Genomic DNA, 144,179 nt, shown 5'->3' with positions numbered 1-144,179 from the left:
GAGTAAGGATATTTAACATTGGTATGTTTTAGGGACTAGTAAGGCCAGTGTGCCAGGTCCTGGATGATGCACTCCTGGACTCAGGCAGAACTGCTCTTATGTGGGGTGTGAGGCTCTGGTCCCAAACTTTTAAGCTCGATGCCTGGGGCTAAACATGAAGGCACTGGCATTTTGCAAGAGGTCTGATGTCATGTATGCTGAGGACCTGTCACTCTGTGTCACTTGTTTAATGAGCCTGTCTTTGAAAACAGAATCTTTATGGTGCAACTGTTGACAAAATATAGTTTCAGACTGCAGACTTGCAGACCCAAATCCTCTCTTTAAGAACCTTGTATCAGTTGCATGGGCAATTGGCAAGAAAGATAAGACTAGAATCCCACTTCTGTGTGGCTGCTTGCAAAGGGCTGCAGCTTTCATTGTGTCCAAAGTGCAAAGGCCTCAGGGGTCTGGGCATTTGGACTGGGATTACAGGGGAGGAATAGTTCTCATATCTACATATAAGGGTCTCTACAGTATGCACAGAAGACTTAACAGGATGCATTTGGTTTGGGTAGTATCTATAAAGAAGCACAACATTGCTAGAACTTTGCCATATCAGTTCAGCATAAAAATCATCCTTCTATGTAAGTGAGACATCAACCCATCACCACTTGTGCAATGTTTGCACAGATCTTGCAGTGATCCTATATTCACCAGGCAAAAGGTCAAGTTTTTCAGTTTTGTGAATGCTTTCTAATACATCTCTGGACAGGCTGCAGGCAGTGGCTTCATCACTTCATTCTTAGGACACTTGTCATAGAAGAGGCTGAAAAGAGATCTGATCTATTTACATCAAAAATAAAGAAATTGAAGAAAAGAAATGGATGATTCTGCCAATAGCAAAATGTATCCCTCTAGTTTTCAATGTCTCCATTACGGGGAAAAGGAGATGCAAGATGAAAAGCTACAAACGGGGAATGTGCACGTTTTCACTGAGCTGCTCATGTCTCTAGCATGTATCAATCCATGTTTGCTTCTTTTTATTCTTTCTTTGCAGGGGCAAATATGTATTAACATCTTTGTTTTCTTCTGATTTGATGATGAATTATGACCCTTTGCAAGCACTTTAGATTTTATACTCGAGCTGGTTTTCCATGCCCTAGTTGTAGTTTTCCTATAAACAGATGTCAGTGGTTCAGCTGATTAACCTCACTGACGTCCAGTCACAGGCACATCTGCAGCCACTTTTCAGAGGGTGGATAGATATAACGTCCTTTGCATGACTCTAAAATTGTGTCTACACAGTCCATCATTTAGCCAGATGAAGAACATTACCATCCAAATACAGTAAAGTTTTTATAAGAGACTGAATTTTATGTCCTGTGCTAAGCTGTTAATACACATTTGGGAATAGTCTTGCATTTTATTTTTCCCAGCCTTGAGCAGGCAGAACTCTAGAATACCTGGATATCACCTGGATGAAGATCTCAAAACATACGCCAGAGATACCATTCTGGTTTTTCCAGGCAATAGCTGCCATCTCAAAAAAAGGCTGGCTGGATATTTTACAGTGGAAAGGTTTTCTGATAGGCAGTTGTTGATTTGTATAAAGCATAATGTCCTGTGGAAATATATTTATTTCAAAGAACATATGTTGGAAACCTTCCTTTCTCTCATGCCACTGGAGACTTGGATAGCTTGACGAGACAGCTGGGCCAGGAACAGGACAACTCCACTTCAGCCAGGGATGAATGGTTTCTAGTTCCACAGACCAATGTCAGAGAACTTTTGAGTCAAAACTAACTTCTTCCAACTATTTCAAAAGTTAATTTTCGTGTTTCCTGTCTTATCACGTTGTTTTTAATTTGGGTTATTGTAAATGTAAGGACTTTACCACAAATTGAAAGGAAACAGCATCTTAAAATCTTGGGCCAGTCTTTGAAGTTAAGTTACTCAAAAGTGAGGTCCATAGCCATTCTACTCCAGTGACTCTGGAAAACATTTTACTGACTTCAATTATCTGGAATAAGGTTCTTAGTTTGTAATAAGTCACCATCACTGACTTCAGACAAGAGAACGTTGTATTTGTTTACTGAGGCATCCCTGTACATTTTTCTGATGAAATATGAACTATAGCATCCTAAAGTAAAGATAAAATTACCTACTTAGGTCTATTCCTCACAGACCCTGTGAGATGTCTTTCCATTACTGATTTGAGCTTTTAGATTTCCCTTTGAAGTCATTGGTTCAAAAGTGAAGTGCTGAACTTTCCTTCTACTGCACTAGGGGTACCAGAAGTTGAGAGAAATTGACCTCAGGCACATACGTGGTTAATTAAGCAGAGGAATCTTAGAAGACCTGAGAGTAAATAGGAGCTGGGGATTCAGAGAATTAAAATATCAACCAGAAAACTCAAGGGAAATCAAAAAGTTGAAAAGTAAGAGCAGGAAGTCTGGTTTGGTCACACAGAGGTGAATGACAAGAGTGTCAGTGTCCTAGGCTGTGGCAAATGTGTGGGGCTTAGGTTGTACTCCATGTGTGGGACTGTGGAAGGAAGTGTCATCAAACACTGGCATGTTTTCATATGAGTCTTCTGAGAACTTTTCAAACACAAGAACATGTGCAGACAGATGGATTTTATTTTTCTTTTAAAATTTTTGCACTTTGTTTAACTAATCCTGTATATTGTGCCTTCTTCGCCAAACTGAACAAAATGTGGGATGTTTTCCACAGGCTGGCCATGCCTATAACCTTTGCAATGGGGTGACTAAAGGGTTTTTGACAACTAGTATCTCTCCAATTGCCTGATACTGGAGTTTTATTCTTTGTCCTTGTTTTGGCCAGATTGGAGTTAATTTTCTCGTAGTTGCTATGAGGAGCCAGAGCCTGGAGCCATGTGGGCATGTGTAGGTTGTTTATTCTATACCACCCTTTCATCACTGAGGACATGGCTTTGGGTTAAAAAAAAAAGTGGAACACGATCCTGAACCAACCCCATTTTCTTCTTCTTTTCTGGGTGGCATGACACAAACAGTCCATCTTGGAGGGTTTTTCCATTGTTGGTTTTCATTGTCTTGGGCTTGGGGGGAAAGGACCAGCTGCAGTAGCATCGGCCATTTTCTCCTTGTCTCAGGAAGCCACATGTTGCCGGCTGTAGTAATGCCAGGTCTATCTTCTGTAAACAGTTTTTGCATGTAACCACCCTCTTTTATACACTGTTGTTAGTAGTATTGTTGCTGTTACTGTTTGTTTTTTCATTGCTGTTTTTCTAGCAAATTATTATCTCAACCCATAATCTCTGCCATTTTGTCCCTCTCTCACTGGAGGCGACACAGGGAAGGGAAAGAGACTGCTTGGAGGTTAATTTCCAATGGATTTTAAAACACAACATTCTCAAAAAATCAATTCAGTTTCTTGTTAGTTCAGCTATTGGAATAGATTAGTGAATTCCAGTTGAACACTACTGACTGCTTGTTTCGCTTATTAGTTAATCCCCAAGGTGATTTTATAGCAAACACTAAAAAGCATTAGGATTTACAGTTTTTCCAGTTACAAATCAGACTCATATATGGTCACTCAAGGCAAGAGAAACCATTATCTCCTTAATTGTTTGTATAGGATCTATCAAACAAATAAAACATCAGAAGAACTTTTGCTTATGAATATGCTTTGCAGAGTTAATCTTATATTTGAAGAAGTACCAGGAACTTTAATGTTCAAAATTAATAGCGTTCATCACATTAGTTAATTTAAAAAGTAATTTAGGAAGTAATTTTGCCCTCTGCACTGCCATGGAAAAACTTTTTAATATGTTTAGCGAAACCAATCTAAACAGAAGAGTCTGACTTTTGACACTTTAAATCTCCCTAACCATCATTTGTCATAAAATGTGCTCAAAGAGATTGTAATAATTTACTGCTCATTTTCAAGACTAGACGCTAAACAATACCAACAAATTGTGGTCAGTTTGAGCAGTATCTCAAAACTGGTTTTGTCTTAGATTTTTATCAGCTTTATTGTAACATGCAAGAGGGCTTTAGTCCAAATGCAGTTCATCAAGGCGGAGGCCTAAGGAGCATTTTTCTCATCATAGTGCAGCCTGAGGTGGTGGGGATGCACTGCCACAATCCATCCCACAGCTGAAGTCAGCTCCTCTGGGCCTCTACACACAGTATTTGTGTTTAGATGTGCTATCAACAATAACCACCTCAATCTTATATCAGAAATGCCCACAAATAATTATTTCGGTTTGGTTTTTTTTTCATCCAGAATGGCCTGGAAAAGCAATTCGCACCTTGCTTTTCAGTCCCAAGTTGAAATGTGTATTTATTATTACAGCAACAGCATCTGCAGTGAAACCTTTTTTGCTTTGAAATTTATTTATGGACATTGCTTAGTTTCCTGAAAGCAGAATTGTCTGATTCCTTTTTTTCAAGAGCAACTTAGCATCATGGAACATGATTGATACTTTTTGATATACTGACATTTTTTATATACTGACCATTTTCCAGCTTGAACTCAGTGCTTGCGAGTTTGTATAGCCATGGCCTCTTACCATGGTGAAATATCACATGTCCAACATAGATAAGAGCTCAAACTTGCAACATGTGGCGAAACACCTTGAAGCAGCAAGATGCAAGTGCAGAGCTGCAGAGCCAGATGCACAGGCTCTGAGAGGCACCTGACGGCTCCCACACATCTGCACCATGCCTCTGGAGCAGGGAGTACCATGGAATACACCTGCAGAGGCAAGACTCAGACAAAGAGAGAGCTGTGCCAGTCTGATCAGCCCTGGGACAGAGCCATGGCTGAGGTGGACGTGTGAAGGAGAAGGGTCCAGGACAGCATGCAGCTCAGCCACCTTCTCAGCAAGGCGGTCTATGCTCAGGGAACCATGGCTGAACAGTGTCAGCGTCAGATGCCAGCCAGAAAGGAAATGGGCAGAATTAAAAGAGTAGTTTTGCTGCTTTGCACTGTGGAGAGGTTAAAATGTAAAGCTTTTTTCCATGTTTTTGTTTTTAAAGTTACCATCAAAGGTAGGGATGATTCCAGTACTCTAATTATATGAACCTCTTCAACTTATAGTTTTTTAACTCTCAAAACTGTGTAGTAAGACTCCCCAGTGAATACTTCACCTACAGAATTATGAGAAAAGCTTTTTGGTTTTATGAGAAAAAAGAAAGATGTCCCTCTATCTGTACTCTGTAACTGTACAGTGTCTCAGGCTTTCAGAGCAGCATTACATTTTTATTTAAGCCATAAATAAGCAAGTGCTGATTTCTCATGGCAAAACTATTATTTAATGCAATCATGGCTGGCAAAAGGAGTAATATTTTACCTCTGAAGCAGTACTAAGAGCAGGTGCATATGTCCCTGTTTTCTTGCTTCCATTAGTAGTGTTCCTTGTCGTTTTGTTGCCATATGGCAAGGACAGCAGGATTTACTAAAAAGTACCTCTATTAGTTTATCTTTAATAAAACATGGTTACCCAGTTACCATTGGCCCACAGCTGAACAAGAAATGTATGAAGTGTGATTTTTGGACAGGTTTTTCTGAGTTATTAATTTTGCCTTCTGTCAGTTTTCCTCTGATAAATCTTTTCTCCAAGAAAAGTTGTTGATCCATTGCAAAAAAAAAAAAAACGGTGGATGAGGAAATGTCCTTTGGCTGCCATTACCTTAGCTTTGATGAGTCTCAACCCTTGCTATTTCACCTTATAAAGCATGATCAACTAAGGGAATACTATTTATCCTTTGTTTTATATGTGTAGTGATTTGGTCCAAGATACTCATTACTGTTTATCTTCTGTGAGATAAGAATTAGGAGAAACGCAAAGCAGGCACAAAACTTGAAAGAATATAAAGAAGTTTATTAATAGACCTAAAAGAAGAAAATAAAATCATACCACACCTTCAGAACACTTCTCCTCCCCCCACCTTCCTCCCTTCTCCCACTGACAATGTAAAAAGACAACCCTTAAGATGTTCAGTCTGTTTACCACTTCCATAATAACCTTGTTCAGTCCATTTAGGAAGAGGAGTCTCTCTTGCTCATGCTATGAAAACATTATCACAACGAGACAGCCACCCACTTCCAAATAACTCTGTTCAGTCCGTTCAGGAAGAGGAGTCTCTCTGCTCGCATGTGAGTCCCTTCCCCCCAACTTGCAGCTTTTCCCACAACTGCTTTCGAGGGTCCACTCTTGAAGGTTTTTGGGGTACAATTTTAAGGTTGAGCCGTTCAGAAACAAAAGTTCTCTTCACCCATCTCTGGGAGCATTTCATCTCTAAGAACAGAGGCCCTTCTCCTTCCCTGGGAGCAAAGGGTCTTGTTCATCTTTAGGACTATCTCTGGGAGCATCTCTAGGAACTGAGGTTTTCTCCTTTTCCATTTGGAGCAAAAGTCCTCATCGCTTCCATCTCTCCCTATCCAAACTTCTCATGAAATTACAGCTGCGTCAGCATCTGCCTATCTCAGCGCAGGTGCTTTTGCTCATAAGCACGAGTTGAACACTCCACCCCCCATATCTTCTTGAAATTACAATGGGTACTCTGATATATCATAGCTTCACAACAGAATTTCAGCTTTCAGCATCTCCTCTTTCTCTTCCCTCAGATTTTCAGCTCTTCCCAGCACTAAAAGGGTTAATCTCACCTAGGCCTTGCAGCTGGAATGTGGTTTATCGCTGGGGGGGGGGGGTGGAGCTGGGCCGCTCCGGCTGCCCACAGCAGGGCTCTGGGGGGGGTTCTGCGGGTGGAACAGGGCCCATTGGCTTCAGGATGACCGTGGCCCAGACCGGCCCGGCCTGAGCAGGGCCTGGGCTGGGCCCACCGACCCCCGCACAGGGCCTGCAGCCACCTGTCCCAGCACCAGAAACGAGAGAGAGACTCTGCCTCAGGGTTTTCTATTCTTAAGTTTGTATCACACAGGTGGTCACAATTTTAAGTGGCTCAAAGAATTGTCCATATTCAAACTGGCCACTGATTCTGGCAGGTCATAGAGGAAGCTGTAAGCACCTCTTTGCAAGAACATCACTTCCAGGACTATGCTTGCTAACCCATGACAATATGTTTAAAATAAGATTTTAAATACATCAAAAGATTTAGTCAAGACAACATTTATAACACTGATGATAGCACAAGGCGAAGACTGGTTTGTCTGAATGTTTATATGAGGGCTGCTCCATTGTCTTAAAGAAATAAATAATAAATTAATACTGCTGGCTATGTCAGCTACTGGCCTAAGGTGTGAACCTGTCCCAGTTAAAGTACTCAGCATAGTAAGTAGCAAAACGGTGAATTCCTGTATGTCCCATGATTTATACATATTCCAATGGCAAAACAAATCCCACAGACTGCTTATAGAGATGAAACGGAATGGAATTTCACTTCGTGTGTTTCTTAGGTTAAAATGTAAGATGTAACCAAATGTACGTATTCTATCACCATCTGTTAAAACCAGGTGGGGCAATGTTCTTTGTCTCTTCCATGACACATCCCTGATAACTCCCTCCAGGGGATATCTTCTGCTCATGGGCCATCAAGCCTCACTGCATGACTCATTGAATTACATCATCCCATTGTGAGATGCTCCGCTCAGGGGGAGGAACCAAGCATTCCAACCTGGATATAATCTGAGGTTTGGAACACCACACTCAGCCCTTACCTACTGCATTCCCAGAGGACAAGAGCTACATAACCACCACTGGATGTTCAGAGGAAGACCAGACCCTTCTACAGGATCACTGCTTCAAAAGAACCACATCTGTCCTTTCAACAGGACTGCAGCCTCCACTTAATTAGACTGCTACCACCACCCTGACCAACAGGGTGTCAGGTTGTATCCTGACTGTCAGTTTAAGCCAGTGTTTCTGTATTATTGCCTTTATCTTAATTTTCCTATTAAATTGTAATTCTGACTTGGAATCTCTCACTGGTTTGCTTTCAAACTAGTACAGTGTGCCAGTCCAAATCATGGATTATTTTAAGACCATACAACACCAGCTTTGTAGAATTCCATGTTATCTTTTAAGAAAAACATGTATGTTCTTGTTTAGAAAAAAACATTTTAGTAGAGTTAAAACTGCAATATGACATTGAGGTTTTGGAAACCAAACAGGCTGACCTTGCTCTGAATTACTTCTCCTTGTTGAACTGTACTTACAATAAAATCACAGAGCCCTATAATGGTTTGGGTTGGAAGGGACTTTAAACATCCATCCAGTTCCAACCCCTGTGCCATGAATCCTTCTGCCATGGACATCTTCCACTACACCAGGTAACTCAAAGCCACATCCAACCTGGCTTTGAACACATCCAGGGATGGGGCATCCACAGCTTTTCTGGGCAACTTGTTCCAGTACCTTACTATCCCCACAGTAAAGAATTTCTTGCTAATACCTAATCTAATATAATTTAATCAACCTTCTTTCAGTTTAAATACCCTTTGTGCTATCACTATTTGCCCCTGGAAAAAGTACCTATCCCGCTTTCTTGTTGGCCTCCTCCATTGGAAGCCTGCTCTGAGGTGTCCCCAGATCCTTCACTTCTTCAGGCTGAACAAGCCCACCCTTCTCATCCTGTCTTCATAGAATAACTGTTCCAGCCTTCTCATCATCTTTGTGGTCCTCCTCTGGACTTGCTCTGACTGGTCCATGTCATTCCTGTGCTGGGGACCCCAGAGCTGGATACAGAAGTACAGGCAGGATCTCACCAGAGCAGAGATTCCAGACACTGGAATGGAAATTTAGGAATTAAAGGCTTTAAGCCTGGAAATCCTTATCATTCATTTTGGTCCACTTGATCTCTATTACTACCACTTGTGGCACATTAAATAAAAACAGGCATCAAAATTTAGGAAAAGAATCCCCATCAGACTGAGAGGAAGAGAAAGTTCCCTCCTGAGTGTGCAAAGACCTCATCCATGGTAATGTCCCTTCTCATTTAGGTATCTAGGCTCAGGCAGCTGCTCAGAGAGCATGTAAAGCCCAGCAAAAAGGACAGAAACCTTTGGGTTGTATTCAGGAGGATGCATGTCAACACTTTGAAAAGATAGATAAACAACCCTTAGGTTAAGTTTACACTGCCCAGAGGTTAGATCATACAGCTGTATTGCACAGGATAAATTTGCCTGAGAGCTGTGAAATTGAACTATCATATAAAACAGGAAAGAGCCATTTATAGATTCTTGAAATACACAAAGTGTTACGAGCTCTAAACATTCTTTTTGAGAGCAACATCTAATGCTATTTATTCGAAAGCACTGAATTGAGAATGACACTTCTTTGATACACATATATTGATTGCACTAAAACAAATGAACACACAGAACACTAAATAAAATATTGTGGCTTAAATAATTGAAATAGGGCAGGAATTCATGTGGCTTTCTAAAATACATTTGATGCAGCTGACTCAATAAAATATGATTGTATAAAGACTGTCTTGAAAGTTACTCTAATAAGAAAAAAGAAAGTGAGTTTGAGCAGCAGAGCACAACAGATTTGCATGTGGGAGTACAATAGATGATGTCCTTGGCACCAGCCCTCATTTTACAGTACCACTGCCTCCCCTTCTCTTGTCTACTGTTCTTATTTCTACTTTTTTCCATTTTTACCCTTTTCCTTTACTAGTTACCTGTTACCCAGTGGTGTTCATATCACCAGTAGATCTCTTACCTTTTTCAACAATTCCGTTACAGAGGGGAATCTATCATTTAATTTCCCCTAGGAATAGCATTTATCAGATTAGTGCCAGCCAGAGCTCTCCATAAAGTTTTTTCATGTGTCTAATGGTTAATCATCAGGTTTTTATCACTTTGCAGCATTTTAGAATAAAAATATATTCAATAGAAAAAATACCAGCCACATTACAGCAGCTGAACTCAGTGCCAGAGAGCATCCCTGGTACTTTCAGTGTAGCAATTCTAAGATATCCTTGTGTGAGACTGAAATTTCAGCTGATATTAGTGCCTGACTAACACTGAACTACTTACTTAGGGCCCCACTGTAGCTAAAGAACACAAGATAGGAATCTGTAAAAGCTAACTTAGCCCATCTTTCCTACACAATCACCCGAGGAAATGACAAATTCAACTTTAGAAGTGCCAAATCTCTTTCCATTGATGACTATGTACATGATTAATTGTATATATCTGAAGAACAAATCTTGCTCTTCAGTGGTACACAGAATAGCTACTCTGTGCCTTGCAAAATTTACTTGCAGACTTGATTTCTGAAATTCCAGATTTCCAGAGACTTTTAAAGTTTATTTCTTAATTCATTCTTGAATTCACATTAATCTGTATATTCAGAAGGCAAATGCTTAGTTACAAAACTGAATCACCTAGCTGCTTTGGCATATGTATAGGTTTGGGCACAGAAATACCTCCTTAGAGTTCACCATGAAGGCTAACTCATCAAAATGCATATGAAAATGACTAAATTTAACCTGGAGAAACTTAAAACAGCCAAAGGAGTTATTCAAATATTTAAAGTGAAATGCCATAAGCTGGACCCAGAGACTTCCAATTTATCTAGGTACCTCCACAACATGTCTGAAAGTGTTCTCCCAGACAAAAGGGTGTGCAAGAGAGAGCAATCACAGGTTTGGGTACCTGCGTTATGGTAGAACTATTGTGGGCACCACTGAATGGTCACATGCAGAGCAATCATTGCACAGTACAGAAATATAATGAGTTTAAAACTGTAAATTTAGTAGTTTTTACAGCCTAATAAGATCTTTAGGATCTATCCATTCATATTTTTAGGCTTTTTTCCTGAAATAGCAACAGTTAAATTTAATCCAAGTAGAGATTTTCAGGTGCTCCCCTCTCTTCTGAAGCAGGTGTGCAAAAGGGGAAAAAAGCCCCCACCATACTGGATTTTTGGCCAAGTTAATTGAAATACCAACACTGATGTCTAGAAAAGATACAATGCAGTTAGAGACACGTAATGGTAAAATGTCTAGCTTTTGCATTATTCTAAGGTTGCTATTGTAGTACCCTAGATCAGTAAGCTAGATACATAAAAACAAATTTAAACCCAATAATTGATCCCTCAAGTAAAGCTCATACTCATTCCATGTATCACATGTGCTGTTTTGTTACTCTGCTTTATTTAGTCTGGTAATAAATCTTTGCATCCCCTATGGCTGGAATAGTCCGAAGTCTTCCACATAAATATTGTCTGTCCACCTGTAATTATCGATCTAGCAGTACGAATTTGAAACTATTCTTATTTCTAAGAATAAGTCATCAACCTCTTTTTAGTTCTAGACATTAAATCTTGCCTTCCCTGTTTCCCAGGAATACAATGAAGTGATTTAAATCAATAAAACAAGTAGAACACACACTGAGAGCCTAAAATAATTTAATCTGTGTTTTGAAAACGTACTGGACTGAGAGTAAGGAACAAGATATTCTGCTTTTTGCTAAGCAAGTACTGCATTTTATTTGGCATTGTTAGAAAGCTGGGAAAAAATGTGAAAATTAGTTAGGTTGTAAAAATGTAATTATTACTTTCAAATCAAGTTTGGTAGAGGTTAGTTAATGTAGTTCTAAGAAAAAAAACCAGAAAGGTTAGCTGAATGTATACCTAAAAGTGTACAAATAGTCTGAGAATCACATCTATACAGTTTCTGAATTGCATCCACTGAATTGCAAGAAACTCACACTTGTTAATTTTCAACATTTATGAGAACTTTTCTCCTGAAAAAGTTAAAAACCTTAAATTTCATAAAGGGTCTTAACAATTTTATTTTCAGAACATAAAATTGCTGTCTCAAAGTGCTATATCAAAGAGAACATTTGGTGGCATGAATGTTTGATTAGAAGCCTTTGGATGTTACCCTTGGAGATGCAGACTCTCAACAGCAGTCATAAAATATATATTCAGTGACCTAAAAGGCTTGAAAGATACAAAATGTGCTTTTAATACTTGAGACCAAAGGAAAAAACCACAGCTTTGCATTCTATCCAGTCACCAATAAGTGGCACAGAGAGGTAGCCATGTATGAGTGAAGACAAAGTAAGTGGGGAAAGGATGAGGAGTAATGTAAGGAGAGAAAGAGCAGAGAAGGGAATGTGGTTGAGAAATGGTAGAATGCTCCTTAGAAAAGATTTTCTTAAATCTTAATTTTTTTTCCCTCCACCCTTACAGAAAAAAGAGATGGCACCCACTACTTCCTCTGAACCTACATTTCTGCCCTTTTTGTAGACATCATTGCAGTCAGGTACTATTTATCTATAGTAGTTTTTGCTAGTCAGAAGCAATTGCTGTACACTGCCCTAGGAAAGCACGTGTGGGCAATGCAGTGCACATTTCCACCAGGCTCAAGTTGCTGTGCTCCCATGGCAAATTCAGCTGTGTAAATGGATAGTGCTTTACCTATGCCAAAAGTAAATGGAAAGAGATGTAAATTTTCAGAGTCTTCATTCTGTATTGCTTATAAATCATCATATCCATTCCAGCTAGTCAAAATGAACTCTTCAGGAATGATAATGATGAAATTTGTAAACAGCACAGCTAGCAGTCCAACCTCCTTGGATGTGGACTTAGAAAAAGTCTCAGCATAAAAAACACGAAAAAACTATTCAAGCCAGTTGACCAAATGTTCCAAGTTGTCCCTGTGAGATTTGCTTTCTGAACTGTGTTGATGATCTTTTCTATGTAGTGTTATTTATTATGTAATTGCTCTTGATCTCTCTCTCTATGCAATTATTTTCATTACCTCCAATGTGTTTAAAACACAAAAAAGTAGTGTTACAAAAAACAGTGAAGAGTATGATGCTACTTCCTTATCAGTAAATACACACCTACCAGTCCTGTAAATGTTAAGGATCATGCCTGAGAAAACAAGCACAATTTGCTCTTTTCAAACCCAAAGTGCATGTCTGCACTGTCAGAATCTTCAGTTGCGAGGGATGCAATTCATCTGCTTTCAGCTCTCTGAGGGTTAAAACAGTCTGAGTTAATTGCTTACACTCTTTCAATAACCAAATAAAAGAGAGAAAATCTTAGGCCAAGACGAACAGTCCTCTGCAGTCTGAGAAGTACTTCTCTAAAAATTACATAGAAGACCAACATGAAGAAAATTGATGGACAGCTCCATTAACTTTAGTAGGCATTTTTAAAATATCCACTTGTTAAAAATTAGTCTTGCACAACCCCTGTCATAGTTTAAACTCCTGAGTTCAGAATAAATACTTAAAGCTTCAAAGCTTAATTATAATTAACATATCTGAAGAACTATAAACAAATGGACTTAGGACTTTCTGTGCAACTGTGTGCTTGCTCTTCATTCTGGATCGTAAGATTGAAGTAACAAACTCTGAAATAAACAACAGCTTTTGTACAGATTGAAAGACTCATGGTGCATTATCTGCATACTTGAGCTGAAATACTAACATTCCTTATTATTAACTAGATTTTTTTTAAAAGTATCAATGTGCTACCTGAAGATGCCTGTCAGGTAATTTTGTTCCATGAAAACAGCTGGGTTTTTTAGCTCTAGAAATAATTACTTACCTTGAAACCAAAGGAAAAATATTTTCACACTCCAGATTCCCACCTTAATCCCAGCTTGGAATGTAAATTAAAAGAATAAATTCCGAAAACAGATAGTCAGCTGCCAGATACAGTACCTGCTCTTCAGGCATCTTTGATAGAGGAATTGTTCAGCTCAATATCACAGAAGACCTGTGGAAAAGCATAAGTTTGATGGGACAAGCCCCTAACTACCTGATCAATACCAGTTATATTTAGACAGCATCTGACACTTCCCAGGGCTTTTAGAGGGCATTGTCACTCATTACTGTGGAGTTGTAGCACTGTAACAAGCACCAACTTAGCCACAGTGACATTAGCTTACTAAAACATTTTAACAGAAGCAAAAAAATGCCATCAAGACATGTGGGAACAGAATTCATCCTGTTTCTGAGGTGCCAGGGGGATCCCAACAGCTGACTGTACTGGAAACTGAAGGAGCCTAACTGGGAAGGAATGGCAGAAAAATTCATTGTGACTGGCTTAGAGGGCCCATAAACCCTTGGCATACATTAGCTTGGGAGAGGGTATTTCAAGGACCCAAAAGGGCATTGTTGGGCTTTTGGGATAGCTGCTGTGGAGCCAGAGGAAATTAGACCACTAAATACCTTGCCTAGGTATTTATATAACAGAGGACCCTTTGCAGTGGGACTGCTGAGGTCTGAAGAACAGATACTGATCGCTACCACAACAGTGCACCATTGACAGTGCTGCACCAGCTGGGATTCCATCACTCCCATTCATGACATGATTTGTTGACTAGAGAGCCAGGGAGTGGTCAGCAAGACTTGCTCACCCTTTAGGAGTCCTATTTGGCCAGTGCATAAGTCCAGTGGAGAGTGGAGACTGATAGCGGACTATCACGGCCTGAATGAAGTCACACCACCTCTGAGTGCTGGACATGCTGGAGCTTCAGTACGAAAATGGCAGTGAAATGGTGCCACTATTGACATTGTCAATGCATTTTTCTCCATTCCTTGGGCAGCAGAGTGTTGCAGTGGGGATTTCTACAACATGTATAGACAGCGAGGCCCGTGGAAAAGAAAGAGAGACTGATTCTTGATAGATGTTTTTCAGAGATCTTTATTCTCCAGCTGCATGGCCGGGGTCCAGCCCAAGAACTCTGGCAATCACGGGACAAGCAGGGTCCTTCCCGGGCAGGAGAACACAAAACAACCAATGGGGAACAGGATTAGGGTACATATGACCAGGGAGCAGGGAAACCCCATGCCTCTACCCCAGGGTCCCCTCTCCCAGGACCCCATGGCAGGGGGGAGGAACCCCAACAGCAGAGTACAGGCTAAACTACATGTTTACATGGAGTGGTGTGCCAAACTGCCCAAGGGGTGGAAACATAGCACCACTATTTGCCATGGACTGATCCAGGCTGCAGTGGAAAAGGGTGAGGCTCAGAGGGGATTGGCATTGAAGCACAGCTTCTCCTGGCACCCTGACTGCCAGTGCTGGGCTGCATACTCAAAGGGAAAGTCCCCTCTGCACGTCATGCCACTGATGCCCCATGGAGCAACTGGATCTCTCTGATCCCACAGCAAACTCAAATTGGAAATGCATTCACATAATATTTTATGTGTATTATCAGAAATTTTTTTTTTATAAGAAGTACCCTTTTCACTCTTGCTTAGCCTTTATTTTTTTCTTTTAAAATTACTGAGGGTTTTTTATTTTTAATTGCACTGGCCAAATTCAATCCTGATATTCTTTTCTTTTACGGGAAATTTTAAACAATTGATATTATCAGTAGGACGAAGATTGGTTTTTATTCTGAGTTAGTGAAAGGATAATACTACTGATAACAATGCTTGAAATATATCACTTTGCAATGGGCTTGCCACTGTTATTACAAATTGCTAAATTACAAATTCTGATACAGTTCCTACAAGTAGAATCCTAATCTGATATCTTGCTTAAAGACTTCTCCTTGATTAAGCTGAGCAGTTACTAAAGCCAACACAGATATACATATGTAGCGGGTTCAGTTTGTAACCGGGGAGAAACACCAATTTAGTGTAGTGGTTTAGTCTAAAATACTCATTACTGTTTACCTTCTGTGAAATAAGAATTAGGAGAAGAGCAAATCCGGCACAAAACTTGAAAGAATATAAAGAAGTTTATTAATAGACCTAAAAGGAGGGGAAAAAAAAAAAAAAAATCATACCACACCTTCAGAACACTTCTCCTCCCCCCCACCTTTCTCCCTTCTCCCACTAACAATGTAAAAGACAACCCTTGAGATGTTCATTCTGTTTACCACTTCCATAATAACCTTGTTCAGTTCATTTAGGAAGAGGAGTGTCTCTTGCTCATGCTATGGAGACATTATCACAACGAGACAGCCGCCCGGGTTGGTTCTCGGCTCACGTCATGTGGGAGTCCCTTCCCCCGACTTGCAGCTTTTCCCACAACTGCTTTCGAGGGTCCAATCTTGAGCTACTGGGGTACAGTTTTAAGGTTGAGCATTCAAAAACAAAAGTTCTCTTCACCCATCTCTGGGAGCATATTCATCTCTGAGAACAGAGGCCCTCCCCCTTCCCTCAGAGAAAAAGGGTCCTCATCATCTTTATCTCTAGGACTATCTCTGGGAGCATCTCTCAGAACTGAGGTCTTCTCCTTCCAGTTTGGAGCAAGAGTCCTCATCGCTTCCATCTCTCCCTGTTCAAACTTCTCATCAAATTACAGCTGCTTCAGCATTTGCTTATTCCAGCACAGGTGCTTTTGCTCACAAGTACAGTTTGAATGCTCCACCCCCCATGCTTTCATGAAATTACAACAGGTACTCTGATATATCATAGTATATCACCACCATAGCTTTACAACAGAATTTCAGCTTTAAGCATCTCCTCTTTCTCCTTCCTCAGGTTTTCAGCTCTTCACAGCACTAAAAGAGTTAATCTCACCTGGGCTTTGCAGCTGGAATTTTGCTTATCGCTGTTGGTCACATGATCTTTGCCGGGCAGTGGGCAGTTTCAGCTGAATTCTTAGCCGCACTGGAGAGGAGGAGCAGCCTGTCTGCATGTAGCAGGGATGTGGGGGGGCCATGGGTGGAACAGGGCCCATCGGCTCCAGGATGGCTGTGGCCCAGCCTGAGCAGGTCCTGGCAGGGCCCGGCAGGGCCGCTGGGCCCCACACGGGCCTAGCCCAATTACCTGTCCTCCAGCCGGAAGCAAGAGAGAGAACTTCCCTGGGTTTGTCCATTCTTAAATGTGGACCACAGAGGCGGCCAAAATTCTAAATGGTTTAAAAAATTGTCCATATTCAAACTGGCCAGCTGATAGGTTCCGTTAGGTCATAGAGGAAGCTGTAAGCACCTCTTTGCAAGAAAATCACTTCCGGGACTATGCTTGCTAACCCATGACAACATAATACACCAAAAACAGTCTAATGAATTATAAAACAGTCTTTTGTTGATGCACAGTGAGGTAGAAAATGTTTATTAATGATGTACATTGTGTCATGGTAATTCAAGTGTCCAACTAATACCATCCCTGCCTGGCTCCATGGGGTCCCGCATACACCCACAGAAGCACAGGTGGGTTCTGGTAGCAAAGAGTTGAGAAGGGTATTTGCGTGTGTTCTGGCAGGAGCATTTATTGCATCTACACTGTCGAAGGTTGCAGAGGCAAATACAAACATGATCCCAAAACTCACAGTTTTATCCAGGGACGGGGAAAAGGCAGGACTGGGGAGGACCTTCCAGGGGTAGCGCTGCATGGGAGCTTCTCGGTTGATCGAGGGAACTGAGAATGCGAACCTAGGTGCGTCATCAGGGTACAAGGGGATCTGAAAGAAACAGTCCTTGATGTCAATAGTTATAAGCTTCCAGTGCCTGAAGCATTGCAGGTGAGGGCATTCCGGGCTGTAGAGGCCCCACGTCAACAATGGTGTCATTTATTTTTCTCAGTGGAGAAGCCACCACTTATCTCTACCCAGTTTCCGGATCACAAATACCAGGGAGTTCCAAGGGGAGCTGGTTGGTTTGATGGTCCCCTTGTCTAGCTGCTCATCCATGAGCTGTTTGAGCACCTTTAATTTTTCTTTTGACAGGGGCCACTGATCAACCCAAATGGAAGAATCAGTTTTCCAATGGAGCGCTTGGGTTGGGCGTTCCACAGTGGCCCCAATTAAAAATCCTGCGACCATGCAGGAATTTCTACTCTAGCACCCCATTGTGACATCAGGTCCCTACTCCATAGTGTAAAACCGGAGTCGATCACATATGGATGGATAGATGCTACTTGCCCCTCCGGTCCCTCCACCTGGATGACACATTTGCTCACTTTGACTGTCTTAGATCCACCTTGACAACACCACCTGCCAGCTGCATGCAACTCCCAACGTGGCAGCCACTGGGTCTTAAAAATGACTGTCACGTCTGCTCCTGTGTCAACTATGCCTCTCAAATTGACACTACTGTCCTTGAGATGCAATTTGCACTCCATCATGGGCTTGTCCTCCCTCACCAACTCAACCCATCCCACTGATGGATGACGTCCCCGAGGGGACTGTGATAGGGCGGTGGCTCGGGTAAGGACACAGCCTGCTGGATTATAGAATGGAGGTGCAATGCACCTCACTTGGATCTGTAGTGCCCCTTTGGTATCCGTGTTGCTGACAATGGGCAGGACTTCAAGTCCTTGTGGTGTGTCATTTGTATTGCCATGAATAAAGAGTTGCGTGTCCCGTCACATTCACAACTTACGGTCACAGCAGTCCAGTCTGGGAGAAAGAGGTACAGTCCTTTGTTGGTTGTCAGTGTAAGTCCAGTTTTGTCCTTGGCCAGCCTGCGTTGGTCTTTGATGGCTCCATTTCTTTCGTCACGCAGAGCCATCTCGCACTGACCCTTCAGTTTCCCTGCAGCTGCATGGAGTGGCCGTCTGTGGAGACAGGCTTGGTATTTTGGTTAACAGGGGCTGGTGCCCTACAGTGTCTGACTACAGTCCCCTTTTGCCACGCCTGTGGCAAACGACCTGCGTAGTTTCCCAATAGTTATTGTTGTCTCGTTGTGCTGGCATTGTTTCAATGGCATGCCCTTGGGCTGGCATTGCTTCCGTGTTCCCCACTACTCCCCCTTTTTTCTGTGGTCCAGCTCATAAGTTACTAATTTGGTGCAGGCCTCTATGAGCAGATCTAAGGCAGGTGCGGGGCTGAATGGCAGCATCAAGATGACTCTTTTACACGCCTCATTGGCATTTGTTTTGACTAACTCACAGAGGAGTTTTCTTGCACTCTGTTCATTTTTGTTTCTTCACATCCTGTCTTTGCATCTCAATGAAATCAATAAACAGCTCCATAGGGCCTTGCTTGATGTTTACATAACTAATTTTAGGCTCCTTCCTTGGCATCAAAAGAAGAGCCTTTTCTGCCACTCCCTTTATGTGAGTCGGGACCAGCCCTGGTGTTAATTGGGCCTGGTCCTGCAGCTTTGCTAGCTCCTCCTCACCGCAGAGATGGTCCAGGGTGATCTCCACAAAATCTGGGTTCGTAAGGAGGTTTGGGAGAAGGTCCCTCAACATCTGCTTCCATTCTCATTCCCACAGAAGATATTCTGAGGGAAGGAGAAGGCATTGCAGGATGTTTTTAATATCATGAGGGCCCAGTGCATTAGTAAAAAACATGGCCTGAAAGAGGCTTTTAAAATATGTGCTTTCCCTCCCAAACTCCTGTGCTTCGCACAGCTCCTTCAGGTGTTGGTAGGAGAAAGGTTCCCAGTGTGGATTTCTCCCTGTCTGACTGAAGGGAACGGGAACAGCAAAGGGACTCATTAATGTATCTGGATTCCCATGGCCTGAGGCCTCACACCCCATAGGGGTGGCTTCAGTTCCGGGACTATGCCCATGGGAAGCGGATACAGGAGCGTGGGAACCGGATGTGGGAGCATGGGAACCAGGAAGCAACTGGGAATGGGAGTGGCCACAGGGTGGAGGTGTGACATAAAGTGGCGGGCCCAATGCAGACACGCCCAACACTAAGGAGGAGGGGCCCGATGCATGGGAGGGGCCCGATCCTCCAGGAGTTTCCGGGAGTGGGAGGAAAGGGTTGAGTGAGTAGGAGCGAAAGGGATTCTGGGAAGAAGAAGGCAAAATGGGGGGCGCCACCATGTGGCATCCGCCATTTTGTGCACTACCACCATTACGTGGAAACACAGGAGAAGTAATCGGGAAAGTGGGAGCGGGAAATGGGGAGCGGGTAAAGTCCGTGGGGACATGGCCAGTGTCCTCACAGCAGGGGAGAGCTTGAAGTGCCGGGGAGATGGTAGTAACCCTGCGCTTGCAAGCATTCTGCACCTCCAGGTCTCTCCAGTGGCAAGGAATGAGGGTCAGGAAAATGGGTTGGGGAACAGGTTGAGGGGAAGAGCAAGCAACTTTTACAACAGGGGTCGTTCCCTCTTCATTCCCCCTTCTTTTTAAAGAATCATAAATTAAAACTAACATAGGGAAAAATTTTACAACAGAGGTGTTCCCGCTCTGCCTTAGGGCAGTCAATTTGTTTCCTACATTGTTCCAAAAAGACAGAGTTTTTGCCTGATCAGGGGACACCCGGGGGAAATAAAGAAAGACGCAACAAATTTTTTCAGCAAACCCCTTGAAAACTTAATCCCACCCACCTTAAGGGATCCCTCAACTTGGGTAAATACCTCTCTCTGGTGCAGTGAAAGTTTGACACCCATTTTTAACAAAAATTGCACCAAACTTTACCACCAAACTTCCCCCCGAAACAGCAGTAAAATGAAGAACTTAAACGATACCATCCCGGGGAATCGCAGAGTAACTCACCAAACACAAAAATAGGTCCCGGAAAAAAAAGCTGCTCCTGGAATCCTCCACCTCTTGACCTGCCTCAGCACTGAGACTGTCAGTTGCTTCCCGGAGCACCGCATGCTAAAACGCAGCGTGCTGCAATGGGAGGAAGTGGTTGTCCAAGAGCGTGCTCTAGATGGCTTAGAGCCACCGTTCAGGGAACTCTCCTACAAGAGCCCCTGTTCAGGCGCCACTTGAGGGCATGCTAGCCAGGAAAACAAAAACGCCCGGAGGTCTGGCTGCACCCTCTGATTCTGGTGCCTCCACACACAAAAGAAAAGAGAGAGTGAGTGCCTCACCTGAGGGAGCTATTCCTGGGCTAGTTGTCAGGCACACAGGCAGAGGTACAGAAGGAGAGAGGGGACTCCTCATATAGATTCCACGTGAAGGTTATTGACATGAAGGGACCAAGGACAAAGAACCCAAAATGTCTAAGGGTCCAGGGATTTTATACTGAGGGATGGAAAGGCAGGGATAAGGGACACAACCAATGGGACAAAGGGAAGGAGGCGGGGTTGAAGCTGAGGGAACCAATGGGAACAACGCATAGGCGGGAACAAGGGAAGTGACCAATGGGATGTGGAGGAGTACAGAACTTTCTAGAACTAATACATAGTTAGCTAAAGGAAATGAATTTTTACAACTTCATACATAAATCAGGGAGGGGAAAACATTAACCAATCATCTCGAAATACACAAATCACTAAACCAGGGGATGATAGGTTCTCACCCTAGCCAGGGAGTGTGTTGTTAGACATCGGTGCGTGACCACCACATACTGGTTTCTGTTGTGCTTTCCGGGGTCAGGGTGGCTGCAGCCACCGGCACCACCACAAAACTCTACTGGCTTTCTTCAGAAGTTCAGTTTAAGCAGGCCGAAGTTTATTTTTAAATTCTAATGTAAACATGTTTCTTGATCTAAATCTCGGGAGAAATTGCCTTGTTCGTAAAATCCATTAAGGTCTCAATATCAAAGCAATACAAGCAATAATGTTATTAGCTAATAATGGGAATTATGTGAAGAAAAATACTTGAAATGCCCAGCTTAAGACTTTACAAATCTTTATTGCACCATTCCTGAGAAAGAGGACCACAGGTAAAATGGGGTCAGAAGTACACGTGTTTTGCCTCACAAATCTTTTTAGGGACTTCCACCACTCTCATATTCTAGCAGGCCTTCATTTCACACTACCCAGTACAGAGGGGAAATATTCTGTAAGTGCCATCAGAAGCACTGTTAATGTGTAGAAACACCGAACAGTACAAGAAAGGAAGTTAATTTCTCCCTTCCATTGGTTCTAGGAAGGTCCCCTGAGCTTAGCTTCCTGATCCTTCCTTCTCATTCCTACAGACATCATCCAGGTAAAGCCAACAGAATGTTTTTTCTGTAAATAAGAGAAACAATATTCTACCTTTGCATCTTAGCTGGAGGAAATCACAAATCAGAGGTAATTCAAAGGAGGAATTCTTCAGAGAGAATAATCTGTCTCTGGTTTGACACAAAGTTGCCATTGGTGTGACTGTAAGGTGTGGAAAGGATGTCCTGCAAAGAACCACGGACCCCAACTATCTCTCAAATATTTAGAGTTAGACATATTCATATATTCTTATCAGTTTGCAGTAGAAAAGTCCTGATAAACCCTTGCATTTTGATGTCTATAGTTTGACTCTTCCCTACAAATATAAAGAGCAATAAATGTGGGAATGCATAGTCTCACTAAAGGAAGATTTTTTTTTCTCCCAGGTGTTTAATTATTCAATGTTAACCTCACTAAAATTTCTCATGATAATACCTTTCTGGTCCAGCTTTGTCTGTTTCCTGAATCCCACATTTCTGAAACCGTCTTTCAATAATTAATCTTTAAGATACTTTTAGGACCTGAGATATTTTTAGTAAGCAAATTAATTACACATTTACAATAGAAGTGTTCTACAGTTCTGACACATGTAATTAGAGGTAGCCTTTGAGTGGTACTTATCCAGCATGTGGCTTTATCTTTGAGTTCCTGCAAGGCTGGTTACTAAAAAACACTGTACATCTTATTAATTAGTCTCATATTAGGCTAAACTGAAACATGTACTAAGAATGACAGTAATATTTTGAACTTTATCCTCCTGAATCCTTCATACTTGAAGAATACCTGCTGGCAGTAAATACACTCCATTTAGAGAAACTAGATTTGACCTTGCAGTACCCTGCAAATGTACCAGAGGTGCTTTCTTCCTCTTGCTCAACTAAATAAGGCTCCAAGCACTTGCTGTCACCTCTGTATTTGTTTGTTACCAGTTAAAGTGTTATTGCTGCATGAAGATTCACATCTGCGACAGCAGCTGAGAAAATGTTTTATTGCTATCTCCTTGTGATCATAACTACTTCAGTTAATACTAGGAATTAAGCAGGCCACTCAAACTACCTTTCCCGTAACAGTTGCTTCGCCTCAGAGCACAGCTGCCTCATCTCTTGCAGAGGAGATTTTTCCTGACTCTGGGGTCACAACAAATATTTTGCAGTCTTTGAATAAACTTCTCTTTTGTTCTTCGTGTAAAACCTAGCTAATGGTGATTTTTCTCCTAAAAGCCAAAATATGGAAGTCTGTCTATCTTCTTTCATTACCTGCTTATTTGTAATAACTGAAATACATAAAACCTTTTTCTTAGATTGTTTGTGTTGTCCTATTTTTTGTGTTAGCATCTTATAGCCATAGGCACTTTCTGTTCTGTACAGAGTACAAATTGCCAGGACAAAATGGTGCTAGAAATCCTTCTCTTCAGAAAACTTTGCAGACGTTTGTGGACACACTTAAAGCCCGCATTTAATGGCACTGTGCTTGGCACATATTAAACCTATCCAACCTAATGCTAGTCTATGAGATGACTGAATGCATTTCAACTTTGTGACATTATTAGACATAATTGTACTTTGCAGTCCTCTTCCAGATAGCCAGCCTAAGCCTTTCTGAAGACCAGAAAACAGATGTTCATGCATTTGGCATGTCAGAAATGCCCTCTTCATCCTGTGATCCAGCAGCTGCACAGATGTGCTCATCATGTGACCAGTTATACACCTGTCATGCAACAAAGGTGACACGTTTAAATGTGCTCTGGAATGATGGTGGGTATCAGACTATAGATTTTATTGCTCTGTGTTTCAGGCTGAAGGTGGTTGACATATGTTGGTTTGCCTAGCTGAAAAACAGCTTCTATGTGTTTAGTACTAAAATTAATAATGTCAAAGTCGCACTGAAACAGTCAAATGTGATTGTATTTAACCATTAACATGTGCCCAGCAGGCTTTTGGTTTATCCCACCTAGCAACACTACCAGAAAGGAATTTCTGAGCATGTTTCAGGGGATTGCTTGAAGCACAAACCCTCCCCAGTAATCTGTATAAACCAGGTGATCCTGTTATCAGAGGATATAATTTAAATGAAGAGGTATGGGCTATACAATGCTGCTTGCCCTCACAACCAAAGGATAAAGTTTGGCCTGCATGATCTGCTTGTATAGATGAAGCTTGTGATACTAAACACTCAAATGGGAATGAGTTGGTATCACATAAATCAGATTAATTATAAAGAATTCTCTTTCTTATGTTTTTAAGTGGATACTATAGCTTTTAATAGAAACAATTGTCCTGATAAATACTTATAAATCTTAATTTTACTCTAAACGAGACCTGGGATAGTTGTGGCACCACTGCAACAACCTCTTTGCAGACAACTAGCAATACACACACTGACCATGAACAGTTCCCATTATCATGGCCTTTTAGTAATATTATATGGAGTTTCTGCTAACAATCCTTCCCACGTAGACTAGTGCTTGTCAGTTGAAAGCTTATTAACCCTCCAGAATTTTACCTATATCTGACCCTGGCCTTTTTATATCAGCAAAAAGTAGCTTCTGAGAGATAGTGTGAGGAAAAAAACACCTGCAAGGATATTTCCAATTTAAATTATTAACTTCAGTATCCCAGTGTAATTGATTAAGGAACACCAATTAAGGGAGTTTAGATTATGCTAAATGCTGTGAAAAGGTGACAAAAGCCAGGAGTTTTTCTAAAGGCACTGCTGTATGACTTGCCAGAAGCAGTTAGCAAACAACCTGCAAAAGAATGTGAAAATAGCACAAAGGATACTGTCACTTACAGTGGCTAACTATAGTACGAGTGACATGAGAGCCTGTCTAATGTTTGGCTAAACAGCCTCCCTGAGTGCTCTCTAAGGCTAAAGCTGGATCTCTGACCAGCTTATGCTGCAAAGGGCACTCATGGGGCTGGTAAGAGATGAAACAAATCTTCGAGTTAATTACATATGGAAAAAATGCACCTGAATATTTGTAGTTACTGAAGCCTGTTTTCCTACAGAGGATATTTTTTAATTTAAAAGCTGAAATTTATGTACAGTTTCCCCACATCTGTACTCTCACAATTCTCCTTTTCCTCCTAACTCCCAGCTGATTCTAGCTATGGCCATGGTGACTGACTTGCCACATGAAAATGCTGAATGACTAACTTGCAAAGCACAAAAGAAATATCAGTTGAGTTCAGACTTAAGCCTTTTTCTCATCAGAGATGCTAATTTTATCTCTCTCATTTCCCTGCCATCATTTTTCATCAAAGTTTTGGGACTAAAATAACTCATTAAATATGATTGAAATTAAACTTTAGATTTAAAATCTACTGCAGTGAGGGAAGCAACAGACAGAGAAGTCCCATAATAATTTTTCTTTTGGAAAACAACCTAGAATATTCTTTTTCCTGCATGCCCAGGAGGAATAAATTCCATTTTCTTTTCTTGGCAGGAAATCTGAAGTGCTGGAACAGATTGCTGTTGAAAAGCCATGAAATTGATTCTCAATCAGCTCTTCTGCTGGATCATTTTAGCCATAGTCCTGGTATTTAAAAAGTCATCAGAAGGATATGTTTTGGCACTAAGTCAGGTGGACATGACGACATGAAATGGCATTGCCTGGCTTTTTCAGGATTGATACAATTGCACAACTTTTCACAGAAGAAATGCCTCATTGCACATCATATTTGATTAAATTTCAGTAGAATGTAACTACTCTCAGCAGGAGTCTACACAAATGGCTTCAAAAAATGTTTACAGTACAGTGCTTGGGATGATTACTAGTATTGACATTTCAATATTCAGTATCTGGTATGAAAGTTATGTGGGGTCTCAGAAATCACGATCTCTGCCTCAATACTGTGTCTGTCTCTCATAGACGGCCTGAAAGAAAGAGACTAAGAGCAGTGTGCTTTCATTCTTGACATCAGTCTCTAGGCAACAAAGAGCTGAATTATGGCTACTGAATAGCATATTCATAAAAGGCTTAAATTTTTGGAATCACATAAATACTGTATGCATACATACAGGTAGATCATCTATACTCATGATACATAGATATATGTCTGTTTATGAGTGTGCACATATGTGGAAAATGTGTGTGTGTATATAAAGACAGATATGTACATAAAGGTACATATGTTAGTCTGATTCTTGTATAAAAAGGTATCTATAATACACATAGCTACATACACATAATATGTATATTATATGCAGATAATATGTATATTATCTGTTCTGATATATGCATAACATGCATGTGGCTCCCATCATATGTGTGCATATACAGAGAGATATGTGTGCATGTGTGTGTGCATATATATATACGTATATTGCATGAATATTGCTATTGCATGAAAATATATTTATAGATGACTGTTATTTCCACCATGTTGAAGTACCTCAGAGAAGAAAGTACGTTCAGACCTCAAAGAAGAAAGATCATACAGTCCTGTATTTTTGGCCAAGCCATTGCAGACTGATGTCTAACCTGTTTCAGTTCGTTGCAATGTCTGTATCATATGACCTCTAAACTACCAGAGAGTGTTTTGAGTCATATTTTCCCTGCTATATATGAGCACGGTTGTAAATAAGAGCAAAGGCAGCAATCCTGGCACTGGTAAGTGATAATATCCTGGCTTGAAGTCAGAGCCCATCCAGGGTGGCCTAAAGTTTTTTCTTTCTTTGGGGATACAAGGGGATCAACTAGGAGGTGCAATTCATCTAATTTAAGAACTCTGAGGGTTCTCTGACTTCTCCTCCACTTGAAAAGGCAAACATTTCTCCTCCCTGACTGTTATCACCCAATTTAGCTCAAATAAATTTTCCTTCACAAGAGGGTAAGTGGGAGAGTTGGTGGTTTGCATGGACTGAGTCACTGCTCCTGTGGAGAAATCCCACATGAAATATTCAGGGAAATAGGAAACACGAAAGAGAACAGTCAGAAAAGTGAGGTCTTCATGGACATCTATAGATGGAGGAAAGCAACACTTTTTTCTACTCCCCAGTATTTAGTGAGGCTATATCTATCTTTAACAAACTGTTTTATTTCCCAAGAAAACAGTAACAGTTTCATTGTCAGTTTCCACAAAAGCATCTATCCCTCCATATTCTTGCCCTTTCACTACAGCACAGGAAGATAAGGCAATAAAACCTTTATTGAGGACCAAGAAATCACAGCAGTTTCAATCTAAATATTAGAAAGGTACCAAGGCAGCCTAATAGACAAAAGGGATAATTCTGCCATCACTCTCCAACTCTTAATCTGAAGGGCATTTTATCAAAACATCCTTAAAATATTTTTAACTCGTTTACAGAAAGGTGGACAGTCTTTCATTACTTACATCAAAACTTTAATGTTCCTTCAGAATGTATCCAGCTTCCTGAGGATCATCTCTGCATGGACTCCTTAAATATGTTCAGATTCCAGCTGAGAGGCCAAGCCAAGAGAACCAGTGCAGTGTGCTAAGATCCAGTTATTAAAATTATCAGAGAGATGCCTCCACCCAAATTAAGGTTCAAATGACACCATATGCTGAAGTCAATACTATGGATTTTTATTTAACTGTAAATGTGACGTAGAGAGGGACAGATAGAAAAAATAGGAAAAGAGAGTGGGAGGAGAGAATGAGAGTGACAGAGAGACCGATTAAATAGAAAAAATACCACCACTCCATGGATCCTGATGGCATCCCCTTGGTCCTCTTTTTCTGGTCTTCTTGGTGGTGGGGGTCCCGGTCTTGTCAAAGTGATGATCTTGATCCATCCAGCATGGGGGAAGGCCATGAAACACAGAGTCCACTGGATTTATATTTGCTCAGGTTCAGGTGGGAACGCCCAGGTACCTCTCCTGGGGCAGGAAGTTTTATAGTGGATGATGTAATACTTTGGATCATGGGACACTTTAGGAGTCTTTGATGGTTTATGACACCTTCTAAGATGCCTCTTACATCAACAAAGTGGAATCAGTTCTGGACCATTATGGCCCATCAGTAGAGATGAATACCTTCAGGCTACATGTGAATGTGCCGATACTTTTCCAGAGTATGAGGTTGGATAATACTTTTTATCATGCCAAGGGCTGAACCCCTTGTATAAGGCCCTTGGCATGATAAAAAGCATTATCCAACCTCATAGGATTTGCCTCTTATCAGCCTCTTCCTTTATCTTGTTCAACAGTAGCCTCTGGTGATGGGCAGTTAAGTGGTCAATTGTTTGAGCAATTAACCAGTGACAGTCCAGTCTCTCACCCCGTGAAGATACAGAATGGGGAATAGGAAAGTGCTACAGAGCCCAGAGGTCCAATGAATATGTAATTATTTACAGATAACAGATCAGCCCAGTTAGGCAAGCCAAAGAGACCTCTCCAGCCTGGACTTTTGGTCACTTTGCTAGGACCTAAAAGACTGCTCTAACTTCCACTCTGCCTGGTTGGAAACAAGTGTCAAGCCTCTCCATATGTGAAGGTGGGATCCATTTTCCCAGGCAGACTACATGTGCCAACACTGGTCATCCCTCAAACTGTCATCACTTGACTATTTAGGGCTTATTAGGTAAAATCAAAATCTTAAAACGCTACCTGAAAGCCAGGAGGCAACAATCCCAGTCAGGAAATAATAGGACTAAATTAGCAATAGGATTATCAGGTTTTGTTACAGTGGCAAGGGCAGAAGGGCTGGCTTCAGGACTCAGGGCCAGCTCAGAGCTGGAGCAGCTGAGGCAGCCCCCATCCCACTGGGAATGCTGGGCCATGGCCCAACCTGGCCCCTGGCAGCTGCTTTTCATCTGGGGCTCTGATGGCTGAGCTACAGCCCCCACAGCACCACAGCCCTGCCCTGGCCAGCCACAGGGCCTCAGCCCATCCCTGTTGTCCCAAATATGGTTCTACCTGGTGTGCAAGAAGCCAATTCACACATGAAGTAGAAAAGTTCATTTATTATGTCTGCACGCATTCTCAGAATATTACCTACCTGCTTTTATACATTTCAAACAGTGAAAGATCAACATTTCCCATATGGGAAACAATCTAAAGATAGAGCAACAAGTTACACATTCCTTCGGCTCCATTTCACCATGCATGGTCTGTGGAGAAGGGGCTTATGTGAGTAAGAGGATTGCAGCAGGGTGGGTATTTCACTGTGTCAAAGACTAAAGGTCAGCACAAAGTTAAGTAAAATTCTTCTTTGGCTTCAGCAGCAGCTCATTAGTGTTATCTCCTTGCTGGATTGGATTTACAGTGTCATCTTGTTCTTGCTCCTCAGGTTGTGGCTCCTGGTTTTTACTACATATCCAGAAACCAAGTAAATTATTTATACAACAGCCCCAGGGAGGGAGCTGGTGCCCTCTGGGACTGGGGATGCCCCAGTGCCCCCCTCACTGCCCTGCTCTGGAGAGCAGTAAAACCCTCCAGGGAAGACATGATGGTCTGCAGAGAGCTGAGTGTCTTCAGGTGTCAAGTGGGTGACCACTGCACCTACTTCTCCCACTTCTGTACACTGCTCATGTCTAGGGCAGGGGGGTACACAAAGACGGGCCCTCAAACAGGGCCATTTCAGATGGTGGGCAATGGCTAAACGCTGCTCTATTTTATTTTCACTTGTAATTCAGTGGTCCTGTGCCCCGGAGAGGTGCCAAGCTGGTGCTGTTTAGCTCCTTGCTAAGGCACAGTGTATTTGTGTCATTTGTACACGCCCTATGTCACACGGTGACAAATCTGCACAGAGCCACTGCCCCCTCTCAAATAAACACTCAAAGAAGCACTGGTAAGTGATGAAGCCAGATCCATTGGCTGGAAAACTGACTTATTTTATTAATTGCTTCCAGGATTTGTTGGCAAGAGTCCCAACCACTTAGCAGAGCAGTGGCCCTGGTACCTCGCAGTGAGCGCTGCATGTGGCAGTGTGTGTGGCAGGGACCTCGGCAGCCACACTCGAGGAATGAGCTCTCAGGGTGCCCAGAGCTGCTCAGAGCAGCAAAGCCTCAGCTTTGGTGGGAAGATCATCTGCCTCAAACAGGGCAGAGCCCAGGAGCAGGGGAAGATTTCCCAGGCTTTTGGCCACCTAAGGTGACATAGTTATTTGCATTAAATTAGGGAAAACGTGATAATCCATACCGTATCAGGACAGGGATTGCATCCTGATGGGTATATTTAGTTGAGATAATAATGAAAAAAATGAAAAGTACAAAATCAGGAAAAAAAAAGAAAATGATTGTTTATTATAATCATGCTCTTACTTCAGAGTCTAAAATTCGTACCTATGAAATATATTTATTTTAAAGATCATCATTATAAAAGCTGGAATTCTACTTGACTTTTGATGTCTTTAGTCTCTGTTATTATTATGCTGGGTTTTTTGTGTCAACTGTCTCCTGAGTGTCACCTGCTTCCCTTCAACACCAATGAAGAAATTTCTTTGTTTGCTATGGAGATCCCATTGTGGCTCAGAAGGTAAATGAATCACTGTTCATATCTATTAGTTGGCTCAAAGGTGAGGAAAACCTACAGCTCTTTAAATTCCCTCCCTGCAGTCTTGCCTTGTTCCCGTCTGCCATCTTGTGGCCCTAAAAGTGTAATTCCATTGCAGTTAAAGACATTGTCCCAGTTTGACATGCAGTGAAGCACCACGTCATTGCCCATCCCACTTTTATGACCTTATTCCCTCTTGATATTCAGAGTCACCTTGTGTCGTTTCTCTGGGAAGCATGGAATCACCATCTCTGAAGGTATTTAAAAGACATGTACATGGGGTACTTAGAGACATGGCTTAGTGGTGAACTTGGCAGTGTTAAGCTAATGGTTGAACTGGATTATCGTAAAAGGTATTTTCTAACCTAAATGATTCTGTGTTAAGAACACACATGGTAACAGGGGCTCCATCCATTTCCAGAATTTGGTGACAAGTCTGAAATAAAATGTTCCTGTCAACAGGTTGGAAGATGTTCAGACTGAGAACAGGAGAGTAGGTTGAATTAGAAATATGTTTCATGGGCAATGCACCAAACCAGAAATTAAATTTTGTCTAGAATAACTGATTTTTTTCTTTCTGTAATTATTTCTGAAGGGAATGATGAAGTGATATAGAGGTGGAAGAGATACCATCTAGTGAGGAGAAACCAGGAGCAGCCACTGGCAGACTTGAAAACACTGAATAAGGATCAGCAGTGATAGAAAAGAACTGTGGTGCAACACATGAGCAGAGTCTACCCCAGACTTCACAGCAAGTAAGACAAAATTGAATTTCCTATTTCAAATATGAGGACAGGGCACAGCTGTCATGGAGAACAAAAAGGCAGATGGAAAGGGGTGGAGCAGCAATAAAGAGCTCTGTCCCACTTCCAGAGGAGAGTCTTTAAAGGACAGCAGAGATCACAGTAATGGCTGGGACTGTACAATAATGTGCTCAGCCATGCAGAGAGGCCTTCTCTCCTCAAACACACCTCAGCTACAACGCCATAGGCTGGCTCCAGCTCAGCCACAAGAAGTATTGGACATCAGCAGCAGATATGGCTCTACAGTTTGCTGCGTCCAGCAGCATGCAGTCCTATACACCAGTCTGTTTTATCCCAGCTAGAGACATATGATATCCCTGGAGAGCTTTTGGCATCAGATCCACAAGTCTTTCTTCTTGTTAGCAGTGGGAGCTTGCACCATCCACACAGGCTAGTGTCAGCAAAAGTTATTGAAGAAATCCTTTTCCTTTACAAGGCAGGCAAAGACTGAGCATGCTCATGTCTTTAGAGGCTGGATTCATGCACACAGTGCAATGAAACCAGAAATATACAAGTTGAATACTTTTAAGATGAACATTCTGGTGAGAAAAAGGCAGGGAAGAGAAAATTCCTTAAAGCCTTTGCAGTGAATTTAATAACTCCAACATTTACACTCATCCTACATGATAGCATATCTATCAGAAGAAAATATTGCTAATATTATGAAATAAGGCACTTGGAAGTTAGGAAAGGCCAGCACTGAAGCACAAAAACAGAGTTATTAGTTATATGATGGCATATTTACTTCTGAGTGATGTCCATGGCAATCATCATTCAGGCCCCTTATGACAATAGGAAGCTTTTCCTTAGATCAACCTTGTCTTGCTTTTTCTGTAAGACAAGGATTGTTCAATATTTACAAATATTTCTGCAGACTAGCAAACCCACAGCAGCTTAAATTTATAAAAGCAATGAATGGCCATAATGGATTTTATTTTTACCCTTGTTTCTGTGGACAGGTGTAATTTTTTTAAATCAAATATCTTCCTGGACTATGGTCCAATATTTTCTCATATTTTACAGCCTTCCAGACTGATTGAATTTCAGGATAAAAGGTAATTTTGTAGATTATTCTTACCTCATACTACAGAATGAGGTAAACTGATGTGATGATGTAAGTAGCTGGGTCTTCCTTTATTTCTGTCACAGAGTGGTGCTAAGCTCATTAATTAAATGAAGCTTTCTGTTAGTAGTCCCTAGTCCCATGCTCTTCTTAACATGTAATATCATTGTGTGAATTCAGTCACAGAATCACAGAGCAATTCAGGCTGGAAGGTACCTCATGAGGTCTCTAATCTGACATCCTGCTCAAAGCTGGTTTATACAAATACTAACCTGAGTTACAGCTGTAAATACATAAATAGGTTCCTCAGAAGCCATTCCTGAAGCTCCTTTTGACATGCATTCAGGATTCACAATTGCATGAGCCACTGTAAAGTGTTGCATTATCCTGCCTCTGGGTGTCAGCATTTGCCTTAATTTGGAGACATTTCTAATTTGTCCTTAAAATCGCTTGTCTCCAATGAACTATGAAGCCAGACAGATTCCAGTTCTCATTCTGAATTTGTCTGAACATTTTGATCTGGCTTATGAGCATTTTCAAGAAAGTTGGAATAATCAACCTAAATCAGAAAATTATATTCTTTGTGTGATAAAGAAGGGAATTTTTGTCAGGATTTCACTTCTAAGATATAATGGAAAGGGAGATTCAATTCTGAACTCACCTTTTTTCCACTAACCTTCAGACTGAAAGCCTTGAGCAAGAAAAAAGAAATGAGAAGAAATAGAACAGGTTTGAGCAGCTGCTATGCTACCCACTTACAGATGATACACTATCAGATAACTAAAAGTTATACACAGCTTTTCATTTCAAGCTAAAGCTTACCTCTGGAGACAAGATCTGTATGAGGCTGCATTATTCCATCTGTCATTATGGCCAGGTGGTGGGGACAAAAGCTATGGAAAGGCCATTTTTGTCTTCACCAATGTAGTCAGAGTCAAGGCCATCATGGGGAGGAAGAGCAGGAGAGTAAAGAAGGAAGAGAACAGTGATTATTTAAACAGAAGGACCATAATGCCTGTCCAATGCAGCAAACCATCTGTCTCCTGGTGCACACAGTAAGCTCTCAAACCCTGTAGGGCCGCAGTGTGGTTTCTGCAGGCTCAGTCATAGAGTGTTCTTCATAACACCCAACTCTCAGAGACACTCAAAAGATTTGAAGGAACTCAACACCTCATGGGACCAGTTCTCTGCTTTTCTGTAGCTCCTGGTATGTGAACTCAGAGGCATGGCCAAAATTTCTCCAGATCTCAGGAACTGGGTATAAACATGTCCTGTGGAAATCTGTCTGCCTAGAAGACTTTGCATATCATTTTGACACATTCAGACACATAGAATCATAGAATATTTCAGGTTGGAAGGGACCCATAAGGATCACCAAGTCCAATTCCTTGCTCCTTGCAAGACTAGCTAAAATTAAAAAATACAGCTAAGAGCCAGTCCAGACAGTCCTTGGACTCTGGCAGGTTTGGTGCCATGACCACTTCCCTGGGTAGTCTGTTCCAGTGACTGACCACTATGTCCAATCTGGTCCTGCTCAGACACTGCTTCATTCCATTTTCTTGTGTCCTACTGCTGGTCACCAGAGAGAGGTCAGCACCTCCTGCTCCACTGCCCTCCCTGAGGAAGTTGCAGACTGTGATAAGGTCACCCCTCAGCATTCCTTTCTTCAAACTGTGCCAACTAAGTAACCTCAGCCACTGCTTTTAAGTCTTGCCCTTGGGGACTTTCACCACCTTGGTGGTCGTTCTCTGGACACTCTCTGAAGCTTTGTACTGTGGAGCCCCAAACTGCACAGAGCACTCAGGGTGGGGACACACCAGAGGGACAATCACCTCCCTTGATCAGATGGCAATGCTGTGCTTGAATCCAACAGTACAGTGTATAATCCAATAATCTCCAACATAAAAAAACAAACAAACAAACAAACAAAAAAGACCCCACCACATAATCTCTGTAAATAAGTTATTTATTTAAGATTGAATATCCTGACAAAATAGAAATAAGTGATAATTCATGCATGCAAATCAGAATGTCCTGTCCCATGTGGATTTATATTCATACCATCACACATTAACAAGTTCAACCTGACAAACGCAGTATATTGTTAAAATGCTGCCCCCTGAGCCATTACATACAGTTTTATGCTGGAATTAATGAAATTTTCTTCTATTTTTATTCATTGCATTCAGATGTACACTAAGAAAATAAATGCCTTAGAAAGAGTGAACATTCAAAAGCCCCTGTGTCATAGGTGAGCAAGCATAGTCCCGGAAGGGATATCCTTGCTAAGGGGTGCTTACAGCTTCCTCTGGGACTTGATAGAACCTATCAGTGGCCAGTTTGAATATGGACAATTCTTTAAACCACTTAAAGTTGTGACCGCCTCTGTGATCCACACTTAAGAATAGACAAACTCCCCCCCAAGCTCTCTCTCGTTTCCGGCGCTGGGACAGGTGGCTGCAGGCCCCGTGCGGGGGCCAGCGGGCCCAGCCAGGCCCTGCTTGGGCCAGGCCGGGCCGGGCCACGGCCAGCCTGGAGCCATGGGCCTGTTCCAGCCGTGGAACCCCCCCCACTGCCTTGCCGTGGGCAGCCAGAGAGGCTCGGAACCCCCCCCTCTCCACTGCGGCCGAGATTCAGCAAAGCGGCACCTCTGTCCGGCAGAGGCAAGGTGACCAACAGCGATAAGCCACATTCCAGCTGCAAGGCCGAGGTGAGATTAACCCTTTTATTGCTGTGAAGAGCTGAAAACCTGAGGGAAGAGAGAGAGGAGATGCTTAAAGCTGAAAGTCTGTTGTGAAGCTATGATATATCAGAGTATCCCGTTGTAATTTCATGAAGATATGGGGGGTGGAGTGTTCAACTGTAAGCAATAAGCAGATGCTGCCGCAGCTGTAATTTCATGAGAAGTTTGGACAGAGAGAGAGAGATGAACCAGATGAACCAGATGAGGACTTTTGCTCCAAAGAGGAAAGGAGAAAAACCTCAATTCCTAGAGATGCTCCCAGAGATAGTCATGAAGATGAGGAAGACCCTTTGCTCCCAGGGAAGGAGAAGGGCCTCTGTTTCTTTGTTTCTGAACAGCTCAACCTTAAAATTGTACCCCAAAAAACTTTCAAGAGTGGACCCTCGAAAGCAGTTGCGGGAAAAGCTGCAAGTCGGGGGAAGGGACTCACATCACAAGCAGAGAGACTCCTCTTCCTAAATGGACTGAACAATATTTGGAAGTGGGTGGCTGTCTCGGTGTGATACTGTTTTCATAGCATGAGCAAAAAGAGACTTCTCTTTCTAAATGGACTGAACAAGGTTGTTATGGAAGTGGTAAACAGACTGAACATCTTAAGGGTTGTCTTTACATTGTCAGTGGGAGAAGGGAGGAAGGTGGGGGGAGGAGGAGAGTTCTGAAGGTGGTATAATTTTTTTTTTTCCTTTTCTTCTTTTAGGTCTGTTTAATAAACTTCTTTATATTCTTTCAAGTTGGTGCCTGCTTTGCATTTCTCCTAATTCTTATCTCATAGAAGATAAACAGTAATGAGTATTTTGGACCAAACCACTACACTAAATTGGTGTTTCCGCCCGGTTACAAACCCAACCCGTGACACCCTGTTATCTTGTGTATTGAAAGACACTTGTTTTCAGTTCAGATTTAATGCATGACATTTACTGAATAACTCAGACAGGCACAGTTGTTTTGTCTATATGAATCTGCCAGAAGAAAGATTCAAATTTTAAAAATAAAACACAACAAAACACCAAAACCATGACATTTCTACAAGAGGAAATCCATACCATACTAAATGTAGTAAAGTTTGTGGGGCAATATTATTATAGTCCAATTTGCCCCCCTTTCAATCACTCATTAATCTGGTTTGGATTTACAAATACTTTTATAACTCCCAAGTGTAATGAAAATGGTGTAAATGTTCCCATATTAAGATCAATTGTGAAGATACTTTCCCATTATGCATCTGTCTCTGACTTTTTGAACAAAATTGGAGATCACTTAAGAAAAGTGAGTGTAAACAAGCCTGTAGAACTAAATGAGATGTGTTTGTGGGTACTACAAGAGCTGCCATTTGCTGTTGTAAGGCCACTCTAAGTATCATTATAAGGTCACAGAAATTAGGTGAAATCCCCAGTGACTGTAATAAAGGCAAATGTAGCACCCATCTTCAAAGGGCAAGAAAAGAAAAAGGGCAGCCTGTTGTCTTAATATCTGTCCACAGGAAGTTAGGAGGCAAACTTTCCTGGAGGACATTTCCAGTCACAAGAATTTGACTGGGCAAAGCCAGCACAGATAAATCAAGGGTACCTCACACCTGACAAGCCTGATGGCTCTGTATGATGAGATGAATGGGTCATAGAATAGCTGGAAACTTGTTTAAGTGGCTTTAGCAAGGCATAAGTAGTCCATAATAACCTCACAGCCAAACCAAAGAGATAGACTGGAAAGTCAAGGTAGCTTTGAAGAGCTCTCAGAATCTGCCTGTACTCATGAATTTATTATCATTTTCTTCAGTAGAAAAGGATCATAAATGCTTACTTTCAGTGAGAAAATTAAAGTGAGTTATTATTATTACTAGGTCAGTTCTGATGTTCCTCAATGTATCACAGTCCATGAAAATACCATCTCTACTGAAAAACAGCCCCCATGACACACTTGAGGAAAGCCAGACAGCCTGAAAAAATGGAATGTGATTAGTGATTGTGACCTTTGCTTACTTCACTAACAGCTACTTCTGTCTTCCATTAAGACTTTTTAGATTACAGGATGGAGGGTGGAGTGGGACTTTATAGATATATTCTACTTTTCTCATATTAACTGTGAATGTAAGAGCAGAAGTACTCAGCACTGAATTCAGAACAACTCTATATCATGGATGGCCACCATATTATAATTTAAAAGAAATGCTATCACACATTTTAAAATATAATTTAGTCTAAATGCAAAATATCTGGGACATATCATTCTACAATTAATGAAATTGCAGATAATATACAGAACTGATATGCTTAAGAGTAAAAATAAAAGTGCTGCTGAAACAAACTGGCTGTAGACAAAACCAGCTCAGAAGAATCAGTAAGAAGATTCTCTGGGTGAAGTTATCTTCAGATCAGCTCACATAGCAGAACCCACATCAGGAGTTACCAGGTTCAGAGGCCTCTGTGTTACATAGAGCCTGAATAAAAGGGTTTAATGAGGAGAAAGAGAGAGAAATACCATCCACACACCTAAGATTTTGTGATTTTTCAGTAATGAATACAATGGAGGTTGCATGAGGATGGATCCAGAAATTTTCATCACAGAACATAGACATTTTGTAGGATGATGAGAAGATAAAAAGAAGGGTTCCTGTTTCCTGTCAGTGGAGAAGGGATGATGAAATCTTATGGAAAACTTGGAAAAAACAGCAGGCTATTCTATGGCTTTGTTTTCACTGTGGTATTACAAATGGTTTTGATTACTGAGATGGACTACAGTTTTTTCACATAAATAACATCTTTGATCTAAAATGCAATTGCTGACAGATAGAAAGTCTGATCAGTGTTCAACTTTTCTCACTATCTTTTCTCTCTTTGTATGGTTTCTTTTGAAGTTCAGTAAAATATTCCTAGCATGCCATCACCATCACTTCATGTAAAAAGCACAGGAATCCAGACAAGTCATGACAAACTATAGATAAGCTAAGCAACGTTTTCGTTCAAGCAGACTGCAGTTTGGGGTGAGGTGTATCCATCCACCTGCCTGGCAAAAAGATACATTTATTCAGCTTTGTATTTTTCTAACATACTCATCAAATAGGAGGGGAAATTTATTTCCTGACAATACTCATGAAGTCTCACTAGGACTTCACAGCAGTGTTTGGCATCAGAGGAAAACATATACCACATTTCCCTTAATTCCAAAGGGACTGGGAAAATAGAAGGTTAAGTAAACTTAATACTTCCTTGAAGAAAGGAGGACTTTTTTTTCTCATGACTTTGCTTCTTAACTTTACAGTAAATACCTACCTTCTTTGTATACATGCACCTTCATTAAACTCATAATATAATAAGGAACATGTTATTTTACAGTTTGTGCTTGATGGGAATTTAGAACATTTTATCTCTCATTTATCTTATTTTAAATGTCTGGTTACAGCAGCACCAAAGTGCACTTTGTCTGATTCATAGAAGTGCACAACTTCTAAATTTGATAACAACAAGATTCCCAGCTTTCTTAACAGCAAATGATTGAAATCTCCAGTAAATCAGGTTTTCTTTTTTTCTTTAGTGTGTAAATAGTATAAATCCATTCTAATGCTGAGACTGACAGCTGGAAGCTGAAGAGAGCAGCTAAGGAAGCTGGGGGTGTTTAGTCTGGAGAAAAGAAGGCTCAGGGGGACAGTATCACTCTCTACAACTCCCTGAAAGGAGGTTGCAGGGAGGTGGGATTCGGCCTATTTTGTGAAGTAGCAAGTGATAGAACAAAAGGAAATCACCTCAAATTGTGTCCAGGGAAATTTAGGTTTGATACTAGGAAACATTTCTTCCCTGAAAGGGTTATAAAGCATTGGAACAGGCCGCCCAAGGAAGCGGTTGAGTCCCCATCCCTGGAGGTGATTAACAGATGAGTGGCATATAGGGACATGGTTCAGTTGTGGATTTGGCAGTGCTGGGTTACTGGCTGGACCTGATGATTTTACAGGTCTTTTACAACCTCAACAATTCTAATATTCTCTTTCAAATGAAATGAGCTCATGGACCAGAAGCTCATATTCTAAAGATCTCAATCCATTTCAGTAACATCAGCTGGGATCTGAGTCAAACTGGAACATGAAAGCTTTGCAAGGCTACTACCATCAAGGAGGCATCAGGTGCAGCTTAATGGATATATGAGACATCGAAACTCATATCAGACTGACAGCTGTGGAAATTGAAATCTTTGCTCTTCAACTGAAATATAAGGTAAGCCATGACTGGGGAAACTTCTTACAAGCACGGTTCACTTATCCAAACAAGTGATCCGCTTTGGTGACAAAAGACAGTTGTTTATGTCAGCTCCATTGAGACTATCAGCAAGCGTATCTGTGTTTTATCCTTTTTCCCTCTGCCATAATACAGGTTCTTCTGGTACTGTATTAAGCATAGGTGATTAACTTGTTTCATTTACTTGTTCCATTATTTTCAGTCATTGTGTTCAACCTGGAAAGTTAAATTACTTTTTAGACTCTTTGAACCCAAGTCTTTTAGTAGTATGAAAACAAGAGACAAATATTTTAAATTTGCTGTGATTTTCTGTGGGAAGTCGCCACTGAGTTGAAACTTTTCTGATGTGCTTGTAACACCCATTGACACTAATTCCATAGTGGTACGTACCAGCTGAACTTTCACGCTCTGGGGGCTTCAGATCCATGGAATGGATCATAGAGCTACGTCAGCACTGTAGAGACAGCAGAAAAATGTGAAAAATAGATGTCAGCCAAAAATGGTTGAGACAATGTCAGTGAAGAATCCAGCAGTGATCTTCAGTAGGGGACTGAATTAGGCAGTCACAGGTATAGTGCTTCTAGCAAAAAGTACTCCACCAAGACTGTCCTGAATTGCTCAGTTTCTGCCTGTTCTTCATTCGCTGGCAGGCTGTATGCTAATAATTACAAGTTTTCTCACAGTCCTGTTGCCATATATGGTAAAGCTCAGATAACTCTATATCAGCTGTTAACTACGTATCATCCTAATCTATCTGCAGGTAGGTGTTAAATTGGTTTATAAAGAAAAAGCTAATTCTTGTACTATTCTGTAAGTAAAATTTTCAATCACTATTTGGTTTATTGTTGCCTCCTGGGAGTACTCATACAAAACTACCAAATTATTCTGAATTTCTACTAGCTCCCTTAAACAAGGCTGCAATATCACATGATATAGAGGAGTTACGGAGGAAGAGAATTGATGTCTTTCCTCTGCCCTTCGAAATAAAACCACCCTCTCTTTGCACCACTGATTAAGTTTGAATTCCATGTTCTGATCTGAAGCCAGCTCCTCTGCTTCCAGTGAATGGATATGTATTTTGATCAGTTTTTCTGTGAACCTGTTGCAGAAGGAGGGGTCTTGGGACAACAGCTGAATGTATCATAGAATCATAGAATGGTTTGGGTTGGAAAGAACCTTGAAGGTCATCTATTTCCAACTCCCCTGCCATCTCCCTTGAGTTTCTCAGACAGGACTAAAATTTGTGGTATACCGCTTGAAAATGTGAACCCCTTTCCAGTGGGGCCTGAAAAGACCTGCAGATGATGAGAGCTAGACCAAAGATATTCCAAAGAACAGAAAGCCTCTTTAACCTGTGAATACCTGTTGCGTTTTTTAAAGCTCATTAAAAATGTTTCCCAACAAAAAGAGATAAAAGGAACTTTCCAATGTGAACTGTGTTTGTTCAAATTGAAGCACATTGTGATTGTTGACCTTGGCTGGTCACCAGACGCCAAGCGAGTCACTCCATTACTCTCTCTCCTCAGCAGGATGGGGGGACAAGAAACAATGAAAAACTCAAAAGTTGAGATAAGGACAGGGAGATCATTTACCAATTACCTTCATGGACAAAACAGACATGACTTCAGTGAAATTAATTTTATTTATTGTCAGTTAATAACAGTAGGAAAGTCAGAAATAAAAACAAAATTAAAAACACCTTCCCCTCCACCATCCCTTCTTCCCAGGCTTAGCTTCACTCCTGACTCTTTTACTTTCCCTGATCAAGTAGATCAGGGGGATGGGGCATGCAGGTTGGAGTCAGTTCACAACTGGTAACTTTATCTCTGCTGCTCCTTCCTCTCCATGCTTTTCCACTGCTCCAGCATGGGGTACATCCTACAGGATACAGTCCTTCAGAAACTTCTCCAATGCTCATCCTTCCCACAGGAAACAGTCCTTTGGGAATAAATTGCTCCAGTGTGGGGCCTCCACAGGTCCTGCCAGAAAACCTTCCCCTGCCTGGGTCCTCTTCCACAGGCCACAGTTCCCACAGCCAGGAGTCTGCTCCACTGTAGGGTTTCCATGGGCTGCAGCTGCCCTCAGGGCACATTCCCCTTCTCTTGTGTGGGGTCCTCCATGGGTTGCAGGGGGACAATGTGCAGCACCACAGTCTTTTCCTTGGGCTGCAAGGGAATCTGTGCTCCAGTGCCTGGGGCATGTCCTCCCCCTCCTTTTTCACTGACCGTGGTGTCTGCAGGACTGTTTCTCTCACATTTTCTCACTTGTCTCTCACAACAGCTGTGGAGCACATTTTAACCTTTTGTAAACACATTGTCACAGAGGGACTAGCAGCAAAGCTTAAAGGACTCAGCTCTGGCCAGTGGCTGTTTTGGAGTCCAGTCTGGAACTGGCTCTGTCTGACATGGGGGAAGCTTCTGGTATCTTCTCACAGAAGCCATCCTTTCAGCCCCCCTGCTCCCAAAACCTTGGCACATAAACAAACATACTAGTATTAATAACATCTGGCTTAGAGATTTATTCTCAAATGCCTTATTCATTGAATTCTCAGGCAAAATTGCTGCCTATCTGTCCTGGTTATAATCCAGCACAGTGCTTTGAATAGTAGCAGCTTTCTCTTACAAGAAAAAAACTACCCTACTGTTATTATTATTATTCCTTTAAAGTCATTATAAGATGTGTTTGCTTCAGTGAGCACTGTGATCTGTGCACATTTTGTATTTCATAAAAATAGGCTACCCTCTTTTCCCATTGCTGCATGGAGAATGCCTGAAGATGAGACTGGCATAATAAGGTCAGCACTGCTGGGTAATGTAACAAACTTGTCAGTAAATGTTAGTATCAAAAACAGCATCTCAGAAACCTTTTCTTTATTCTTCTTAAGGCATGCAGTTTCATGTGTCACCACTCGCTATTTTCAGAAAAAAAATATACATATTAAAAAAGAAATGTAATTAAAACACTTCATTTAAAGACAGGAAAAGATTCAGAATCTAGTCATTAGAAGGAACAAATATAGCCAGCTCTACAAACTTAATTTCCTGTGCATACTAGCAATAATGTCTTTTGGGGTAAATTTCTGACATATCACCATCATATCGAGGAACTATGGGTTAAATCCTTGACCATGTATAAATCCTCTTTTTGATGCTTCAGCAGAAGATTCACCATTACAGAAAAATACTATGCAAATCAGATTACATTTTCCTGCCTTAGGGATTCCAATCCTTTTGCCCATTGGCCATGCCAACATTCTCTATACAGACATAGTAGGAAATCCCAGAAAAAGAAGCAATAAAAATAGAAAAATAATGAAAACTTAAAGTACGTAGAGAGAGAAAAGAGATAAATTTGCTGGGGAAAGAAATGAGAAAGGGGCTAATAGAAGGACAAAATCTGGAAAAAAAAATGGAGATGAACTAGTCACACTTCCATATTTTCTAAATATCAACATTATATTCAGAATTAGAAGCAAGGAGAAAGGTCATGGTTGCACCTATGGGCTTTTGCTTCATGTTCAGCCCTTGGTGTGTGCAAACTTGAATCTCAGGCCTGTGTTATGGGGTGCCTGCATAGAAATTTACTGCACTAACCATGGAACAGAATGTGTGAAATTTTTTGTGGTATATCAGTTAAGCTGGCCGTGGTGGCACTGAGCTCACAGTTTCTACACCCCAGAAGTCGTGGTGAGTCGTGACAGTAAGTCTGTGCTATTAAACATTGATAAGAGATGCACCATAGTATGCATTCATACTAGTATAGTTATCTGTGTACCACTTGGCTTGGAGGAAAGTGGAGAAATCTGGTGTGTGGATAGAACAGGCTGAGTCTGCTGACAAGGAGCCACACAGATGTACCCACAAATAACCAGGTTCCAAACCACTGGTGGCTTTTTAAATATTGTTTAGAAAATACCTTTTTGCTTTTGATATTTTCAGGTAATTTAGTTTGAACCCAATTGTGCTTTCCTCTCTGATGAAAAACAACAGATTTTTCCAAGTGATTCACAGAGGTGGTTGTGGGTAACATACTGTCTAACCCACCTCCTTTCACCGAGCAACTGGAAGATTTACAGCTGAGCTTCCTGAGTGGGGAGGGAACACAGGGAATCTAAAAGCATGTAATGTCACCTAACTCTTTATTCAATAAGTGCAGTATTTATTCCACAGTCTCTTCAGCAAGTAGATTTATGGCTTTTACATTTGTGGTGCCTTAGCATTCTGACATAAAATTTGCCTTTGTTTATTCAGTCTTGTCTAGCAGTACAGGATTGCTCTGCAATCTCTATATTTCCAGATGGTTTAGGGCAAAAGCAAGGTTCTGTTTGGAGACAGCACAGAAAAATTCCTGAGGCAAGAGGTTGCATAGCAATAGGAATGGTGCATGCTCAATACTGAATCATCATCCCTGCCATTCTGTTACTATGGAGATGGCATGGCTGCTCCTCCGCTTGCTCTGCTATCTCCACAGCTGCAACAGGAGTTTTGGTAGGGTGCATGTGCACTGCTCCTCATACCTTCTCTGTCCTTCACAAACACTACAGAGCAAACTGATTGTTGTTCAGTTTGTGCTTAGATCATGGCTTGTTGAAATACCATGTTACTGCTGTGTTTAAGAATATTGGTGTCAAGACATCCTAGGACTGTGTGAAGCTCAAGGGGAAAAAAAAGACATTCTTTAAACACATACACCTCTAAAAATACTACTGTGAATTATCTCATTTCTTCCCAAAAGCCTACAGACAGGATATCTTATCCACCCATTTTTGAGAATGTCATATATACATTCAATTTAACATTGGGGTGTGAAAACCATTATAATTAATGTACAAGCAAATGTACATTTATGAAGTATTTTGTATTCTAGGGCTATTCTGAGGAAGAAAAGGAGGAGAGTTAAGCAGCTGATGACTCCAGGTATGAAAAAGACGCATATGGCAAGGAGCCATCTCTCTTCTTGTTGTGCCAAAAACATTTTAGCTAACACATTGAACAGAAAAGCAGGTCACAGGATGATTTCTTTTTATGCACAGAGCTTGACAGGCTGCACTTGTTCAGAAGGATGTCTGCTTTTTTGAAAGGCATTTCATTTTTCAAGATTGGAGAAGCAGCTACAACCCTATGTATAAAAAGCGCATTTAATGTGCACGCAAAAACTTCAGTAACAATCTCGAGTACTCCTTTAAACACACATAGTCAAGACCATTTATTCTTAACCAGAACTACTATATATTCCATTTTTTACACTGAAAAAACCCCCACTTTTTCTTTCCACTGAACTATCTTGCCCGCATGGATTTTGAAGAATTGTCCTTTTGTTTAAAGTTTTGCCTGAACAATACTTGAGCTCAGATGAAAGGGCTCAAACTACTCTGCATGCACTATATGACAGCAATGAGCTCTGATCTTTCATCAAGAGCCAAAATCTAGCAGGCAGGGAAATCAGGAGGTTTTCTCATGGATGTGCTCCACAGCCAGAGGTACATCTGCAATAAAGACAAAGCTTTTTGAGAAAACATCAGTCCTTCTACCCATTTGCTAAGCAACAGAGCAGCACTGGAATCACCCAAGAAGCTTCAGAAAGACTATCTGATCAGCTTGCATGTTATCTTGTCAGCTCTGTTGAGTTGTTATTTGCCATCACAACTGCTGTCACTTGCTGTATAGACTCAACCCTTTAAACAACGTAAGATGTAAATAATATTTTGCCTATACCATTTCATTTCTGCAATTCATACCATATACCTTGGAGCATAAGTTTTATGAAGAATGCACAGTCTCTGACTCATCTAAGTGAAATACTCAGATTATGCCATAGATAGAATTTATCTAATGTAACACTGAGTGAACCTCAGTGTATATATAATACACTTTGCCATGTTATGTGTCTTCTGCTGTTTAAAAGCCCTCTCAACATTACATTCAGAAAGGTGCAAAACACTCAGCTCTTCTATTCAGGATGTCCAAGGGTGAGTCCATTCCCCATTATCATCAGTCATGCTCCTCGCATAAGCACGGTTCCCGTAAGGCTGGAGTCTGGTTTGCATGCCATTAAGACTAATGGCTGTCGCATGCATACATGATGCGCACTTCAGAGACAGTTTAACCACGGCACTGCCCGGCTGCACGGCGAGCTGCCCGGCTGCAGGGCGAGCTGCCCGGCCCCGCTGCCCGCCCGGCCCGGGGAAGGGGCGCAGGCGCGGGGCGGGCGCGGTGCCGGCCGCGGGGCGGGCGCGCTCCGCCGGGCGCTGTCCGCGGTGCTGCAGACACGGCCACGGCCGCGCTCCCCCGCGGGCACCGCGGCAAGGGGGAAACGCTTTCGTCAGCCTCACCTACACTGATTAAAAAGAGAAAAATGACTGTGACAAAACATTAATTCTTACATAAATATCTTTATATGATATTGCCTCACATGGGGTGGACTAGATGATCTTTCAAGGTCCTTTCCAAACCAAACCATTCTATGCTTCCATGAATATTAAAGCAGATTAAAACAGTGCTAATCCCTTTCCAAAACAGACACATTTTGATACCAATGTCACTAGAATAAACCAGCTTTCTCCAACATAAGTGTATTCACCTACTGCCATGATTTTTCCCAGTGATTTTTCAAAATATGCTGTAGGTTTAAACTAAATAATTATATTTAAGTTGTGGAAGGGTTCTTGTGATCAAGTGTCAGCAGTTAACTGGTTTTAACAGTGCACTTCCAAGAGATTCCATGCTCTTTCTTGAAAACAGGACAACACCTAGGCTGAACTGAAGAAGAAACCTGGATTTTGGGTGATATTCTTTTCCCTCTGGAATTAATAAAGTGCTTCAAAGAGATCAGAGAAAGACAAGATCGAACACTTGAGTCAAGGAAGCACTTAAGACAGCAACTACTTCCACAGGGGGATTGTGAGTCATTTATATGGGGACCCTAGGAGTTTCAAGAAGACAATTATTAGGAAGATAAATGGGGTATGGGAAGCTGTTCTCTGGCTGGCAAGTGGCCAGAAAAAGAAGGACATGAATGAGATTCACATTAAAAAGGGTAATAAAGCAGTCACACACATAAGCAGTGCAGAAAAGCAATCCTGAGACAAAGAAAACAAGATGAAAATCCCCCAAAACAGAAAGGGTTACCTAGACTGTAGACATGGAAAATCCCCAGGGAACTGGGGTAGCTAAGAGTGTCTCTAGAGAATAGGATAGCAATTTACTCCACGCTATCCTATGGTTTAACTGTTGCTTTTCATACCTTTTCTTTTCCCTCCTTACTTAGTAGTTTGTGAATATATACTAAAGAGTAAAAAAAGCTGAATTTCAATGTAACCAACTTTCTTTCTTCTTACAGTATTCAAAGCATGGGAGTAGATTCATTAAAAATATAGATATTTTTCCCCAATCCCAGCTGTGACACTTGCCATGGGACAGATGGCACTGTCCAAACCAGAATCCACTGATTTATTTCTCATAGCATTAAATTACTCAAATACTATCATGGACTTAATGAAAAATGAAAAAGGGGGGGAAAAAAGTGTTCCTAATTTTACACTCTATTTTCCTTAATTCAGATCATCTCCTTACGACTGTTTTTACGTATTTTTCATTTTAAACAACATATGCCCTCCACAAAAGGGGTACAGTACTCCAGAAAAAGACTGACATGTTTGATTCACACTGTCTTTGAGACAGCCTCAATGTAGTTGATAAAAGCATGTTAAGAAAGGGATAGAATTAGTCAGCAATCAAATCTTATTTTCATTGCTTGAATATGCTTGCACAAGAATTTCTTGGAAGGGCAACAAACACTACCACGCACTACCATGGCCAAGGCTTTTATATCCTTCAGCTTCATTTAATTCATGCCCTGAACTGCTGCTGGTTTCTGCCCACATTCACTCTGAAAGGGTGCATGCAGCACAGTGGGTCTGATTTTATTAACAGGATATTTTTTGCTAGAAGCTCTTTGTCAGATCAAATCATTGCTCTGCAAAGTAGCAGGAGCAGTGTAAGTAGCAGGTTTTCCATTGTCATTCTGCCTAGAACAAAGGTGCAGTTCTGCAAATAAGGACTTAGTGCATGTCTCTTTGTTTTCTGTTTGGAAAGAGCGCAACAGCCGCATGTTAAGTGTATTTAAACAGCTTTATTTTTTGGATCCAGATCAAAAAGCAAAATATCTTTTACCAGTGTGTCCAAGACAGGGTTCTCTAAGAAGAACATAGCTGTTGCTGCGCTGTCCCATCTCTTCTCAAAAGGCAAGTCTTTTCTTGTTTAACCTGTGAAGGAGATTTATCGTTCCTATTGTACTGACACTGCTGGTCCAAGCTCTGCTTGCTTTCCTGGATCAAATCAACAGGACTTGTTCCAGGAAGCAGCACTAAAACGATTAAGAAAATAATGCTTGTGGGAGGGAACTAATTCTGTAAATTCTTCATGTTCATAGTTCAAAATAATACAGCAATCAAGAAATCAGCATGTTTCATCTCAAAGAGTAACACATAAATCTTAATCTCTGACTGTTACAATAATCCTTAAAATATTTTTTTTATACTTTTTAGCCTTTAGAGATCATTTCATAGTAGCTGATTTTACTAGCCTTTATCAACATAGGTAACATTTTGAGATCAGTGAAAAACAGCCCAGATCTGTTGTACAATCCAGCATAATTATACAGTGTCTGACAGACAAACAGTAGTTATTAAATTGATTGCAGATCCCTTATATATATATTTTAAGGATTACTATTATTTGGCCTTATAATTTTCAGGAAGTGAAAATTTTATTGGAAAGGTCTGACATAAAAAACCAAAAAAACCTAGGTGTAAATTTTGCTAAGTTTTTAAGTGTATAAAAAATATATTTATTTACCAAGAGGGTACTCAGACACTGGAATAGGCTTCCTAGAGAGATTGTGATACCTGTCAATGTTCAAGAGGAATTTGGACAATGCCTTTAATATCCTTTAGTGTTTGGTCAGCTCTGAAGTGGTCAGGCTATTGGATAAAGATCGTTGTAGATCCCCTTCAACTGAACAAGTTTAATCTGGTCTAGTCTGGTCTAGTCTATATAATTATTTTATTTGATGTAAAATGTTTTTTATCCTTTTCTTCTGTAAAATCTTGATATTTAACATCAAAGTGTTAAAGTCAAAGTACCTCCGGAGGTCAAAATGTGTAAGTAGGAACATTAACTGTGCTGAACCCATGAGGCCCAACTCCGCCTAACTGCCAAGGCAGCACGTTCTTCTTTGGAGGTGTGGGCTCACAAGCAGAGGCTCATTTTGTGTTTGATTCTGAGCTCTTCATGGTGCTGAGCATGCACTTCAGAAGAGCAGCAGGAGGTATGTGCTGCTCTCTCTGACTTGATCTGTTGAGAGTATACACAGGAGCTCATTACTGTTACTTTATTCCTTGATGTTAAGTAGTAAATATGCTACAGGGAGGAAAGGACTAGCAAGGATTTTTTATGGGAAGAACCTATGATCTTGAATAAAATGTAGGCAACACCATCACAGACAGATGCCCTAGTTTTTGCTGTCATAAGCTTGCACACAGAAATAGCCGGGTTTCCCTTCCTGTGCTATCTTCATAGGAAAATGAAAGCTGAAATTCCCATTTATATTTTAAGTTCCCTATTCCAAGGGTGCCCACAGCCGTGTGCTTCACAGAGCCACACTCACAGTCTGCTGCACTCCACAGTTAGCCCTGCTGAAATCAGCATAAATGAAGTACATGACATTGAATGCCAGTTTTACTCCAATACAGATACACACTGTCTCATTTGAAATTTACTGGAATTATCTGAGTCATATATAGAGTTCATATGGAGTTTCTGTACAAACAAGTTTTTGGTTCTGGATGCTATAAATACTGGATGCTATAAATAATCCTATATATATAATGGATACCTCAATATAGCTAACATCAGTGAAATAAAATATTCTCTCAATTCTTTATTGTTTTCAGTTTTGTCACAAAGCCACACATAATCTTTGCCACTCGGAAGACCAAAGAAAAGGTTCCCTGTAGATTCTTTTTACTTATATTGAAATTACATAAAATTAATTTATTGAATCTGTATTTGATGAAATTTGTGATTCTCAGAATCAGTTCAGAAAAGATTGCTTCTATCAATAACTAGGCTAGGGATTAAGAAGAAAAAGTGCTCCATCTGATCTGCCATGCCTATTTGCTTTAAATTTCCCCAATAATTCACAGTAATTTTCTCCTCCCCAGCCAATAGTCCACAGGGAAGGCTGTGATACTATTTATCTCTACCATCAATTCCACACTTGGAGATTGAGTGCACAGAATAAGGAACCATACAGCATTTTTTCCATGGTAATTTTCCATGTGCCCTCTTATCCCCTAAAAAGTGTGAAGTAATTTAAGAAATTTTACCCTTTGTCGAGAATGGCAGAAGGGTGATGTAATTCAAATCATTTTAGCCTGCTTTGAAAAATAGCTGAATTAACTCAAGTGACTTTGCATCTATAATAAAAATAAGCATGGAGGTCATCACTATAGCTCAATTAATGCATCTTAGCTTGCTGCATTATAGAAGATTTGTGCCTGACTCCTTTCTTCCATTAGGATCATTCAAGGACCAGTTTTAGTATATGGATTATTTGCTTCACCTGTGAAGAAGGAACACGACAGTAAGTTTGTACAGCTGTGCACACATACAGTTTGACAGTAGGAAGATTTTATTCTCTGATTTTCAGCCCATGCTGACTGTGGAATAGAACAACATGTGAGGCTGTGAAATTAACTTTCCATTGCACCTGATGCAGCTCCAGAAAACATGCTTAGATCTGAACCATGGTGATTTCACTGAATCAGTCTTTTTTGCTTTTACAAGTAAATATAGCATTAGGTTTGAGGCTTATTGATTTTTTCAGAAATTCACTAATTTTTGATCTCTCCATAGCAAATACATTAATCTGTAATAAAGACTTATTATAAGGGTTGCAAAACAACTGGGAGAGACGTATTTTACTTTACCTTACTTTGTCTTTATTAAAGGTTCTATATTGCAAAAATAAACAAATGCATTTTTCACATAAACTGTGCAAGGGAACAGAGGTGGGATTTATTATTAACTTAATTAAATTGCTTTGTATAGTGACAAAGAAGATCACTGGCAACATAATATATCCTCTTGGACCAAAGGTGGTTAAAGAGATAATTCACCTGATGATAACGGGCTTTGAGATTACAAATGTTGGTTATTTGCTTCAGAGCTTCAGAGCTTGCTATTTCTCATAGAATTACCATACTAAACTTACCACTTTCTTGAAAAAATTAATTATAATTGCTTTTCTCTAAGATCTGCTGAATACATGTAAAGCCTAGCAATTAATAACTATCATGTCTCATTTGTGTATGCCACACATACATAAATGGCAAAAGAATTTTTTTCCTTTCATTTGTGTGTATGAAGATTTTGAGTATTCAGAAAGAGTGCAGCAAAATTGCATCAATAAACATTAGCACAGAAGAGGTACATTGACTCAAATTGCACTAACTACCCTAAGTGCCCCTGTGAAAAGTTGTCAGATAATGGGACAAATTTGTTCAGTTCTCTACTCAAGGAAATAATTTGACCTTTAGTCTTCTTCAAGACAATAAATAGATTGGAAAATAATTTTGGAAATTAATGCTAGGTTGTTTAGACAGGGAACTTTTTTTCTGTCTCTAATTAATATTTTACAACTGATTGAATGGCTATAGCAAATAGGCTGGGAGACCTCCACCTGAGCATTATCAAAGCCTTCAGGTGTTGTCCTTTCCTTGGCTGTGGCACAACTCCTCAGCTGAGGTAAAGGATGTACTACCACATCCAAAGTAATGTTCTCAATCTCCAAAAAGGCAATTACCCAAGATGCCCTCCATAGTGGTGACAGTAGCACAGTTGTGTGAGAAAATCTAAACCTGAAGCATAGACAAAGAAGCAGGAAACATCATATTTTTATATTCCTGAGTCATTTTCCATACTTCCACTGCCCCTTCCCCCATTCATACTGGCAAGTCTAAAGGCCAGCCAGTGTCTTAAATTAAGATACTGAAAAAGCATTCAATCAGACACATGGATATGAAACACTACTACTTTTATCAGTCTCTCTTTCTAAACTAAATAAAACATTTTGGATCACAATTTCACTTGGATTTTTTATATAAATACTACTAATAATTGACTAGCAATTGCAAATTATGCTCATATCTAACCACTACATAATTATGAGGAGAGCACTACTCCTAGTACATATGCACCAAAAACTAGATGCTGTGCTTTCCTCAAAAAGAAATAAATTCTTTTATGTGCATTTCAAAGGTTGTGTGGCTCATGTTGCCTAAAAGAAGAGCAGCAGAATGGTAAATTAGTTTTAAATCCTTTTAAATTATTTATAAGATAAAAGAATTTAGCATTCTGATAAGATAAATTGAGATTTTACTACAGATCTGTAGAATACTAAGATTTGGAAGATAATTTATCATCAAATCTCAATAAAAATAGAATTGAAAATATTATTCATGAGATTTTTTCCAAGCCTAAATAATAATAGTTAATACAAGTTGTATCAGCCACAGTGGTGCTATGCTTACTGGGTCGCTCAAATAGTGCTACTTCAGTGAATTGATATAAAAATTGAGTCTGGAAACTTCTGTAATACCATTAAATTCTGCAAAATTGAAAGTAGCACTGCATTTTTTCCTGACCTATTTTTCTGCAGTATTTCTGGAAGGTGTTAGTGCATTTGGTTTGAATGAAGATGTGGGATTTAGAAGGGAAGTATAACAGATCTCATTATGTTTTTAAAAATTTGAAATAGAATCTGATAGCTATGTTTATATTAATTCAATTACATACATCAGTACAATTTTTACTTAAACTTCATATGGGTTGAAAGTAGATTCTCTATCTCAAAACTGAATGTTTTGGCAAATGAATGTTAAATATTGCAGGAATTTTTGCAGCAGTCTAGATTATCAAGATAATTGTCATTATACTTTGTTCTTCATGTAAAAGCAATTATTACATTCATTTTAATCAGCAAAAATTTCTAGCAAAATTCACAGGATATTTCAGAGTCTATTAAAAGAACAGAAAGTGCTTTTACCCACTAAAAACCTTCAGTTCAAATAGGTCAGGATCTCTGATGAAGCCCATGAAGGCAGTTATGTTGGGTAGCTCTGGTCAGAGCCAGGTTCCTCCTGTTCTCTGAGATTTTCAATTTAAAAGACTCTGCCAAGCTTCTTATGCAGAACTTTTTTGCTACCAGCTTTGTCCCTTGAGACCTCTGTGTGATTCACAGGTTAGACAGTTGCATTTGTCTCCCTAACATCAGAGTAAGTAAATCTTTTAGGGACTTACTCTTCCCCTGCAAAATTACCAAAAATGTCATTTCTCTAAAACACTAAAAATAGCTGGCAAATGAAAAGAATATTGATAAATGAGTTCCAACCAACTTTTGTTCTTATTCAGATAGTAATAACTTCTCTAAGAGTAGAAATAAATGCATTAGGAAAAAAAATCTCTTCTTTCCCATTGTTCATACAGCACAAAGGGTGTAATTTAATGTCAAATTCATGTCTATGGAGACATTGGTGCATGACTATTGTTACTCTGAGTGGAAGACTGATTTAATGATTCTGAAAAAAGTTGTTGGAATGAGTTGGGTGTCAGTCTCTTCTCCCCAGTATCAAGTGGCAGGATAAGAGGAAATGGCCTCAAGTTGCACCAGGAGAGGTTTAGATCAAATACCAGGAAAAAATTCTTCACGAAAAGGGTTGCCAAGCATTGCAACAGGCTGCCTAGGGAAGTGGTGGAGTCACCATCCCCAAAAATGTTCAAAAAGCATGTGGCTATGGCATCTGAGGACATGGTTTAATGGTGAAAACGGTGGTGGTGCTGGGTTGGTGATTGGACTTGGTGATCTTAGAGGTCTTTTACCAGCCTTGGAGATTCCATGATTCTTTGGTTCTAATATCCCTGACTGGTAAGTGGCACCAATCCTGTAACCTGTAAAGTGTCACTGGAGTGTCGCCATTGTGTGTTAGTTCGTGTATGAGCTTTGGCCTTTGCCTCTGGCTGTGTATTGCAGTGTGGCTGAGTCTGTTATCAGCGTCAAGTTGTTTTTGTGTAACTTCATGACATACCCGCTGATCAAAGATAGCAAATCTCTGATAAACTACTGCCTTGCATTTGGCTTATTCTGACTGTTATGAGAAAATGGCTATCAAAAGCCTTGAAAATCACTCATATCTTCATAGTAATTTAAATATATATTTTCTTTTAGATGCAATCTTTTCTATACGTATTTATTTATATATATATTATAAAATATTCATTTACTCTTATGTATTGCATATATCTGTAAGTATAAACATTCTTACCAAAATCCCTTAAAAGCATGGAAAACATTTTTCATTTATCTGATACATTCTTACAATCCAGAATGTCAACATTTTCATAAAACATCCTGACACTAAGAGCCCTGCCTTTCATTTCATAACATCTTACATTCATGTGTATCAAGTGAAATTTAAGACTAATGCAATTACTGCATTTTAGGACTATATCTGCAACTGAAGTAAGTGGTTACTGGGTTAGAAGTATTCTTTCTTTCTACGTTTTGCATACTTGGAAGAAATTATTCATGTTAGGCATTAAACCAATTTTGACAGTACATGGATTTTGTTTTACTGCTCCCCTCCTTCCAGAACTACAGCTAAAAGCCCTGTACTGTGTTCCCTGGGATCACTGTGCTTAGTGACTGGAAGTCATGGATGCACTGGTGGGGAAGGCACAGGGGAGGTGGATGTGCTTGTACCCACTGGAGTGACTTCTCTGCAGCGCCAGCAGTGTGGCTTCACCACACATCGCAGGTGGCTGTTCTGGGTCTGTGTCCGAGCACGTGAAAATGCAATTGTATGATTTCATTTCCCAAATGAATAATACTTTATGATACACATAATCCCTCTTCAATCCTGCAGGTAGGCTCATGGTACCTACAGGAAAGAGAAAAATAATTTTGTTTCTCTCATCCACTTCATTTCTACTTTAACTTTCCATTGAAAATGTAGGGGCAGCCTGTCATCATCTGCTTCCCCAAAAGACCTGGCACTTTCCAAGGCCATATTGCCACTCTTGAGCCAGCCAGGAGAGGGTGCCGGAGAACACTGTCTGCAAACAGCTCCATGGGTAGCTTCATTCCTCAAAAATGCAAACCAAAGTCCATTAAAGTTATTACGTTTTCTGTTATCTCTTTAATTCATTCTCTTGCTAATTGAAGCTTCTTGCTACCACTCTATCCCTTTCAAATGGCATATTACAAGTCCAGACAAATTACACCCAGATCTTTTCAGGTCTGGAATTTTGTCTGTTATTTGAATAAGATTTAACATCCTCTAATGCTGAATATGTATTTATGTCTCACCTATGTACCAATTTAAAGGTTATGTATAAAATCATAGAACCACAGAATGATACAATCATTTGGGTTGAAAAATCTATCATAATTTGGACAGAAGATCTTTAAGGATCATCTATCCCTCCTACCATGGGCAGGGACATTGTCCACTAGACCAGATTGCATCCAGCCTAGCCTTGAACACATCTAGGAATGGGGCATCCACAACTTCTCCGTGCAACCTGTTCCAGTGTCTCACCACCCTCACAGTAAAGAACTTCTTCCTTATGTCCAATCTAAACCTACTCTCTTTTAGTTTAAAACTGTGGCAATCCAGCAAACTCCTTATCCATCAAATAGTCCATCCAAGTTGCAAAAATCTGATTTATTAACTTTGCTAGCCTGCAGCCCAGAATTAGGAAACCGAAGACTCCTGGAATGGGAAATATTTAGATAAAACAGTGCACTATCTCACCTTTTAAATTAGAATGTTTCTGGTATTTTTAGATGCATGTTAGATGCACTAGTACATGGTGTTCCTACTTTTATAAATCTTACTATGATCCCCTAACCTCATAAATTGACAAACAGCAGTAATAATTAAAGAATAAAAACAAGAAAGATGAGATTACATTCAGGCAGACAAAAGATCCAGGCTAATAACTATTTATGGCAAGCATAGAGAGTCTGTGAGCTCCCTTCTCCCATGCTTTAACTATTTGCAGAAGCTTCCACATTTACAGTCGTGTGTCCTCCAGCTTTAATAGCAGAAACACCTTTGTGTGATATCCATGAAAGCAAATGAGAGAATTCTTTGCCATGTTGTTAATGCCAACTGCATAATGATTTTTTTTCTGGAAAGAATAATTTACTCCATCACTTATGGAAAACTGTTTTCCAAAGTTCACCTGATTTTTCTTTTTTGTTTCTCTTTGGTTTTGCTTTTGAAATTATCCTTGCTTATTTTTAAATGTGAGTTTACAAATGGAGGAACCTAGGTCACCTGGTCTGCATCAAGTTGACAGAGCAAACTTCTGACTGGAGGCAGTGAGTATAAATCATTGGTTCAGTCACAAAAGGGAAGAACAAGAGACAAAGGCTCTGTTTCAGTGTACAGCTCTGGGAACAGAACAACATCTACAACCTTCCCCCGGTACCTTTTCTACCCTGCATGCCAGAGTCTACAGGACATGCAAATACCCTTCCTCCAGACTGCCCTGCCTGGCAGTGCTGCAACGTGCTTGCAGGAGCACCCAGGGCCTGTGCCAGCAACATCCAGGGACTGTTCCATTTTTTCTGTGCTAGAGGTATGGGATAATTTAATAACTTCATTAAATTGGTTTTGATTATTATTTTTAAAAGTACATATATAAAGTCTATTCCTAGATAAACACATTTATTATATTATACATAATTGTAGAGGTTTGGTCCAAAATACTCATTACTGTTTATCTTCTGTGAGATAAGAATTAGGAGAAACACAAAGCAGGCACCAAACTTGAAAGAATATAAAGAAGTTTATTAACAGACCTAAAAGAAAGAAAAAAAAAAAAAATTATACCACCTTCAGAACTCTCCTCCTCCCCCCACCTTCCTCCCTTCTCCCACTGACAATGTAAAAAGACAACCCTTAAGATGTTCAGTCTGTTTACCACTTCCATAATAACCTTGTTCAGTCCATTTAGAAAGAGAAGTCTCTTCTTGCTCGTGCTATGAAAACATTATCACAATGAGACAGCCGCCCGGGTTGGTTCCCTGCTCGTATGCGAGTCCCTTCCCCCGACTTGCAGCTTTTCCCACAACTGCTTTCGAGCGTCCACTCTTGAAGTTTTTTGGGGTATAATTTTAAGGTTGAGCTGTTCAGAAACAAAACACAGAGGCCTTCTCATTCCCTGGGAGCAAAGGGTCCTCCTCATCTTCATCGTTAGGACTATCTCTGGGAGCATCTCTAGGAACTGAGGTTTTTCTCCTTTCCCATTTGGAGCAAAAGTCCTCGTCTGGTCCATCTCTAGGAACTGAGGTTTTCTCCTTTCCCGTTTGGAGCAAAAGTCCTCATCTGGTCCATCTCTGCTGGTCCAAACTTCTCATGAAATTACAGCTGCGTCAGCATCTGCCTATCTCAGCGCAGGTGCTTTTGCTTACGAGCTGAACACTCCACCCCCCATATCTTCATGAAATTACAACGGGATACTCTGATATATCATAGCTTCACAACAGACTTTCAGCTTTAAGCATCTCCTCTCTCTCTTCCCTCAGGTTTTCAGCTCTTCACAGCAATAAAAGGGTTAATCTCACCTCGGCCTTGCAGCTGGAATGTGGCTTATCGCTGTTGGTCACCTTGCCTCTGCCGGACAGAGGTGCCGCTTTGCTGAATCTCGGCCGCATGGGGGGGGGGGGGATTCCGAGCCACTCTGGCTGCCCACAGCCCTGCTGGGGGGGTCATCCTGGAGCCGTGGCCCGGCCCGGTCCGGTCTGGCCCAAGCAGGGCCTGGGCCGGGCCCACCGGGCCCTGCTCGGCCCTGCAGCCACCTGTCCCAGCGCTGGAAATGAGAGAGAGCTTGGGGGGGAGTTTGTCTATTCTTAAGTGTGGATCACAGAGGCGGTCACAACTCCAAGTGGCTTAAAGAATTGTCCATATTCAAACTGGCCACTGATAGGTTCTGTCAGGTCCCAGAGGAAGCTGTAAGCACCCCTTAGCAAGGACATCCCTTCCGGGACTATGCTTGCTAACCTATGACAATAATACATACAAATATGTATGTAGGTTTATATTATTTGTTCTCATCTTCTAGATGTTCACTTTTTGGAAAAAGAAATCACACATCATTTTAAAATGTAGTGACATGAATATAGCTATTAAGCTGACACATATTTTAATGAAAATAAGCACTTGAGCCAACACTTCAATGAAATTCTCTCTAAAAGAGCTATCAGATAACAGATTTTAACTTCATGACAAAATTGTTGCTCTCATACAAGGGAAAAAGTGATGCAATGGACATTTGGAGGATTTCAATAATAAGAGAAAAACTTGAACTGTTAGTTTTCCAGTCAGTGGGTATGAACAAATCATGCTGCCAAGTTTCATTTCATTAAAAAGAACACTTGCCAATCAAGTGCTTACCACTGGTGAGAACTGTGGTAGATTTCAGTTTTGAAAGGGATGCAAAAGGTTAAGAAGAATGAAACTGCATCCCAAGGAGTCAAATGAATGTGCCAGGAACCAGTCCCTGGCACAAGGGCTGGCTGGCACAGACACAGCCTGTTCCTAACTCCCAGGCAGCAAGGATCCTTGCTGCAGTCTGGAGGGCAACTGGGGTGAAGAGCCTGAAGAGCTAAGTTTTATTCTGGTATTATCCACTGACATTCAGCTGGCAGCCACCCATGGTGATGGTCTCATCTCAGTTCCTTCCCCCTCCCAGTCTGAACCAAAATGATCATTTTTCTACAAACAATCTGTAAGCATCCAGCAGAGAAGGAGATAACTAAGAGTCAGTGTGGATTAGCTAAGGATAAATTATGTCAAGCCAAGATGAATTCCTTTGTGACAGGGTCACAGGCCTGTGGGTAAGAGAGAAACAGCTGAAGTCATAGATTTTGATTTTAGTACTTCTTGTGACACTGTACTGATGGTGCATCCTCAAAGCAAACTAGGGACACATGATAGAGGTGAAACTATATTTTACTGGATGTGAAACCAGTTACAAAATAGTACCAGAAGGACAGTTATCAATGGTTGATTGTAAAAATGGCAACATATATTTTAGTAGGGTCCTCAGGGATCTGTCCTGGGTCTGACAAACAGTTCCATTAGTAGCCTGCATGATTAAATAAAGACTATATTGTTAATGTGTAGACAACTCCAAGCTGAATGGGACTGTCAGAGTTTTGAAGAAAGGTTAGAATTTATAATAATCCTAACAAATATCATCTGAGTTATAACAGGATGATTGTTTTAAACAGAATAAATGAAAATTAATGAAGGAATCATGAGCTGAACAGAATAAGGAAGAACTGACACAAGCAGGGGGCAATATTCATGTGCATAAAAAGTTGCTACAAAGAGTGCACTAGGTTTTTCATGGCTGTGGAGGACAGGGGAAGAAGTAATGACTTTAACACTTTAGCACAGGAAGTTCAAACACCAAGTAAAGATAGCTAAGAGTGGACGAGTAATGTAGTTGGGGAGATTATGGAAACCATTGCTGGAGACTTCTAAGAGCAAGTTAGACATGTATCTACCAGAATCAATATAGTTATAGTTGAAATTCTTACTCCTAGAATAATTTCTATTACCATCTAGAGAACATATTTATTATTTGATATATTCAGCAGAGGATAAAACCAAACCCCATACAGACAGATGATAGGAAGGAACCTGATTTGTTACATACAGCAACCAAAAATCTGAGTGTCACCACATAAGCACATGCCTGAGTTTCTACACAGCTTCTTCTGGGGGATGCACATGCACACCATTGCCTCTGCAGAATCAAGGCTTCTCTCATGCTGCTCCAACACTCCCATAAGAAGCAGAAGAATAAGATGCCAATTTACCACTTAGAACATTTCAAATGCATTTACAATTATTATAAAGACAATTATATTCGCCAAGAACCAGAACATGCAGGATAAAAAATTTCTGTTATTAGAAACATTAAACCAACGACCATGCACACTTCCTAATTACTCTGAAGAGTAAGGTACCATTTAACTTCTTCAATCCATAGAACAGAATTCAGGTTTATTTAGTATTGCCATTATTTTAAATATTGAATGAGGTCACACTCTTAATCTAAAAGCATTTCCTGAGTGGGAACAATTCCAAGTATGATTTCATACTGTTCATATTTTTTTCTAGTCCTATTTGGAACTGAATAGTGGCTTCTAACAAGAAGCTGGAGAAAACTTACAATGCCTACAATAAAAGGAGACATAAGTCATCATTACAAAAAATTAGTAAAGGCATCCCATCATCTAAGAATTGTGAAAAAGCCAGGGAGTATGAACAGCACTTGTGACACATTACTATACAAAACCAGTAAAAGATGTAATTACCTTCTCTGTGTCTACAGAACATGAGATTCTTAATGAAGAAGAAAGAAATAACACCACCTCTGCTGATGTCATTATTTGCCTCTCATTGAAAGAGGGCCTGTCAGTGGATGCTTCCACCTTACAAACCACAAAAAGACCTCCTACCTTCTGAAATCCCTAAATGTTCTTATTGTAGATTAAAACAAACTTCAGACTTCTGAACTAATACTTCTTACATATTGAAGTAGACAGAAGATGGAAGGAGAAATTGTACAGTACTTGGGAGACAATGAATTAGGGAACCCTGAAACTGTACTGAATGATTTGCTGGATTATAAAAAAATATAGCCAAATTCAGTAATGTTGGTGAGATTAGACTGCATAGGATTAGTGATATGTAAATAATTTTGATTCGTGATAGACTGGGAAAAGGAAGTTTTGTGAGGTCCAAGGGAAAAGTGCCTTCCAATACATATTAAGGGCAACAAGTAAAGCAATATACAAACTTTTGAAAAATATAGATATAAAAGCTAGAAGTATCTGTATTTCTGTTAAAGCACTGCTAAACCTATTTGTGAAGATTCCCAGTTGGCAAAAACAAGGGATTCTTTAAAAAAAAGTTGAACTCGGCTCTGAAATCAAAATTGTTGTCAGTGTGTTCTGGCAACCTCTAAAGATAAAATGCCCCCTCATTACCAATCCCTGCATTCTCCAGTCACATCCCATTTCATCTGCTGCAGTGGAGAAGGGAGTTTCTCTGGAGGTCAAGGTTAGGTCACAGATACTGTTTGCAAAAGCACTGGAGTATCTGATGAGAAATTGCATCATGTCCCTGAGCCAGGAGCATGAGATCCCACACCAATCAACAGCATACAAAACTCGGTACCTTTGGGCAAGAGTACACCACAAGTTGTTGGGTTTGACACATGTATCCCTCACCTGATGTTTTAAATGGATATAACCTCAGCACTTCAGTGGTGTCCACTGAAATCCAGTTATAAACTTAAAAGTGTGGCAATATACCAGGCATGAACTGAACACTAATGCTGTATCTGCTGCTTTGTTACAAAGAGCAGATATGTTACACCATAACTTCTCACAATGAAAAGTAAAAAAATAGTCTGTATACAGGATCAGAGGAGCCAACCCATATTTAAACTGTAACAGAAACTAAATTCTTAAATAATAACAGTGTTTCTAATATTCCTAAATAGTATTAGAAAGCAGTTGTGATACTTGGATCCATTTCTTCCTTATTAAAAAACAAGTCTTTAAAACTCATGTCTGTATTGGATATTTATATAAACAGTTTATAGTTCAATGGCCTTTTTTGCCAGATGATTGCTAGCCTTGTTCAGGGGTGTACCACTTAAAAACAGTGGTGACAAGAATATGCAAGTCCTCTCTTTCTATTTGGTATTACTTGTAATGTGAAACTAACATAATTGTTTGGCACAGCTTGTGGTATTTGCTTACAGTAGATTTCAGCAGGCTATATATCATTTTGTCACAAGTTCTCTCTTGAGTCCAGGCTCAAAGGACATTTCTTTTAACTGTACTGATACCATAAAAAGTAACACTGGGTGTTATTTAAATATTGTTTATGAAGATTTTAAGTTATCTCCCAGCAGTGATATAATTTTAATACTGATCTGAGGGCAGATCCTACAGACTTGCTGTGAACAGAGTGGCAGTCCTCCTTGCATCAAAGTCCTGCATTTGTGCATTGATGTGGGTTAAATCTGCCTTCCATGAAAATTCAACACTAATATTTTGAGTGGGTTCAGTGGGTGCTCTTGACTACTTAATTCAAACCCACAGTAAATAGTAATGACAGTCTCTCATAACGACTTATAAAATACCTACATTAAAATGAAAATTACAAGAAAAAATAAAAGGCATATGGAATAATAAAGGAAATCTATCATTTAATACTTAAATACATTCTATACTCTTTTTAAAGGGAAAAAAAAGAAAAAAAACTTTTGAAAGTCTGAATCTGCATTGGCTACCCCCCAAATAATTTAAAAGGCCCACTGATCACTTGACATCTAGATTAAGAGAGCAAAGTACAGGGAAAATGGGAAAACTAATGTGTAGAAAAGGTAATTTTAATAACCTGTGGTTTTACTAATGAGGATTATGAATCTTCTGAAATTCCTATCACCCGTGAGTGTGAAATAACTGTATTCATTTAAGCTCCAATCTTAGTATCTGGAGCAATTCCTCAGTAGGTGATTTTCAAAGCTTAGGTTTTACTTTTGGTATGATACAGGGCCTACATAACCTTTCAGCTGTGCTGGTAAGTATGAGGATACAGGGACTGTGGGATTGAACTACATTTCAGAAATATTTGAGCCCAACCCCTTAGTCTTTCCTGAACTAAAGCTTACCCAACACTGTTTTGAGCTGCAGCAGGGAATGCTGAAATCCACTGGTGCCAGGTGGCACTCCCAGGGGGAACGGGATATGAAATCAGCTCTGACAGGATTCCTTCCTGTCCCTACACTTCCACAGATGCCCCTGCACTCGAATTCTGGGAGGCATTTGTTGCAATTAGCAATTAAACTGAGCCGAGGGACTGGGTGTCAGACATGTGCAGCTGGGGATTACTGGCTGGGCGCCTCCAGCCAGCTTGGAACAACACACTGTGAGCCAACATGTATCTCAGCAGGAGCTTTGCCATCGTGCCTGGCTACAGCCAAAGGGCCTCGTCCAAAGAGAAGGGCACTGCCTGCAAAACACAGCTGAGTCTCAATAAATAGGTAAGGGGGGCTGATGCAGTCTTGCACTGTTACCTGTAATTCATGGTTCCAACTGCATTCACTTCTTTCAGCTTAATAACCAGACTATAAATCAACAGTATATTTGACATGGTCAACAATTCATTATTAGTAGGAAATATTTTCCTGTTTATTTTGTCTTCTTTTAGAGAAAAATGAAATAAAATTATAAACTTAGGGTGTAAATAAAATTATCAAATCAGATGCAAAATTAAGATTAAAATTCTCATTTCTTCTTGACATTTATAAGCATTAAAATTCTTCAGCAGCCCTACAAACATACATCTTTTCTTGAAAGTGAAGCACTCTTATTTATGTCCTTCTTATATTCAGTGTCCTCAGAAACCTCACAGGTCTTTGAATCAAAGCAGTCTCACTGTTATTTATTGACAACTGTGGAAAATGGGATATTGCCATTGTCTAAAGTAGATGCCTAGATTAAAAAAACAAAAAAAAACAAAAAAACATGGCATTTGGCTTTTAATGGCCCCAGATGGCACACTTACTGAAAGGGAATGAGAGGGTGGTAACAGCGTCACTTACTTACATGTTATGTGGGCAGATGTTATCAAGCAGAAATTACCTGTCAGGAACCATACATGTGAACTACAAACACACTGCTCCAAAACCCTTACACCAGTGACTTTGAATCCATTTAATAATCATTCCATTTAACTATTTGAAGAATTTGTAGCCCACGTGGCATCCCAATAATCTTTCTGATGTTGAAGTCATTAAGCTTAACAATTTACTCCTATTAATATTACCATTTTTGTTCATATGAAGTAGCATTTCAGGGCCCTGTTCAAGATCACATTGAAATAGATACTAAAAAGATAGATCAAAAGGCCTTGTCCCTGCTTACAATTCAACCTCCAAACCTTCTCAGAGGGTGCCTACATGGACAACACTACTGGGTAAGTATCTATCCAAGAATATCAGTAAAGACAGAAAAGAACAAGGGCAGGAGGATGAGAGTAACTGTGTTACGCTCCTTGGCTTATATACACCAATACTATGAAGTTGACAGAAGCAAGACGAGGTTCTAAGAATAAGATCAAAATATAAATACTATAACATCAGTTGAATAAATAGAAAGCATGTTTCTGGTTTCTCTTCTGAGCTCTTCAAGTTTTCAAGATGAATACACATATTTAAGTTACTTGTTCAATACTGAACCTCAATACTCAAAAATGTATACATATCCCAAATCTTGTTATTAAAGCAACCCCAGAAGGACTAATAGAGTGTTTAATAAGAAGATTAGGATACAAGACTTTGCAAGATTCTTAGTTTTTAAGGTCTACTTGGTGGTGGTGGGAGGGGGTAAATATTGTTCATATTTTTGCCATTTAAAAGGACCGAGGTAAAAAGCCTCTGCTTTGACCATTCTTCATTGCTGTTACCTTTGAAATATGGTTAAATTCAATTCAGTTATCCTGAGCTCAAATTACAATGCTCTGCTAATACAGTTTCTGCTCTTCCCTGAAGCTGGACAGCTACTGACATTGGCAATTATGTACTGTTTATGCTGGTTTTCTTATTTCAGTTGCAGTTTAAATGGATTCGTGCTTCATATAAGGAGCATGGTAAATCATATTATTATTTGACCAGCAGTGTCTCAGATCACATCTGCACCCTTGATATCCTTTCCCCATTGCCTTTTGTTTGCCTCCCAGGGACTTAGAACTGATTGTCACCTCCTGTATCACATCTCACTCGGCTACAACACGTGCAGTGCTTTCTGGCTTGTACAGTGGAGCCTGTGGGGACATTCTAGATGCCATCTCCTTCTACACCATCATGGTATCTCATTTGGCCTTTCGCTCCTGTGTGAGTGTTCCCATAAGCTGATGAAATTTGTACTGGTTCCAATCATTACATTTTGCCAGAAGCATGTGGTAATTGGCAACGCATTACTTTGGTTCAAGGCGGAGAGCTCTTAAGAACCATCTTAGACACCAGGTCAGTGAGAGTTCACACTTTTAAACATATTAAATATCTTCAACTAATTTTGAGCTCACCTTAAGAGCTCTGCACGAGTGTGCTTCAATTCCTGGGAAACTTTCTGAATATACACATCTTACTGCATCCTTTGCCTTTCCCACAATGAAGAGCATTCAAAACAGACTCTACCTGCATGCTAAGAACAGAATAAAAGTAGATGAGAAATAAATGTTTTATTCATCAGATCATAAAAATCCAGTTAGGTCTGCAAGTTAAATGAGCAGACACTTCTTAGACACCTGTTTTGAGGTCAAAAAACTCCTTTCACAAATTACACTTGTTTCCAGATAGAACTAAAAATATCAACTATGCCTCTTGAAGTAGCACTTCAGATTCCCAATCAAATACTTTTTCTGTCCACTCTGTGATGCAAGTGCTATATATTATATAATCATACATAAGGTACTGAGGAAAATAAAGAAAGATACTAAAATGATTTCCTTGATAACCCTGGGAGATGCAGCATTCAGAAATTATTAAACTGCTGAATACCACCACTATTTACTTTCTCACTTATTCTGACTTAATATAAAAAAAGTCTCTCAGATCCACCATGTCTATATCCTCCAGCTTAAATAATGCTTGGGTGATACCACTGAGAGAAGATAAAAGTGAACACTTGCTCCAAAGCAGAAAACCTTTCAAAACAAGGTAAGAGCCATTGTGTGTGTGTCTACTTCTGACCAATCTGTTTCCCTTGAGTATTCAGGTTTCAGCAATATCGTACCAAAACCTAAACCAATTAAGGCTGAAGATTACACCAGGACTCATCTACCAGAAATAGCTGCACACCATCCTCTTTTTCAGGACCTCACCACATCCCAAGCTCTACTGCAAATCTGTATAGAATTCACATTACATAAAAAAGCCATATGTTGCAGAAGGATACCATTATTGAGCTTAGATGGTTGGATTTTAGGAATCATAACAAGGCCACTCCTAATCTTTTACACTGGACCATTATCAAAATACATGTCCTGCTATGTACAACCATCTTATGAATTAGAAAAATTGGACCTATAGAGCAATACCAGATTTTGTTCTGTTACAGCTCAGGCACAGCTGAAGTCTAAAACATAGAATATTTCTGTGCCACGTAGACCGCACATCTCAAACTAACAGACTTTGATGGCAGTGCCTGTTACAGTAAGTAATGGTAATTGTTTCTAGCTAGATTTTTTAAATGTGTTTACATTATTTTAAAAGCAGATCAAACCTACACTTTAACCCAAATTTCACATACTTCCCAAATTGTTTGGATGCAGAGCTGTCATGAGTTTTGGCAGAGCTCTGGGACCCCTGGGGAGAGAAACTTAAATTGTGGCAGTTGCTGGCCACAGATTCTCCCTTGCACCTCCATCCCCAGTGTGGGCACAGGCACATATGCCTGCTTGCCATGACTCTGCCTCTCTATATCTCATAATTTCACACAGTAACTTCAGATGCCTGAAGTTAGACAAGTCAGCCCAAGTCCTTTCTACATATATAGGCTGCTTCACAAACATCTGAAGGTGTGTTGCGCTTCAGGTTGCTTTCTGGCTTGCATTTCACTGAGTAATACTGACAAGGATCTGTCTAGTACAAACAGATCACACAACTCTTATCAGAAGTCAGATTAGATAAATGTCTTGCAGAAAATAGTATTTCCCTTGAACTCTTTCCCACTAGCACTGAACACACTGTTCCAGCAGACATCTTACGCTGTGTACAGGCAAGATCTCTCCCCTATTTCAGCTAAATATTCCACTTCTTCTGCATTAGTTCTCTTAACCACAGTCTAAGTCTAAGAACTCATACTGAGACATTGGCTACTAAGGGCCCAAAGTATTTTTTCTCAAATTTGCTTTCCAAAACAGTTTCCCCTCCTGTTGGCAGAGCTTTATTATTTGTCCCAGACGTTTTTTCTTTGAATTTGGCTGTTAGTTTCAAAATGTTACTATTCACTCCAATGAGTCTTTCTTACAAGATTTGCTTCCTATAAAGATGTCCTGATACCTATTACTTATATTTTTGACTGATGATTTGTGTTGTCAGAGTCCCAAATTAATTGTTCTATTATTTTGCCCAAGACCAACATGAAGCAATCCTTCCCTTTTTCTGCTTTCTCTATATTATAATGATATTCATAGTCTTCTCATCTTTCTCTCATTTTCCAGTATTTCTGAAAGATGATAAGAGAATTTTTCCAGACAATTCTCTGCAGACCTCTAATGTAAACTACTGCTATGAAAATGGTTAGCTCCAGCTGGTCTTCTTTTTAGCATCTGTGAAACATTTGAGTGAGATCTGCTGATATTATTTCTATCTGAATAGAAAAACAGGATCACCATATTTGATAAGCAAACTTGTCTCAGCTGGCAAAGTACAGATGCTCTCTTAAGTCATGAACAGAAGCATTATCAGCTATGTGCCTGCATTAATGAAATCATATAGTATTGGGATTAGAGGGCCCAGCTCTGCCCTCTGCCTCATTCATCACTGACCTCAGAGGGTGATGTAATTCAAAACCAAAACATGGTCTATGGCCAGTGAAGGTATTGCCTGCACTTTGTCATCCTGCGAAAGCCCAGTGCCAAAACATAAAAAAGACCCTCAGACCCTTGAAATTGAATCTAGACAGATTTAGGCACCAAAATTCTCAACTTCAAAATAACTTTGCGAGAAAGCCATCTAACCTTAATGAACATAAGATCACAAAATGTGTCTTCGGTTTCCATCCCCAATATGCACAAGCACTTTCAGTATTATAAAAATTTGAAACAGTCCTGCTCTGAGCAATGAGCCAGCCTGGTTTTGGACCAGCATTCTTTGGGTGATAATCTGAGTGTGGAAGCATTCACTTCTCCAAAAAGTAAAATTTTCCAAGTATGTACAACTACCAAATGATGACAGCATTAAAATAGCAAAGGTGTGTGAGGTGACTGTTGAGTTAGAATTCACATAAGGCAGGAATCCTTGTTCAGCCTTTTAATTATTATACATAAAAAAAAAAAAAAAAAGACATTCCACTCCTTTTGCCACCTAGGATGACTACTGTCTCTGACTCCCTACAAGTCCTGCTCACTTCCATTCTGAAGGACTGGTCAAAAGAAAAGTGAGGAGTTGAAACCTTCTTGCTGGAAGGCTTCTTTTCAGAGAAAAGAAGGAAAATTCATGGAAACAGAAAGAAACATTCAAGGTGGTAGCACAGAGAAGGTTGCAATTGAGACTTGGTCTCTGCCGGCAGCATGAATAAACCACTCGTGTGGGATGGTGCAAACTTACTCTTGTACACACTGCTGAGCTCTAGGCGATTCTCTCCTGAGTATGTTATGGTTTTTGCTTGTTCTTCTGAAGTGCCCAGTTCTGAACTGAGGTATTTGGGTACTTAATTAGGACATGGAGACTTTTACTGTACTGCTCTCCTGCTGTTTTTCTGACAGCTCATGAGCAAAACTACTACACTGCAAGACAGCAAACTGGAAAACAGCATTTGCAGATGTCTAAAAACGATGTGCCATCAGATGGAACAAATAAACTTCAGAAAAACAAATTTCACAGAAAGCTTTGCAAAAATATCAGGTGAAGCTCTTCTCTCAGCAGTTTAGATGTGGAAGTGTCAATGCAATGAGTTGTGACTGTGCTAGTGGACACAGCTAACTGCTGGCCAGCAAAACTCTGCTGCACTAGAATCCCATTCCCCCTCCCACTGAGAAGATTCAGAGGCAGCAGCAAAACATACTCTGTGATCCTTTATATTTCACCCCATCTGCTCTCCCTTGCAACTTTTTTCTGGAAGAGCACTCTACCAGAGTGAAGAACTTGGTAGCAAAGCCTGGAATAAAAACTGTTTCATATACCTTGCTCCCCGTTCAGGAAAGCATGAGGTCTAACCCCAGGGCCTGGCACAATGCCCAGCTTCCCCTGGCAGCTCCTGGAGTCCAAGAGCTTCTGCTGAATCTGCAGCCCTCTGCAGCTTCCTGGAGAGCTGCTATTTTTCAGGAGGGAGTACAGCAAGGAAAGGCTAAGAAGACACTGTGTTCTGAAGGTTTTCTGAGGCCCTTATGAATGTACAACATTTTTTCTTCCCAGCAAACACAGATTTTTTCAGTTACACACTGGTTATAAAATTAGTTTTATAGGTAATGCAGAAATTCTGCTGGTTTGTAAAAGACATAAGAGAGGAATAAGAGTGATATTATATGTTCATATCAAATATGTGTTCTACCCAGTATTGATGATTAACTAGTGCAAAGTAAAAATATTTTAATAAGTAACTTAAAAGTGAATTAATTCCTCAATTACTGCAAAGTGACTTAATTCCTCAATATTTATAAGATATACATGACTATAAGGGAAAAGAAATGTTTGCTTGAAAGTTAATGATTGTTTTATGATTTATGATAAGGCTCTAAATCTCTATGCCAAGAGGAGAGAAGATCAAAGGGAATCACATCCCATTATGAATCCGTAGGCAGCCTGAAGACTCTACTTCTCATATCTTGTTTCTTAGCAAGGCAAAAATTTGAGCTTGAAATGGAAAAAGATAAAACAGGCTCCGACAATTGAATCATCAGCAGCAGCTCTGGAGCTGAGTTACTATGGCAATGGCAGTGCTGCTGCACAGCTTCTTCTTACTCTTACTACTGGTACAACAGCTTTGCAAATGTACACGGGAAATTTCCACCCCACATGTGCCACGGGTGGCTTGCAGGAGAAGCCCATGGTCTCAGGTGCCCTGATCTCTATTGAATGGAAGAGCAAATTTGTGTGATTAAAATATATGATTTGCAATTTTCCATGGAAACAGTCTTGGAGCAGTAGGGAAAGGTCTAGAATTCTTCCTACTTTTTTGTGGCAGGAAGGTAGATGCCAGTGCTTAGAAGATATTTTATAGGCACAGAATTTTTATTACAGGAATTTTAAGCATTTTGTTTAGCTGTAACTATCTCACTTCCCTGAATAATAGATGTCTTGTCACTGCCAGGGAAGGATGGTATCTTTTTGGCAGAGCATAGCTTGGAGCTCTACATAAGTAATGGATCTAATTCTGATGCCAGGTTAATAAATTAGTAATTATGCCTCTTTGGATATACAACAATCAGTGCGTCAGTACTCGCCAGTGTCCTCTTTCCTCTTCAAGGCCTAGATGAATGCATCACCTTTCCTGTTAACTGATGCTATGCTCTCTGCACTACACATGAAAGGCACATTTGATCTTAATTATTTTTGAGACAGTATTTAATATTTACAGTCTAACAGCAAACAGAAGTTCCCAACAGGAATTGGGGCCCTTTATAGGTGTCATGGGAAAATTAACTATATCTCAGCTGAAACCAGGACAGTAGGAAGCATAAATGCAAAGGGAACCTTTGCCCAAAAATATGATTGCTGAAAGTACTACTTCTGCAAGCTCATTAAGTCCTATAAGCAGACATCTATGTGGAACCTCAAATGAGTTTCATATTGAGAATTTCATCATCATTTTTATGGAAAAGCCGCCCTTTTCACCCATCGAGCACATATGTTTATAGCCCAGATTGCAGTCCTGCTAATGCTTGTTTTTAAGAAGACCCTCTCTGGGGAGCAGATGAACAAGGTTACCACATGTGCATTAATCAATAGGAGGGCCAACAACAATTACCACAATGAATGGTAAGAGAGAAAATGCTATAAATAAATATACTATGCAATGTATCATCTGAGAATCTAGTACATTTTTATGTCTGAGAATCAAGTAAGTTTTTATCTCTCTACATGTTCCATAAATAGCTGTTACTGAAAAATAATAGGAAGAAATTCTTTACTGTGAGGCTGGTGAGACACTGGAACAGGGAGATGGTGGATGCCCCGCGTTCAAGACCAGCTTGGATAAGGACTTGAGCAACCTGGTCTAGTGGGAAGTGTCCCTGCCCACGGCAGGGGAGGTTAGGACTAGATACTCCTTAAGGCCCCTCCCAAACCCTTAACACTCTATGATTCTATGACTAAGAAGCAGAGAAATCTGACGATGCATTTTGCTAGGTGTGTAGCTATACATCCATCGTATTTGTACTGGCACCATCTGCCCTCTGCCCGTTTCCCTGTGTCGACGTTCCTCTCCGCCCTTCGCGGCCAGGGCCCGACAAGCCCCGTCAGACGGGGGGGCTGCCCGGCAGCGGGGCCGAGGGGCGCGGCGCGGCCCCGCACCTGCCCGGCGCCCCGGGGCGGGCGCGGCCGCGGGCGCTGCGGCGGCACCACGTGTCGGGGCGGGGAGCGGCGGCGGGGCCGGGCCGGGCAACGCCACCCCCAGCGCCGCAGCGGCAGCGGCAGCGGCAGCGCAGAGCCGCTCAGCGCATCCCTCCCGCCCATGCCAGGTGCCTGTTCCCGGCTGCGCCGTGACTGAGGAGCGATGGGGCCTCTGCGGGAGAGCGGCAAGGTGAGGAGCCGGGGACGGACGGCGCGGCGGGGAAGCGAGGAGAAGCAGGGGCAGGCAAATCGCGTCCTGCCCCCGCCCTGGGGGGGCGGAGGGGCCGGGATTTGCCTGCCCCTGCCTCGATGATGGAAGGAGGAGGGCACATCCGAGAGGTTCCTGACGGGGTGTCCCTTCCGGAGCAGGAGCAGAGGACGCAGCTGGAAAAGGAGGTGTCCCGCAGCCGCATCCCCCGCCTGGTCCTTCGGCCGCAGCAGAAGGGATCTCCCGCTTCCGAATCTCCCTTTTCGGAAGAGGAAAGCCGGGAATTCAACCCGCCCAGTTCCTCCGCGGGCTCCGGCAGGACTGTCAGCAGCAACAGCTTCTGCTCAGGTACCGCAGAGAGACCCCCCCCCAGCCTCGGTGTCCCTGGGGAACGCCGTGTGCCCCACACGGCCACCCCCGAGGCTTCGCTGTCATCCTAGCCGCAGCATCTGTGTGTCGGGCTCCCATCGAGCCCGCATGAGCAATCCGTTTTGCCGGTGAAGAAGAGCAACCATTGATTTTTCCAGGGAAATCTAGTATCTGTTCTTTTAATATGTGTCCGTAAGCGACACCAGATGTTTCCATTTCGAGTTCTGCTATCCACTGCTAAAAAAGTTGGCGGTTTTATTGCGGCAGAAGCATTGCTTTAAAGAGAAAGATTTGCCTTAACAACTGCAGCATGGTATTGAGGCATTTTGAAAAGCCCTTAAATCAAAAGTCGGTAAAACAGGGGAGTTGCTATTAATGGTATCAGACTGCAGATCCTTTTGGTTTTGTGACAATGGTCTCCATGAATTGGAACAGAATACATAGGTGAAGTTTTCACTGTCATATTGAAATAAGTTTTGTTTATTTCAGAATTTAGGCTTCTCCTGATGAGTGTGTCGCCAGACATGAGTTGGGCATGATGGCTTCTCTACAGAGAGGGCAATGGATGGGTGATTGATCAGATGTAAATTACTACTCTCCAACTGTAGATCAAAAAATGTCATTCGCTCTTCAAAATGTTACATGAGGGACAACTTGAAAACAGATTTTTTTTTATGTTAAATATTTGCCCTGTGTAGAGTTGGCACAATTTAAATGCCTCAACTAGCAGTGAAAGACTCAGATGCCTACTAGTGGTGAGTAATTTTTTAATTCAGTGAAACTCTTCACTGTAAATGACATTAATGCACATGCAGAACGAAATTGAGGGTCACATAATGAACACCATTGGACTCTATATGTCTGTGGTAATTTAACAGGTATTTTTGGTGTGGAGAAATTTGTTTTCAATAGTCAGGTTTTTGGAAAGCATAACATTCTCGGTGGTGGAATTGGAACTGCTAGGTTAATGGTTGGACTCAATGATCTTAGATGTCTTTACAACCTAAATGTTTCCATGATTCTGTGATTCATCTAAAAATCTGAATTATAACAAGTTTTTTTTGCCATAGTTAATATCAGAGCAACTTCCTAAGCTTCCTTTTTTTAGTTCATAAAGTATTTTGAATTACCAGAGGTGTTCCTGGGAATAGACAGAAATGCTCATGTTTATCTTGGTCTTCACTACAGTGGATCAGATTATTATTATTATTACTTTTTTAGCTCCTTTCTAAAAAAACAGTGTATTGAACACAGTGTACAAGTTTTCCTAGATGAGAAACACAATATCCATGTTTGAGTCTAGCTTTGCCAGATTTTGCAATTCAGGCTCAGTGGAATGATCTATTTGGTTATTGTTTAATGAACAATGCAGAGCGTTAAACAAACATCACAGGATTGTAAGAATGCTGGAGTCTTTTTCCCATGCCTTTTAAATCCCTCCACCTTACCTGCTTGAGTTTGCCTGTTCCGGAGAAATATAATCTTTTGGATTACTAATGTATTACTAGAAATACATTATTTTCATGATCTCTCCCAAATGGCTGCTTTTCATCCTGATTTTTTTCCTTTTGTGTTGACAAGCCTTTCATCTTGATCACTGACATTTTTTACATCTTTTGGGTTTTTGTTTTGTTCTTCAGATCCACTCAACACGTAGCTGCCACTGTCGTATACCCTTGCTGTCCCACTGCACTGCATAGGCTGTTTTGAGTCCCAGAAGCACGTTGTATTTATTCTGGGTGTGTCTGATCTCATGGCTTGACAGTTTTAAGGCACCTTTCACAGAGGTATTCCAGCATGCAGTTCTGGTCTCTTAACCTGCATCTTACTGCTTATCTCTTTTATTTATTTTTATTCATCTTTTATTATTTCATGAATGCTGCATTGATTTAGTTTGATTTTTCTTCCCCCCATGTGAGAGTTTTGTGTCTCTAAAGCTGCCTGCAGCACCCATACAGGTACACACTACATGGTTTGCTGCTCTGCGACTTCAGACCTTACATAGCCTTGGATCAGCTAAGGCACTGTCCTGCACCCCAGAACCTGGTTCATTTGTTGCTAGGTTTGATGGATTTTTCACTGTGATGCAGGTACGACAACAGTCACTGATTTGATTTCCTCATTCTCTGACATCTCTTCACTGTCTTCCACTTATGATCCTTCTTTATCATAGTTTGTCTAATTTAGAGTGAGATTCCCCAGGGGCAGCAGGTGGCTACTAGTTCCTGTTTCTGGGGAGGGGATGGCGGTGTGGAGCGGTGAGCGGAGTGGCCACAGCCCCTAACCTGCCTCTCCTGGTGCTGCTTAATTGAGAAGCAGCATGTGCAAAAAAGGTATTTAAAAATAGCAAGTAGTACATTTGGAAGACGAGAGCAGATGGGGACAATAATGGAGCAGTATGAAAAAGTTTGTGAGCATTTGGATAAATGTCTTTTTTGTAATTTCTTTTGAGCCTTAAGCCCAAACATGTTTTTGATAAGCAGCAGATATTAAAAATTCATCCCTGGAATAATTCCTTTCCTCTTTACCCTTCTCTTGTCAATTTGTTCTTTACCTTTATTCCATTATTATTGACACCAAGTAGTTATGATCTGTAAATTCTTTTTACCCCAATAGAATTTTTTTTTCCCCTCATCCATTAAATATGTATTTTTTGCTTGATTCCCTAGAGCTTTTGATGTTGTCCATTTTTCTGTGTGCTTACACTGATCTCAGTGCATAAGTGAAGGCTTGGAGTTCCTACTCTCTAGATGAGGGTAGATCTTTTAGGTATTACTAGTTTTGGGAACCATGGCAGTGCTGCAAGCGTGGTGGTAACACCAAAAAATATCTCTTGGCAAGAGAAAAGAGACAGTTTTTGTGATGCTTAGTTTCTTTTGAAGAAGTTGTTAGTTCTGGCTGTGATAGGTTTTAAATTTGCATGATCAGCTCCCTCTTTGTCTTGTTTGAGTGAATCAGAGCCTCACTTGATCATGTTGGTCAATTATTTGCAGTTGACTTTATGTCAGTTTTGCTTTGTAAGTCCATACGAAACACAGCGAGAGTGTTAGTCATATCTGTGATATTCCTGACAAAATATGTTTTTAATATTCTTTGTTTCTGGCAAGTGAACATGGATGCTGTCTGGATGCTGTGTAGGCAAGCTGAGCCTTTGTATCTACATTCACCATGCACAACCCTTCCTTAAAACCTTAGAGCATCTGGGGTCCTGGGTGTCATCTGATATGGGAGCACTTCTCTCCTCTGGCTTGGCTGTTAGCCACAGAACTCATACAGTGTCAAATGATGAAAAAAACTCTCCAGCAGCTTTTTCTGGCTCAGCTAGTACTGAGCACCCGTGTCATGCATGATTTTCTCCTAAGTTGCACCATTGGCTTCAAGTGGCTGCGTGCACTTACCTTGTCAGTTGGGCAGAGAACGCGATCCACAGCATCTCAAACAAGCACGGGATGGGTCCGTGGCAGAGCAGCTGCTGGGCCCTTGGTCATTCCAGTTACAGTGTTTGCCCTGTAAGAAATATGATACTTTGGGTGGGGCACCATCCTTGGTTTTGGTGTACATGTTCTTGGTTTGAAGTCAGCCTGTGCTAAGCTCCATAAGTGTATTTAGCTTTTCTTTTAAACTCGTTCAGTTGTTGCTAGGTTTGATGGATTTTTCACTGTGATGCAGGTATGACAACAGTCACTAACTTGATTTCCTCATTCTCTGACATTTTTTCTTTTAAAAAGGAATTTAGTCTGGGATATCCTTTCTCTTCTACTTTCGATTTCTGAATAGCTCAGCTTTTAAATTTCTCTGTATGAAGATAACTTTTTATATGGTACCTTTACAACAATGCCCAAGCTCTCTTTCAGCCTTTTCTAGGATGCCAGCTGGAGGAATTTTGGCAGGGAATGCAGGTAAGCTTTGGTACCCAAGATGCAGCTTTGCAGGAAGCACTTGTATATTTAATAATTGGTTCAGCAAAAGAATTTTTGAGGCAGAAGACTTGGTTTATACCCATAGCAAACAGTTCCTCTTTTCTAAGGCTTAACTGTAAATCACCTTTTTAATTAGACCAAATAGTCCTATGAGCTATTGAAAACCAGTAGCATCTCTGTTCATGAATGATTGTGACTCACTCCAACGCAGTCTTCAAAAATAGGAGTCGAAGCTTTGTTTTTGCTTTTTCTTTAAAATTTCAAGGTCTGTTTCAATGCTTATTCAAGTTCAATCCTTATTTCATAACTTGTTCTTTTCTGGAGTGAAGATTTTATTTAAATCTCATCGTTTGCATGTGTGGCACAATAAATGTGCTCATGTACAGTGGCTGCACTGTAAGCCTGGGGTGTGGGTGCTGCAGCAGGAATCCCAGTGTTGCCATTCCTTGCTCACTTGCTCCTGTTCACACTCCCCTTGAACTCAGAGGTTATTTGCCAGTTGGCCCAGCTATTGGTGGATGCTGGGACTGAGTTCACAGTGTGTGTCAAAAAAAGCAAGTAGGCTTTAGGCAGGCTTATTAGGTCCATGTGAATGCACAACCCATTTTGCTTGCCACAGACAAGAAGAAGAGGTTGTACAACTGTTACTGAACTGTACCTTCTTGCACTCCAGTAAATAATTCCTGTGTTAGGGCATTGAAGCAGGTTGCCTTATAAACCAGCTAGCCTTGGAGGCTACACAAAATAAGTACATGTAGTGGAATATATATTCCTGAATAGAAATAGATACAGAAAGATAAATTTTCCGTATTTTAGCAAGTCAACAGATTGAGGCCAGACAGTTAGTTTAAATTACTGAAAGTAATTGCTCCTATTATTTGTTTGTATATATGTATGTATTACTATGACATGAGTTCTCTCATTCTTCTTGTTTCTTGTTATAAGAAAATATATTTTGTTTAAATAGTTCCTTACTGGTTTTTGTGTTTGATTTTTACTTTGAGTTACTGATTCAAAGAAACATGTTTAAAAGTTCTCAAGTATGTGATACTGAAAATTAGATTATTTTTCCTGCAGTCCTTTATGCTATGCTTTTCCACAACCATTTTGCCTTTTTTTCAGACTTCTGGAGGTCTTTTCTAGCACTTTTGTTTGCAGCACTTTGTAAGGCAGTTCAGTGATGACTGTGATATTAATTTACAAAAACATTTAAACATAATCTGCTTTCAAAAATACACATATGGCCTTTTTGCATGAGGGTGACACTGGAGACATGCTTCCCTTTCTCACTGCTGCTTCCCTAGAGAATTTCCTGCTGGGCAGCTTACATGCAATAATTTATTATTGCTTCATATTGTGAGCCACCAGTTCAGTTTCTGTGGCACAGAGAGCTGTTCCAAACATGGAAATGAGAAAAGTGCCTAGGTACTAAAGAGCAAAGTCTGCTCATTCCCCAGTTTTTGGCCTTTCCCTGCTTCCCTTTCAACTTCAGTATTTATTCCCCCTGATTAAGTAACAATCCTTTTGTTCCTCTTGCCACACAACAACATCTGGAAGCCAAAATATTTGACCTTTTGGATGTTTTTTATCACCTTTTTATGTATCTGTCAGTACTGTGAACCTTTAAAACCTGACCCAGAGCCTCCTGGGGTCAGTAGGACAGTTCCCGTTCTCTCTGGAACATTTTGCATGGTGTCCTGAGAACAGTCACCCTTTCTGCTTCACCTCAGCCTTTCTACTGCCCTTTTAGTTGCAGCTTGTTGTGTACTATGGGCTGAATTCTAAATAACATGTATTTTCTTCACCAAAAATGCATAATCCAATACTTTCTTTTTACAGTGCTTTTCATGCAACTTTCTATTGAGTTGAATATTGTCATGCACTCTGAAGAAAATCACAGCTTGTAGCAGGATGAAACTTTAATCAGAAGCCTTGGATTTACATGGTGTTAAAAGAGAATCTTGATGCTTTAAGAGAAATTCAACATTACATATTTTAGCCCTACATTTATAGGATTAGTATATATCCATGAAATTTTGGAATGGTGTTTTGATGTGTATGTGACTAGATTCTGTGGTGCTGCTAAGTGCCACTCTGGGCTTGAGGATAGTTAAAAGAGGAAAGAAAAATATGCGTAAAACAACAGTGGATAGAATATATGTAATTTCCTTCCATGAGAAGGTGAGGAATGCAACCTTCTGAGGTGATGTTTGAAGCTGTGAGGGTCACAGCTATTTGCTGTTAGCCATGGAGGCAGACCTATATGAGACCAAACGAGTATAATGTATTGCACCATTTGAGGAATAGGTATAAATTTATTTGTGGTCTATTGAAGATTTTTATTTCCAAAAATGGTACCTTCAAAACTGGAAAGAATATTTCTGATTTCTTTCTTTGCTGCATAATGGAATAAACCACATAAAACCACACAGAAACCCATCTATATATACACATATATTTACCCTTAATGTTAATATTAAGCAGATAATATTTCTTATACTGGATGTAGTCAATGCTTTCCCACCAGAGGCAGAAGCAGTGGTTCCACTTCCAGCTGTTGTCCTCAGAAAAGATTAATGAGGCCTACTAAAGTGCTTAAACCCATACCAAACAGAAAAGACTCTTCTTTATCTCTTTTTTAGACTCTTTCCTGTCCTTACCTTTAGTTAAAACTTCTCTATAAAATTTTCAGATAGATTTTTCAGTCCTTTATCATCTTAAACACCTTGTCCAGATGTTTTCTGTGATGTGATAATGATACTCAGGGAGCTGTGCTATTCCTGACCACAGTGCTCTCCTAGTAACAGTAATATTTTTATTGATATTTTTACTTGTAAGCCCTTATGCTTCTCTTCTGTAATACACCATTAGTGGGGCTATAAATGTAATAACAAAGCCAGTAAGCCACAATTGCATAGTCTTCTTTTTTTTTTCAGATGTTTTGACAGAGCTGTCCTGTTTGTTAGCGAAATGTTCAAATAGAAGGAACATTAGTAGATTTGCTGCCAAAATCAATTAAAATTAGCTACTTCAGTATGACTTAGCAGTTGTACAGTCAGACATCAAGAGCAAGAAATGTTTATGTGAAATCCTGCATTGCAAAAGATGCCCAAGCTTAGGAGCCGGTCAGTCCATCTTTTTTCACCTTCCTCTGCCCTCGTCTATATAATCTTAGCCTGTCAGCGTTCCTGCCATGCTGTGACTGAACAGAGAGGGCCTCTTACCAAAGTCAGTGAGCAGCTCTCATACTAAATTTTCAGCAGTGGCCATTGGTGGTCAGCCTGTGGGTGTGACAGAAGCAAGGTCCAAGGGGCTGGTGAGCAAAAGGTGTACATTAATGTACATTGCCTGTACATTAATGGTCCTCAGCAACCAAAGATGTTTAGTCTCGATTTTACTGGGTTTGATTTTATGACTCGAACATTACAGTAAAAAGCTCCAGCTTGAAAGATGGACTGTGAATAGCAGGGTGTTTTCCAGCTGTGGAATATCTAACAAAAGAAAAAGCATGTAGGTTGTAGGGACCTGTGGAGATTATTTCATCCAGCCTCCTTTTTGAAGCTGGACTGTTCCCAGCACATCCCAGCAGCCATATATTTGTCTGTGGGAGTCTAGAAACCCTTCAAGGACAGTAGTTTGCCCAGCATCTGTAGGTGACCTCAGGGAGTGGTGAAGCTGCTAGCCAGCCTTTGTTCACAAGCAAAATGGAGCATAGTTAATTCAAGTTCTGCCTGCAGAGACACCGAGATTAAATGTGGAAATTATTTGCATAGCAGGATTTTGCATAAGTAGGCTTCCTCTCTTTTCCTGACCCTGCTGTAGTTTTCCTTGTGCTTCAGCTCTGCTTTACTCTGTTTGACTTTTGGTAAGAGACTTGCCTCACAAGTACATGATATTCTGAGAAATTTTCTTAAATACCTAGGCCAAACAGGTCTGAAAAATAGTTAAGAAATGAGTTTTAAATTGATCAGTAGGACCAAAACTAGTAGCATTTTTAGGACTCTACTTTTAGTGAAGTTAATAAATATTTTTTCCCACAGTCTGTTTGATTTTGCAAGCAACAAATTGTTACTAGCAAATTATTAAACTTACAGAGTACATACGATCACCTACTGGAATGGCCTCAGTAAAAATGAGAAGTTTCATACAATCAGGAGCTGAAGAGAATATTCATGTTTCTTATCTTAGGCTGTGCTCCCTCAGTGGATGCTGGGAAGGCGAGGGTGCCTCCAGAGGCATGAGGTGCGATTTATGAGGGTTGAGACCCTCATGGTGTGGATGTGAATATGCTCCTACCTCTGCCTTTCTATGTGTACTACCAATTTTATATTATTATGTTTCGTCTGTTGCTTTTACTGTGTTTCCCAGTTGTTCCAGAATGACACAGTGAATCTCCCATTAGCAGTTTTTTCTGCCTGGGCACTGAGCCCTTACACCTCACTGGTTCAGCTGCCCAGGTCTGAGCAGTGGTTGTGTTAGTCCATGGAGAGATCCTCCAGGCAGTGACTCAGAGGACTGTGATGACTTAGCCTGAATGGGGCTGTCCTTCTGACTCACCTTCCAGAGGAACCTCTTTCTCTCAGTTTAATACAGAAAGAGCCTTACAGGTAGAAGGTAGGTGTTGTATTCCCTTTGGTGTCCGTCAGCAACTTTAGTAATTGCATAAACACCCCTGTGTTACAAGGCTAGTCTTAAAGAGAAAACAAAAACAGTTCAAAAATTGGGGGTCAAAAAAGGTGAGGCAGACAAGCAGACTGGGAGATTACCTTGGAAAATTCTGAAATACCTTTTGTGGTACCCTCACTGCCAATAGCCAGCTTACAGTGGACCATCCTGGCAAAGCTGTGGCTACCCACGCTAACAGATCCTGAGATGAATGGAAACATAACCATCAGGTAAAAGCCAGGAAATTGTTTTTGTCTTGGTACACTGAACATTTAAAATTTCATTAGAGCCACACGTTTAATTCCGGAATCCACATTTCTTGGTGGAAATTCAGAGTTATGTACAGCCTGACCACTGGTCAAGGGAACCTTAGGAGGAGACGAATGTTGGACAGTGAAATAGGAATCAGGCAGGAGCTGGACAGTTCAGTGTCACAGGAGTGCCTAACTTGATCTGGCAGCTAGGAGTGAAAGTAAAAAGAAGTCCGTGCTTCCTCAGCAAGAGCATAATTAATTATTTAGATGTGTTATATAAGGAGGTTATATATTCAATATTTCTTGAAGCCTTTAGGAAAAGGCAGTATTTTTTTAAAGAAGGTTCTAAGGGCATATTCTAATGAACCTTCAAAAGTATCTGTGCTGAGAAAATCATCACATCTCAACAACAGCCCAAAAGTGTACAAGAACAAGTATTTTTGTCAATTGTTAAGAGTACTATTATCTTTAACGCTGTTGTTTATATTTTGACTTCACAATTTAAAAGTTAGGGCATGAAAATATCAGAATGCTCTGAGCAACTTTTCTGATGGTTTGTTTGAGGAGACACTATCCTGTGCTTGGTTTTGAATCTTGGCAGTCATGTCTGATCTGGGAGAGGCCTTGGACATAGAATTTCAAATTGTGAAATCCAGCTGATGTTCAAAGGAAAAGCCTATTCCCAGAATGCTCCTAGGAGGCCCCTGTGAAAAAAAAAGACACTATGAAAGAATGTAATGGAAGTTGTGTGTTACAAATTCATGTGATTTTCCCTCTTGTGCAAGTAAATGCAGGCAAGATTAGAAGTACAGGCTTTCACAGCACTATTTGTCAGCTTCCTCTTTTTTTGTCTTCCTGATGCTGGTGTGCCAGAGAAGGTAAATCAGGTCTACCTGCATTCCTGAGAAGTCTGGTTCTGAAGTCCTTACAGGGGCAAAACTCCTGTTGAGTTACAAGGTTGAATCCTTAACTGACCTTGCCGATGCACATCATATCTTCAGCAGAAAGTGAATCCCATTGTGAGCTCATTTGCTCCTGTTGCCCACTTTTTTGAGAGAGATTCCTTTTCTTGGCCCATTTCTAGGCAGGTGGAGGTCTTCACTTCCTTCTGTCAGAGTTGCCAGCAGGGTTTAGGAGGAGCCACAGGTGTGGGGGAAATGCGAATGCACCATGCTGCAGTCACATGGTTCTGCTTGCAGGTGAGGAGCAGAGGAGTCACTGCAGCAGTGAGCAGGGAGGGTGGTCAGGCTGTCTGGAGATGGAGGGGGAATCAGGTCCATGTCAGGGTCCTCAGGGAAGTTGGCTACTCTCCTCTGGATTAAATACAAATAAATAGCCTGTTAAGGTTTCAAAAGCAGGAAAGATGAAGGTAGGTGCAGGCAATTTGGCTGGCACTAAGCAGCTGGAGAGCACCTCACTCTTCACCAGGACTTTTTCTTGTGCCTGGAGAGTGAGCTGTGGATCAGGTGGATCCCCACAATGTACAGCAGAGCTTTGCTTGCTTTGGTGGTGAGCACCAGTGTTTCATAGGCAGCTCTTCCATTCTGGGGTAGTAAACATTTTGATTATTCAAAAGGATGACACAGAAAAGTCTTTCTCTACAGCTTGCTCTAGTTCTGGAAATTTTATAATTTTGTTTATGTTTCTGGATAATAGTAGAAGGATTAGAAGTTGTACATTACATAAAAGATAACAAATGATCAGAGGAGAGGGAGTACAATAAAGTCATTAATTTAATGCAACTGGAGTGGGAGTGCTCACCTGGTTATTGGTGTATCTAATGGGTACAAGGAGTATGAGTAGAGAAAAGCTATTCTTTGTTCCAGGCTCATTTTTTCTTTTAAAAAAATGTCCTGTTGGAATGAAAGCTGAAGTTCTTAACAGTAAAACGAGGATATATAGGTATGACATAATCTGATGGTACAGGGTCACCAGTGTGATATCACCAGCAGTGTTGGGGGGCTGGTAAATAAAACATTTTTTGTGCTATTTTAGTATGCATTCTTTAGCTGCCTTATTTCCTAATTGCAGTTAGTTTTACACATTTGGGGTTTTTAATGCCCCAATTTTTAACACTGTAGTTGAGTTCTTTTGTTGTTTAAAGTTTCATCAGCTCCTGTGGTTCTCCCAGGTTGCACCACTACAGCTTTGGGAGCTACTTCTACATAAAGTCTCCCATATAAAACAGATCTGTGAGGTCTTCAGAACCTGTGCAGCTATTGCAGTAACTTTATTGGTGGAGAGATGAGGTAAATAGTTTCTTTTGTGTTTGAGGGGAGGTTTTGGGAGAGGGATTTGCTTGGGTTTTTGTTTCTTGTTTTGAGGGGTTTTTTGTTTGTTTAGGGATTTTTTTGTTGGTTTGTTGTTTTAACATAAAGTTTGGAAACTAATGCCACATACAGAAACATCTAAGTGGAAAAGTCGTTATTAAAAACAAATCGCACAAGCTGTCACTTATTTCTGAATATATTTGTTTATAAATGTTTGTGTGCTTCTAAAAAGAAGATGCTTTGGACATGGCTAAAGGAGCTACTTAAATGCAGTTCAGAAGCTGACTCAGTGGTGCTGATCCACTGTCCTGCAGGTAACTTTGACTCAGCCTGCAGAAAAGACTCTAAATGTTGGAGAAAGGGAAACAGATGCTGATCTGGGAGGAATGGCCACCTTCTCTCTTCTTTGTGTTGAGTTACATTGTGATGTTGATGGGAATGGAAAGGATAAAAAGTAAACTAAAGTCATGTGAGGAGCAATCCTGCTTTAGTCAGGTTGAATGTGGGGACAGGCTGGAAAGCTTATTAGCAGTTTTCTCTTTTCTGTGATTTTGCTAGGGACTAATTCTGAGTTGCAGAAGGCACCATCAAGATGGCAAAAAGAGATGCTTTTTGGCTTAATTGGGATGATTTGAAAGAATTAAATATGATTAAGATGGATTAGGTGCTTTGCACTGTTACTGGCCTTTGTGCCCTGGGAGGTGTTTCTGGCAGTAACTGGGTTGCCCCTTGGCTTGGCATCATGCCTGGCACTTGGCAGAGGCCAGGGATGCAACACCTCAGGCTGCTGGCTGCTCCTGCAGCCTAATGCATACAGCTTGCTCTGGACAGTCAGCACCTGGGGGTACCTTGCTCAGGACTGAAGGCAGGATGTGGAGAAATGAGAAGCAGAACATTGGAACAAATGAGTAAGGGTAGAACTGGCCAGTCATGAAGGAAAACTGGATCACATGAAAGGATGAAGTTTTTCTACTGTATTGAGGGAGCAATAGTTACCAAAAGCAAAAGCTGTTCTTTCCTGCAGAGGGGAGGTGGGCAGAAAGGTGTCAGATGGATATGGGGTGTCCCTTCTGCCTCATAAATGTGCAGTCATACACTGACTTTTAAGTCAACATGCCCATGCAAAGCTCAGTGCAAAATGAGACTTGACCTACATTATGAACAGGGTGGAAGAGGTAAGTGCAAAATGGTCATGCAAATTATTTGGCTCAGTTGCAGGTACTTCTTTGGGTTTCATGTTAGGTAAAGATAATGCATCAGGAGAAGAGTGCAATTGCATAATTTAGATGGCAGCTTTCATTTTGTCCTGGTAAAGAACAATTAGATTTCTCCAGAAGAGTCTGAGTAGCGTGCTTGGTTTTGTTGTGTATCAATTAAACCACCACGACTTTTAGGGGAACTGCAATTACTCCAGATTACATGGGACGTGATTAGATGAAGTTGGGGTTTGATATGTGGATTTCATTCAAAATTAGATTTCTTACTTTGCATTCAGTTGTTAAGAGCTGGAGTGTTTGTATCCCTGGAGGTCAGGAACCTGGGTCTGTTCCCAAGGTGGCTGCTGATGCCCGGGAGTGCTGGTGTGCCCTCAGAGGAATTCAGCTTTAAACAAAAGCAGTCTGTGTATAACCCACTCTCTTCAGAACCAGGTACTTCACAGCCTCTTGTCAAGAATGGAAGAGTTCTATGATCATGGTTGCTTTTAAAGAAAAGATAATTTTGAGGAGCCTGTATTAATTCCAGTTAAATGAAATTCCTGACTGTGTGCGTGGGGGCTGTAGGTTCTCTTGTTGTTCAGATATGGGAACATTTCTTGAAGGAGAGCATGTGGGCCATGTTTGCTCTGCAGCCGGTGTGCACTGTGCAACATTTGTGTCTTGTGTATCTTCATGCTGCAGTACTCCTTAACCTTGCTAAAGGAATTAATCTTAGATTGGAATTTTCATTATGTAGCCCCCGATTTTGCATTTTGCCAGACTGAGCAAAACAAGTACTTGCCCTTTTAGCCTGTCATAAGGTATTCAAAACTTCTTCACAAAATGGATGAAACAAATAGCTTCTCACCAAGTTTCAGAGCCAAGGTTGTGCAATATCACTTACTGTAAAGAGCTGTAGTTGAAATACTCTTTCTTTTATTCTGCTAACTTCATATACTTATTAGTTAGAAATGTTGATGTTTTCCCTTTTCTCTTCAGATGACACTGGCTGTCCTAGTAGTCAGTCAGTATCTCCAGTTAAGACTCCTTCTGATGCTGGAAACAGTCCAATCAGTTTTTGCGCTGGTAGCGATGGAGACTTTTCCAGGAAGAAGTTCAGTCCAGGGTCAATGAGTGAAGGGAATACACAGCTGGCTCGATATAAGAAGGAGACAAAGACGAGCCTTGTAAAGCCCGGTGAGTATAATTCCTTTCATTTCCTTAATTACATTTTCTAATTTACTGGTATATTTACAGGTGTCTACATACACTGTGTTGTGCCACCTGTGATACCACTAATGCTGATAGTAAATAAAATAGTTGGCTTCTTTCTGTGGAGCCACCTGAAAGATATGAAGACACTATTGTTACTGTCTTTTTCATGGAAATATAATTAGCTGACATCTTCACTTTCTTTTATGAGGCTTGATGGTGATGTCAAATAGCTTAAATGTATTTTATTCTGTTTCATAGTAATTGCACACATATTTCACTGCCCAAAGATAAATGACTCTTAATATGAGAAAAAAGTCTTGTGATGTCCTTAGATATATTGTTGAATCCTACCTAAAGTTTGTACTGCCAGGCTCTGATAGCTCTGGGGATAGAAGATGTCAGACCAAAGCAAGAGGACAGGCAGCCTGTGTGTGGGAGTTGGGCAGATTTGGACCTGTACTGCAACTGCTGGATCATGAGTGTAACTCCAGTGCCTCGGGCTAATGGACCACCCCAGACCACTAGCTAAATCAGCACCTGCTTGTGGCACATCCAAGAGTAGATACTCAGGTGTGCCATTGGTTCCTGTAATTTTAGTGAGTAGATATAAAACGTTTATATCATTTGATTCATGTACAGGCAGCTCTTGATTACAAATGGTCAGGATATTTGTGCTGCTATTTAGTTAATCATGGAGACAGAGTTGGCCCTGCATAGAGCCAGCTGCAGAACTGACATTGTTTATGAGCTCAGGTACCTCCTGGCTATATTGTTTCCTGAGTTATTTTACCTCTGGAAGCAATTTAGGTACTTTCATGAAAGGCCAGCTCAGATTTGCCAGCACCATGTTTAATCCAGAAACAGTAGTGAATCTGTTGCAAAAGCTCTTCACTGGCTTGGTCATTGGAAGGGCTGATTAAGGCTGACTTAGCACTATCCCTGCAAGTTCTTTGACTCATTTCATAGCACCATTTTACTTGAGTGTTCCCAGTCTCCCACTGCTGTGCATAGTGGGTGATAGGTAATACTTCTTACAAGATTTGCAGTGAATGTGGTATATGACAGTCAAATGTGCAGCTGGGGCTACCACAACCATTTTGTTTGTGAATATGAATGGCACTTAGCAAAATGTGAATAATAAATGCGAAAGGTTTTTTCTAATGAAGAGTCCTATACTCATGGAGAGGAGTTATGCACTTTTTCAATAAATTACTTCACTGTTTTCAATTTTACACTTAAATTGCCTTGTAATATGAGGTTATTAGCCTTTTGCAGTAATCAGCAACCGGGTCTGTTTTACAGAGTACTTCTAAGTTCCTCCTGCCAAATATCTCACACTTTTTAGTGGAAAGCTGTTCAAAATCACATCATAGGGAGTGTGAGAGCTGACACAAGTGAGGGACGTTTCAGACATGGACGCAAGGGGACAGCTGGGGTTTATTTTCCTCAGTGCTGGCCACAGGGGTTAATGTGATTTTCTTCCATTGCTACCTCATTCCGTGGCTTCAGGTGGACCCAGTCTCTATGACCTACTTGTACATGATTTTCTGGTGACTCAGTCTAGAAGGTGTAGCCATTGTGCAAAGAGGAGGCATCACCATGTAGCAAAACACACAAGGAGTAATAGGGGATCAAAAGAAGGGAAGTGGGATATGGAGGAGAATAATAGCAACATGTTCTTGTCATACATAAAAGAGATTGTGTGTAATTTTCTCTTTACCAAAAGCCCTTCTTGATTTATAGAGATTATATCTACTTCATATTAATCTGAAATGGCTTGGTGACAATGACCCATAGCAGGAGTCAGATATGAGGGACAAAAATCTAACCTACCACTATTTTTTACCATGTCCTGCACTACATTTTTTACACAAGTATATCAATCACTATGCACCTTCAAAATTCCTGTCATTTTGCTGAAAATCTGTCTGTTTCCAGGATTCTTCTCTTGGAACATGCTGAACCTCAGAAGAAACATTTACACAAATATTTACATAATTCAGGAAATGTCAGAAGGAGATAACACTTAGAGTAAACCCTGGGATGTTTTTAGGCTGTTCCCAAGCTCTGATACTTCTCTGCTTCTCTAGTAACATCACTTCATCTTTCTTTTCTGTACTTCAAAAGACAAAATGCGCATAGCTTTTTTTTTTCTTTCCTCTAGCAGCCTAAGGACTTTTTATATGAGTCTAAGCCATCTTCACCTCTTGAAGTATTAACAAAATAGATTTGGCTATCATTCATATTTTATGTAGTTTGCATAGAGAACCATACATAATCCTGGAATGCTCTTGCTAAACCTCTAAAATATTTATAATCATGGATAAATTATTCATTTGAGAGAGATGAAAATGGTTTTTATTGCGCGTTAAATCCGAATCACAGCAGTGTAGAAGTGAATTTGGCTTGAAACCTGTGCCTGCTTTCCCAGGGAAGGATGGAGAGGGCAGGAACGTTAAGGAAGATAATAGAACATCCACTCTCAGAGATAATTACGGGCCTTTTAATTTCTGGATTTTTGAAGTTGGTCCTTCTTTTAGATGTGATTCATTTATACAATATTAAAAGCAATACAAAATGTTTTGCAGGAAATGCCCTCACAAAAAGGCACAAAAGGACTTAATTAACCTTGGTCTTAGTTTTGTATCAAGATACTGTGCTGACTCCTACAGTTTTTGTAATTGAATAAACAGGACCATAAGCACTTCTACATGTTCACATTCTTGTGTAGTCCTCCTAGAAAAATCCCTCCTGAATTCCTGTAGTTCATGTTCACATCCTGTTGAGAACCGTGGGAATTGTTGTGCTTCCTTGGACAGTCGTTCTCATCTTCTTTTTTGCCTTCCATCAGAATGCTTAGTGAAAGGATTCAAAATCTGCCTCTGCAATCTGCAAAGTACTGATAAACTTTCAAAGACACAGATAAAGAAGAGAATCTTTAGGAGAAGTTGTGTCAATAACTTTTAGAAGTCTTGCAGGTTTAAACTAACACGTATTTAAATCTTTGTGAGCATCAGAATTTGAGAAGGGCATCTGATCAGCTGTGTTCAGAATTTCTGTAAAGTTCTGGTCTTCTTGCTTTTGGTGTTAGAGGCACACTTGGGACAGTGTACTGAATGTTTGCTGTTAGAGCTGTTTCTTAGAGCCCATGGAACTGCTGAAGTTTCATGTGAAATTATTAAGACCTAAGAAAAAACATTAAGGCTGTCTCAGACCTTTTAGCACCTTCAGGATCCTGCAGAGTAGAGGTGTAAACACCACTGCACAAAAGGAACCTTAGGTGAGCCCCAGTTAGGGTCAGCTCCCAAACCTTGTAAGGACTGGCTGTCTGTCATTCACATCTTGGTACAGTAATAAACATTCCAGGTAGCAGAAGACTATGCAGAAAAGTGGTTTGTTTTTTTTCTCACTGCTAATAAAACATCTGGCCATTTATTACTGAAACTGGCTAAAACAGCAATATTTGGGATTTCAGTGTCATTGAACTGCTATGGATTATGTTTCAAGAAGGGTCATCACTGGGAGTTTGGACATTAAAACTTTTTTCTGTTAAGATTAATGGGAAGATCTCAGAGGCTTTCACCACACAGAGTACCTACATTTCTTGGACAATAGGCAATGAGCACAAACTGAAAACATGAAATTCCATCTGGACATAAGAAAACACTTTTTTTTGTCAGACAGTGGTCAGACACTGGCACATGTTGCCTGGTGAAGTTGTGGAATCTCCATCCACGGATATATTCAAAACTCAACTGGATACGGTCCTGGACAACCTGTTCCAGCTAGACTTGCTTGAGTGGGGAGCTGGACTAGGTTGTCTCCAAAGGTCCCTTCTGCCTCCTGGTGATTCTGTAATCCTGTGTTGCTGGACTTTTTTTTGCTTTAAATAGTGCATCAGCCAGGTATGAGTTACGTAGTTGCAAGGCAGAATTTGTGTTTTTCCTGCCCTTTCTAGACCACTTAAGTTCATAAAAATGAAAGTATATATTAAAAAATAAAAGTCTTTTGGCAATCACTATTCAATTAAAAATGTCATTTAACTTCAAGGTAAAGTAAGTAATCTTGTACTCAGCATGTGTTTCCTGCTTTTTCCTGGTGAATCTATTAAGTCATGATAAATGATCCTTGGGGTAGGGTGTCCCAATCTGAACAGATTAATCTTTGAAGGCTTTAGAACTATTAGGAGTTTTAGGAGAGACAGGTGGAGCAGAATGGATTGCCCTTACTTGGTTGTGAGTATTCAATATATGCAGGTGCTTTTTTAGTCAGTGTTGGAGCTGACAGTGATCAAAAAGGAGGCAAGTGAAATTACCCTAGACAACTGGAAATATTAAGACTAGAGCTTAAATAAGCCAAACAGATTGGAGAAGAAATGCAAGTGTTAGCTGCAAAATATGTTTTATATGTTAAAAATGTCTAGCTGTTAAAACATAATGCTCTTCCTGAAGTTTGGGGTTTTTTATTCTTTTTTTAGTTGTCTGGTGTGTGAGGATTAGATTCCCAGGACACTAAATGTCCAGGAATTTATTTCTGGGAGTCCCGTATGAAAGCAAGGAGTAGTGACTACTTAACCCATTAGTATAAAATTAGCAGATAAATTAATCCATGTTGCTACTTTACTTCCATATGTGTCTGTATTCTAAAGGCAGTCACTCTGGTTATTGTAAAAACAAAACATAAAGGCTCTCATTTAGGTTATATTCCTGATGTGGCTGTGTTATTTTACAGGTCTTCTGTCGACTCACTCCCTCATTTCAGTATGACAGTATGGGAATAAGAGTGTCTGATGAATGTGTGTATATGCTTTACTTGAAAAACAGGAGTTGGTGTGTAAGTTCTGTGAGTGGATTGTCTTAGAGGTAATTCTGAAGATTTATTTCACTGTCAAGAACTTCTTTCTGATTGCATTTTGTAATGATAAAACTTTTTTTATCTTGGAAAGTTTGATAAAACGTTAGAAAGATGTGTTTTACCAGCTCATTTATCCAAGAGCATTGTATCTGGTTTTTGTATGACTTTTCTTTATTCTCTGTACCAAATTTCTGCAAGCAGTAGGAAAATAATAGATCTGTTGTCCCTGTTGTTCAGGAACAACAGCACAGAATACAAAAACCAAGTTACAAAATGTGCTAACTTGAACAATTCCTGTGGCACACAGAAATTCATGAATCTTTTTAACTACTGGCCAGGACATCTACCTATTATGTTGAAACACTTTTCAAAATGCTGATGTTGTACTATGTATTCTAATGTAAAGTCACACTGTTTGGTTGTTTGAAAAAACCCAAACAAACCAAAACCAATGGAAAACCTGTATTTGGAGATAGCAAACTGCCTTGACTGGTCCTTAAAATAAATTGGCATTCTTCATTTTAAAAGCAGAATCACACAAAGGTAAGAGAAATAAGAAGACTGGTGTCTCTGTCTTTTTGCTGTAACTTATTTCACAGCTCTTCATAACCCACATTCCAAGACTGCCCCTTTTTTTGAGGGAGGGATAATTAAGAACAAGGGTATGTCAAAGAACATTTAACCCAGTTACAAATGCAGTATTTAATCAGTGAACACTATGTTCCCATCTTGCAACCAATGATAACCATACTTGAGTGGTGAAATTGGGAAATTTATGCTTCCATTCCTAGGAAAATTCAATTACTTAGATATGTGGCTGGTGTTACATGCATAAGAATGCTGAAATTGGGAAATGAGATACACCAGGTTCAGCGTACTTTAAGTACTTGCTCATAGAACAAAAAAAGGTTCTGAAGATGGGCCAAGTGAATTGAGTTGATACCAAATGATGGAACATCTTGCCTATGACTGACCAGTAGTTCTCGCCTTAATTACTTGAATTAATAACAAGGAATCTCTTGATCTGACCATGTTTACTGATAAGTGTAGAACATAGATTGTCTGACAGGTGCAGAGGAGTTTGCAAGTGAAAAGAGGAAGAGCAAAAGCCCAGGTTCCCTGAGCAACTTAAACCAGATGAGGAGGGCTTTAACTTCAGCATCAGATCCTTAAGCCACTCAATATTTGGCAAAGAGCAGATACACAATGGTCAATTACTTGTGCTTCTGGAAAACGTTTGATCTTGTTTTTAAAGCAAACATCACCTTGTCAATAAATAGGGAGGAAGCATCTTTCTCAGATGTAAGCACATGCTTTGAATGCTTCACTTCTATCCCACATCTGATAGCAGCTTTTATAACCATCCTGACATTCAAATCCAACCATATGCAACATTTGTTTCCTGTACCGTTTCAATCACATTCTTCTCCCTTTCTTGTATGTGTATTTCATAATTTCATTTGTGACAATAAGTTTTCTGAGATCTTCTCTGATACAGAATCTAACAAATACAGTTGTGGCAGTTTTTGACCCTATTCCTTTTCCTCAGTTCCTTTTGCTTTTCTTCTTCACCTTTCATTTTGCGCCCACACAAAATAGCTGCTGCTGATTTTCTAAATAAAAAATGTTTCTGGATATTAATTCTGTATGCACTGAGTCCTCCTGCATATTTTACTGTTTTAATTTCATGTCTGTTGCTATGGAGCTGTGTAGATTGGCTTGCCTGACCTGCCAGCATAGGGAGTTATTAAGGTCTCAGTTCTGTGGGTCCCAGAGGAGCAGGGTGTGCTCCGGGGGGGATGCACATGCACATCTCCCCCTCCAGGAGCGAGGACACTGTGTCTGTGGTTCCAGCCCGTGCCATTCTCAGAGCTTGTGTCCTGGAGTTGCGCCCAGAGGGGCATCGCCCTGCAGAGGTTTGGTGGTTGTAGCAGTCTAAGGTCTGGGAGGTGACCAGCCTGTGAGGTTTGGGGGTGGTGGTGGGGGTGATACTGCTGAGGGTCTGGCCTTTGCAAAGCCCAGCCTCCCCCACATACTCTGGGATATCCAGGCCTCTCAGCAGGCCTCTGACACCTCTGCTGTTGGCTCTTACTGAAGGCAACCACAGTCTCTGTGGCTCTTGTTTCTGTTTTTTGGCTTCTTTCTTTTTTTTAATGGAAAGGAAGTCGTTCTTAGACATTCAGTTGTGGAAGAAAGTTTGCGCTTGAAGAGCACCCACAGACCTTCAAGTAGCTCTAATTAGATGCTTTTTCCTTTTCTGTTCATCCCTGATAATCTTAGGCACTCTCCATTTGTCCCTTTTGTGAGGACTGCTGCCCAAGCTGGCTAGCATTGCACAGGGAGATTCTGAATCCCATTTTGCACTATGGATTCACAGAAATTAAATGTTTTTAGGACTAATTAAAGTCCTAAAGCTAACTAAATCACACTGAACTGAAATAAGTGCTCTGTGACTTCTAAAAAATAATACTGGAATATAACCAGAATATAAATATTTTAAGCAGAACATATTTAGAAAGGTAGGTAAAATTATTAGCATAGCAATACTTTTTTAGTTCAGATTTATATATGCTTTAGATTTAAACTTTTAATTTAAACAAATTTGCTTGAATTGATGTGGAAAACATGTTCAAATAGCCAAATATTTCTTATAAACATGAATAAGCAAAGTAGAAGCTACAAGTTGTACTTCAACTTTGAAGCATTTCATAGTATTTAACACAAATCTACAAATTCCTGTTAAAGTGGCATAGAAAAACAATCTTTTAATTCTGTGTCACAAAATTTATAATCCAACCCCTTCTAAAATATTATTTTAGATGTTGCATAGTAGAGACAGGCTATTAGTGGGTGGGCCATGGCCTCTCAAGACATACATTTCTGTGTTCAGAAGACTCTTGGGCTGCAGTAAGTGCCCAGATGTCACAGCAAAAATAGAGGATCCAAAAAAAGAATCCAGCAAGTTCTAGACAAGAAATTGTCAGGTGAAAGCTGAAAGCCTGGGTCCCACCTGTCCCACATAGTGAGTGAGCTGCCCAGCTCTGGGCTGGTGGCACAGGCCACCTGCAATTCAGGGCCTTGGGCAAAAGTCTGCAGTTACATACCTCCTTTATAAAAAATAAAATAAATAAATAAATGGATGTCCTTGTTGCTTAGTTCAGTAAAGGAAAAAGAAACTTAGATTTAGATCTCTTTGTGTGTCTTTTGGGGGATGGACTTCAGCACAAAGGAGAGGAGTGCCCTAATACAGAGCCGCCGGGCAGGCTGAGGGGATGCAGGGTGTCTGCTCCCAGGGAAGCTGTTCCACTTTACTTAGTTACTCTTTTACTGGGGGTTCAAAGCTGAGTTCCCAGCAGGCACACAGTAGCTCTCTCTCCCTGGCCCATTAATTGTACTGATGCTGCTCCAGACACACAGAAAGTGGGACAGCCACTGTTACAGGGAGATTGTGACCTGAGGATGCTTGTGGCCTCGAACTTAACCTTGCCCTTGGTCTATGAGAGAGGCACTGCTCTAACTGCAAATCAGAGTGAGTAGGGGACATGGACATGGGGCTTCTGCAGGGAGTGCCTGGGATGCTGCACAGGAGGAGATCCCTGCCACACAATACATCTCTTAGATCCAAATGCCTTTTGATAGAAATGAAGGTCTCCTGGGGCTTGTGGGGACGTGCTCCTGCATCAGGAAAAGACAGCTGAGGGCCTGGCATAAGAAGGGCCCTGGGATTTAGAGGCAGGTATTGAAGATGGCAATAGCTGTGATCTTTAGTAAAAACAATAAAATTCTTTTTGTATATTCAAGCAGGTTTGTTTGGGTTTTTTCTCCTCTGCTAATCCGGAGCAGAATTTGAGCCAGAAAGGAGAAACTGATGCTATACATACTGCACACCCTTAAGTATTTGTTTTAAAATGTGTGTAAGGTCAACATAGAACATGCCTTGAAATTTGTATATTTACTGCAGTGAATTTTCTCTGCCTTCTGGTTGCTTTCTCTGGGTTTCAGCCCACTTCACCTTCACCGAATGAAATACTGTGCATACGAAAGAGTCCATTATGAATCTTCCCTTAGGAAATTTTTTTTGTCCTCTGCTTTTAAATTACAATCTGTATGATTTATGCCAGTGTTTAAAATAGCTTCCTGATTCCCTGGTTTAAAGTATTCTGAACCTACTCCAGATACATTTTACTATGCACAACTCCCACTCACCATGAGTTTTTATTTCAAGTAATTTTTCATGAAATAACATGCATTGCAGTCAGAACCCTGTGTAGCTGTTACATAGTTTTCTTTACAGTTTTCCAGCTGTATTCCTCCTCCCATGATAAACTGTTGTCAGCATGCATTTTTATCTTAGAAAACACAAATTGCATTCCCATAATCTCCCTTAATAAACAGTGCCCTGTAATGCTGTTATCATTATTGTTGACCTTTTTTGGAATTTCTCCAGGTTATTAATGCCTTTTTAATGAGAATCATGGGATTTAAAGTGTTTTGTGAGCAGTGTTTACTCACGAATTGATAGATTATTTCCTTTTTTATTTTTCTTTTCATCCCCCTATTGCTTTTTTGTCTGACATTTTACTATGTTCAAAGCAGAGCTATGCAAGCAATTGATTTGGGGATAGCTGCCAAATCAAAGCATTAAAGAAAATCTTTGTTTCAGACTGAACAAAGGCCAGATTCAATCTAAAATATTTTGAATGTTTGGGGATTTTTTTTTTAATGTTTTTACCCCATTTTTAGAAGAAGAAAGACATTTGTTAGTTTTCATAATTAAAGCATCATTTCAAACAGTGGAAAAATCTGATTCTCCATTTTTCTGGCCATTTTTGACTTCGAATCATAACTACTTTTAGTATTCTCTGATCTGGTTTTTTTTTGGTGACCAAATTACTACCTAAAAGATTTGTTTCCCTCTGAGTCATTATTTCAAATACTTTTTGAGCAGTATTGAGTGGATAGGTCTATATATTCCTTGTGTGTATATATCTGCATTTATGCATAGGAGTGGAGAGCTAAGGGAATGTCTTTATTTTAGTCATGCAAATCTCACTTATTTGATTTCATTGTGGTATAAAGACATTGGTGAGTGGGTAGTGACTGAGCTCAGAACTGGAAGGTCAAGCATAAACAACTTACCAGGTCTTTGCAGGTAGTGGTGTCATTTTGAGCATCTGGCCTATTTAAGCAGTGGTATTTTACTTGCTTTTACGTACCTAGGTATCTAAATCCTGATGAAGCTGTGCTTTAGATGTCTTCACTCTGTTTTGGTTCTCACTTGAAGTTAATAATTCTGAGCTTGGGAAGAGCCTAGGAGAAAGGAAAAATGCCTGTCCAGTCCCTGTTCCAGTAAAGAAACCACAATTAATACTCATAAAATAAAACCCAGCAGCCAGAACAACTGGATAGAAGTTGCCCAACTTAGCCAAAACTTTAGATTGCAAAGAATCATTTTCTCAGCTCTGTTGTGTGCAGGGGGGTCTTCTGATGGAGGTGGGAGCTGTGGGAAATTCAGGCCTGTTTGAATTTCACCCATGTAGCAGGGGTTAATGAAGACAGGCCTTCCAAACTGGGTGGTTTTATGGAGGAGCTGCAAGGATAGGACCTCATCTCTTTATCAAGTTCTTATTGCTGGATGCCGTGGTCCTGGGGGTGTGATGGAGCGATGACGTGCAGCCTCCTCCCAGTTCAAAGATAAATCTGGCCCTAAGAATCCCAGGTGGAGCCTTTCTTTCCCCAGTAAAGCAGAGAGCATAAAAGAGCTGTCTTAGGGCCTGTTTTTTGTGGAACTTGATTTATGTGGTGTAGCGTGAAACACCCACCCTGGTCTTCTAAAGAAGCATCAAACTGTTCACCCATTTTTAAGCTGACCTGCTTCTAGGCATGCCCAGAAACAAGAGTCTGGCAGAGCTGAGCAGCTTTGCTGAGTGAGGCTGGTGGGAGGTGTTTCCCAGTTGAGATGGCAGCTAGAGAGAGCACCAGTTCCAAAATTCCCTTAACTCCTCCCAGGAGATGGGAGACCCAGCCTCCTTTTGTACATTCAGCCTCCAGCTACTGCAAGGTGGACATAGCTTTCCCAAGGAGCCTGAAATGTACTGCCTTTAAAGTGGCATAAAAAAATAGCAAACCTGCTTTATAATACTGTATTTTATATACACCATTATGTAAAATCTATTTAAGAGAAATGAAAATTCTGCCAGGTTTGTTTCATATTTTATTAGTATTACATTGTTTTGCTTCCATGCTGAGGCACTTCATTACAGGTCTGTGTTCCACCTTTCTTAGATTCTGTAAATAATAGGAAGCTGTTGGCTTTTAAAATCTGGGCAGGCTGTGTCTGTTTGCTAGAGCTGGTGGAACACAGCTTGACCACAAACGCACAAGGATTAATAAGCTGAAAAAGCACAGGCTTCTTGTCTTTGTGCTTCTTAACAATACGGGTGAAAAAAGCAGCAAATGATGGCAGTCATAACTTGAAATGCATTGGGCTCAGGCCTACCTTGGATTTGTTTCTGTAAAAAATACAGTTTGTGCAACCAACTGGTATACTGGGTAACATTTTACTGTTCTTTTCAATAGATGGCACTTGGACTTTATTAGTTTCTTGTAATCATTTCAGCGTGTGTGTTACAGTAAATATTTGATTAACTTACAACAATTTTTGCCGTTCATCCTGGGATTGCAGGGTTGTTTTGTCAGTTACCTCCCAGATACGTTTCTCCTTCCAGTGTTTTTCCCTTGCCTGTTGAAAACATGTCAAACTGATTTAAAATGTTTTATGCACATCGTAATGAAAACCATATGTCTTATATTAAGGGTGACTATGCAAAAGCTTTCACTTGAATCAGGTTTTGCATGCAATTTCATGCACTTGCAGATACACTGTGCACGTGGGCCTGTGCAGCTGCTTGCTGTGCCCCAGACAGCTTCTCTCTTCCTTGCACACAGGAACCAGATTTAGGAGATGTGTTGAAGGGGCCTCTGAAAGCCCTTTGTTAAACTTCGGTCACTAACGTGACGGGAGGGCTGGGATTTTTTCCCAGTCTGTGATGAAGTTTGCTGCCTCTCTGTGTACTGCTAAGTTATCCCTGCCAAAGATGACATTTTCCAGTTCCTAAAAATATTTTTGACCAGCCTGTCCATTTCCCTTCAAACAGACCAAATAGTACTTGCCCAGTACATTAAAAAATCCCCTGAAGTGATACTGCATGGTTGCTTATAAAAAATACTAGTCCATAGATGGATTTACACATATAATTTAGAAAACTGTCAAATGCAAGTGTTGCACAACTCTCAGTGTATTTTTTGAACCTCCAGTCTCAATGTTTGTATTGAAGCTGGTGTAGGAAAGCAGCATCCTTCCATCTCTGATAACAAAGAGCCTTTTTGTTTGAACATGAAGATAAGTTCCCCAGACTGTTCCCTTCTGCTCCATGAGCATATGTTCCCCCTGACAAAGGTCACTTCAGGCTGAGAAGAGTGAATTTATGGGAGTCATTTTTAAGGTGTTGTTAGAATGGCTCAAGTTGCATATGGAAACACAAAAAAATAATTAGGTCAGGCTGATTGCTGTATGAAAAATCTCCTTAAAAATATACAAAGCAGAAAAAACCCTCCAACTTGTAATGCTCTATGTCTGTTCCAACATCCGCTTTTGGCTTCTCTACAAATCAGTGAATTAGAAACAATTAAGAAAAACACAAGCCCAGATCATAGTGATATGCAGAATATGCATGATGGCTCTCAGCCAATGTCAGTAATTAGTTTGTAGTGACTGTGTTTTGAGAGAAGAGCTTGATTGATTGTGGTTTCACAGAATACATAAGTCACATTATGTATTCATGTTGAGATCTGCAATGCTTATAATTTGCATTAGTGCAGTTCAGATTACTGCTAAAACGGTAGTACTTAGATCAGAAAACTGCTTAATGAGATTAATTATTTGATAACAATCCTTCTTTCAAAGTAAAAAGAACAAGCAAGAAAAATGAGCAAAAATCAAGATAAATAATCATTTGTAAAATCACATTTAGATCCAAACACGGGGAAGCAGGATCTGTGTTGCAGTCCTTCCTAAAATCTGTCTGGTTTTGAGCTAGAATCTTCTTGCCCAACACGTTTGAACAATTCATGGAGACCCACACCCAAAGTTTTGCTCCACATCCCCTCTGACTGCGTCTCTGTCAGCTGCCCAAGTCCCCAGCTGTCACTGGGCCATGCAGCCAGCTGAAATGTGGCCACAGACCTGCCTGGTGAGGGAGAACTGTCGAGCAGTTGGGTGGATGTCCACCCAAGACTGGGGAATGATGGCTTCATTCATTGGCTGGTGCAGTGGGACGGGGAAGGGATGCCTGTTGGTACTCTTAGGATTGACTATGCCCGACACTGCTGTACCCAGCTTCTTGCCATTATTCATGGAGCACAGCTCACAAACCCGAGCTCAATGACTATACCTCATATAAAACCAGAGGGCTGGTTAGGTACCAAAATCCAAGATTCACAGCAGAGAGCCAGGCACACCCACAGGAGATGCCAGAGAGAAGTACCGGTCTCCCAGGCTTAGTCACCTGCCGGTAGTCCTGAGTGTGCCCACGTGCATGCCCCGGATTCACTGTGAACCTCCATACCAGAGCCAGATGCCTCTGTGAGTGCAGGCATCCAGCAGGTTTCATCCCTCTGAAATATGGCCAGTGCTAGTGCTACCACTCTATGCTGTGTCACGGCTGAGTAGTTGGAGCTTGAGGAAAAGGTCTGAGTCTGGGTGCCCTCTTTAGACCAAAGGAGCTCCAATCTACACTTCTCCTAAGAGTTTCTGAACCAATGCAACCTACTGGGCATCCTCGGCTTCCTCCCCTGATGTTAGACCTCATTATAGTGGAGAGAGTGAGACACAGAGCATGTGGGAGCAGCTTCTGTCACCCAAAGATGACAGCAGTCCACATGGAGGAGAGCTGTGACCTGTTCCTTACTCTCAGGGTTGCTTCTGCTTTTACCCAGTTACTGTTCAGTGTGAAATATAATAATTAAGTTCAAAATAAGAGTCTCTCATACAATAATCCTAAGTCAAATAAGTAGTTAAGTCAGAGGCCAGGGACTGGAACCAAAACCCACTGTCATCTATGGTCTTGATGCTGTGAATTCAGTACATTTCCCACTAGGAGGCTTTGCCTTCAAAATGGGTCATTTTTTAAGGGTGTTATCTGAAGAAAAGCCTGAAATGCTTTTTTGCAAGTTACTTTTTTTTCACATTTTTCAGTGTATGCAAGCAGTGTAGTTTTCTTTCCTAGGTTGTTTGTGGTGTACAAAATCTTATCTTCCAGGAACAACCCCCTATTAATTAGAAAAATAAAAGCAGCATTACTGCGTCCTGGAAATACACTGCTTATGCTGTTAAATATTGGAGCTAGAGATGTAGCTGAGTTAAAGCTCTCAAGATAAATTGAACCAAATCTCTTAAAAATACAGGTCCTTTCGTTAGTGGGCATTACAACTGAATTCTCTCTACTTTTCCAGCTGCTTCTAATGACTTTGCTGGATATTTTTTCACACAGTCAGATCCAAGCTCTACCCCTGGGGTCTCTAAATCAAGCTATCTAGGGAGACAGCATGCCACTTACTCCTCTAGTAGCTGCACCAAAGTGGTTAATATGTATGCATATTTTGGTCTCCTTGCTGTATAACAGAGTGCTTTTGAAGGCAAGAAAGCTCAGCAATTTAAGTGCTTTACATTTTGAGGACAAGCTGTTTCTGTCAGCACTGTTTTATTTACAGCTCTGTTTCACTGGCTATATGCAAAACCTACTTCAAGACTGATATACATATAAAGAGGTCATGTTTATGAAGCCAGAAGATAGCTAAGCTCTGTGGTTTATGTACTTTGGCAGCTGTGAAGCAGTGGAGAAGTTTGAAATAGGAAAGATGTGCACAAAAAGACTAAATTTTAATAAACCAAATAAATCCTGAGTTTTGGGAATCCAGTTCTGCTGCGGCTGACCTATCAATGTACCTGTCACAGATATTGCTTGAACTTTTTCTTTTTTGCCTTATTTTAATCTTACTATTTTAGTAGCAAATGGGCAATAAAAGGCAAACAGGAAAGTCTGAGCTTTTTTCTTACAGAAGGAAAAAAATTAAATGCTAAAATGCCATCAGAATTTTTAAGACTGAGACCAGAAGACCGTGCAACAAAGTATCCACACATCTCTAATGGCTGGAAATCACAGTCTGGGACGCCATCCTGCAGGAGTGCATGTGGGGTTATTGTGTGACCTTGTGTAAGGAAGGTAAATACTATCTCGGTATACATATAAATACATACGTGACATGGTATTCTGTGCTTGCATACTGTCCTGGTAGGCCCAATGTACCTGATCTGTTCTACCTGTAAGAGGTGTGAGTGCAGCATGTGTGACACAGTCACTGCACTGCTGTGGTCCTTGCCCTGTGGCTGAGGCAGTGCGGAGGGTGGAGTTGAAGGTGGGGCTTGTCCACGCTCCCTGCGCCGCTGGGACAGGCACGCAGCAGTGGCGGCGGGAGGCGTACGGGCCCCGCACAGGCAGCTCCTTCTCCCGCTCCTCCATCCCGCCCCGAGACCTTTGACTGCGTCTTATGCAGGATGGGAAACCTGCCCTCGAGACATTCCTAAGAGTTTCCCGGTTGATTCCCGTGCCGGGACAGGACGGCGTGAGCGGCCGGAGCTGTGGTGGCAGATGCCACACGCGTGTGCCGGGCCGTGGGCAGTCGCCCTGGGTGCCTCTGCCCGGGCCGTGGGCAGTCGCCCTGAGTGCCTCTGCCCGGGCCGCACGGCAGCTGGCACGGGCTCCCTTCTCCTCCCTCCGTGCCAGCCGAGCTCAGTGACTGTCGCGACGCTGCCAGGGCAGCAAGGAGGCGGAAGGCAGCACACAGAGCGTGATGCTGCCTGCAGAGCGCTCTCCGCTCGGTGCCGCAGCCCATCGGGCGCTGAAGTGCAGGGACAGCACTGGGCTCTGCAGGATTTCACTCTTGCTTCTCAGATACCCATTCCCGGCAAGGAGCAACCCTGGAAAATGTGACAGTACTTCTCTGGCCATCCTTGTGCTGTTCCTCCCATTGCACAAAGCAGTGCAGAGCTCTGCTCCCGTGGCGTGGGCGTGCTGCTGCTCGCAGCCCGCTGCCAGGCGGGGCGAGGGACGGGGCTCCCCAGCCTGGACACCGGGCTGGCTCCGTGGGCTGGGACACTGACGGCTGCAGCGTGGAAGAATATGGATGAGTGAACTCCAAATGATACACTGCTGACACTGGTGACTCAACGTGTAGCGTCTTTTTCAGGGAGGGGTTAGTAAGACAGTCCTTTTAAAAGGAAGGTCTCTATTGGAACTAAACAAGTGTTACGGCCAGTTAGGACAAAGGAATGCGGGGTCAGTCTCTTTCACAGTAAACACTAAATTAATGGGCTCTTCTGGGTCTAACGTGTGAGCTTTTGTCTTCACATAGTCACAATGATAAAAATAGTCAACAGGTGTCCTTAGGGAGCTGTCAGACTGGAGAATGGCATTAGGAGAATGAGAAGTCGTGTTCAGCTCCTGCCTGCACTGCTGCTAGACAAGGAGTTTCATGTTTTGTTTAGATATTTGTAAGACAGAAGTCACGCCTACCCAGGAGAATATGTTGCAATGGATAGTTTATGGATAGATGCCATGTTATTTTGCTCAGAGATGTCTACCAAATTGGAGAAGATGTTTTTTTAAAGTTTCCTAATAACATTGCTGTCAAGCTCTGCTACACACAATACTGGCTTGAACATCACTTATACACTTGGAACCATTACTAGCAGTGACCCCTTTAACTTATAAAATGTTCTCAAAGATCCTATAAATAGCTACATGCCTAATTTTAAACATAAGTAGTCTCCTGTGCTAAGTGTTAAGCTTGTGTGTAGCTGTTATTAGAACTGGGGCCAGGAAGGTTAGTTCATGCTTTGCAGACACAGTTCCAGGTCTCAGATGCAGTTCAGTCTTGCAGAAAGTTCTGCTGATGGTGTGGTTGTGTTTTGAGGCTCCGCTGGCTCTTACCAGCAGTGCCCAGCTCTGCAGCTCTTGGTGCTCCAAGCCAGGCAGGTCAGGGAGAGGCAATTGTTAAGCCTTGCTGCTCTGCAATGCTTTCGATAGCGAGATCTGATTATGATGTGATCTACTTACCCAGAGGTGATTGGCTAGGGCTCCTGCTCTCTGCGCCACAGCCAGGACTTGCCTTGGGGAAGCTGCTGGTGTCTTGCAAGCACAGGAATGTTTTGGGGACCCGAACACCAGAGGTATGACATCTGTGTGACATGTTTACCTGTTTGGGTCTTGTTTAGAAAAGTAGTTTTGGATGTAGTGTGATTCCAAGAGATGATTTGGAGTGTACATTAGTCTTGTAGATGGGGATGTTTTTTTATCAGGAAAACTGTTGCATCTTCGAACATCATGTCCCATTATCATTTTGCTTCCCCAAGGAGAGGGTCACTCACATTTACATCTGTAAACATGATATAAATACTCTGCAAAACCAAGTGGCTTTGCTGCTTTCCTTCCCTCCCCTTGCAAATTCGCATGCAGCTCTGATCTGGTTATGGCTGTGGTGGCTTGGGTATGACTATCAGGGGTGTTGTACTGGGTATGGAGCTGGTTAGAGTGCTAGAGCTGGGTCCCTGGGATCCCCTTTTGAAGAGCTAAGCTTTGTATCTGAGCACTGTGATACTGGGCTGAGGAATATCCTGGGATGGGCTGATGCAGAGGCACAGAGAAATGGGGGCTGGTCTCAGACATCATGAGGTAGGGAAAGCATTGGGTTAAATCAAATCACACCTTATCCTAGGGCTAGTTGCTAAGTGTTGCCAGATGGTAAGAATGGTTGCTGGATCAGCCTCTTTAAGGCTCTGAAGCCAGGCTCTGACAAAGCCTTTTCCCAGTCTCAGGTATTCGGGGTGCAAGATGCGCCCTTCACCATCAGCTCTGTGAAGAATATAAGAGAGATTGAGGACTAGAAGGTCTATCTGCCACAGTGGGGATGATGGTAGCTGCAGCTGCATCTCCTCTGTGTGGAAAAGATAGCAAAAATAGCAAGTTTGCAACTGCTGGCTGGGGATGTCTATCTATGGGACAGCATCCAGAAATTCCCAGGTGAGACATGCTCCCCCTGGTCAGCTGCTTAAAGGATGTTGGAGAGTTATTTCCATCCCCTCAGCCAAGGTCACCATTCATTACTGTGGCTCTACAGCATGAGACCTGGGTAAGGCTTAGGACATTTGCTATTGGAGTGACAGATGGGGAAAAAATTATAGCTTTGGTGTGGTTTTTTTCCAGACGATAAGACTTTATTAGTACATCTATCTACTATTGACCTTAGCAAAATGAGAGCAGTTTTCCTTGTATATGCCAGAGCTTGTGAAATAAAAGCTGTGATCCATAGAAAATCAGTAATCAGACAGGTGACTTGGTACCTGAGAAGCACTTGAGACCTACATGTGATTATTGGATTATTTTAAGGTTATTAGAACTGCCTCACTATGCTTCTGCACCACATGAAAACCTGCATATGTGTGTACATGCATATATAGATATTCCGTTAGCCTGAACAGGTTTATACCTCTATACATGCACATTTATGTCATCTCAGAAAACAGAAGCAGTGAGCAGTGTTTCTGTATGGTTTAAAGCATGAGAAATATCCAGTTACAATGGTGTGTTTGTAATCACCATGCTCCTGAAGGAGCTGTGTAAGCAGCCTTATTCATGTATCCATGGCTGTGAGAGAGCAAACAGGTTGTCACAAGTGTTCCTGTCTGAGACCTAAAATGGCTTAGTGTGAGGGTTTTGTGTCCAAATGGTTTTTTTCTGCTCTTGTTGAAGTGCCAGTTCTGAAGAAATGTTGAAAATCTGGAACAAATCCAGCTCTTGTCCTCAGGGATGTTTGAAAATCCAAGCAACTTCTGAAATTCACCCAGAACAGACAAAGGAAGGATGCTTGTGATTCACTGTTATTTTGAAAACAATCTTTGAGTTAAAATTTCCATCATGTTTTCACTCTTTCCTTTTCCTTTCCAGGCAGTGAAGCCGATTTTAGCTCTTCAAGCAGCACAGGCAGTATTTCAGCACCTGAAGTCCATATGTCGGCTGCTGGAAGCAAGAGATCTTCTTTTTCTCGCAAGTAAGCAAAGTAATTTTTCCTGAATATTGCTAGTGCAAAGATAGGCTACTGTGTAAGGTCTTGCATTTTAAAACAGTTGGGTTAACACAAGACTTTTGGGTAGCACACTGGTGAGAACTGCAATGTAAGAAAGAATGAAATGCTGTATTCAGTGCACAAAAATTGCCAGTATGCCAGATCAGCCAACTGATGGGGCTTTTTGTTTATTCATGGCAAGTATGGGAGATAAAAACAGGTAAGGCAGAAAAGGCATTGGCTGGAGTGGAGAGAGCTGGGTGTATGTTAGTTAACAGCAGTATTTCTAACCAGTTAAACCTTTTGGTCTTAACACTGTTTTATTTCTCTCATAAATTGTCAGCTTGGCTTACACCTTTCCAGATCATGATCTTACTTTTTGGTGGAAGAAGTAGACAATATTGCCTTTGATGCTGGATTTTTTTTTCTGAAATACCCTTGCCCAACCTTCATGTAACTACAGCTAAATGCAGTTTAAAAAAAAAAATCATATCACAGTCATCTGTCTAAATGAACTTTTAATGGAAGATTTCTGTAAGATTTCTCCCTGTCATATGTAAATGCAAATTCAGACAGCTTGCGAATACAGGGGCATTGGGATGGAGCAGCGCACGTTGCGTTCTGCCCACGCAATCCCTGCTGGTTACATTTTGTGGAGCAGGAGGAAGGAGTTCAAATTGACAGGACTGGTTTCCTGCCCTTTGTGGAAGAGCTGGCAGGCAGGCTGGGACCGGCAGCAGGATACCCGTGTGCTTGAGTCACACAGGCGTCTGGAAGGTGCCCCAGCACACAGAGATCATCAGTGAGGCTTTCAGAGTGCTTTCCTATCTGTATCATGAGACTGTTAGGAAAATAAACACTACTTAAGTTCCCTCTAGATTACATCCAGCAAATTACTGGCTGCGAGAAAAAATGGTATTAAGTGTAATATGAAGCCCTAAAATCACCTTACTTTCAGTAAGATTCTGTATCATTTCATGTACTACTGTGCCTTTTAATATAACTTTAAACTAGAGCATACTGACATACTTCGTTGGACAGAAGTCCTCTGTAATAAGGCTTCTTCAGATGCACTGCTATGTTAAGCACAGTCTGTGGAAGTTCTGCCGCACACCAGAGTTGATGATACGCTGTACAAAGTGGAAAGAGATATCTCCTTTGCAGTATTTTTTAACTGCTCTTTTAACTGCTTGACTTTACTCGCTGTGAAACACTTCAGTGGTGTCACAAACCACAGTCCTGTACTTCATTGTAAAATAATTATAAAATCACCCAAACCGCAGCAGTGTGATGAAGGTTCACAGCAGCCACTCAGCCATCTGTTCCTTATAAACTGTTCCGTTTGCAGAGAAGGGAAAAAACCAAGTGAAACAATTTAAAGAAGAGATGTTGCTTCATAGTTCTGTGGTATTTGAATTTTTATATTCAAGCCTTCTTTTTTGCTGGCTGAGTTTGCCTTTTTCTGATAATTTTTGGGGGGGCAGGGGGTATTTTTTGTTTGTTTTTTTAAACCTGTCCTTTCATTACCATTTAGAAGAACAACTTCCATGGGAGAATGAAGGTAGCAGAATAGTAGTGCAGGATGACAAACCAAGTGAGCAGGAGAGGGACACACCCGGAGAAGCTGTCCTCAGAGCACTCCAGCCCTTGGGCAGCTGTCAGGCAGGGAGGATACCAATTGCTTTCAAGCACACACAGTTAACAGATTCTTTAATAAAGAATGGGAAAAGAAAGGTAGATATGTATGAGAAAAACTGGAAGAAAAAAAGATTGTGCATTCCTTTGTCTCTTTTAATACTATTTCAGCCTGCTCCCCATGGGATTCAAACTACATCTAAGTGAATGAATAGCTGACCATGACAGATGAAGCACCCAGTATGCCAAAGGCAGAAAAGAACAGTGGCCCAAACAACATCTGTTTTCACTGCACACTGTGATCCCTCAGTCTGCTTGCCGAGGAGCATGAAAGCAGTCTTACAGCAGCCCTGCATGCACAGGCACCGCTCTGCAGGCCTGGCCAGGGAAAGCTGGAGTGTGGTTCTTTTGGCGTTAGTCCAGACCGCAGGCCTCTCATTGCCTAACGGAGTCAAAGATTCAGGGAACGGGGATGATCTGATGGAGTCACTGGGAACTGTGCTGTCCATGGAGAAATGCAAAATGGCTGAGATGTCCTTAGATCATGTAATTCAGACTGAGAGCCCCCTGTCAGTGAAAGAACATGCAGTGGCTGATCATGTCAGAATTTTATATCTTTCCAGCCACTCACAGTTATCTCTGGTTTTTTTATTGTTTAAAGAACTTCATGTGTAAAATAAGACACATAATGGGTTGTGTGATGAGAATAATGCTTTCACCATTTTGGTTCTTCTCCAGTCGTGGCCCTTATGGTCGGAATAATGGATCCTTATCCTACAAGTCTGGAGCCAGTCCACCTGCTTCCCATGGAAAGGAAACTTTGTCAACACTGTGCAAAAACCATCTGAGTCCTGCTAACATCCATCAGAGTTACAGGGCTTCTTCAGCCAGCAGCAGCAACTCAGGCTCATACAAAGGAAGTGACAGCAGTCCAGTGATGAGGCAAGTCTGTGTTTCAGCCTGCCAGTGTTGGGTACAGATACCCTCTCTGCACTGTAGTGTGGGATCAGCAGGTCATGTTGCTCCTCACCATAGCTGTGATGCCTTGTATAGGTGGCTTGACAGTCAACAAGGTGCTCCATACCATGTAAAAGCTTTATTGTTTCAGCACTGTAAAATTCAAGTTTACTTTAAATCAAAGCCATTGGCAGGTGGTTTTCACTCCAAGACAGGCTACTTCATGCATTTTCATGCCATCAGTTCTCATGAGGATTTACTGGTTCATTTGTTGTGGGGTTCTTTGCACTTTGAAGAGAGTTGGCTGGGCTAGTGTAGGAAGCATGATACACTTGGGCAAAAATTCACCCCGCCTAGCCTTAGGCACCTCCCTAAGGATTGCAGTTTCCTGTACAGGAAAGAGCATGGATACCTGCCAGAGCATGTGACACATGTTGCAGAGAAGAAATAGCCACCATGCTGCTGCTGTTGCCCTCTGTCCCAGACAGCTTAACAGCCAAGCATGAAAGAAACACACCCAAAGCTAGACAGGATGAGTGTAGATTTCAGTGTGCTCAGCTTTATAACTGCTGTGTGGAGCTGAACTCAGTCCTTGTGCTGCCTCACCTGGCTGTGTCTGTAGATGGGTGCCCTTGCCCTGCCTGCTCTTGGGTACACCAGCCGTTTGGGTGAGGGGATGGCTAATTATTTTAAAGTTAAAAGCCTCATTTGATGTAATGACACTGAAGCCAAGTACAGTAAATAGTAAATTTTGCACTATAGCTACAAATCAGCTGTTTCCTCAAGTACTTTGATTTGCTAGGGGGTGTAACTTATGTGGACACCAAGGAACCCCAGATGAGTCAAGCTTTGCATTTATCAGTCAGTGGGATGTTTTTCATTCTGCCAGGACTTAATAACTGTAACAGTGATGTTATGTGATGGTTTGTTTTGGTTTTTTTCAGGCGATCAGGGAGATACAATTCTTGTGGTGACAATCACAGCATTAAGCCACAAAATCCAGAGCAGTACTTGACTCCTCTGCAGCAGAAAGAAGTGGCAGTACGGCATTTGAAAACCAAGCTGAAAGAATCTGAGAGCAAACTTAAAGAAAGGTAAACTTCACTTCAGAAATCAGTCAGAAAAATATATTTGGGAACATTTAGGGTTGGAAATCCTGAACTTTTTACTCATTTCTTGATCAGTAAAGTGTCCATTAAGAAATTTGAAATATGATCAGTCTGATTAGGTTGTTTTCAGTATTTCAGGTTTCAGAGTATACTAAGAGGATGCAAAACAAGGAGTTTATTTATAAATATGTCTCTTTTTCCTTTTTGGAACTTTCACAATAGAATACTTTAAAAGGACAACTTTTTATGAGTCTGATTTAGATTGAGACCTTTTATACATAGAACAATTTCTACCTGCCAGCATGTGATACCTTAGTGTCCTATTCTACATCTCTCAGTGAAGTAGGACTGCAAATGTTCCCCTTCTCCCCAGTGAAAGAAAAGTTCATACCCAAACTACTTACTGTGCCTATTTGTGTTTTTGTTGCTTATATACTGATTTTTTCACAATAGCCCTTTGTATGGATGCTGAGCAAAGAAGTGACAATGTGCATTACACAGCAACAGATGTCATCTCTTTTACTGAAACTGCATGTTGAGAGCTGGCTGTCCAGCACAGACAACCCAAGGGGGCACAAAGGGCTGTTTGAATGGAGCCCAAGACAGAGTTTCAGGAGTCCCATGCTCTGCCTCTGCATCTGCGAGGGCTGGAACTGACATAGGAGTCCCCTCTCCCCACTTGCTCCACATGTGCCTGCAGCAGCCTCTGGCTCCCTGCTGGGAAGAGTTCGCTGAGCGTGTGCCTGCAGACCTGAGCTCCCTGGCTGTCTGAGGCCACCATTGGCTCTGGCTGTACATGACAAGCTGCTGGCAGGCACTGGGGATGCATCCGGGCAGCTGTTTCCCATTTCCTCCAGGGCGAGGAAGTAGGGGAGATTTTAAGCACTGCACTGGTTAGGCCTGACCTAAAGGTCACCACTTGTGCCTTAGATTGTCCAGGATCATGGCACAGCCCACAAGGCTGCTGGTTTTGTGGGGAGGTCGGTGACTCCCATTAGCAATCAGCTGGCATGTCTTGGCTCTCTCAGAGGTGGCCACAAATGGCACCTGGAGAAATTTGCTTCCTTCTTGGAGCATCTCAGCAGCAGAGCCATCACCCTGTGGTGGGGCCTCACATTGACTTTAACTGATCAGTCAGCAGAAGTGTTACAACATTTTTATTTTGCTACAGGGAAACAGAAATAGAAGAGCTTAAAGCTCAGCTGGGACGGATGAGGGAAGACTGGATTGAAGAAGAGTGCAATCGTGTGGAGGCAGAGCTGGCCTTAAAGGAAGCAAGAAGCGAAATTAAACAACTCAAGCAGGTTATTGAAAGTATGAAAAACAGCTTGGCTGAGAAAGACAAAAAAATTCAGAAATATTTCATAGACATAAACATTCAAAACAAGAAACTGGAATCCTTGCTGCAGAGCATGGAGATGGCTCAGAGCCACTCTGTGAGGGATGAGCAGTGCCTGGAATACATGAGCGATTCAAAGGGGAAGCTATTAGCATTGTGTGCCACCATGCCAGACAGCCCCATCACAGAGGACCAAGGTCTGGAGGAGGTGGCAGACAGTGAGCTGCTTCTTAGTGAGGACAGAGCTAACGGGACTGACTCACCTGGAGAGAGTTTGACCACCACAACCTCTGAGTTGAGTGATCCAGCTCCCTTCAGTGCTGCTGTAAATAAAGAGATGCTTGAAATCATTCTGGATGGAAAACTAACTTACTGCCAGGAGGAAGAGAAAAGCAACAACATGACAGCAGAACAGGCCATCCAGACTGATGTGGTGCCATATAGCTTAGATGTGGAGCAACTCATTCAAAACATCTTCAGGGCTCAAGACACCTGTCCTCTAAGCCCACCTTCTTCTCTGAAGGAATTGAGTGAATTTTCTCTTGGAAGCTTCAGTGATTCTGGTATCATAGTGGACTTAACTCCAAGTGATCCTAATTCTGCCATCCTTTTGTCTCCTATGGAGTCTCCATGCAGGAGGGTGGAGCACGGCATTAATGAAAACCGTTTCATGAAAGAACTTGATTTTACAGAAACTCATGATGATGAAGCGTTTGAGTATGTCAATACAGGAATAAAGAGGAGATACTGGAGCAGCAGTCTCCTCGGGGATCTTCTGGCTGTAGCAGCCCCTGTTGTACCAACTATTGTGTGGGCTTTGAGTACTCAGAGAGGAGGAACAGATCCTATTTACAATATTGGAGCATTGCTTCGTGGTTGCTGCCTGGTGGCCCTGCACTCCTTACGCCAGACACCCTTCAATATCAAAACTTAAAGTCTACTCTGCCCCTGGGCACCAACTGGCTGAGGCAGAGAGAAAGAGGGATGAGATACATCATAAAAGGTTAATGTATATTCTGGCAGAGTCCATCATTTGCTTTTGACTATTTGATTTGCACTATAAATCAGTTCAAAAACATGTTCCTTGTTTTAAAATAAAAAAAAAAAAAGCTGAACCTTGTACTTCCACAAGATGTTTTTAACTGGTGTTTTTAACAGTACTGCTGCTTACAGAAGTAGTCCTCCTGCTTGCAGGCACCATGTCCCTCCCCTGGGCTGGTGACTTTCTGGTCCCAGTGCATCTGCACAGTGAACATGACCAGGGAAATCAGGAATTCGAGCCTAGTGCTCTTTCACGTTCCACTGCTGAGCTAGGATTAAGCTCAGTCACTCTCCCTGGATGGTTCACTGAGCAAATGTACAGCACTTTGCACTGGCTCAAGGATAGTGCAAGATGCATGAGGGAACAAATGGCCGGAGAAGGGTGGGGTATTTCTCTAGGCAGCACTAACCTTCCCTTAGGGTATCACACCTGTGCTCCAGAAAGCATGCTAGCGCTTTCCATTTGTTGTCCCAAGTGTCAATTCAATTTAGAAGTAAAACCCCTATTCCCCAGGCAGCTTCCAGCACATCGTTTGTGCCTGTCTTGTGTAGTGCTCTTCTCAATTGTGCAATTGCTTGAGCATTTCACTGGTCTTGTGCATATACAGGGACTGTAACCAAAAATGTACATTGTTGGAAGTCTTAACACTTGTTACAATGATAAGTATAGGCGTGGATACACTTTGGCTCTTAATGTTGTTTTAAAGTCTTTATGTATTGGAACCCGATAGTCTTTTGAGCCCTTTGAAATACTATGTATAAATGTATTGTGTTTTAACTTATTGTTTATTTAATTGCTTTATTGTAAATGACCTTTATAATCACAAGTTCAGTAAAGCATGATAGAAATGTCAAACGTGTGTTTTACTGTAGAAAAGTATAAAAAAATACCCCATCCCCGCTGAGCTGTCGGGTACAGGCCAAGCTAGGGAAGGTGCTGTATTGGGTCCTGTTCCAGGAGAACAGAATTAGACAGAAAACCTGAAAACAGCTCCAAGTGTAAGCAGTCACCAGGCTGATTACAGGCTCCAGCCAGGCTGCAGTTGCACACACAACCCACTCTGCTGCCTCACACTGCATTCACAGATGCTAGTGACCTAATCTTTGACCCAATGCAATAATCTGGAAACCTGTAACTCCTCAGTGCTGCAGTCCCAGGACAATATCGGTCTTTCTGGCATTTAACAGAGGCCCAGAAGGCCTAATTTAAGCCATCTGACAGTCCTGTGGTCTCAGTGTGCATACACACTATGACCATCAAAACATGAATTCTCCTCATCCAAAACCTAAGATCTATGGATCGATCAGAGGACAGCAATGCTACCCAACAGGCAAAACAGTGGGGTTTATCTGGCTCCACCCAAGATTTCAACACCACCTCTGGCCATTTAAACCTCACTGGCCTCCTGTTTTCTTCTTCAGCAAAACAAGTGTAGTACTTCCCTGTGTGACCCAGAGCAGAAGGGATCCAGGGAAGCCTGATGGTGCCATGTATTGCTCTGCAGCTTTTAGGAAGGAAGGTATGAGTAATCCACAAAGGAGGAGTATAATTGGCCATGTGTGGGGAGCATTTGCAACACTCAAGAGGGCGATACTGATGCTTGCAGAGGTGACTTGCACACCTTTCATGTCCCTGTGACACCTGGGTGGTGAATTATTTGTGTTTGCAGTAGAGAATCTAGAGGCTTCATTAAGCACTACATTAATGAAGAGAACTCTAACACATAATTTGAAGTAATATAGGTCCCATCTAACAGGGATGGACATGAGATCATCTTGCTTGCTTTGCCCTAACTTTGTCTTCCATGCTCTCCCACCGTCCTGGGTGCCTGCAGCCATCTGGCTTGCCTTGTGACACTGCTGCAATGCATATTGCTCAAAGACCACTTTCAAAAGCTTTTAAATTATAGGGACACTAGCGCCAAAATTACCAGTTGGAGGTATTATTAATGTAAATTTTACACAACCATGGAAGTTCATAATTCCTAAATATCTCTTCTCAGGACTGAAACACATTACAGAAAATTTTATTCCTACATCAAAATATGTCTCTGCAGGGCCAAGAGAGAAGTATTTTATAGCTGGTGTTACCAACTTCATTACAACATCAGATTTTTCTTTCACAGCCACTATTTTTTAAGTGATCTTTGCTTTGAGTGACAGTGAAATACACCATAATTTAGAGGAAAAAAGTGAGCTTCAGTTCTAGATGCATTCATGGGTGACTGCGTGGGGTTTTTTGCAGCAAGAGGCAACAAAGCAGCAAAAACCTACACTTAGTTTAAGATGCCAATAGGCCCATCTTATAACCATGTTTTGGGCAGGCTCCACTTAGCAGTAGTGTTTTTAAATGTGCAGTTAAAGATGCTAACACCAGAATAATGTCAAAGGTTCTTTCTGTGCTTAAGATTCTTCAGTCTGCTCAGCACTCCAAGGCATTTAGCTATGCTTAGTGAGAGGTGACAGCGTTCCCATCATGCTCCTGATAAAAGTCCATGCTCTGATCTCTATCCAAAATTCAGTGTGCTTCTAAGCTTCCACCTTTCCTCCTTCATCCTGCAAGGACATAGCTGAAGGTGCCCTTTGTTAAAACATGCCTGAAGTACCATAATGCACCAGTCGAAGACTTTGGTCTTTGTCCCACAATCCAAAGAGGATATGCCAGTTGCTGCTCCAAACAGACAAACTTATTTTTTTCCTCTAATGTTACATTTTAGTCTTATTTGTCTCACCTGAATCCTGCTGGTGCTATACAGAACTAGGGGAGGACCATCAGCCTCCAGTTAAATAAAAACTCCCATCTGTTTTTTCCAAGTTCAGAAAATGCTCATACCCACACCCATACCCCACTGGAAAGTCTCACCTCAAAACATGCCAATGAGGAGGGCATGTAGCTCATATACCCTGGGTAAAATAGTGGACGCTTGAATTCGGGTTTATGGTATAGGAACCTAGTCAGGTCCTTCCTGGGCTGAAGGGATGGATGTTCATAATCCCATTACACATTTTCTTTCCAACCCAGGAACAGAAAAAGCCTTTCTTTAATATTCAGCTTAAGAGGTATCCAACATGCCTTGCTGCTGAAGATGCTGAGGCTCTGGCACTGGCCCACTTCCCACTAGAGATTCGTCTCTATCCTTCACAGAACCACAGAATGCATCAGGTTGGAAGGGACCACAGTGGGTCACCTGGTCCAACCTCCCTGCTCAAGCAGGGTCATCCCAGAGCACATGGCACAGGATTGCATCCAGGCAGCTCTTTAATATCTCTAGGGAGGGATACTCCACAACCTCTCTGGGTAATCTGTTCCAGTGCACACTCATCTGCACAGTGAAGAAGTCCTTCCTCATGTTGAGGTGGAACTTTCTGTGCATCAATTTCTCCCTGTTGCCTCTTGTTTTGTTTGCCCCTTGCTTATGTCCTTCTCACAAGGCTGTTCCTAACTTCTAGTTACACATTTCTCCTTCCTTTCTCTGCAAATCAACTCTCTCTCCTAAATCCCAAACTTCAGCAACATGTTCAAGCACTGTTTCATGTATGTCCTATATAGGAAGTGAGTATTTTGTTTCAAATCCCTTCAGACAAATCAATGCAGGACCTGGCAAGCATGAACAACTACAGCACAGTCAAGGAAAGGGTGATTTTTCCATCATCCTGGCAGGTCAATCCTGCACAGTCAAGACTATCAGTGAAGGCAATCAAGTCCACCTTTCAGCCAAGAAAAAAAAAAGCATATGGCCAACATAAAAATATGAAAGAGAAAAGGAGGAACATATGGCAGCAAGAAGGAAAGAGAACAAGTGTACACAGGGGTGTAATGGATCCCTCAAGGAAGTCAAACCAATTGAAAAGATAGTAACAGAGCAGCAGCCTCAGGAAGTTTAGCAAAAGTGTTTCCATATTTGTCAAGGATAAAAATCAAGATACAGGAAGGAGGAAAGAAGAGAGCACAGGAAAAAGATGAAGCTGATAACAATGCATAGGTTATCACCATTCAAGAGCCTTCCTCCAAGAGCAGTGGCCTCCCTACTGGCACCATGTCAACACAGGGCAGAGATGGGAGGAATCTCTAGAGCAGCTGTGCTCAGGTTTGGCAGGTAGACAGAAGGAAGAACAGCAAAGCAGTACACAGCAGGAAGGAAAAGTAATGCAGGATTCTCATGCAGAAGGTGGCAGCACCCAAGGGTTTTTAAAATGGCAGAAGGCTCAAAAATCAATGTGCTTTCATGATATATTCAGGGGCTTTGTTTGCAACTTAGTAACTAGCCCACCTGTTGTTATTTTTAATAAATAGTATTGATTTACATCTGTTTTATATTTATATTGTCTCAAATATAGCAACAGTAATCACTAAATTTTTTTAAATTAAACACAGCTTCCAATAGATTTCCCCTTAAACATGCAGTAGACAGCCAATTTCCTTGCCTTGTGTCAGCAGTAGTGCAAGAATTCTGACTGGTACCTCCTTGCTTACTGAGTGCTGTTAAAAGGACAAACACAGATTGTTATTAAAGCTTATTCATAAACTTTCTCATTTCCCATCCCCTATCAGATACTTTGGAGGTGTGTAGCAGGAGCCAATTTGCTTGCCATACTGCTGCACTGAAGTTTGCACTTCAAGTACTCCATTCTACTCCAGCCAGAACACTTGTGGAGAAAACATGCATGGCAGTGTTGGCTTCAAAATATATTTTAAAATTTAACATCTGAAAATTGCTGTCAAATCAGTTGACTTGTGCAAGATTTGAACCTATATGACAAGTATACTAAACATTTTTAAACTTTTCTCTGTGACTAAAGCCATTAAAAGTAATTCTTACTGTCTTGTTTTCTTAATTACTTATACTCTATGCAAAACTTGTGCCAGAACCTACTAGAACTTAGTTAAAAATTCTATTTTTGTAGGCAGGAAAGATCTAGTCACATGCCCCTCCCTCCACTTCCCATTCTCTTAAACATCCTGTGCTGTCCCCCTCGATGCACAGGGAACAAGTCTCATGTGCAAAATGTGCTGAGCTTACTCGTCTGTCATAAGGGAAGAAATCCATACAACCCATGAATTGAGGGATAACAGCATCCACAAAACAGAAGCTGGAACAGGCAATCACTGAAGCACTGGGCTGGACACAGGAAGCACATAGACCCCGCACCTCCCATACACCTCTTTCCAGCAGACCTTAAACTTCTCTTCTTCACTAAAGCACAGCTGCCTTCTACTGCACATTTATCATTCACACTGCACCAGGGGAATTACAGTGTAAATACATACAGTAAGTGTACCAAAAATGCAGTTTGAAAAGTGCTTGTAACCGAACTGAGAATTGTCACACTAGCTCTATTAACAGAAAGACATGATTTTTTTTCCCTCAATTACACTAACTATGCAACAAGTGTAAGGTGTGAGGATTCCTATCTGTAAGAATTTCTGCTAGAAATACAAATTTACCAATACATAAGTGATTAAAATGCTCCCTTACATCTGCAAGATCAGCCTTTGTAGGAAAGGCGCACCTCTCTTGTGTAGTGATGCCACTGCTGGTAGTCACTGCAGTGTTGCATGTAAATGGGAGCACAGGAAGCTGCAAGTGACAAAGTGACAAGAAATCCACTTTCAATGTTCAGCTGTAACTTGGGTTCTACTGTTGCATAACCTACCAGGAGCATATCTTGAGTTGCAGGTCATCCATAACAAGTTATTTTCTTCTACACAGGTCAATATGATCTCCCATGGAAAACTCTGAGGTGTTTACAAATACTTTGATAAAAGAGCAAAAGCAGACATTCTTTATCAGGCAGGAAGCAAAGGTTTCTTTAAAACTGTTTAATTACATGTTTCAGGTAAGCACAGACAATACAGGTAGATTTCCCACCACTCAATATTTACATTCTTTTCTCTAGGCTTGAGCTGTTCATTAAGAGTGTTTTTCAATCACCATCCTTGTCAATCACTTTTGCTGCAAAGAAGGGTGCTGGGAAAGAACTATTGCAGGAAACATTCCATCAAGGCATGATTTTCTGTGGGGCTTTTCTCCTTTAAGAACTACGTCCTAGTAGTTCAAGGTATTTTGGGAAAATCCTGGCTTCCAAGATGACCTGAAGAATGTATTGAAACCAAGCAGTGTGTTGAAGTCCTATAAATAGTTAAATCAATACCAATACATATGTTGTAGAGCTGAAATTCTCTTTCCACTGGCACTGCCATTGCTGCCTGGTTTCTGTTAGGACAGTTTTACACCAATTTTGTTTTGTTCCTTTTTCATTAGCCTTTGTGCCTCCTTCTCCATTTTCTTTCGCTGTTGTTCTGCTGCTCTTTTTTCCCTTTCTGCTATCTTCTGTTGTCTGTAATTAAAGAAAACATAAACTACTAAATATCAGACATTCAATTTTCAGCATGGTCATACCTTAAGGGTCTGTCAATACACAGATTATTATAACTTATAAAAAAAGAGCTTCAGTCTACTGTCATTCTCAGAACAGTCATTCTTTTACTGTGCTGAAGTCCTTTTTTCAGATTAATCCAGAACCAGTTGGAACCCACAAGGATCATCGAAGTCCAGCTCCTGGCCTGCACAGGGCCATCCCCATGAATCACACCATGTGCCTGAGAGGGTTGTTCAAATACTTCTGTCAGGCTTGGTGCTGTGACCTCTTCCCTGGGGAGCCTGTTCCAGTCATCAACCACCCTCTGGGTGAAGAACCTTTTTACAACATCCAACCTAATCCAATCTAGTTTTAGTCAATAATATTTGTTCAATTATTTTGCAGTTTAAAAGCCACTAGCTTCTCAAAGATTCAGAGTAAGTGAATCAGTGAGACTATAGGACGGTTTTAAGGCCTAGAGCAAAAACTAAAAATCCATCTAATGCATTCAGCAGCAGCTCAAAAGTTTTGGCATTTTTGGTGGTTTGGGGTTTTTTTTTGAGATTGTCACCCATTACTGTACATTCCAGCTGATAGCTGACAGAGCTGTCAGTCTAGCAATATGCAGAGTAATAATATTTGCCACATTACAGTAGCAGATTTTTATATTTCCCACATATCTGAACTGATGCAAAAGAGAAGAAGTGCTATGCACACCAGCCAGTATGTAGAGGCAGTAGAGTTTCAAAAAGCCACATGGTGTTAATGCTGCTGTTCATGTGCAATTCTGAAGTGAGGGATCATGGCAGCTGCCTTTTCTTTGCCCAGGATGACCCACAGGACACAGTGCTCCTGCGCACAGCAGCGGTTCTGCACCCTCTATGGGCCAAGAACCTGCATTCAGTTCTGCCCAGAGACAGACCTTCACCTCATCTCAGACACAGCAACTGGCCAACAAAAAATACAAACAAGTAGCTGCTATAAACTAAAAACATGTGAGCTTAACTGCTTCCACTGGGAAAAAAACTTCATTGGTAATATAAAGTCTGAAGTTGCAGATAGGTATCTAAAATTTGCAGAAGAAATGAACTGCCAACTAACTCAAGTTAACTGAAAATCCAGTTTATCATCCACTACACCAATTCATACCCGACTGGAAAATTTCAAGTGCATTCCAGCCCAGAAGCTGCCAGAGAATGGGGAAAAAAGAGACTACAGGAACTTCTCAGGCTCTGATAGCCTACTCCTCAGCACTGTCTTTCTGCATACCTTGATTCCAGGGAGCATTTGACTTACTGTATGAACTCATTTCAACTGCTGTGCTTACACATCAACTCACCAGAGAGGCCACAGGATAGTCTTCACTGCTGTTCAGCAGGACACAGCCCATTTCTGCATGGCTGATCAGCACTCCATTACTACACAAAAATTATTCTGGTCTTACTGAGCACCAACAGGTACCAGACACAGCAGGTTAAGGGCGACCCTTACTTTTTCTGCATACTCATTTCATTCTCCAAAAGCACCACTGGAATATAGTCAGCATTAGCACTCTGGAACGTTAGGGGGACTCTGTCCTCTATTTGGCAGTCTGAAATGTTATAAATGCTTCTTTCAAGTGTTACCCTTATGCATTAAGTCACCAGAGAGGCCACAGGATCTGCAGATCATTTTGCAGACCAAGATGCAGACTTCTAGCATTAAGAAGAGACTCCATACCACTTCCTTACTACAGACTGTTGAAAACAGAGCCAGGCCTGTCCAGTACTATACCTAAGTTTTATGTTAAATGTCAGATGTTAAAGACACCACTGATGTCTACTGCAAGAGAAACTAAACTCAGAAGGTATTTTCTATCAATCTTGCTAAAAATCAGCCAATACTTCACTCATTTACAGACAAACATTGTCATTTCTGTATCATGAATAAAACAAAGGTCTTACTTTACCCAGCTGGGATACAGCTTAGACAATGACCAACTGTATTGAGGTAGCCAGCCATAGCTGGCCAAGTGGTAAGCCACAGAGACAGCTGGAGTTCTGATCACGTTCTATCTACTGGAAATATTTAGATACACATCCCTTCTATAATAACTACAGTTTGATTCTTTTTACTGAGACCAAAAAGAAATCCTATGTAAATTAACCTTTTTAGTTGAACCCTTTCAATACTAGAGATGAAAGGCTGAAATCTTTAGGATAGGTTCAACCAAATAACATGACACTTTAAAAAATTAAGCTTTTGGGAAACCCCACTGCTATCACCATATAAGAGATCTCTCTTCCTAAGTATTCTAGAGCATGAACCTGACAGATGGCAGACAATATACCTTTGACCATCCTGGAAATATCCACTACATAGATTTTACACTCCAAGAATAAACTGGCACATACACACACCAGACAATTTTTAGCAGCTAATTTGTATACAACAAATCCCTGCTTCAGAGAGTTTGAGTACTACTTTTGATCGTCCTAAAAACATCTGTAATGGAATGTAGCATGGGTTAAGTAAAGTAGAATGCAGCCTCTGCAGTTCGCAAAAGTAGCTATTTCATTTCTCAGTTAAAAAAAATAAATCAGTATTCTCACTGCCTTTCATTTAAGTCTCAGTGGACTGCACTTGAGCTATTAGAGATCTTACTGAGCCTATTTATATTCTTTACAGGAAAAAGTACTATCCTTGGAACAAAAACAGTCCAAAAGCACATCATTCATATCACAAAGCTTGTATTTTGCTACAAGACCTGAAACAGTAATGAAGTTAAAAAAAAAAGACAAGGTATTGACCAGAATGTACACATTCAGATACCTGATTAAGTTTACAAAAATATTTGCATTACAGCCCTATTCTCACATGTGAAGTTGCTGCAGAACACAACACAGAGATAATCAATTGAATCAATTCTAATTATAATTAGCGCATTGAAAATGGCTGGTAACTTTCCTCTTGTCTTATTACACAGATTGAAAAAGTAAATTTTCCAAAACATTAAAATAAATAGATGATCAAAATACTTTTTTTTCAAAAACACCTATTTTCCTTAGAATGATTTTTGAATGTATCATGTCTTTATTTCATATTATCACTATTGGACCACAAAAGCCATGTACTTGTGATTTAATGAGTAGAATTAGAACAGCCTAGGAAGCTAAAGCTATCTGAGGCTGGTTACCTGATGATGTAACAAGCAATAAAGTTTGACAAAACTGTAAGTCACTACCAGTTCAAATCATTGTGTATGATTAATTTAAACTCAATTTGCATCTCTTTACCCTCCATGCTCCTTAAAGGAAATGAAAGTAAAAAGGAACACAAACTGAACAGAAGACGTATTCACACTAACTTTGTGCAAGACTTTGATTTTACATTCAGCCTTATCAGCTAGTTAAGTTAGCTAGAAAAGCTTAGGGATTACAAGCATATACTTACCACTTCACCTTCTATCCTGAACTACTTCTACCTTAAGCACATTATTATGATACTTTTTATAAGGACATCAAGAGGTATTTTACTTAATCAAGCTGAAACATGATCTGAACACAATAAATTGTTGGGATTGGTGGGGCTTTGTTGGGGTAGGGCTTTTTTAGCGCCCGCATGTGCGTGTTAATGTGTTGTTCCAATGTTCCAGTGATCTTCAGATTTCCCCTACTGTCTCATCTACTAAATTAATTAGATCCAAAATGTCTTCTGCTGAGTACCAGTTACACAGAGATTAGATGCATAAAAATAATTTGTCTTAAGAGGCATTTAACAATTCTTGGCACTTACCAGAAAGGGGTCAGATAAACAAAAGTGATTCTTTTACATGTAAAACCTTTACATAGTGTTATATTAATTTCACTTACCTAAGAACTTCTTCTGCCTGCCAAGCAGCATCTTCCTCTTCTTCCCAGGCATTAGTATTTTCTTGCCAAGTATCCAGGTCCCCCAGTTCAGGCTGAAACAAAAGAGAAGTTCTAAGCACATGGAAAAATTAGATAAAACATTGGTGTGTGACTGCCAGAGTGGCTCCTGGGTGACAGTAAACTTTCCTTAACATTTGTTTTTAACCTTAATGCTTCAGACTTTCAGAAATATTTCAGGTATTGCAGTGCTTCTCATCTTACTGTCTATGCTGTTTTCCCTGCTCTAATACTGATTTTTTTCAGTTGTCAAAGGCTTTTTTGAAGAAAGACAGGAAGGAAGTAGTGGAGTGCATTTTTAGCAAGAGGAACGTAAATTGTGCAGATTATATGAGTAGATAATGTAAAAGATTTCTGGAGGTTGCATGGACAAACCAACATGTACATCCACATGTTTTTATGTCCAGTATCAGTCAAGTGACACTTTTACTCACTGAAAGTCCTTTCCTGAACTATTTTCATTATGAACAGTACAAGGAGGTGGTATGACCATTCTATACTGCTTCCTGCCTGTACCCTTTTGTGCACAATGTTAATCAAAGGTGAAGCACTGTTAAAGGAGGCAAAGGGCAAGGGAAGGAGAGTATCTCCTGCTAACTGGGAGGCTGTTAAGTCATCGGACAATTTTTTTAAAGGCTAAGAAGTAAAAATTAGGAGACTGTTACATTACAATCCCTACAGAAAGGAAGGGAGAAGCAGAAGGTTAAAAATAGGTCCAAGATAATAAAGCAAAGGTAACTCAGAGGCTTTCGAAAAAGCCTTCTACTGTTTTGTTAGTAACTTACTGTGTAAAATCCAAAACGTATAGTTCATTGTTTTAGCAGATTTGCAAGCATGTAAGTACATGGAAGCTTCTTACCTTTTTATCACTGGTCTGTCAAGTTTCTCAGCGGAACGTATTGGACTACTTCATTCTTCACTCAATTTTAAAACAATTTAAATTATTCCACAACTATTCCCCACAATGCAGACCTTAGGCAAACTATTCCTTCCCCTACAGAACATCATTTAACCGACAAGTACAAGATCAATATTTAGAGCATACTTACAGATTGGTGAATAAAAGGAATATCTTGTGTAGCTGCTAATCTGCTAGAGAATCCTGTGTTTCCCTCTGGAATCCCAAAATTTAAAGGCTCTCGTTTTTTAATAACTATCTGAAAATATTCAAAAAAAAGAACAAAAAAGTGGTAAATCAAAGCACTGCACAGATTCCTTGGTGATCATGTATCTCTGTGCCTGTGAAGGTTCAGCCACACAACACCTCACTGTGCCTCAAACCTGGTCAGGTTCTGAAAGCTGCACAGCCAAATGAACTGGTAAGTGAAAGATGCTGAATGCAAAAGACAAGAACTCCTCCTGCCCCCACTATCTTTTTCTTTAGTTGCATGGAAACCTGTGACTATATCAAGACAGAGAATGGGCACAAAGGATCATAGATCAAATAGCCACATCTCCCAGTACTCATAAAAGCTACCAATTACATGATACATTCCTTGGAGAAATCGTGCTTCTGTGACAGGTCACTTCAAGGTACTACTTTTGAGGACAGTGCTGTCTGCACAGTTGTACTGCACTGTAATGCCAGCTCTCTCAGCTACTCCAATAGTGTATCTGTGCAGTTTCAATAGCCACAAATTCTCTAGTAACATCAACTAGTAAAGCTCTGTACTGGTTTGGCTAAAAAACGGTGCTTTTCCCAAAACAGTTGCCAAGATCACTTGACCTCAAGTCACAAACTTTGTTTAGCCTACTTTGAGTCTCTGCTGCTTCCCAATGAGGCAGATCCACAGCTCCACTGCCGGTACAAACGCTAGTATCAATCCAAGAAAGGAAACAGGACTAGACAATCTTACTGAGCAATGACAGACTGTTATTTGACTGAGGTTCTGTTTCCAAATAGATGAGTATAGATGAGTGGCAACACAAATAGACTCTGCCTCAAATCTCAGGGTTTTATCGAGACATTCAGTGGAAATACAAATTCATCATGAACGGGGTTAACTGGGACAAGTTAACAGATGTTCTTTATAGTGCCTGCAGTCATCCCTAGAGATACATTTAAACTAAACCCCAGCATACAGTACTCGAACAGCATGGACTCTTCCCATGTTTTGTTCTGAACCTGAAGCTCATTCTGTTAGGCAAAAAATGTCAATAGATATAAAGGAGAAATCTACCTCTCCCTAGACCTCTTCTATCCCTCAGATTTTGGGAAATCAAAATCCTGAGAAGAATTTAGTCCACAGGATATTGCAGATCTTGAATGTACAGAAAACTGACACCAGTATCACCTCCAGTTCATAGGACCACAGGAAGATTCAGGTTGGAAGGGGCCTCAGAAGGTTTGTAATCCAACCTTCTCCTGAAAGCTCTGAGGCTGATGAAAGTACTTTGGGCTTATCCACTTGGGGCTTAAAAAACTTTCAGAGTTGGAGGCTGCACAATTTCTCTGCTAAACTGTTCCAGTACTTGTGAGGTTTTCCAATTGACTCAAAGGCCTCTAAGTACCAGCTGGAAGATTTACACACAAAAACAAAACCTGCAATCACCAGATTTTAATCAGCATTTATTTACAATGTTGATGCTCCTGTAGATATGCCCTTCCGTCTTGTCTCCATAGTAAAAATGGATATTTGAAGAACAAGCTATTTTGAAATACCAGTTCCCTAATTCCAGCCTCCCCGATACAACTTCGTGAAACAAATAATCATTGTTTTATGAAACAGCAGGGCTGCTCCTTCAGACTTCAGTAGAGCAAGATATGGAATGTCTTTGTTCAAATAAGGATATGAGCATAAGTGACTAGAGGGTTCTCACATTATACTTTCCAGAACTTCTAGACTATGAAACTATTCAAAAGTTTCTAATAACATGAAGACTAACGATGTAAACGTGTGATGGCATCACATTTGTTAAGATCTCAAAGATCTTAACATTGAACACATTAAACTATACACCAGCATCTATTCTCATTTACTAACAACACCTTCTGTAAGTTGCCAATTTACTTATAGCCTATTTTAAAGAAAGGAAAACCCTCCATAAGTACAGTTGAAAGTGGAATACTTACTTTTTGAGTTTTTCTTATAGTTGGTGTCATATCTTTGAAATAATCAGGTTCCATTTGTTCCAAAGAATTTTGCTGAGCAGCCACATTACCATTGCCACCTTCAATCTTCACACTTGTAGGTGCATCTTCATCCCATGAAGACCAGTCTTCTACTTCAGGCTGAATATAAGTACATGATACAAGTTAACATTAATTATGTGTAGGTAAAAACTTGTCTTTTTATATCTTGCTAAGATATATACCTAATACTATATAGCATATATAATAGTATTATATCTTTCTTGGATATATACCAATCCAATATTGTAGGAGTTGTACAATCACCCTGTTAAGGGATTAAGTTACCTACCACTTTAACAATTACCTGTTTAGGAACAGATGAATAATCCACTGTGGTTGGCAAAGTTATTTGGTCTCCACTTAACTTTCGCCCTCTTCCAGACCTGAAAGAAAAATGTAGGATTCCTCCAAGCTCTGAAAACATGAGCACTAAGTTTAAAAAAAACAAAAAAGGAAGTCTGAGAACAGCACTACTGAAAATAGTCATGGCTAAAACATTTAGTGCTTCAATTACCTTTGTGTTAATTATTGTCAGTAATAAGTCTGCTAGGCAAAGGAATTTCATCATGAACTTAAAGTGGTGTTCACAAGAATTTCAAAGTGCAATTTACTTTTCTAATTGCAGTGAAATAGAGGAGAAATAATTCTGAGAAATATGAAAATGGACTCACTTCCATAATTCAGTTACAATTTTTAGATTGTCAGTGCTTATGAAGCAAGCGCTAGCGATCTACATTTGTCAAAGAGCCATTTCTCCTGTAAAATGAGAAATTTTTCTATTTGTCTTAAATTTTAAGCTGTGTCTAACAAATAGCTTTCTGAGCTGCTCGACTTGAAAGCCCCTCTAAAGCTCTTTTTCCTTCAAAGACTAAACAGGGGTAGTACAAGATTATGCAAGTCAACAGCTTTTGTTCAAGTCATGCTTCTACTTAAAGAATACTGTTTCAATGTATTTCAGCAACTATATAAAATAATTTTAATTGAAAACAACACTAAAGCACTAATTGCAAATAAACCACCTAGATATTTACTTCATGACAGCGTTCAAAGATCAGAATAATAATTAAAATATTCTTAGCTGACATGCACTGCATTTTAACACCTTACAACACAACAGAATGCAACTCAGGCTCACACTTAAGTTTTTCCCAAAGAACGTAAGCTCCTACAGCAAACCAGTCATGTAATTGACCTTATGTAGCTTGGAAAATTTAAGGGTTTTTTCTTACTACTGAATGAGAATAGAACTGGGAAACTTCCATTTCTAGTTTCTATCCATTAGTTTTAGTATTAGAGAACATACTATCAACTCTGACTAGTTGAATTGCTTGTAATATCACCTCTGCTGTATGCTGGTGAGTGACTAGATGTATTTTTTCTACTTTAGACCAAAAATATTCCTCCTTAGGAAAGGTCAGGTGTTATCATCAAATTTTCAAGTTTTATATAATTAACTCTAGTCCCTTTACAAACTGTTAATTTAAGTTGAAAAACAACAGAGCTTAGGGGTAAAGGAAGGTGAAAACACTGTTCCCTCAAACACATTAGAGACTTCCGGTTGACAAGATTTACTTCACACCGCTACTAAAGGAAACTGAAGCTTGGAGACATCCTCTCTCAGATCTGTACAACATACACATCTTTAATACTATTTATAGTTAATACTATTCTAAGCCATCTCTTATGCACTTAGTTTCTCTATTTATATGATCTAGAAGACTCTAGCAAGTGGCTTGTAACAAACACTCATGAAGTCAAAATGGTTACGCTAAGAAGGCTGAAGGTAGGAGGAAAGAGCTTTTGTCATACAACATGGGAAAGAATGTGGTACCCAGAGCAGCACTGAGGAAGGCTACGTATCTCCACCACTTCTAGCAAGGGAACAAGATGCTTATAAAACAGCTGCTCCACAGCCATCATTAGATACTGACCACTGCTCTGAATGCCAAATGCCTCAAGAATTCTTTGGTTTGTTTCTCCCTACTAATAAGCAACATCCAGATTTCTCTAGTTGGATAACTAGAGATTTTAAATGGAAGGAAGTGTCATCTGTTTTTATACTTACACCTTTTATTTCCTGAAAACTGGATTCAAGCAGGCTGCGGTTTATCAAGAAAATATTTAACTAAAGAAAGAACTAGTACTATAATCTATGCTGCCTAGAAAGTTGCACAATCTCAACAGACACTGGCTCAAATGAAAACCTAATGTAAGCCATGTAATCTAAGTAAGTACTAGCTCATATCCATTGAATTAAAATGCATGTTTAATTAAATCACATTTGCTGGTTATTAAGCACAGTTATATGCATTACAGGAAAACAAAATTTATCAAGCTACACTTTGCAGCTGACAGTAAACAGAAGAAACATCTGTAGTTAGTGGTCTGAATTATTTTGATCCAGTGACTTGTGAAGATTTTAAATTTTTATTTCTTCAACTAACTGTTCTTCACCAAAGAAAGGGTTTTCTATTTTGTACTCTGAAGCAGTTTCTCAGTTGTTCATTTCAAGATTACAGTTCATTTAGAAGTTGGAAAAAAGGATGTAAATACTGTCACTACACTTAACAATTATCTGCTCATAAAAAATACCTTTACACTTAGAGAAATGAAGTATCAACATAATATAGAAATTAACATCAACCAGTGTTTTGACTTCCTTCAGAAACTGAATAGCAAGTATTCTTAATTTAATTTGGAATTCAAATCACAGAACTAAGGCTGACACCTATATAATTGTATACAGCATTAAATTTACCAACAAGTCAAGAGCTTCCTCTTATTCTTGGAATATGTAAAAGTGAAGAGGAAATAAACAGTTATTTTTGTGTCTACCACAAATTCTGCATATGCTTTAAACTCGCTGGCAAAGTAGTTGTCATCATACACAAAAGGAGACTACAATGCTCTAGATTGCTTTTTGTTCACGTAAACATGCTGCAAAAGTGGCAGGAAGCACCATAGCTCATATGACAGCACAGTGCCAAGAAGATCTGCCTCAGGTACCCTGCTAATGTATTACTGAACTCTCTTACTCCACAACATTAAAGCCTTGAGGGTTTTTAGACTGCTTCTAAGTACTACGCTGCAGCATTCATGAGTCTACAACTCAAAAGAAAGCCACATTTAACTTAAAAAAGTGCAAAAAATAAGCCATTATTCATCATTAAAAAGAAAAAAAATGTGGTTCCCTTGAACTTTAATCACTGTCCTCCAAACTTTTGAAAGAATTTTCAATAGGCAGAAGAATCTAAAGTCTCAGGCAACTGTTTTTTGACAAACAGTATGAGAATTGCTTACATTTATAATAATGAAAGCCTACTGACTGATGACAGAGTGGATGCTCCCATTAACTGAATCTCTTAAAACATGAAGTATCACTTGCCAAGTACTTTTCGAAAATGTGCAGCACAGCTTTTCAAGTTTGACATGGCCATTTTAAAACCCTGTCATAGCTGTTTACAAAACCTCATTCAGCTACCATACAATAAAATACACTCACAAATACACTACACAGACTTTCAGAACTCTGAACAAATATGCAAATTAAAGAATGAATTTGATTTAGTTTTCATCTGTCTTGATTGTTTTGCAATTAGTAAAATCAGAACTGTTTAAAGTGGTGGGAGGGTGCTGGGAGAAGAAAAGAAGTGCAAGAACCTGTAATTGAAAAACTAAAAAAGAAAAGGTAACCAAGTTAAATAAGACATGTTTACCTGCATATTAACTTTTTAATGAAAGAAAGCACTGCTGCCAGGCAAGTACAGACTTTAAAGAGTCGAAACTGTGTTATGGCCATGGTGAGAAACCCTTCCTGCAAAAGAAAAAAGTGAGATGCAGAGGATTATACATCTTTATACAGTACTTAAAGCCAATTATCTCAGCTGCTGCTAAGCAAGGAGCATTCCGTGAAACTATATTAATGCAAGTAAAGAGAGCAGGTACCTGGAGCAAAGATGCTACCTGCCAACTATCAGGATATTTCACTGATGCAAATAATACAAGTATCTAATATATATGGCCTTTAAAGAAACAGCACAAAATCACAGCTAAAGTCACAGTTAAAGACACTCTTAAAGGGGAAGCACAGGCAACTGTTTGCAGTGCCTGTGCAGCTGATCTGTTTCAGACACTACCAGTGGCACTGGACACTGGCAGTGCAAAACAGAACAATCATCAGAGAGAAGCTCTTGCTTGCTTGAGCATGTCTTGCATATACAAATTATAGATGTATTCAGTATGTGAAATCCCAAAATTGGCCATTTAAATTTACCTTCCATTTTGATGGAAATGTATGATGAGAACAAATATTGCTTATTTTAGAACTAGTCTCACTGAAAAATCATCATCAAAGAAAGACTATTCATCCTACGTGCACTATTGCACCAGCTAACCCACAGAGCTATTGATATTTCTATGCCTGACGGGATCATGACAGCAAACATAGCCAAGAAAAAATTCAGCTTTGGCTGAAGCCACTCCTGTTAGTAGATATTTTTTCAGCTGACAATTTGATAAGCTAGAGAATTTATACTCATCATATCACATCATTCCAACACACCACCTTGAACAGCTACAGACTGATTCAGAATAATCTGCTGGAATTCAAGGATCCCTTGTCTCTTCTACAGGTGAACATTTCAGAGCAAAGAATAAGAGGTTAGGCTTCACAAATAGCTTTTCATTATATACATCTACACTTGTAACAACATTTTCTGTTGCAAGTTTAACATACCTCCTGGTGAGAAGAGAAGGCAGCCCTGTGACATTTTCCTCAGGCCATGAGTATTCCATGGAAGGACAGCTTGATTTCAAATATGCTATGGCATTTAAATCACTTTTTATATTCCAGGCTTTAAGTTAGGAAGAGTCAGGAAGGTGGATCATTAGGTAGGCTGCTCCAATACTGTCCTGAGGATTTCATTAAAAAGGTACATAATGGGATTCGTGAGCTTCACGGAGCATAGATTTATTTTTATTGGTGCTCATTTGCTAGATAATGTAACTACTATTAAACACTGTAGTAATATACTACTGGAAATATTGTTTCACATATTGTCCAGAACAGGAATTTCTGTTACTGAAAAATCATACAGGGGCTATTAAACAAATGAGCCCTTTAACTGCAAAATGGAAGGCTTAAGTCAACAGCAACCACCAAATTACAGACTGCACTACCCAGCTGTAGCTCAGGAGAAAGGCCTCATAGGACACGTATCACCTCTAATTCAACATTTGTGTTATCTTAGTTCATTTCATGGGAGACTTAAAAATATAGAGGACTTTATACAAGGTTGGATTGGCTCTTTATCTAACAGAATTAGAAAGCAGTCAGTTCCCACAAAGAAGCAAGAACAGACATTGTCTGACATGTTTAGCTTTTAGTTTAACAGACTGGACCATCAATTCATATTATGCTCAAGCACTTCCTTACCTTCGAGAATGAACAATGTTGACCATATCTAGATGACAGAAGAATGCATCAGTCAAGAATTTGATGATTCAGAAATAATGAAAGTTAGTGAAAGAAGAGTGAATAGTAATTAGATGGAAAGTTCTCTGTCCTAAAGGTAGAAATTACTGCAAACTAACACTGAATTGGTGAAAAAAATTGCTATTTTTAGGAGAGGCAGCTAGAAGTTATCTACCTAGGATGTGAGGCATGAAGAGCACATGACCTGCTGAAGTGATTATAAAAATACATTGTTTCTGAAAAGAAGCTTGTTTAGGAGCTCACTCCACCCTACCAGCTTGGGGGGCAGGAGGGAAGGAGTAGAATAGTGCTCAATATTAGCAAGAGTAAAGCTCTTTTCCCTTGTTCAGGCTGTCTAACTGCTACAATGGACAGTACAGACAGATCCTAAATTTAAAAAACTCCTAACTATTGACTGAGAAGGTTGTTTTAGGAAGCCACCAAAAACCTTTGCAGACTCAATATTATTTATGCCTAAAGTCAAGGAATTAGGAAGATTACTAAATGCAAAACTAAAACCAGAACAATGTTCAAATATGTCAGTTACAAATACATATATTTATATGTGTACATATAAATGAGCCCAGTTTTCCACTCATCTCCATTTTTTCATATATCCAATTGTATACTGTATGGAGTTCTCAATATAAACAATTGAAAAAACCAAAATCCACAAGGATGCTGGCTGGCAGAGTCAGTAGACTTGTGAAGCCCACTGCTGACAAGAATTAACCACCAGAAGTTAATCCATTTGCCAGGTCATTCCCATACATGAATGACTACACTTCCAGTATCTCCCATGTGTGCATCTGGCAGAGTTCAATAGCTATCACCACTCCCCATCACAATCAAGTAACTTGCACCTCTCCACTTTCCTTGTGGAGATTTTCCAAGCAATGATTGCAGAGTTAAAACGAGACATATGGCCACTTAACATATTTGTGATAGAGCAGCATTTCATTTCAGCTGAGCTAGAATTAGGCCCTTCAAAGGCTGGACTTGATGACCTTGGGAGGTCTTTTCCAACCTTAGTGACTCTGTGGTTTAAGACAGTAAGTACTGTTGTGCCCACCTCTTCTCTGGGCATTGATTGCAGTCTTCCCCATTAAGCTCTATACACTATAAACTGTCAGATGCACAACCAGAGATTTGTCAACAATACACTATCAGCCAGCCATAGTAGTGTTAGCAATCATTCATCTTTAAAAAGATCTTTTCTCAGTGTACCTAGGTTTTATATTGCTATTTAAGATATGAAGCAGTATATCTATATTCATTTTAGCAATATGCTACAAGCTGTTTAAAACAATCTTGAACCAATTATTGTCTCAAGGTAAGGACAAGTCAAGCATTTTCCCCTTTGAAACAGCACTTGAAACATGTGCATCGTTGCTCTAAGAACAGCACTACCTGAAAAGTTAAAGGTTTGCTAAAGGTTTTGAGTTTTGTTTGGTGCCTTTTGGGGTTGGGTTCTTTTGCATTTGGGAGTTTAAGTTAATTAAAGTTGTCAAGGTAAACCATTTCATATTCTAAAGTAGTTGTATGAATATAGATGTACACAGAGCCCTAATTCAGGCCACAACATTCTTTCTTTTCTTAAGCCTTTCCTTGATACGCAATCCCAAAAGGAACTACAACTGTATCAGCAGTCAATTATAACACAGGATGACAGAGACATAATAACAAAGTTGCAGTGCTACATCAAGAATCCTAGAACATTTCTTAACAGATAGAGGCAAATGTGAAACAATGGACTAAAATCCAGGAAATCTGGCAAGAGTTGTCTGCCAGCCTGATACATCCTTCTGCGTATCACACCTCATGCCGTAGCTTCCCATTTATAAAACGGGATAGAGATTTCCTTCTCCCACTACTGAAACTGTTTCTAATGCATTATATTTATCAGACTTTGCATCAAATGAACTTCCGTTTCAACAGACATAAACAAGCAAATAAGTCAAGACATGAATCCTAATCAATTTAATACTCATGGTCAACTCAACAATTTCGTAACAGACGCCAAATTTAGCTGGAATTTGATTTGTGCATCTCATACTGCCTTCCATTGGTAAGAAGTCCTAACAGGTGTTCACATGGAATATGAGCACAGAAAGGACTAAAGGACAGCAGCCACGAGATGTTAAACACTTCAGAGCCAAGTCAGAAGAATGAGGCAACTTAAACATTTTAGGGACCCATAAAGGAAATAGAATGAGGGGAGGGAAAGTTCAGAGCTTTATTGAACATTTTTACATTTTTTACAGCTTGCAACATTGGCCTCATTAGAACCCCTGGCACCTCTGACTTCACTGACAGTAGCCAGTGTAGTCCACCCTCAGATGGACCAGTTAGTCAACTATGGTGCAATAAGCAAGACTCTCACTGTTTATCATTGAATGATAACCACACTGGCACCTGGAGAAACACTTCCTCTTTCATATCTAACTGTACATGCAAATACCACTTAAACAGGATTTCTACAGACAGAGCCAACCCTCAAATAAAGTCTCTTTGGGGCACTAAAAGTATTTTAGAAACTTGTTTTCTCCCAGTGAACTCATCTTTAATGTCAGTGAAAAAGATGCAATACGGTCATTATAGAGCAGGCATCCTGCTCTCCTCTGATCCTCTACAACACCAACGGATTTGTACGGTGCAGCTTTCTTTAGATATCATCATCTTTGAAATGCAATTTCCACCTTGTATTGCCAGTGTCTTGTGAATTGATTACATTTTCTTTCACATCAGCTCACTTGTGACTCTGGAATGTAAACAGGAACACACCTTGGAATCAGTGATTTTAGCCCATATTGAACACAGCTAGATAAATAACCAGATGATGATGCCTAAAATAACTTGTCTGAAACTGAAAGGCTCCCCTCCAATTTACATAAGGAGACACAAAAAAAGCTTCACCTTCCTACAGCAAAACAAGAAGTTCATTTCCTAGTATAGAAGATTAACACAGCCTTGAGTGTTTACACTTGTCAGCACCAAAACTCCATACTGGTGCAGTGGTGTTTTTGTGTTGTCACCAGAACAGCTGATAAAAACCTAGCAAAGTTTCAGTGGTAAGGATAGAATTTCTTAAAAGTTTATTTTGTATGAAGATTTACATAAGTAGAATGGCCACATCAACCTAAAGATAAGCAAGTAGGTTTATAGGGAGATGGAATTTTATGAAGATTAGTAGATAGAGATAAAAAACCTGTTTTCAAGCACACAAATCCTCCTCCAAATCATGTATGTTACAAGATGTATAGATACTCTGTATTTTTAAAAAGGCAATGTAATGATTCAAGAACAGCTTTCAATCATGTACTGAAAGACACAACCAGCACTTCCAGCATTTCAAAGACAGCAGCCATGACTCTGTAGCCTCATGAGAGGATCCACTGCCCTCCTCCTGGTTGGTTTGCTTGGTTTCTTGGTTTTTTCATCACTTTACAAAGAAACATAATATTGGGAACATTTGTGCATGGAGGGAAAAAATCCTACCTGTCTTGACCACTGAGTTTGATAAATAGACACATTAAGTGGCAGCATGACTGAACCCTAAAGCCATGCTATTATGGCATTAGTGAGAGAAGCTGAATCAAAAGGGAAGATTAGGAGGCATATCCTCTATCTAATTGTAGGTGAGTGATGGTGGGATGTTTGTAAAGGTACTGTAGTTTCAACACTGATGTTCCAACTTTCAGTGCAAATACCCAAACTACGCAGTTGAAGTAGCTGGGACAGAAGAAAGTTCCCTCACACAAATCATAGGCAGAGTAAAGTCACCCAAGACACTCAAATCCAGAAAGAGATGCTATCAAAAGCTGCAGAAGATACCAAAAGTCAAGACAGAATGTTTGTCACTCCAACTACAGGCAGCAAAAATTGGTGACTGCTGGTAATTCTTGAGTTATTTCTAGACTGATATACAATGTACGGAGTTCCAACTCTTTTTTTAAACATGTTACTCCCACAGCCATAAACTTTCTATAGTAATTCCACCACATCTCACCCCTTCCTCTCCAAGAAACTGAATATAGCTCCAGCCATACTAATGTGAACTTCTAAAGCTTTCTGTTCTGAATTAGAAAAAAAATCGACTCTTCAAGCAATATTAGTTAAAACAGAAAGTTTATGTCCACTTCCTGATCAGTTATTCTTTGACAATTCCTTACCTATTGCCACTGTCTTCTGAAAACCAGCATACAGAACACTGAAGTAATGCAATCTTGTGAGACTACACTGTAACTTCATTCACCTTTGCAACAAGTCTTTTACATAATGCACTAACTCATGTAACAACTCACTTCATAAAACTGAAGTTCTCAGACATAAAACTGGAGTTTAAGAGACACCAATTCTGGTCCAGTCCTTATTTGCCATCCTGGACCTAAATTTTCTGTAACTACATGGAATGCCACAGACAACAAATTTACACACTCATTGTTACTACCATAAAATAATCTTGCAATGCCTGTCTTGACAAGAACCAGCTATTTACAAACAATGCATACTGCAAGAGGGCGTAAAGAAATCTCTGCACTGTACATCTATATTTCCACATAGCTATAAAGCAGCAAGCTAGGCAATTTTTCATTAGATATGCAACTCAGGCACTTACTATGTGAATTCATGATCAAAAAACAGTGCCCTACCAGCCAAGGTACTACCGACCAACCAAGGCTTGAATATTACTAGAGACGGCATCGAGGCCAGATGGCAGCACTTAATTTTTCTGTGAGCTGTTAGAGATTCTTAAGGCTTTAAAAGTGTGCTAAGAAACCGTCACACTACGTATTATGAAATTTGCCGCTCAGGGTGAACAGCAGGTAACCCCAAGCAATGCTGTCCCATGACCAGCTCCGACAGGACGTGTGCCCTCACCCTTTGCCACAAGGTGCCAAGCCCCCAGACCCCAAACACTGCCTATCTACTGGTCGGCCACTTCATGTTCTTCCCAGCCCGTGAGATGCCCGCCTCTTCGCCCCGGAAGGGGCCCGGACCAGCCGGGCAGAGGCCGCGGGCCTGGCGCTCCCGGCCGGCCGAGCAGCCCCGCCGCTGGGCGAGGCCCGGCGGGGCGGCGGCCACAGCGCGGCGGGGCAGGGGCGCCCCGAGCACGGAGCGGGGCGGGGGCGCTGACGCGGGAGAACCGCGGGGGAGGCTCTGCCCGGGAGAGAAGGCGCCGAGGCCGGGCCCCTGCCCAGCAAGGCGGAAGCGGCACCCGGCAGCGCAGCAACCGGCCCTCCCCGCTCACCTGCCCCGGGGGGGAGGCCTCGCCGGGGGTCGCGGGGCTCCAGGGGCCGAGGCGGCCGCTCCCGCAGCCTCCGGCCGCCCCTCATCCAGAGCCAGGCGCGCGCCGCTCCACCACCGCCGCGCGCGCCGCCATCTCGGCCCCGTCACCCGGGAGACGCGCCCGCCCCTTCCGGCCGCACCGCCTCCCGCCCCGGCCCGCCCCGCTCGGGCCGCGGGCACACGCGGCCGGCCGGGGGCCTGGGGCAGCGGCCGAGCGCGGCTGTGCGGGGCTGCCCGCGGCCCGACACCGCCCCGCCAGCGGCCTGCGCCCTCCCCCGCCCGCCTTCCTCCCGCGCCCACAGTGGCTGGAGGGGTCTGAGCCGGCTCTTTGTCCCTCCGGGGAACTGCGAGAAAACGGCGTTGGACTTTAACCGTGCCGGGTTGCTGCACACGTGGCAGTAAAGGTGTTCCTCTGTGGTCGACAGGATGCTGAGCTGTAAATTTGGATGTTACTAAAAAACAGACGTTGCTGAAGTTGCTTCTGACAGGTGCAGCCCGTGTCCCAGTTTGTTCTCTGAGTGCTTGTCCATTTTAATGGCTGGTTAAGTGATGTTAAGGTTAATGTAAGGCATTACAGAGCTCGGTGTAAACCTCCAGTTGTGTTACACTCGGTAGGTGAAGTAAAGGAATATTTTGTCCCTTTCTCCCAGGGAAATCTAGTCAGTTCTAGAACAGTGCTAATACAGCGCTCCTTTCAACTCCAAGCTATAGCACTCAGTTCTTTGTGTGCTCTTTAAATATCTTCCTATAAAGACTTCCTGTTCTGCCACTGGATTTACTCAGCTGCTGTGTTCCATAGGTGTGTTGGGCAGTGAGGAGATGGATGATAGGAGGATGGCTCTTGTGAGGAGCCACTGGTATCTGATAAATTTCCTTCATTTCCCTTTTCCATGTCCCGACAGACACCATGACAGCATTTCCACAACTCTTCATCAGAAAGCAGGCTCCAAAAGGTCAAGGAGCCAAACATGATATAGTTGGCCATGGGGCAAGGACCCTGTCAGCCAGGACATGAGCAGGGTGGTCTGGAGGCAGCGCAGAGTCCAGACTACCAGGCAGGTTTCTGGTGATGAGGCAGGTCTGAGGACAAGCCAGTGAGTCTGCACTGGTCCAAGATCGGTAGAGTCCATAGCAAATCGGGACACAGTTGTGGCCAGGCTTAAGGGCGTCACTCCTATGATGTTGCTGAAGTGGGAATTGACACCCTTATGCCTGCAGAGCCCACCCTCAATAAGAGAAACTCATATGCAATGCTGGTTTTAATTTTAAAACCATTTTAAAACCATTTCAAAACCATTTGTGTAGCAGAGGTACACCTTTCAGTATAACTTTCTATCTGAAGCAGAAACTGGAAAATAGTCTTCATCTGCATTCACACAGAAAAGCAAAACTGCAAGCATGACACACTGGGAAAGGTCAGGTTATGAAGATAGCCAATTACATTTCTTTTGAGAACATATTCAGGTTTTGGCATTACAGTGTATATACTCAGTCGGGAACATGCCACGGTGAGAAGGAAGCATTTTAATATATGCATATAAAACACCTACACTTAATACAAAAACTTCCAGAGAGGCTCACCCACACTATCCTCCTAAATGCACAACAGACCTGTGTTGACTGTTGCATTAATGAAAGAAATGCTGGAAATTGGCTGACCACTGATGGAAAATAACTGTCTTCTCTAAAAACATAATTATGCAGTTTCAAAATTAGTAATAATATAAACATATCTTAATTTCTAAAAGCAGTGTTCACAGAGATAAATACTTCTTTGTTCAAAAATATCATTAGCCCTCAGCTCTGAAGTTTTAAACTTGGATTCCTTTGGCTCAGTTAATTTTCCTCAAGAGATCTCCGGAAACCTTGTATATTTCATTGCCACATCGAATGCAGTACTGCTACAGTAAACTAATCAAGTTTGTTAGAGAACTATACTTTTTAAATTAATGCTTTTCTTTTACAGATACTAAGACTCAAACGTATTAAATCACATTACCTGACAAATTGCAAGTGTGCTAATGTCACTTCTTTTACATCTATAGCAATTTCCATTACTTCAAAGTTTGATAGTTCCATCATCCTGATACATTCATGTTTCTACTTAATAACCTCATTCTGTCTGTAAAAGGGATACAGTCTCTCTTTCAATATGAATTCTCCCTCCTACAGGATATGTGCTCCATTTGTTTGTTCTCTCACTTAAGTCCTTTCCTAAAGCTACCATAGCTTTTTAACTAAGAGTACCTTTCCTTAATTACAGTCTTGTTTGATTGTGTAGTAATTTGAGTTTTACATTGACAGAAGAAATTATACCTTCAACAAGTGTTCGATTCTGGTCAAAGCAGAGTTTTCATGGTTCGAAGCACAGAAAAATCACAGGTTTTTTAGTGTAAATTTCAGAAGCAATTTTCTGTACTGCTGCTACAAATTTTATCATTAAATCATCTTGAAACTCCAGATGAGAAGAGGCAGTTCCATGGTTAGATACATTTTCTATTCCTTTGTAGTATTCCTATGTACCTATTTTGGGTAATATCTAAGTACCATCCAAAGAATTTGCTTAAGTTTAGACAAATGTGTATCCTAGCCTGTGTGAAAATCTGACCCAAGTAAGTAGCCAAGTAGTCATAAAAGCCCCTTTTCTCTCTAAAGGTCTTCCTGGCTGAAGCTGTACTCTCCTTTGCCTCTGCCAGCATATCTTAGATTCCTTCCCTTATTCCCACTAAGGCTTGATATACCTTGTAAAGGAAAATTCCAGACCACTGATCTTGGTAAGAGGCCTTTGTATAAAAATTCAACAAACTGACTTTTAGCAAGCATATAATATATAAAAAATAATATTTGCGACTTTGAAATGGAGCACACTCCAAGTAGCTCTTTTGGAAGCAATGGCCAAGAGAGGCCAAAGAGCAGCAGTGACTGCCTAGGTCTCCCTGAGCTCAGACAACTCTGCAGGTTTGGTCTTCTGCTGGACTGGGCAGCTTCGTTGCACCCCTGAGAATGTTTCAGGGGTTCCCTCTCCTTTAAGCATCTCTCTCTGAGGCACTGGCCTTCACACTGGAACCTGGCCAGCTGACAGGACCTTTTATGGGGCAGAACCTCTAGTCAGCCTAGAGGAATACCCACCTCAGGTTGAAACTGGCAGGCTGTTTTTTCAGTGTTACAAATAACTTAGAGGTGATAAAGAATGTGTGATTTTAGCCTAATGCTGAGTAATTTCCTGAAGAGACTATCCTGGGTTCTTCTCTCTGCTGACAGCATCAGCTCCTTCTTCCTAGGGTGTTTCTGTATTTAATGTGATGAGTTAATATGCAGAATAGATGGTAGGAGTGGGTACCAAAATCCAGTTTTCCTTGTCCCTGCAATATTACTCATATTTCTCAACTAAAAATTCAGGAGAGGATAATGGGACCTCTTTTTTTATACCGCTAATTTACCACTTCATTACTAAACAGAAAATCTTCCTTTCCATCCTGTTGTATGCAGCCATTAAGTAATCTTTCCTGACTTACACACACAACCTGTCTTTTTTGCCTGTAAGGAAAAAAAAGTGCATTAAGTTCAAGTTATCAGAAGCTAGATCCTAGGCACTGTTCTAGCATTTGAATTCAAATCCTCTAAATACTTGAGTACCTAGCATGTTGCTTTATAAAAATATTTATCTACATGGATATATTTGTGTGTGTATGCCTGCAAGTGTATTATTTGCAGGAAAACTGGAGAGAGAGGGCATAGAATGGAAACAAAAGGTCATGACATTTTGTTGGAAAAAGCATTTAGAAAAGCAAAGGATTTTCTTCTTAGGGTGGTTTTTGGTTGGTTTTGGTTGGTTGGTTGTTTGGTCAATTCATTTTTGAGGGAAGAGAATAATGAAGCTTTTCTTTGTTACTTCATACTTCAGCATTTGATAGAGTAATTGCTATGAATTTAGAAAATACAAGTTCCTTTCATTCAAGCCCTTTGCCACATTAAGTTATCTAATTTCAAGAAGAATTATTCTGAAGTTAGGGAAAGAACTTAATAGAAAAAAATTAACAATGAACCCTCCCTTTTCCCATTTTAAAACAATTCAGCAAAAAACCTTATATTATAGCCCCAAAACTTCAAAACTTGTGTTCTTATCTGAACACCTACATGCCAAGGCCAAGTGGCTTTTGGAAGTGTTGAGTTCCCAAAATTTTTCTAAAAACAATGCCAGCTTCAGACAAACCTTACTGTCTCAGAAAAATTTGGACTGGAAAATCTAGATCCCAGTTGTGATGGGGGGAAAAAAAAACCACAGGTCATTTTGAATATAACTGTGTAACCTCATGTAGATAGAGTCTAAAGGAGAGAACAATCAAAGAAGGGATATGAGGAAGTAAAACAAATACATTTTTAATTCATGATACAGCTTCCTCTTGAGGGGAGGAGGAGGGGCAGACACTGATCACATCTCTGTGGTGACCAGTGACAGGACCAGAGGGAATGGCCTGAAGCTGTGTCAAAAGAGGTTTAGGCTGGATATCTGGAAAATGTTCTTCAGCCAGAGGGTGTTTGGGCACTGGAACAGCTCCCCAGGGAAGTGGTCACAGCACCAAATCTGACAGAGTTCAAGAAGCATTTGGACAGTACTCTTGGGCACATGGTGTGATTCTTGAGGATGGTGCTGTGCAGGGCTAGGATTTCAATGCAATGATCCTTGTGGATTCCGTCCAACTCAGCTTATTCTGTAATTCTGTGATTATCAAGTTTTCCTGTTCACTTCATGATAGTGAGGAAGCATTTTAAGTTATATTTATCATTACAGCAGTCAGTAGGCTGAAACTAGGCTTAGATCACACTCTTTTTAATCTTTATTCAACAAAGAAAGATCAGTCCTCTTCTGGCCAATGACTATTTCATGAAACTCCTCCTGCAAAATACATGTCAATAGGTATTTTGAAATGTAAGCTGAACAACTCAAATATTAGCAAATTGATCCAGGGTTTGGGCAGAAACTTACCTCAGAATGAAATGTGCATGAAAAAGTTAACAGATTAGCTAGAGACAGCATTTTTCAATCCAGGTTACAAAAAAAGATTTTGTAATGCTTAACTTTTACTGCCTCTTCCATTGTAGCTTCCAAGGTCAATGCATTCCACCCAGCTACACCTGTGTTTGGGGCTAACAGCTTATGCTTGTGTTCAACTAAAGGAGCATTTCTCTTTATGGAAAGTGTTTATTCTGGCTTTCCTTTCTTTTCTGGAAGAAACTGAGCAACTGCTGCCAGCTCCAGGGAGTATGCATAGGTGAGTACTGTGTTTCCAGAAAGTTTGATTAACTCTGGACAAGAGCAGTTCTTCCTTAAAGACATGTTGTACTCAGGAAAGCATTGAAAAATGAAGGATCCACCATACTTCTACATAGTTTGTTCTAGTGATGAAGCAGTAGTACTTTTAAATTTGAATTTGTCTGACTTCTATTTTTGTCTACTCTTTAATCCTTTCTCTGCTTTGTTGCCTTTTTTCTCCCTGAGAAGATTATGACACATCACAACCATACATAGGCTTTCTTTTCAATAGAATAACACTGGGATATTTTTCAAGCTTAGCTAGCAGTGCTAGCCCTCGATAATTTCCTTTTCTCTTTCAGTACTCCATTTTTCTTACTTCCTTTCAAAATTGCAAGTTGAGCATCATTACAGCACACAAAGCTAGGATCAGTGTTATGCTCATCTCTGCTAATATGTATTCAAAGAACCCTTGGAAGCAGATGCTGAGTTTTTCCCTATGATTTCCAGTGTAATTGCTTTCAAGTGAATTGTGTTGCTTTTGCCCTGTGCACTAGATGCAAAACCCCAACGCTATGCTGACTTTGTACACAGACAGTGGATGAGAGCCAGGCAGCAGAAGAGGCCAGGTTGCTCTGCCCTTGTCAGTGTTCACACACAGGCTGCCAGACACAGATTTTATCAGCAGCAACTTTATATCTTACCTCAGGATCCGTGATTGAAAGAGTGGATACCTCTTTCCTAGCGACTCCAACAAACAGAAATTAGCAGGGATTTCTTAGGACATTTTTTATGATCTGTTACTAAATCACTTCTCTAGTTATAAGGTAAGCATAAAAAACATTTTTAAGAATAATACTATTCAAATGGAAAGCATCATGGTAAATGTGAAATACACCAAAATGAAATTAGGCCTTTTGTTATTCCAAGCAGAATACCAATTAACCTATTTATTACACTAAGGTGGTGAAATATAAATTATTTATGAGGAATTTGTTTTTGCTCATTTTGAGCTCCAGTCATTACACACTTGGCTCTGCAGCCACAGCTGTTTCTTTTGGAAAATGAATAGCTGAGAAAAACAGTCCAAGTAGAACAGAACTCTGATTTCAATTGCAAATATTTAGAAACTTAAATAAAGCCAAATAGACCCAGCAGGTAGAAACACTGGATATTTTTCATTGCTCCAGTGAAAACTCAATCACTAAGTTAAAGCCAAACACTCAAGGTGCTACAATTGCTACAATTAAACATATTCCATAAGATGATGACATGGATGAGATAGTACAGAGCTGTCACCTCAAAGGACCCTCCAGAGAGAAATGAGAAGCAGCAAATATTTTGTAATAGCACTGAACAGACTTCAGATGTACTTGTTCTCCAAGTGATAAAGGTCCTTACTAAAACATTATGGCAGTAATCAAGAATGAATAAGAATGGGGGGAAAGATAAATAACACCCCACCACCCAAAAATGGAAAAACCTATGATAGCAAAATCATTCTATCTAAGATGTGAGTAAATGTTTGACATCCCAGCAGAAGTTCTTGGTGATGTCACTGGTTTGTAACATTTTTTGACTGGACTGTGTCAATATAGAGAAGTATTCATGGGAGAATAATTATCAAACAAATTTCAGCTCATTGTGCATTTCAGACCCCTCAGGGCCTGACTAAGGGATAGGCTAAGCTAACTTTTTTCTGTTGGCCTTTCATTGACAGTAGCAGAACTATTCAATTTGCTGTCACATAGAATTTGGATTAGTGCACATCCAGAGCTATACGAATTCATTCTCATTGTTATCCAACCATTATTTCAATGTCTGTTTACAAACTGATTTTATTTTTTGCCGACTTGCCTACAAAAAGACGGAGCTGAACCAGCTACTGGAATGTATATGCACTGGGCCAGCTAAAAGAAGTATATTCCCACAGTTAAGGTAATTCACATCAATCCTGAATTCTCACTTCTTGGCTGTTTAGTTCTGGGTGCTGTCAGCCTTTGTAAGAAATCAATGCATTTCATGACACTGAAGATGCAGAAATTTTGAAGAAAAATTAGTTAATGTATCTATCTGTCTGTATATGCTAGAGGTATGGAACTTTTAAAAACACAAATCATTGTATTTTTCAGTGTGTGAAAAAAAAACCTCAGCAGGACAATGTTCTGACTGAATCCTAAATGCTACTGTTTTCAATACTCAAACAAATGAGTAGAAACTGAGACTGTGCAGGGAAGTTAGCAAAACAGGCCAGCCTATGCATCTGAGAATAAACCTGCAGTTAAAACAAAAATATGAGGCCTCTAAGAAACCATCTCTCATTGCTGATATCACTGCAAATCTAACTTCATTCTTAGAAGATCCATTGAGATACCTCTGACCAGGACACTGCAGTGTTATTTGGATCTGCACATGTCCAACATGCTCTTTGCCTGGCTACTGAATAGAGGCCTCACTGGTGTGATTAACAGAACTCGTGGGGAACAAGTGGTGTTGGGCTGCTTACATCAAAGAGCAGCCAGTGGTACCCTGAGACAGGAGCCAGTGGTGTATCTCTGGAAGGCAGTCACTCTCCTCTTCCTTCTGGGTCTCTGAACACTCTTGCATTTTAAGCCAGTCTGGGCAGAACTTTATGGCTTTTTTTTTGGCAGCATGTGAAAGAGCTTGTTGTCAAGCCTTTAAAGTCAGATTGGTCAGCACAATTTTCTGAAAATTTGTACAGTGTTTAGTCTTTATTCTGTGCCAAGCATGAGCTGCCTGCAGAGGACTATATTGCACTTAAAGCAACTGCACTTCAAATGTCATGTTCCAGGTGGAACTTCAAATGTTTACAGATCAGACAAGAAGTCTTCCACAGTTCAGTGTATGAACACCTTAAACCTGGCCCTCTCCTACCACAGTGAAGGAAAGCAGGTGGTAGCTCTGGAGCAAGTTAACTGTGTGCCCATGACATGCTGCAGCCGTTCATTAAGCAAAGCATTTTAAAGTCATGTGCAACATATTGAAGAACATCAGCAAAGACCTCTAAGAATAAAAGAGTAAAACTACAGATGGTATTTTACAGCCATGACATATATAAAACACTCAGGTAGCATATATTCTGCTAGACTGTGTGAAGAAACATTCTGTACTCCATCAGTTACTAGCATTGAGTAAATCAAGTCTGGAATTAAGAACTCATAATAATTATACATATAAGCAATTCAAATAGAACATACAGCAGATTTACAAATTTGAATTAACTGTGCTAGTTTGGCTGGGATAAAGTTAATATTCTTCATAGTAGCTATTATGGGGCTGTGTTTTTGATTTGTGCTCAAAACAGTGTTAAGATATTTTATTATTGCTGAGTGGAGCATCAAGGCCTCTTCTTCTTCTCACCCCACCCCACCAGTGAGGGAACTGGGGGTGCACAAGGAGTTGGGAGGAGACCTACCCAGGAACAGCTGACCCTGGTGACATACGGTGACATGCTCAGCTCATAAAGCTGGGGCGAGAAGGAAAGCGGGGGGATACTTGGAGTGGTTGCATTTGTCTTCCATAGTAACTTATGCAGAATGGAGCCCTGCTTTCCTGGAAGTATCTGAATACCTGCCTACCAGTGGGAAGTGGTGAATGAATTACTTGTTTTGCTTTGCTTGTGTGCATGGCTTTTGCCTTACCTATTAGACTGTGTTTATTTCAACGCATGAGTTTTCTAACTTTTACTCTTCCGATTCTCTCCCCCATCCCACTGGGTGTTGGGGGGAGTGAGCGAGCAGCTGTGGGGGGCTGAGTTGCCAGCTGGGTTTGATCCATGGTACATACTGAATGCAAAAACACATTTTAAAAAACAAGATGGATCTTTACGTGAAATAAAAGAATTTTCTTCTTTCCGACCTCCACCATTATTTTACAGCATAGAGGCAATGACATACAGCAAATATGCTCAAACTAACATGAAGATAGATTTAAAACAGCACAGGCAAGGCCCTCAGGAGGAGTGTCTGCAGTAGATCCACGATCCTGGCTCGAGTGTTGTTACAGTCTTAGCAGGAACTAGGTCTTTGTAGACAAAAGATTTCATGACCAGTTACATCTTGTCCCGTTGATGCTGGTATGGCCCTGTTTACACCAGCTCCTGTCTACTGCCAAACTTCACCTTTGGCTGTTGCCAGACTTCTCTCAGACCTGTTCCCCCGTCTGCCCAGCCCCTGGAGCCCTCTCAGCCCGGCGCTGCCGCTGCCGTTCTGCCCAGCCCCGCGCAGGGCCGAGCGCAGCCTGTCCCAGCGAGCGGGCAGCGAGGGGAGCGCTCGCTGTACTCTGCGCCACAGCACCGCAATTCTCTCCTCGAAGACCAAGGGACTGGGCAGCAGCAGAGGGGCTGGAGAGTGGAATGGGAGCCGCCACCACCATCCCCGTGCACGGAGCGCGGGTGCCCCCGGGCGGCTCCTCAGCTCAAAACTCGCAGCAACAGCACAACCCACTGGCACAGGAATGACTTTCTAAGTGAGAGTTTTTACAGTATTCTTCCAATTAGGCGTATGAATATTATGTTGACTCAGTAATTTTTCACAGTAGCCACCGAGTCACAACAGTATCCGACTGCTCGTCCAGTTTCTGCTTATGCTTCACCTCCACTTTAAAGCCTATTCAACACCACAAATAGAAGCTGGGAAAAATTAAACACTCTCACTTCAAAGCCCCTTTCCTGATCCTCTCTATTCATGGAATTTATTTTTGCAGCTATTTATAGACCTGGCTGATGTTACAGTTCCAGATACAAGAATTTAAAATGCATCATGTTACGAGACTTGGGGTGGCAAATTATTGAATTATACTTCAATTTCAAAAGGCCCCAAAGATCCACATTAAAAAAAATAACCAGTAATATGGGCAAAGCTAGAAAACAGTAGTTGTTCAGAATTAGAATAGCAACTCAAAGTAAATGTGAAAAGAATTGCTGAGGAAAGATACAACTCCCTTTTTCTTGAAGAATTGAACCTCTTATGAATTGCTGAGTAAATACTTCCAACCCACATCAGAGACTTCAAACAACTCATTTGCTAGAAAAGAAGTACCAAAGGAATGTCACCAACAGTTTCATGTAGTCTTAACTTTCTCTTGCTTACTCTGGGAAAATGAGAAAGGA

At 40.8% G+C, this 144,179-nt stretch overlaps 2 protein-coding genes across 7 annotated transcripts; one reads left to right on the top strand and one right to left on the bottom strand.

Moving 5' to 3' along the window:
- The first annotated feature begins 70,520 nt into the window (after positions 1-70,520).
- SYBU (syntabulin) lies at positions 70,521-110,496 on the top strand. Of its 5 annotated transcripts, none has more exons than XM_069006037.1 (7): positions 70,521-70,608; positions 70,788-70,974; positions 84,300-84,497; positions 103,433-103,535; positions 105,924-106,127; positions 107,087-107,236; positions 108,423-110,496. In XM_069006037.1, the coding sequence occupies exons 1-7, from the start codon at positions 70,582-70,584 to the stop codon at positions 109,522-109,524; spliced, it is 1,971 nt and encodes a 656-aa protein (XP_068862138.1). In that variant the 5' UTR covers positions 70,521-70,581; the 3' UTR covers positions 109,525-110,496. The 5 variants fall into 5 exon arrangements, with proteins under 5 accessions (XP_068862138.1, XP_068862135.1, XP_068862136.1 ...); XM_069006035.1 differs by lacking the exons at positions 70,521-70,608; positions 70,788-70,974 and adding exons at positions 81,104-81,203; positions 81,966-82,083; XM_069006034.1 differs by lacking the exon at positions 84,300-84,497.
- Positions 110,497-115,437: 4,941 nt separating this feature from the next.
- EBAG9 (estrogen receptor binding site associated antigen 9) lies at positions 115,438-133,925 on the bottom strand. Of its 2 annotated transcripts, XM_069005358.1 has the most exons (8): positions 133,757-133,925; positions 127,768-127,943; positions 126,749-126,846; positions 123,337-123,415; positions 122,973-123,131; positions 120,949-121,056; positions 119,843-119,934; positions 115,438-115,970 (listed from the first exon to the last, which is right to left on the bottom strand). In XM_069005358.1, the coding sequence occupies exons 3-8, from the start codon at positions 126,829-126,831 to the stop codon at positions 115,850-115,852; spliced, it is 642 nt and encodes a 213-aa protein (XP_068861459.1). In that variant the 5' UTR covers positions 126,832-126,846; positions 127,768-127,943; positions 133,757-133,925; the 3' UTR covers positions 115,438-115,849. The 2 variants fall into 2 exon arrangements, with proteins under 2 accessions (XP_068861459.1, XP_068861460.1); XM_069005359.1 differs by lacking the exon at positions 127,768-127,943.
- Positions 133,926-144,179: the final 10,254 nt, after the last annotated feature.

This window comes from Aphelocoma coerulescens, chromosome 2 (assembly GCF_041296385.1).
Source record: "Aphelocoma coerulescens isolate FSJ_1873_10779 chromosome 2, UR_Acoe_1.0, whole genome shotgun sequence".
NCBI lineage: Eukaryota > Metazoa > Chordata > Aves > Passeriformes > Corvidae > Aphelocoma > Aphelocoma coerulescens.
This window is presented reverse-complemented; position numbering and strand designations above follow the sequence as displayed.

What these genes read in the sequence shown, in the direction of transcription:
- SYBU (XM_069006037.1), top strand. Translation starts at nt 70,582, where the DNA reads ATGGGGCCTCTGCGGGAGAGCGGCAAG. An exon ending in GACGAGCCTTGTAAAGCCCG is followed by an intron (nt 84,498 to 103,432) that starts GTGAGTATAATT and finishes TTTCCTTTCCAG; the next exon opens with GCAGTGAAGCCGATTTTAGC. An exon ending in GACAGCAGTCCAGTGATGAG is followed by an intron (nt 106,128 to 107,086) that starts GCAAGTCTGTGT and finishes GGTTTTTTTCAG; the next exon opens with GCGATCAGGGAGATACAATT.
- EBAG9 (XM_069005358.1), bottom strand. Translation starts at nt 126,831, where the DNA reads ATGGCCATAACACAGTTTCGACTCTTTAAAGTCTGTACTTGCCTGGCA. An exon ending in ATTAAAAAGTTAATATGCAG is followed by an intron (nt 123,416 to 126,748) that starts GTAAACATGTCT and finishes TTTTTCTTTCAG; the next exon opens with GTCTGGAAGAGGGCGAAAGT. An exon ending in CTATAAGAAAAACTCAAAAA is followed by an intron (nt 121,057 to 122,972) that starts GTAAGTATTCCA and finishes GAATATTTTCAG; the next exon opens with ATAGTTATTAAAAAACGAGA.